General features: G+C 30.8%; 13 protein-coding genes, 1 long non-coding RNA gene and 1 other non-coding gene across 48 annotated transcripts; 8 read left to right on the forward strand and 7 right to left on the reverse strand.

Annotated features, from left to right (window-relative positions):
• The first annotated feature begins 5975 nt into the window (after window positions 1-5975).
• Window positions 5976-10210, forward strand: LOC127255111 (kinetochore protein SPC25 homolog). 7 transcript variants are annotated; one of them, XM_051280497.1, is made up of 11 exons: window positions 5976-6228; window positions 6347-6412; window positions 7427-7573; window positions 7908-8021; window positions 8111-8200; window positions 8275-8397; window positions 8546-8766; window positions 9056-9436; window positions 9505-9773; window positions 9852-9890; window positions 10020-10208. In XM_051280497.1, the coding sequence occupies exons 1-8, from the start codon at window positions 6060-6062 to the stop codon at window positions 9065-9067; spliced, it is 942 nt and encodes a 313-aa protein (XP_051136454.1). In that variant the 5' UTR covers window positions 5976-6059; the 3' UTR covers window positions 9068-9436; window positions 9505-9773; window positions 9852-9890; window positions 10020-10208. The 7 variants fall into 7 exon arrangements, with proteins under 7 accessions (XP_051136454.1, XP_051136450.1, XP_051136451.1 ...); XM_051280493.1 differs by having other exon boundaries at window positions 9852-10210; XM_051280494.1 differs by having other exon boundaries at window positions 9505-9715; window positions 9852-10210.
• Window positions 10211-11584: 1374 nt separating this feature from the next.
• LOC127255317 (FKBP12-interacting protein of 37 kDa) lies at window positions 11585-16992 on the forward strand. 4 transcript variants are annotated; one of them, XM_051280804.1, is made up of 15 exons: window positions 11585-11804; window positions 11951-12013; window positions 12088-12127; window positions 12230-12291; window positions 12920-12987; window positions 13324-13360; window positions 13486-13573; window positions 13686-13750; window positions 13838-13915; window positions 14795-14842; window positions 15218-15271; window positions 15491-15652; window positions 15836-15905; window positions 16450-16505; window positions 16590-16992. In XM_051280804.1, exons 2-15 carry the CDS (start codon window positions 11987-11989, stop codon window positions 16839-16841), a joined length of 1107 nt encoding a protein of 368 aa, XP_051136761.1. In that variant the 5' UTR covers window positions 11585-11804; window positions 11951-11986; the 3' UTR covers window positions 16842-16992. The 4 variants fall into 4 exon arrangements, with proteins under 4 accessions (XP_051136761.1, XP_051136763.1, XP_051136764.1 ...); XM_051280806.1 differs by having other exon boundaries at window positions 11585-11795; XM_051280807.1 differs by having other exon boundaries at window positions 11585-11792.
• Window positions 16993-18313: 1321 nt separating this feature from the next.
• On the reverse strand, window positions 18314-26657 carry LOC127255190 (pentatricopeptide repeat-containing protein At3g12770-like). Of its 19 annotated transcripts, XM_051280603.1 has the most exons (8): window positions 26530-26649; window positions 24448-24504; window positions 21201-23598; window positions 20811-20917; window positions 20536-20647; window positions 19911-20007; window positions 18670-18737; window positions 18314-18594 (listed from the first exon to the last, which is right to left on the reverse strand). In XM_051280603.1, the coding sequence occupies exon 3, from the start codon at window positions 23589-23591 to the stop codon at window positions 21246-21248; it is 2346 nt and encodes a 781-aa protein (XP_051136560.1). In that variant the 5' UTR covers window positions 23592-23598; window positions 24448-24504; window positions 26530-26649; the 3' UTR covers window positions 18314-18594; window positions 18670-18737; window positions 19911-20007; window positions 20536-20647; window positions 20811-20917; window positions 21201-21245. The 19 variants fall into 19 exon arrangements, with proteins under 19 accessions (XP_051136560.1, XP_051136561.1, XP_051136548.1 ...); XM_051280604.1 differs by lacking the exon at window positions 24448-24504 and having other exon boundaries at window positions 26530-26657; XM_051280591.1 differs by lacking the exons at window positions 24448-24504; window positions 26530-26649 and adding an exon at window positions 24232-24399 and having other exon boundaries at window positions 20536-20617.
• A 2714-nt stretch (window positions 26658-29371) lies between these two features.
• On the forward strand, window positions 29372-33512 carry LOC127255195 (uncharacterized). Of its 3 annotated transcripts, none has more exons than XM_051280611.1 (10): window positions 29372-29509; window positions 29696-29761; window positions 29865-29939; window positions 30070-30156; window positions 31162-31218; window positions 31919-32011; window positions 32408-32480; window positions 32883-32958; window positions 33045-33135; window positions 33219-33512. In XM_051280611.1, the coding sequence occupies exons 2-10, from the start codon at window positions 29711-29713 to the stop codon at window positions 33336-33338; spliced, it is 723 nt and encodes a 240-aa protein (XP_051136568.1). In that variant the 5' UTR covers window positions 29372-29509; window positions 29696-29710; the 3' UTR covers window positions 33339-33512. The 3 variants fall into 3 exon arrangements, with proteins under 3 accessions (XP_051136568.1, XP_051136569.1, XP_051136567.1); XM_051280612.1 differs by having other exon boundaries at window positions 29394-29514; XM_051280610.1 differs by having other exon boundaries at window positions 29404-29609.
• Window positions 33513-34114: 602 nt separating this feature from the next.
• TRNAG-GCC (transfer RNA glycine (anticodon GCC)) lies at window positions 34115-34185 on the forward strand. Its single transcript has one exon. It is a non-coding gene; the product is annotated as a tRNA-Gly (tRNA).
• A 1419-nt stretch (window positions 34186-35604) lies between these two features.
• On the reverse strand, window positions 35605-37190 carry LOC127255198 (uncharacterized). The gene is made up of 3 exons (XR_007839583.1): window positions 36683-37190; window positions 36493-36564; window positions 35605-35846 (listed from the first exon to the last, which is right to left on the reverse strand). It is a non-coding gene; the product is annotated as an uncharacterized LOC127255198 (long non-coding RNA).
• A 1755-nt stretch (window positions 37191-38945) lies between these two features.
• On the forward strand, window positions 38946-39539 carry LOC127255197 (oleosin H2-like). Its single transcript, XM_051280619.1, has one exon. It carries the CDS (start codon window positions 38996-38998, stop codon window positions 39443-39445), a length of 450 nt encoding a protein of 149 aa, XP_051136576.1. The 5' UTR covers window positions 38946-38995; the 3' UTR covers window positions 39446-39539.
• Window positions 39540-47454: 7915 nt separating this feature from the next.
• Window positions 47455-51287, reverse strand: LOC127255196 (rac-like GTP-binding protein ARAC1). Of its 4 annotated transcripts, XM_051280618.1 has the most exons (9): window positions 51138-51247; window positions 50989-51007; window positions 50691-50850; window positions 49502-49589; window positions 49292-49401; window positions 48871-48934; window positions 47940-48004; window positions 47640-47705; window positions 47455-47558 (listed from the first exon to the last, which is right to left on the reverse strand). In XM_051280618.1, the coding sequence occupies exons 3-9, from the start codon at window positions 50787-50789 to the stop codon at window positions 47457-47459; spliced, it is 594 nt and encodes a 197-aa protein (XP_051136575.1). In that variant the 5' UTR covers window positions 50790-50850; window positions 50989-51007; window positions 51138-51247; the 3' UTR covers window positions 47455-47456. The 4 variants fall into 4 exon arrangements, with proteins under 4 accessions (XP_051136575.1, XP_051136573.1, XP_051136570.1 ...); XM_051280616.1 differs by lacking the exon at window positions 50989-51007 and having other exon boundaries at window positions 51138-51287; XM_051280613.1 differs by having other exon boundaries at window positions 50691-51007; window positions 51138-51283.
• A 2356-nt stretch (window positions 51288-53643) lies between these two features.
• LOC127255146 (L10-interacting MYB domain-containing protein-like) lies at window positions 53644-56843 on the forward strand. The gene is made up of 4 exons (XM_051280539.1): window positions 53644-53769; window positions 54654-55016; window positions 55690-56242; window positions 56548-56843. Exons 1-3 carry the CDS (start codon window positions 53644-53646, stop codon window positions 56203-56205), a joined length of 1005 nt encoding a protein of 334 aa, XP_051136496.1. The 3' UTR covers window positions 56206-56242; window positions 56548-56843.
• A 575-nt stretch (window positions 56844-57418) lies between these two features.
• On the reverse strand, window positions 57419-61566 carry LOC127255192 (protein ALTERED PHOSPHATE STARVATION RESPONSE 1-like). 2 transcript variants are annotated; one of them, XM_051280607.1, is made up of 7 exons: window positions 61405-61522; window positions 61142-61243; window positions 60319-60916; window positions 59844-60058; window positions 59304-59527; window positions 57769-58559; window positions 57419-57643 (listed from the first exon to the last, which is right to left on the reverse strand). In XM_051280607.1, exons 3-6 carry the CDS (start codon window positions 60911-60913, stop codon window positions 57782-57784), a joined length of 1812 nt encoding a protein of 603 aa, XP_051136564.1. In that variant the 5' UTR covers window positions 60914-60916; window positions 61142-61243; window positions 61405-61522; the 3' UTR covers window positions 57419-57643; window positions 57769-57781. The 2 variants fall into 2 exon arrangements, with proteins under 2 accessions (XP_051136564.1, XP_051136563.1); XM_051280606.1 differs by lacking the exon at window positions 61142-61243 and having other exon boundaries at window positions 61405-61566.
• Window positions 61567-64287: 2721 nt separating this feature from the next.
• Window positions 64288-68093, forward strand: LOC127255194 (AP-1 complex subunit mu-2-like). The gene is made up of 12 exons (XM_051280609.1): window positions 64288-64412; window positions 64498-64678; window positions 65205-65351; window positions 65439-65501; window positions 65714-65890; window positions 65978-66081; window positions 66180-66287; window positions 66368-66464; window positions 66540-66637; window positions 67107-67248; window positions 67365-67487; window positions 67784-68093. The coding sequence occupies exons 2-12, from the start codon at window positions 64550-64552 to the stop codon at window positions 67880-67882; spliced, it is 1287 nt and encodes a 428-aa protein (XP_051136566.1). The 5' UTR covers window positions 64288-64412; window positions 64498-64549; the 3' UTR covers window positions 67883-68093.
• A 19-nt stretch (window positions 68094-68112) lies between these two features.
• On the reverse strand, window positions 68113-72757 carry LOC127255147 (tryptophan aminotransferase-related protein 2-like). Its single transcript, XM_051280540.1, has 5 exons — window positions 72687-72757; window positions 69623-69926; window positions 68790-69070; window positions 68416-68708; window positions 68113-68313 (listed from the first exon to the last, which is right to left on the reverse strand). Exons 1-5 carry the CDS (start codon window positions 72755-72757, stop codon window positions 68126-68128), a joined length of 1137 nt encoding a protein of 378 aa, XP_051136497.1. The 3' UTR covers window positions 68113-68125.
• Window positions 72758-80507: 7750 nt separating this feature from the next.
• Window positions 80508-82408, reverse strand: LOC127255193 (putative pentatricopeptide repeat-containing protein At1g64310). The gene has a single exon (XM_051280608.1). The coding sequence runs from the start codon at window positions 82392-82394 to the stop codon at window positions 80637-80639; it is 1758 nt and encodes a 585-aa protein (XP_051136565.1). The 5' UTR covers window positions 82395-82408; the 3' UTR covers window positions 80508-80636.
• A 606-nt stretch (window positions 82409-83014) lies between these two features.
• On the forward strand, window positions 83015-92881 carry LOC127255221 (protein VACUOLELESS1). Its single transcript, XM_051280667.1, has 15 exons — window positions 83015-83916; window positions 84650-84940; window positions 85086-85225; window positions 86081-86186; window positions 86279-86371; window positions 87241-87330; window positions 88202-88315; window positions 88476-88583; window positions 88668-88741; window positions 88837-88891; window positions 90407-90588; window positions 90982-91111; window positions 91279-91381; window positions 92151-92248; window positions 92340-92881. Exons 1-15 carry the CDS (start codon window positions 83143-83145, stop codon window positions 92502-92504), a joined length of 2523 nt encoding a protein of 840 aa, XP_051136624.1. The 5' UTR covers window positions 83015-83142; the 3' UTR covers window positions 92505-92881.
• Window positions 92882-96719: 3838 nt separating this feature from the next.
• On the reverse strand, window positions 96720-98990 carry LOC127255243 (dihydroneopterin aldolase 1-like). Its single transcript, XM_051280703.1, has 3 exons — window positions 98839-98990; window positions 97731-97914; window positions 96720-97060 (listed from the first exon to the last, which is right to left on the reverse strand). Exons 1-3 carry the CDS (start codon window positions 98954-98956, stop codon window positions 96952-96954), a joined length of 411 nt encoding a protein of 136 aa, XP_051136660.1. The 5' UTR covers window positions 98957-98990; the 3' UTR covers window positions 96720-96951.
• Window positions 98991-111856: the final 12866 nt, after the last annotated feature.

Raw genomic sequence — 111856 nt, forward strand, 5'->3', positions numbered from 1 at the left:
TCCCTTTGGCTTTTTTTTTTTTTTTTTTTTCCATTTTAACTTGTCCTAGTTTATTTGACATATTTTTTTATATTTAGTAAAATTTACTAATTCAAAATATATTTAACAATATAAAACATCATACATTATACAAAAATTCACTCAAAAACTTTTTATTTTTACTTTTTCATTTAATAAATAAATATTTTTTAATTTATATTTAAATTATATTTTTTTATAAGAATAGTTTATGTTAACTATAAATAAATATATATAATTTTATTTATCCATATTACATATATTTTTATTGAAATATGATGGTAATTTTTAAAATATTTAAATAAATATTTTAATTTTTTTTAATCATATCTATTAATTTTATTTTTAAAACTACCAATAATATTACTTATATAAAAAATAATAGAATAATTTTATGATTTACTATTATTAACTAATTAAATTGTACTACTTTCAATACAGTATAAAAAAAATCATTTATTTTTGGACATATATTAAAACGTAAAAAAATAATAATAAAAAAATACCCATATATATATATATGATGGATCAAAATCTTTTGTAACTATGATAGACTTTTAAATAAATAAATAAATAAATAGGTATGGATAATTATAACACAATCATTTGGTAAGTGTCACGTGGGAGGCTCGTGATTAGATTCCTAATAGACATCCTTGTAACATAATTTATGTCAATTTGCATGCCAAAAGTCACGAGCACATACCGCCATCACCATCTCCATGTGCACCACACCCTACTCACGTGACTCACTCCTATATATTTCCTTTTATTTTATTTTATTTTTTGGATTAATTATATAATAGCCCCGTGTGTTTTAGTAAAAATACACAAAATACTCTATATTTTATTTATTGCATGAAATTTTTGTTTTAATGTAAAGTTTGCATGAAACACTCTTTTGTCCAAAACTGATATTTGATTATAATAAAAGACCTAAATTACGCAAGTTTTATACAAATAAAAAATATAAAATACTTTAAATAATTTTTTTTGAATAAAAATAAATAAAGAAATAATTCATCAATCATTTATTTGTATAGTTTTCATAAAAATCATATAACAATTTGTTTTCAAAAACTATAAAATGAAAGATTAATTAATTATTTATTTTATTCAAAAAAAATTTTTAAAAAGTTTTATATTTTTTGTTTGTATTAAACTTGCGTAATTTAAATCTTTATTTGAAATCAAATATCAGTTTTGGACAATGAGGGTGTTTCGTGCAAATTTTATATTAATACAAAGGGTTTCACGCAATAAATAAAATATAGAGTGTTTTTATGCATTTTTACCAAAAACACAAGAGGTATCATATAATTTATCCTTATATTTTTGTATTTATTTATATCAAAATAATCAAAATAAATATGCACATAAAAATTAAATTTTATGATATCGATTCAAGAAACAAGCAATGATATCTCCAAGTAGAGATACGGTTTAAATTAATTGATTGGACTATATATTCATTCTCAAAAGTTTTTTTTTTTTTTTGGAAAAAAAAAAAGAAAAAACAAATGTATATATAATTAAGGGATAGTCTGGTGGTGTAAGGGTTGGACTTGTGACCGTGAGGTCATTAGTTTCAAACCCCCGGTTTGCTTAGTGTGACTTTCCCGTAAAATTTTAATTCAAATTCTTCTATTTTTTTATTTAATTAAAAAATTTGAGAATCTACGACCGCTATTTTCAAATATATTTTGAATAAATCTCCAGTTGAATTTAATAGCTTGGAAATAAATATTAAAAGAGTCGAATGAGATGATCGTTTAAAAAAATAAATTATTAATGTAGTGCCACAGTCAAAATTTTATTTTTAATTTTTTAATCAAACAATAAGATATATCATGTACAAACAAACATATTGAAGTGCTGTTTTTATAATATTAGAGAGTTCATTGGTGTTTTGCCAAATCACCTAAACTTGTGTGTGGTTTTTGGTAAATTGCATGACGATCGCATGTGTTTTTATTATAAATGTATAAAATATTTTAAGGAAAAAATTATTTTTGGTTCTAATATAATCAAAATTCATTAATTTTGGTCCCAATATAAAAATCTTATCAATTTTGATCATAATATAACCAAAACTCATATTTTTTGTCCCGATATAAATTTTTTTATCAATTTTAGTCACAATATAACCAAAACTCATCATTTTTTGTCATAATATAACCAAACTTTATTTTTTTGTCCCAATATAATCAAACCTTATCTTTTTTGATCCCAACCGTCAACAAACCTGCGGAAAATGCTGATGTGAAAAGAAATCAAACCTTATATTTATTTTTGAAGAAATTGCACAATCTTGCAGCATTTTCTGTAGGTTTGTTGACGGTGGGACAAAAAAAGATAAAGTTTGATTATATTATGATAAAAAATGATGACTTTTGGTTATACTATGACTAAAATTGTTATAAAAAATTTATATTGGGATAAAAAATGATGAGTTTTGGTTATATTGAGACAAAAAAAACGATGAGTTTTGATTACATTTGGACCAAAATTGATAAGATTTTTATATTTGACCAAAATTGATGAATTTTGGTTATATTAGGACAAAAATAATTTTTTCCCAATATTTTATATTTTATTTATTATATGAACTTTTTTGTGTTATATTACAATAAATATAGAATATTCTTTTATTCAAACGCTAATATTGCTCATATATATGTTTTTTATTATACAAGTATGATATAAATAAATTGGATAAAATATCTTAAATATTATTTTTTGAATAAAATAAATAATTAAAAATTAATGAACTCTTCATTTTTATTTGTTGTAGAATGAAGGCGAGTCGTCTAAATTTTTATAAATTGTAAAATAAATAGTTGATCTTTTTTTTTTTCTTTTTTTGTTAAAAAAATTATATTTAAAATATTTTATTTAATTTATTTGCATAACACTTAGATAATCCGGTTATTTACGAAAAACTCAACTATGGATGAAGAAAGTGTTTTGTGTTTATTTTAATAAATAAAAAATAAAATATTTTTTGCATTTGTGAAAAAAACATAAGTGGGTAACATGCAATAAATTTACCTATATTATTATATACTCTCTCCCTCCAATATAACATTGGCGTATTACCGTAGACACGGGAATTTAGATAAAGTATAATTAGTAAGTAATTAAGAAGTGTATTAGTAAAAATAATTATTATTTAGTAAAAATAATTATAGATTAAGATTAAGATAAGTAAATAATTTAATTAAAATTAAGAAATTTATAAAATTTAAAATTTAAAATGCGATTAAAGTGCATAATTATATTTCCAAAAATAGAAAGGACAAGTTATGTATGACAGACGAAAATAGAAAATAGGAACAAATTATGTGGACGGAGGGAGTAATTTTTTTTTATTTTTTATTTTTTATTTTTAACAAATTCATTCAATCAATTCTACTAAAAAAATATATTATTTTGTTGCTAATTGTGCATAACTTTGTAGCTTTTTATTGGTGTGTTATCTTTTTTCCTACTTTCAAGACTTATTTTGAAATTAAATATATTATTTAATAATCAATTATTGTCCCTTTTGCTTAATGGCCTAACTAAATGTTTTAGTTTGTGTTTTTCTTTTGGAGTGTTGTTCCATTCTTTCAACGTAAATATAAAGTAGATAAAATTGCTTAATAACTCATTTATGCTTTTTTTTTAAAAAAATAAATAAATAAATAAATAAATAAAATGTATTATTCACTTTAATAATTTAAAAATTGCACATTATTACTTTTTAAATTAAAAAAATTTATACAATATTTTTAAAATATAAAAAATAAAAATAAAAATTGAGCAGTCTTTAAACTATAAATATATATATATATATATAGTGCAAACTTTCTAGATCTCAACTAATTTGTAAATAATTATATCCTATAATATATATAATTTACTTTATCTTTTTCTCTCTTTTTTAAAACATATTTTAATTATTGTCTTTAGACACCAATTATTACATTCTTATTCGATATAATAATAATAATAATAATAATAATAATAATAATAATAATGGTAAACTGATTTTTAAGTCCATAACTGACCCTCTTATCATTTTAGTTCGGTAAGTGGAGTCTGTCGCAAACTAGTCACATAAGTGAAAAATTTTCGCTGTTTTAGTCCTCCGGCGCTGGAGATGCCCGCGTGACTCGCCGGATGTGACGTGTCCGCCAGGTGACACGTGGATTTTTTTTTTCTTCATTTTTTAAATTTTTTTTTAAAACTTATTTTAAATTTATTTTAAATTTTATTTGTATTTTTTATTTTTTTTATTTGGTCCAATTAAAAAAAATTAAAAAATAAATAAATAAATAAATTCACGTGTCCGTCAGGTGTCGCTGACCTGACGGACACGTCACCTCCGGCGAGCCACGCGGGCGTCTCCGGCGCCGGAGGACTAAAACAACAAAAAATTTTCACTTATGGGACTAGTTTGCGACAGGCTCCACTTACAGGACTAAAATGATAAAGAGGTCCAGTTACTAGACTAAAAAAACAGTTTACCCTAATAATAATAATAATAATACTCTTTTCATCCCATAACAAAGTATGCATTTTTCCATTTTAGTCTGTTTCATAACAATAACAAAATATCAATTTTATTTTTTAGTAACTGTACTATCTACCTAATATTACAAATATCTTTATATCACACATACTAATAAGGTTATTTTAGTCATTTCCACTTTATTCCTACTATATTCCAATATAATACTAATATTTTTAAAACTACGTCCAAAAAACAAATCAATATTTACTTATGGGACGAATGGAGTAATAGTAATGTGCAAAGTTGTGTGTGTATATATATACACAAGAATCGCAAGTATGTATATTCTATTCGTTCCACATACCATTTTCATATTTCTATTTTCATTTTCATCTGTTTCACTTATTTTATCGCTTGTACACTTTAATTTTATTTTAAATCTTTAATTTATAATTTTTTAAATTTTAATTGAACTAAATAGTTATTTTAATTGTAATATAAAATTATTTTTATTATATAATAATTATTTTATTAATATATTTTTAATTATTTATTAATTATACCTTTTATAATTTTACGTGTCTACGGTGAAAAAGACGATAAGGAGGGAGTATTCTTTTTCTAATAATTAGAATTACAAAAGAGTGATTATTAAGTTTCCGCATATTTAACGGTAATAGTTTTTTTTTTTTTAAACGGTAATAGTTTTTTTTTTTTTTTAAATAGATATATTAGAGGCTTCAATTGTAATAGTATGCTACAACTACATTTATTATAAAAATTATATAATATACATACAAAATAATAATTTACACAATACTCCCTCCATTTTAATACAATGGTTTTATTTACCATTTTTATCCGTTCCAAAATAATATTCTCATTTTTATAAATAATCATATCACCGTAAAATTATTTTGTATTATTATTATATAATTATCACTACTTTTTATACTAATATACTCGTGAGGGCAAAAAAATAATTTATCATTATTTTTTACCATTAAATCCTGTGTCCAACCCAATAAAATTATACCTTTTGGAACAAAAAGAGTATAATATAAGAGAATTTTAATTAATAAATAAAATATGAAATATTTTATAATAAAATGCACATGGATATAACGCAACTTACCCAATATAATATATATTCTATTTGTTTATTTAATAAATTTATATTTACCTGCTTAATATTAAAAATATCATTATATTTAAATTCTTTCCAATTCTTTTCTTTCCTTTCCGTCATTTTCTTTTCTCCTCTTTCTTCATTACAGTCACGGCCCGCCCGCAATAGCAGCCGCCGGCCGGTTCAAAGTAAAACTATAAATAACGGCAGAACCGCCGGTTCAAATAAACCGGCTGATCGCGGTTTGAGAAATTAACAAACCGCAATCGAACCGTCGGAACGACGGTTTCAGTTTGAATCTCGAACCGGATCGGCAAGTCTAGGCGGGCGGCAAAGCGATGTATCCTCTTTCCATTCCCACTGATTCCGTCTCCGGTCTCGCACACACTTGTGCAGCAGTGCTTTCTCGAAACAATGGAGGGCACAGTGGAGAGTTCTACGCTGACGCGGATTGCTCAAATGCGGTTAGCCTGCGAAAGTGAAATGCCAATTCAGAAGCACAGACTCGACACGTTGGATGATTCCTATAAAAATAATTTCGATTCCGCCAAATCGCAAATTCAGCGAACCGTTCTGCTTCAAGGCAATGACGATTTTTTAAATCAATTGTGCTTAATTTTTTGAAGTAGTGGTTTGAATTGGGAATTTAGGGTTGAATTTTTTAGGAATTTTTAAATTAGTTAATTTATATATGTTGGCAGGCAAACTTGAACAGGTTAAAGGCGAGTTGAAGGAAGCGGAGGATGCTCTGGTGAAGTCTCTTGCTGGTATTTTTCTCAGCTTTCGGTTCAATCAAATTTACCCTTTAGTGAAAATTATTTGAATTGTTATTATTAATTTTCAAAATTTTAATGTTTTGTGAAGTGAGGTTGAAATTGTATGTGTTCTTGTCAAGCTGTAGATTTTGTAAGAATTTTGTATGGCTGTCCCTTAGTATTGCAAATGAGCAATGGTGCAGGTAGCTCTCTGTGTTTCTCATATGGTTTGATTCAACAATTTAATCTGCATGATTTAGCTGTAAATAAGAATGTAAATTGTGTTATTTTACTGTTGGCCGCTAAAGTTTTGTTGGTTTGGCTGGTGATTCTCTCGAAAAAAAGTGTGTTTGTTTGAGAATTTAGATTTTGGCTTTATATTTTGAATTCAAATAGTTATTTGACGTGATGTCTTGACTAAAAATTAGTTTTTAGTATAATATAAAAAATAAAAATTGGATGTTTGATTTAATTTATTTAGAAAAAAAATAATTGAATAGTGATTTTAAAAAAAAACCAAACAAAAAGAGCACAAATGTTAATAAAAAATACTACTGTACACTTTTACATCTAGATGTACAACGGTGGGTTTTACTAGAGTCTAAACATGTAAAGAAGGCTTTTTTTGTTGGCCTTTTGTCCTAGTGCACAAGAACATGGAACAATATTCTTGTGAAATTCATAGGTTGGAAAATCGTAATGAGAAATAGGTATGAAAGAGAGAAACCGGAGTGGATATATTTAATTAAGCATTTACGGTGATGTAACATCAACTAGGTTGAGGTCCATGTAACACTAGAAGACATTCTTGAATTGGGAATTCCTAGAATAGGAATCATTTCTTGCAGTCTCAAACCTCTGGTTAAGCGACAAATTTTCTCTTTGCAAATGCTGTAGTAGTTATGTGTTCTTACTACTTACTACATAAATATAGATGTTAATCATTGGAAGTTATCATTTTCTGTTTTTAAATTTGTCTGAGAGTATGTAACTTTTTCTTTTTTCCCTTTCGCGTTGCATTTACAGTGAAGAATCGGAAAGAGGCAATGCAGATGGCACTAATGGAGTCTATATCTGCTACGAAAGCTGAAGTTGATAAACTGAAAAAGAATGTGCAGGACCAGAAGGAAAGGAAAGATGGATATGCTGCTATACTATCTCAACATTCTGAAGGTTAATGAGTATCCATAAATCTATCACGTGGCCTTTACTTGTAGAATTATGGAGTGGTTATCGAAAAAAGGAAAAGAAATGGCCTTGTAAACTGAAATGAACATAGAAATTCACATTGTGATGGAAACTCTTACGCCAATGATAAGATGTTCAAGGAACTAAATTATCTTTTTTGGATTCTGAATTATTTAGTCTTCTAAACATAGGAGGGATCGGGCTAGAGTGTTTTTGGGACATTAGTGTTTTCTTGCATATTCATTATGTGAAATTTAAATTCTTGACTGTGATATACACCAGATTTTAGTTGTTTCTTTGTTTTCTTTTATCGAAACAGCTTTGACAACTTCTGAGAAACAATGTAGTCAGAACAAGGAGCATCAAGAACAAGTCGAGGATGCTATTTCATGGTATAACAAGGTTCTTGGCTTCCGTGTTGAATCTGGTCATGGTGCGTAATTCTTTAGATGCCTACACTTTTTGGAATAAATCTGTTTTAGCCACGAGAGCATTTCTTACTTTCTCTCCACCCTGTTGTAGGTGTAAAATTCATATTCACTAACATTAATTGTGAGAAGCTGGACGAGGAGTACTCCTTTACCCTGCGCCATGAAAATGAGATATACACATGTAAGTATTACTTATTGTCGACTTTCCCTACACTCGACATAACTTATCATTTTCTCCTTTGGAATTCTCTTTAGTGATTAAATGCGATCCACATCTGAATGACACAAAGGAGCTGATTAAGGAGTTAAACAAAACCAATGGATTATTCAAATTTGTTAGAACTATGAGAGAGAAATTTCTTGAAGCTGCAGCACATGGTATGAACATCTTATCTTTAGCATTTATATTTGGTGAAATCTATAATAGATTTACTGTATTGCCTTGCGATTATGTAGAAGAATATTCTTGCTTGCTCTTTATTTTATCCGAGTTACGTTCATAACACTAGATGTCATTACTGTCCAGGCACTTCCCTACGCGAACTGTCTATCAACCAAGACTCTTCAACAATTTCCTCGTCTGGCCTGGTTGCTTCATACTCAACTGATCAGACATATGAATCTCCAATCGCAAACGAAGGGCTTCAAATTGGTAAGTCTGGCAGCAATATAAAGAAAGATAGGAAGGGAAACAAAATTCTCTTTTCCCGGTCTCCTTATTCTCTTCGGGAATCTGCACGTTCGAAGGTGAGTTAGCTAACATATGTCTATTCATCAAAATGGAATGGGAGATGTGTTGTCTCTTCATACGTTTAAATTTAACCAAACATCGCCAGACACAAAATCCGTACAATCCAATATACTCCGCTAGTTTCAATTTTACAGTGTTGCAAGTTCGAGTTTTTGGATTGTCCAACTTCTCTATATTCATGCTTCATTATGTTCCAACTTATTTCAAGAAATAGAATTATAATAAAATGGTAATTACAAGTGTGTTGTTATTTCTGTTTCTGAATGGATTCTCAAATCTTTGCAGGTCAAGAAATGATCCTAATCGTTGCCGTATATCAGATGTTTATTATAAGGATCGAGACAGTATGCTCTTCTACTTGCAATTGCTACCCTGACAATTGCAAAGAACGAGTTAGTGTGCCATATAGCCGAACTAGTATGAATTAACTTGCCTAGTCTAGTGTGCTACATAACCGATACAGATGATGTAGTATAAGTTTCTTGTACTATTGACGTAATTCGTAGGCTCTACTGATCAATGTTAATCAGATCGATTTTTTCTTAGTATGAACGGTATTTGTGTTTGGTTGAATATCTACAAATACCTTGTATAATGTTCACCAGGCACGTCCAGATCACATCCAGCAGAATGAAGAAAAAAGGTTCTGCAAATGGACATCTGCAGGTAAAATCGCTTTAAAAAGTTGTTGATTCCATCCACTCTAAGACTTGACTAAACTCTTAATTTTCCAGGATTTTTTCTCGGTTTGAACTTTGAGGATCGTCTGGTTATTCAGTGGTTTCACGTCAACTCATATGTCGAGCCAAAAGGACAGTGCAGGGAATTTGGTAAGTCCGGAAAAAGAAAAGGTCTCGGGACGCCATGAGAAAAGCTTCCATTGAACTATGCTTAGTAGACGAGCAATGAGATATTGAGATGGCTACAAACTGGTACCCTGGAAATGTATGAGTATGAACTGTTTTTGAGTAATATCGACGATTCTCCACTATTATAAATCTAGGTACATATAGGAAAAATGTACAGAAGTTTTCGAGGAGTTATTCTACATGCCGAGATAATTGCTCAAAGGCTTTTTCAGGTTACCGGACTTGCCTGTTCTCCTATGGATTGAGTTTTGGTTCGTACATCTCGAAAGATTATCTCTTCTCCTCTTGTTGATTTGACAGAGTTCTATATTTGGCGTAAGGTCAGATTTTCATTACTTTCCTGAAAGTTTTCAATCCTAACTTGTCTCAATGAATGACAGGTGTTCGAATTCATAACTTCACGGTTATTTTTGGAGTCTGTCGATTGAGTTTTAATTTGTTTATTGCGAAAGATTGTCTCCTCTCCTCTTGTTGGATTGATGAAGTTCAATATTTGGCGTAAAGTTGATTTTTCTTTACTTTCTTGAAACATTTGAATCCTAACTTGTCCTAATGATGATGAGTTCTTGAAAGGGCAGACGAGCCGGAGTTGAAAATAATTGGCTTTCTAATTCATAACTTCACAGTTATCTTTGGAATATGTTGATTGAATTTTGGTTCATTTATAGCGAAAGATTATCTCATTCATCACCTGTTGTTGGATTGATGAAGTTCAATATTTGGCGAAAGCTCGAATTTTCATTACATTATCAAAATATTTCAATTCTAGATTGTTCAAATGAACAATGGACGTACGAGAGTGCAGACGAGCCAGGGTTGAAAATAATAGTCGTTTATGAGTTTTAAATTCATAATCTCACGATAATTTGTAAAATAGGTCGATTGAGCTTTGGTATCTTGAAAGATTAACTTTTCTTTGTTTGTTAGGATTGATGAAGTACAATATTTGGCTTAAGGTAGATTTTTCATTCATTTCTCAGAAGATTCCAATTCTAGTTTGTATATGTCGAATAAATTTGAAGGTACGACTTCACGGACACATATTCAATCATTATAATACTACGTTATCCTTCACGGGATAAATTGTTGGTAATATGTAATAAATCTAAGGCTCTAAGTTTTCATTGTCTTATAGTACTGTTGCAAGGCATTTGTTCAAAAAATTATAGACATATAATGATATTTTTAATGTTAATGATGCAGGTAAACTAGGGAGTAATAGAAAAGTCCCAAAACTTCTAATATTGTATGTTTTTTGTAAAATTTTGGTATTGAATTTTTATTTTGCTTTAGAATAGTAAAATTTTGAATTAGAAATAATAATGTGATGTAATATAAATATATATTAGATGTGATATTTTAAATGTAAAAATAGATTCTGTTATAATATAATAAATAAAAAATAATTCTTTGATTTGATTTAATTTGATGCTTTTAGTTAGCGTGCCACTTTATTTTTATTTGTATACCGCACATAAAAAAATTCTCTATATATATCAAAATATAAAAAATAATTATTTTTTTGTATATTTAAAAAATACCTCAAATTATATCAGACTAAAAATATCAAACTAAAAATTTTAATATATAGTATATTGTATAAATTTTAGTATATCATAATGAATTATTTTTAACAACAATTCAATTCAAAAAATTTAATTTATTGTTTATTTTAAAATTTTTATAATTACAATTCACTTTTGTGTGTTAATTGCATTTAAATGATCAAAATCAATTTATTTATTATTATCTAATTGTATATTAATTGTACATTAATTTTCAATTGATAGAATAATTTTTTAAAAAATAATTTCAGTACATAAAGTATTTTGCATTAAAAAATTAAAATTAAAATTATTTTAAAATTTATCATGTTTTGTGGAACGAAAAAGTATTATTTTTAATTATTATAATATTATAAAATAAACATCTTTTACAATCCCTAACCCTCCTACTGCCGCCGCCCTCTCCTTCGCGGTGTCGTCTTTTTTCCCCTACAAACTCCCACCGCCGGAAAATCGTTCGGAAATAGCCTCCGCCCGGTGCATCAGGCCGTACGTTAGTCTCGCTTCGCGACCGTCGACAATCAACACTTCTCCTGCAACGTCGGTGAGGGGACGATTCCGCGCCACAAAGCCACTTCACACTTCACAGTGGTTTCTCTGGTTTTGATTTAAATAGAAATTTTGATTTACTCGACATTTTCTTAAATAATGATAACTTAATATAATCAATAAATAATAGTAAATATTAATAATGATTATAATCTGAGTGAATACGCTGGTGCTCAAATCAATCCGTCCGTTTCCAGTTAGGGTTTCAAATCGAACTTCAATTCAAAATCTCAATGGCTTCGCATGGAAACTTCGATGATGTAAGTTCTAACAATCTCTCTCATTCCTTCAATTCGTTTGTGTTTGCGGCACTTACCTGCTGAATAAATTGCAGGATGATGATTTCGGAGGTGATTTTTCCGCAAGACGTCCAGGTTTTTTGTTATTTTGGGGTTCAAATGAATTGTTTGAGTAAATTGATGGATACGTTACCAAATGTCTCACGATTCAGCTATGAATTCGTGTTTGTGTGTTAGGAAGTAAAAGAAGCTTTGCTGACCTCGACGATGATGAAGACGATATTTTTGGCTCGAAAAAGGTATTTTGGCCAGTATTCTCTTCTCTTCTAATCTTTGCTATCATAGCGCTTTGATCTGCATTAGTTATTTCTGTGTGTTTGGGGATTTTGAAGTTATGTTCTTATTTTAAGGCAATGGAAATTAAATCTGAAGGAAAGAGGTGGAATTGGATATCTCTATAACCACTGTTTGATCACGCAAATTATGAATTGCATTTTCCGATCAAAAAAAATTATGAGTTGCATTCATCAAAAAAAAAAAAACTTATGATACATTGGTAAAGGTTTGTGAATTTATAGCATGCATTGAATTCTTCGACTATCAAACTTCATGTTATGTAGCACTAAGCAAAATATGCATTGCTTTGTATATGTTATTTGTGTTTGTTTGGGGGTTTGAATTTTGAATAGTAAAATTTTTTGAATTGGAATAGTCGTTTGATATGATATAAATCGGTATTATGTGATGTTTTGAATCTATACGTTAATTTTTAGTATAATATATATAAAAAAAAATAGGTGTTTGAATTCATGCTTTTTAGAATGCCACATTGTTTCCAGTTATTGTTTGACCAATTAAGGAACAATAGTTGCAAGATTTTTCACTTGATCTTATTATTATTTTTTTTATTATTTTCCTCACTCTAAGGCCAGCTTGAAAGTAGAGGAGAGTGCACCTGGTACTACAACTGGAATGATTTTATCGCTTCGTGAGAGGTATTCTTCCTTTATTGATTGGGATGTTATTTTATGTGATAGACTAGTCAAAACGTGTGTTTGGTTGGGGGTTTGGATTTTGGGTTTGAGTTTTGAGTAGTAAAAAAAATTGAATTAGAATAGCCGTATGATGTGGTATAAATAGGTGTTATGTAATGTTTTGAAAATAAAATTGATTTTTATTGAAATAAAATAATAAAAAATAGATGTTTGATTCGATGTTTTTTGAGAAAATAAATTGGAGAATAGTAGAAATCTTTAAAAATTCTCCAACCAAACACAACATTAGATTTTACCTAGATAAGTGACATATTTCATCTGTCTGTTTTTCTCTAGCCTAAAGAACCGTGAAGCTGAACTCGCTAGATGTCAGGTATGTATGTGCCTTATGCTTTGCCTTTCCTTTTGTCATTATATTTCTACTGAGTACTGTCTATATCCTTGTTCCTAAAACCTGTAGATTATCATTATTATTATTTAAAATCTGTTTTATTTCAGAAAGCACTTGAAGATGCGAAATCTGAGATTCAAAATTGGCATTCATCTTTCCAGAATGAATCGTTCATTACACCCAGCGCAACTCCTGGTTTGGGATTCAAAATTGGCATTTTGTCTTTTGGCTTCCAGCTTATAGAAGCTTTTATGATAGTATGGGATATTTTTATTTATTTGTGGAAATCGACTTAATTTTCTGCCAGAACCAAAACTTGTTCTCAACTACCTTAATTCGCTGAGGTCCTCTGAGGAGGCCTTGAAAGAGCAAGTGAGTGTTGATTTTTTGTATGAGCATATGCAGGACTTCAGTGTTTGTTTGTTGATCTATAATTTAACGAAATATTCATTTTTTTAGCTTGAGAAAGCAAAGAAAAAAGAAGCTGCTTTTATTGTGACATTTGCGAAGCGGGAGCAGGAGATAGCTGAGTTAAAGGTGAGAAGTCATTATTCATGTTTGCATCGTTAAGTGTAGGAGGATATGCATGGATTCCTAGCAGCATTTCATTAATTTAGCTGAAATGCATGCTAATCTCCTGTTTTGTTATTTAAATATTCTGAAAATGTGCCTAACTGTGAGAAAGTTATTATTATGTTGGACATATGTTTTGTGCTTGCAATCCATCTAGTTTTGTGTTTGAGAATTCTTGGTACTAAAAGCATCAAGCAAAGCTACTGACATTAATATATATTTATAATAAAAGCAAGATTTGTGTGTGTACGGATGGATATGCCCCTTGATCCACTAACACATGATGCCATTTCTTTTTTCTTATGAACTGCCTTTTTTGGTCAATTGAAAAGTAATCTTAGATTAAAGGAGTGTTAAAATTCTCGTTGTGGGTTCCAGTCAAATCTTCCTTGTGCAGTTCAGCTTTTCTTGATTTTCATTTCTTTATTTGTTTGAAGAATTGATTAAAACCAGATTTCAGCTACCAAACATAGATATATGAGTTGAATAAAATGTTGTTAATGTCCTTGTCCTATATGTGTGATTAGTTATTGTATAAGAATTTCAACAACAAATAGCTTGTAAGGATAAAATCTGTTTATCTTTTGGACTTTGTGGCGAAGAGGACCTCACATTAGCTAAGGAACAATGCTGGCATTTGCTGATGGCTTGGCTTATAAAGTTAATCTTTTCCCATGTATTTCACTATGATTGTATAAAACCATAACTTTCCCAAGCACATGCTTTGAGTGGTTTCTTATGTATTTATGCTTAAGATAATGTTAAACATGGTTTTGATACCTAATGCGCATTTTTTTTCTTCCTAATTCATGTTCTGATTCATTTCTTTGAACACTTAACCAGTCTGCTGTCCGGGATTTGAGAGCTCAAATGAAACCACCATCATTGCAGGTATTATAGGGAAATAGATACACGTTACATCATTGCTTTCATGTTGTCTGATCTTCATCCTTAAAATAAAATCAATGGTTGTGCCATTACCAATCGCGGCCCCAGTGTTCCTTATGATTTAGATGCTAATAAATATTATCGGTTTGGCAAGCTGACTGTAAGTCATCGTGTAGCAACAACACGTGTGGTTATTCTTTTTCAATCATCGAAGAAACTGCATTCTGTTCAAGTTGTGAATGTCCAGAATAGACCTGGTCGAATGTTACTTGTATATTGTCTTTAGGAATGTGTATGTTAAATTACTTTTATCTTTTATAGATGGCAATCTGTTAATTCTTCATTTGTTAATAATAAAAGTTCTGATTAACATGATAGGCGAGGAGATTATTGCTAGATCCAGCTATTCACGAGGAGTTTGTGAGACTGAAGGTACTTAGATTCTTACTTGTATATTGTAATCATAGCCAAAAGCGATATTGTTTTTCACTAATGATAAGTTTTCATGCCCATACATATATTGTTGCACATATCATAGTGTATATATATAGATTTTGTACGTCATATTGTTTTCTTATTGGTTACAATTTATGTAAAAATTAAGAGTATTTTAAACTGATTGCACTCTGTAAAAAATGTCGTGTCCATCAGAATTTGGTGGAAGAGAAGGAGAACAAAGTCAAAGAGTTGCAGGATCATATATCCGCCGTTACTTTCACCACACAGAGTAAAATGGGGAAGCAGTTAATGGCAAAATGCCGGACACTTCAAGAAGAGAACGAAGAAATGGGCAACCAGGCCAAAGAAGGGAAGGTACTACTTTTTACCGTATGATATTTTCGTAGACTTAAATAAGTACATTATGCTAGGTGTTATCGACTTAATGTAGATAAATTAGTAAAAAGTGAATGGACCATATTGTCGATCAATGCTTTTGATCTTTGTGTTATTGGGTGAATTCGTTCTATTTACTTTATTTTCTTGATTTTCTTTTAGATCCACGAGCTATCAATGAAACTTGCGGTGCAAAGAACTCAAAATTACGAACTCAGAAGTCTATTTGAAGGTCAGATTCACCTCCATCTTTTGCTCGGCAGCAGTTTGATATTTACATTTTGTTCTGAGATACATTTTAATAGATATTTTGGTTAATATTATTTAAATTCGGTAGTTACTATTCGAAATTATTCTTTTTGCATCATATCTATAAGTAGATCCTAATTTAATTATTAATAAATAAACTTGGAAATTTGTGTTGAGATATACTCCCTCCGTCCCAAATCAATGGGACAATTTTGTAGTAGATTAAGAAATAATGTTATTTTATTAGTCGTGGAATTGTAAGTTATTTACATTTTTATCTTTTGACTTTATTTATAAAGTAATTGTACGTATAATGATATATTTTTTATTTAAGTAGAAATTAAAAATATTTTGGTATTAGTGTATGAATAATTTTTTAAAATAAGAAAGATATTTTGGTTAATGTTATTTAAATTTGGTAGCTATTATTTGAGTTTATTCGTTTTGTATAGATAGATTCCAATTTCATTATTAATAAACAACTTTTCGAAATTCTCTCGAAACGTAACATTTTGTATCGTCTGCAGAAGTATCCAAGCAAATGGTGAAATTGACCGGCGATGTCGACAGATCGAATGAATTGGTACTTAATACTTTTTCTTCTATCTTCGACTTTTTTCCCAACTCGATCTTAGACTTAGACGTGGCATTGGTAATATTGGTTTAGGTGGTTATCTTGCAAGAGAAATTAGAAGAAAAAGATTCGGAGATTCAAAGACTAAACGACGAACTACAGGAGAAGAGCAAGAGCGTCGTCGCCGTTGCAGAGGATGTGCAGATGCAAATAGAGGAGACGAATACGGAGATGTCGCCGACGCAAAATACTGAGACGCCGACGCAGATTCCGATTCCGATGCCGATACAGACAGTGCAGAATGAAGAAGAAGTTGGTGGTGTTAAAGAAGAAGAAACTTGTTAAGCGAACACAGGTACATTTCGTTTTTGTTTGTTGTAGTTTGTTTATGTTTTAGCAAATCCCTTTTTTTCAGATCATTGGATTTTTAATGGAACCAACTTTATTATTATTATTAGATCTGGCCATTAATGTTGATTACTTTACATTTCATGAATTTTGGGCCTCAGCAAACCAGAAAGTTAAGCTAAGCAGGGTTTTGGAATTTTGAAAACAGTGAAAATAAGAATATTTGATTTGATGTTTTTGTTTTATGTAAAAAGTAAGTGTATGTGTAATTGTATGTTTGTAATTTAAATAAAAGGAAAATAAATACTGAAATGAGACTAACGAAAATGGTAAAAAGAGTACTTTGAGGGGGAGTACGAGTCTCATTTATGTTTGCAATATTAATTATTTTATAGAAACATTAATTATTTTATAGAAACGTAGTACAAGTTAAGGGAAAAAAACAAAAATACTTTTAATAGTGTTTTATAATATTATTATAATGATATTTATGTTTGCAATCTTTAAGGTTATTCTCATTTTTTTACTAGTCCATTTGTAGGTTGTTGTTTACTTTTTGCACTTATAATGTGTAATATAGTGTAAGTGAAAAGGATATTTATTATATTAAGTAGGTAGTACAATTACAATAAGATGATTTAGATATTTTTTTTCTTAAATACAATAATTTTAAGAATTGAAATACTCAAAACCATCTAAAATTATAAATACACGAAAACTATTTTATAGTTAAAAACACGTGTGTGCTTGTATATATTTAAAAAAGACATTTTAGAAAATGTTTGATTAATGAAATATGTATAACATAGATGACGGTGACAAAGCTCTTATTGATTTGTCCACTTAAAAATGTGCTTGTTTTTATCCAAGTCTAATTCCTTAAATTTTTATTTGCTATTTTTATTTTTTCCTTTAATACACCATTATCACTAGTAAATTAACATATTTCATACACAATATCTTTTAATTCAAATTTTACATTATTAATTTTCTAAAAGTTATAATTTTACCTCGAGAATTAAAATATATATACATATAATTATTTTTCTTTATCTTCTATATCTAAAAGTTTCAAGCAATAAAACATATTTTAAGTAGAGAAGTAAAATACACTATATTAAAATATAGATAATACCTAAGGAGATATATATATATATATTCTATTTATAGTACATACATAAGTTTAATATACATATTTAAATAATAGGTTGTGTTTTTTTAAAAAAATTTACCACCGTTTTTATTATTATTTTTTTTTTCCTCCAAAAATATCAAATTAAATAATAATAATAATTATTATTATTTCAAATACTCAACTCCAGTTCAACATTTACTCAACTCCAGTTCAGCATTTACAAATGATACACCACAAGTTCTACTACAATGGTCTTAAAATATCAATTGGTCCAACCTAGCCTAGCCATTCAATGTGTGTTCGTTTGATTCATCAATTTTTTTCACCTCAAAAATATCAAATCAAATATCTATTTTTTATTTTTTTATATTATAGTATTAAAAATTAATTTTACTAATATCACGTCAACACCTATTTATATGAGGTCACACAACTATTACAATTCAAATTTTTTACTATTTAAATTCCAACTCAAAATCCAAAACTTCAAACAAACACACCCGAATCATTAGTTTCAACCGGTGTTGCCATGTCGGAATCAGCAGCATAAGTTGTTTGATTAGGATAGCCTGATAAGTACATGTCTATAAGAGTGTCTTCCAGCCTGCAGACGATCTGTGGCTTAGGCATGCAGACAGGATCAGCAATAAATCATGCATAATGATGGAATACAGTCGAGATTGAGCATACCATTCTGATGGTGGAGGAGGTGGATACTCTGTCTGATAAGTGATCACTGCCTTCAAATGCTGAGGAATCTGTCTAGACACATCCAGAATAGAAAGAATATCGTGATGAGGAACATTTCAGAGAAAAAAAGATGCAAACAATGAGTGGAAGACATTGCATCATTAGCTCAAAACACAAGAAATCATTTTAAGTAAATAGGCTAAATTGCACAAAACCTACATGTCAGTTTCATGAAATTGCGTCAAATCCCCTGTACTTTTAAAATTGCGTCAGACTCTTTCGTGGTTTCATAAACTCTGCGTCTAACCCCTCAACAGTCCTTATTTAAGGGTATTTGACCTAAATGCATCCAAATTGCGAATAAATTTTAGAATTTCAATTTCTAAATCCCTAAACATTAGAAATAAATTCATCCACAGTTTGGGCGCATTTAGGTCAATACCATTAAATAAGGACTGCCGAGGGATTAGACACAGAGTTTATGAAATTATGAGGGAGAATTTGATGCAATTTTTATGAAACGACACGTAAGTTTTGTGCAATTTAGCCTTTTAAATAATGAAACAGCAGCTTCCGAAAGACTGAAACATAGTACAGGAACGAGGACCAAGCAATCCAAGTTAATAGGGAGAATTATATATGAAAAAATATATATATAGAGAGAGATACATATAACTATATTAAACTTTTTAAGAGGATGTGGTCATTATAACATGGCGTCAAAGAACTAGGACCATGCTTGAATCCCTACCATCATCCCATTTATTTCTAGTGCTTCACGTACAAGGCTTTATTAAAAGAACTCTACGAACACATGAAGGAGCATGTAAATAAATGTAATATGATATCTATATATATAACATATCGACCTTTTACACTTGGGGGTATCAGAAAGTATCATTTTGAACATTCACAAACTGTAACTAGCAAGCTGGAAAATCAATGGCTTGACAGAGGGTGCCTAATCAAACCATTTCTTCTCTTGAAACAAAAATGAACACTCATTTATGGTTAAGAGTAAATTGCAATCAAGGTCAAGTATACTCCAATTAAAATCAGCACTGCAGCACAAAATAAGGGAAATATTGAAAAGATGAAGGGTGTATTTTGTTGGCATGCCCCCTTCCAAATAAGATAAATCCAACAACTATTTTTCATTTAAAAAAAAAAAAAAAAAAAAAAAAAATCTCCAGAACATCACAAAAACAAACAAACACACCCCAATAAATATATTAGTTCACCTAGTGATGGCACCTCAGAGACTTATTTTCCTTGCATTTGAGTCTTCAGTGTTTCTCCTTGACAATTAGCATCATTCATTTCAGTTTGATCCCAAGCCTGAAACAGATTAAACTTTAGGGTGTGTTTATTTGAGGGTTTGAATTTTGGGTTGGGATTTGAATAGTAAAAATTTTGAATTTGAATAGTTGTATGATGTGATATAAATAAGAATTGATGTGATGTTTTGAATGTAAAATTGATTTTTAGTATAATATAAAAAATAAAAAATAAATGTTTGATTTGATTTTTTTGGAGGAAAAATTTTGTGAAAATAGTAGAAATCCCACAAAATCCCTCAAACAAACACACCCTAAAAGGATTACACTTACCTCAAGGTCATGTTTAAAACATGAAGATTAACTAGTCATGTTTAGTAAATAATAAACTATGAATGGGTCATATCTTAGATAGAAATCTAGAGTATGTTTACTTGAGTTTAGTTCTTGTTTTGAATAGCGGTTTTTCCGTGATGTATTTTGAGAAGAAATTATGTATTTTTCTTTTATAAGAATCGTGTTGGTAGTATAATAAATAAATTGAAACAAAACATAAAGTAAATAGATCCCTAAAAACAACAATTAACACCTGATATCCTTTAAGCACAGTATATTCCCATCCTCAAATTTGTAATAAAGTCCATCCCTGCTGCTGTAATAGTAATACCAACCTGCTTGTGGATCATGGTAAAAATCCAGTACTGCACAACATTCAAAAAACTAAAGTTCATAGATTCTTAATCAATGCTACCATTGCTACCATTGTTTGGAAAAGACTTGTTGATAAACAATCAAACAATTCTGTAAATCATTGCAAAAATAAATCAAATTTGCAAAACTACAGAGGAGGAAAAGAAAATATACCTGGCATGGTAATAGAGTTGAGAAATCTCATCCCACTGGAAAGTACAACCATTATTTTCGTGTGGATCTTCGTTTTCCGCAATGATTGAGGTCCAGTTCCAATTCACCTAGCATAAGAAAAAACAAATAGGGGCTATAATGTTTTATTCAAAAGATAAAAGATTCAAAAATTAACATAAATATTCAATTAAAGACAAACACATTTTTATTGTAAATAGTAACATTGAAAATAACATTAAAAACATATAGTCTGTTTACTTCGGATTTTTATTACCTGTTCTTTTACCATTCAATCTCTCAATCCCCATAAAAAAATATTATATTTTTCATTTAAAACATCACATTCATCTATCGATTGTTACCCCTTTGGTATAAACCAATCTGGTATACCTCAAGTTGAGTTTGGGGGTCAATATTCGGCAATCTTCATGCATTTCAATTGACATCGACAAGACTATACCCTGTTGCCCTTCTAAGCCCCTTCTCCTTAGCAACAGCTCCAATTGAAGCCACTGCATCCCATCTACCACCTACAGCGTACATATTTGACACCGAACAGTACGCACTGGCACTCCCCGGCTCCACCTCCAACAGCCATTTCCCGACTCTTTCTCCCATCTCCGAGTCCCCATGGATCCTGCAGGCTGCAAGCAATGCTCCAAGGGTCGAACCATTGTTAGCCCGTCTTACAACGTCATATGCTTCCTCAAGATGCCCTGCTCGCCCCAACATATCCACCACGCATCCATAATGTTCGTCTGTAGGGATGATACCATACTCTTCCTTCATCGAGTTGAATATGTCCAATCCTTCTTGAACGTACCCGGCATGGCTGCAAGCCGAGAGCACTGACTTGAATGTAACTTCATCAGGGCGAAGATTCGTGCTTTTCATACGGGTGAACAACTCCATAGCCTCAATGTAGTTGCCTGTCATCCCACATGCAGCAATCATCGTGTTCCATGACGATAGTTGCCTTTCAACCATGCTCTTGAATAAATTCCTTGACATATCAATCTTCCCCCATTTACCATAGGCGGTGATCAATGAGTTTGTCAAAGCGACATCGGGCATATGTGTACGATATAAGCGTGCATGTACTTCCGTTAGGAATTTGAGGTGACTCGCCGCCTGAATTAGACAAGTGAAGGTGACACAATCCGGTCGTATACATGCCCTCTGCATTAACCAGAACAATGAAATGGCTTCGTCGCCATGGCCATGGCTCACATAGCTCTGTATAATCGATGTCCACGTCACCCTATCCTTGTTTCTTGTCGTGTCAAATACAACCCGAGCGGATAGTATCATGTTACATTTCGAGTACATGCTTATCAATTGATTCGCAATGTCCGTATTCGTCTCCATCCCTTGCCTGAACACACATCCATGAACGAATTTAGCCGTATCAATATCTTTCAACTCAGACAATGCGCAAAGCACGTTGATGATTGTGCTTGCGGTTACGTCGAGACCCCTAGCTACCATTGTGCGAAACATTTCCACCGTCTTGTTAAAAAATCCATTGTATAGATAACCGGCTAGCATTATGCTAAACAAAACACCATCTTTAACACATGTTTGGTTGAAGACATTCACTGCACCTGACAAGTGTCTGCACTTTCCATACATATCAATCAAAGTTGTTGTCCCAACAAGATCAAGATTCACCTCTTTCCGAAGTATAAAACCATGAATGGCTTTTCCCAAAAGCAAATGTCCCAAGTTGATTGCAATCACTAGCCCATTTGATAAAGAGATTAAGTCAATCTTATGATTCTCAATAGCCATTTGATTGAACGCAGTCAAAGCCTCAAATGGCCGTCCCAAATGAAGCATCCCAGAAATCAAAGCATTCCAACAAGCAATGATCTTCGTCTTCATCCTATCAAACACTATGCAACCACTGCGAGTATCGCCGAGCTTTAAGTATAGTTTCATTAAACTCATTTCAAAAATTTCATCTCTAAAACCAATGCATCTCCTAATAGCGTAACCATGAATTGATCTACCTTTGTCTAGAGCTCCCGACTGCAAAGCGCTTTGAAGTAAGCTCACCAACATCACCCGATTCGGTTTGAAAAGATGCCTTTGCATTTCAATGGCAAGTGTAAAAGCATTATTCGAGTACGGATTGCCTGAGCGAGCATATGCTGTAATTAGGGACGTATAAGCAACAACATCTTTGTCGGGCATTTCATCAAACACCTTGGATGCATCCAAAATACGATCAAACTTTGAGTAGAATCCAATCAACGAAGAACACACAAATTGATCGCAACTCACTCCAAATTTAAAACAATCTGATTGCAGATTAGTTCCAAACTCATAAATTCCCAATTCCATGCAACTTTTCAACCCATAGACAATTGATATATTACCAATCCTAATATTTCTCCGCCTCAAATTCAAATAAAGCCCTAGAACTTCATTGAAGTACCTTCCCTTGAAATAACCAACCATAGCTGAATTCCAAACGTAAATATCATCGCCATTGATGACTTTATCAAATACATGGCCGGTTTCAGTCAAAATAGCAAATCTTGCGAGAGAATGAATCAACTTTGAGCCTAGGTAACCATTATATTCAAGCCCTCGAGTAACCAAGCAAGCATGCAACTTTCTCAACGAATCGACATTCGTACAATTCTCTAGATGAGAAGCAAATTTTTCTAGGGAAAAATATGGTTCCCCACGTATAAGTTCTCCAGTGAAATTATAAAAATCTTTCTTTCTATGAACAAAGTTAGATTTTTTGAACGTCCTAAGAGTGAATGCCATTCTAATTCTGCAATGAATAGATAAAGCAATCAGCAAACAAAGGTTTTGAAGACTTTTATGTAAAGTAATAAATAATGAAGACTTCAATTAAAAATTAAATTCAAAGTTAATATCAATTATATTGAAGAAAACCTAATGGATCCTATAAAAACAGATTCACAAACAATGTTCCACATTTATTGTCAAAATAAACAAAAAAACAAGGCTTTTCTTCTATTTTACAAGGCAAGACTTATTAAAAATTGATTAATCAAATTGTCTCTAACATAGACAAATAAATAGCATAGACGTGATTGGTGATATAATTACTCCGTTCACCCGGTATTTTTAGATGAAATGATTTAAATATATTTATGTTGAATGTTTCACTTTTTGACTTTTTGTAACTGACTTTTTTACTTTTTATAGTAAGTATTTGAAATTTTTATTATTTTTGTATAAAATATTTTTTGTTTATTATTATTATTTTTGAGAATCACAGTTGAAAAATAATGTTGTAAGAATAGAGCGATGGCAATAGAAACAACAAATAGCAAGGATGAGTTTCTTTTCGGTTTTTATACAATTTTGCTATTTGTATAGAATATTTTTTCCCTCACAAAACATCACAGGAAACATTATTTCAATAAAAAATCCAAACCTCCAAACCCGATTCAAGCTGAAAAAGAAACACAACCCAAGATTTCCACACTTTGCTTCCCCTTTAGCCACCATCAAAATGAAATCACATCACTTTCAACATGCTAAAAATTGTTGTAATGATCCTAATGGCTGCAAATGCCTCCTCAAAACATTCCCAAAATTATTCTTCTTTAAGCAATAAGAGGTTAAAATGAAAGGGAACATCTCAACTTACAAGTTTGATGCATTTGCAGCTTGTATGAGATTACGCCAGCTAGCAAACTGTTTTCATCTAAAAAGCACAAATCAAAATAAAAGCACAAATCAAAATAAAATCACAAGAGGTGTTACCTAATTTTGGAGCAGATAAGTTAGGAAACTTGACAAAGATCAGACTTGGATAAAGCCATAACCAATCGACATGAATACTACACCTTTTTATTTTTACTATTATTATTTTAAAAATTTTCAGGTGGACCCAATGGGTCACTTTCCACTTCTTAGCCCTAGTCCCTGATTTTGATTTTGCTCCACAACTTTTCTTATTCAGCACCCCATTGGCTGGTGAGGAGACCGCAGAGCCAAACAGCCAACCCACAAGATTTTTATCAATATTAAAAAATATACTTCATTCGTCATCCAATTGTGTGTTCATTTGACCGGACACGAATTTTACAAAAATTGGATAATAATATAAACTTTTACTTTCTAGAGTTAAAAAAAAAAAAAAAAAAAAAAGTGGTATTTTTTACTAAAAAATGAAATAAGAATAAATTTAGATGACAACCACAAAAGGGAAGTGCAAATAAATTTAGATGACAACCACAAAAGGAAAGTGAAAATAAATTTATAAATTTCTAATGGTTGATTTCTACTATTTAATAAATTTTTCCGTAAAAAAAAATCAAATTAAACACTTTTTTTTTTATATAGTACTATATTAAAAATAAATTTTACATTAAAAACTCACATCATACAATTAATTAAATTTAATTTTTTTAACTATCTAAAACCAAAACTCAAAATCCAAGCATGCAATCAAACTTATCTTATTTTAGTTTTTTTAAATAACAGCATAATAAAGTTCAAAAAAATAAAACTTTCAAAATAACTAATGTACAATATAATCATCATTCATCACAACTTTTCAAAGTCTCCAACTCCAACATTTAAATGCCCAAACACAATATTTACAAAATCTCCCAACTGAAATGTTTAGATGCCATAAGGATTCTTTTTCTTGTTCAATCTGCAAATAATATGAAAACAAAAGCACCTCGTCGAGTCTTTTTTTTTTTATTTCAATTTCTTTATTATGTAATTCTCACCATTCCCTATAAAAATGCTTTACCACATCTAACCACTATTTAAACCAAAGACCAAAGCTAAAATACAAAACTATAAGATTAGAACTAGTCCAACAAGCACATAATTCAAAATTAGTGTTTTGAACTTACAAAAATAGCATAATCTTGCCAACTCACAGACTATCGAGGAAAGTTAAATCAAGTTTGAGTCAAGTGGCTCTAGAATTTCCAGTCTTATTGCCCGTTTGAATTGACTTAAAAATTATGCAGAAGTCAATTATTAAACTTTTTAAATTATTTTAAAATTTCATAAATTATAATTTTAAATTATCTATCCTAATTGAAATATATTTTTTATTTTAATTCATATATAAATTATATTTTTAATTTTAATTTAATTAAAAATGAAAATATAATTAATTTTAAATAAATTTTACTATACACATTATTTTCTAATTTTATAAATTATGTTTTAAAATATTAAATTATCAACTATATAATTATTGAGTAAAAGACAATATAAACATGAATAAATTTTTTTTCGGAAACAGAAACCAAAAGCCCATCCAAATAGGGCATTAGGTAAGTCCATCAATCAACCACATATAATACATAGTATGCTATTAAAATAGCATCCTACATTAGGTTTAACGAGTCGAATACTCAACAACTATAAAGGAAATAAATGAACAAACTGAAATAATTTGGAAATATTTCATTTCAAGGAAGAAAAATGAAACAGAGATTCCTAACCAAAAAAAAAAACAGGAAATAGAAAAGGAAAATCAGATAGACAGGGTAAAAATATCAAAGATGCAACAGTTGATTAACGCATTATTCTCAATGATCCATAGGAAATTCTACTGTTCCTCAAAAATCACACAAAAATAAAGATTAAAACAGTTAATTATACTAGCATCAAACAATTCAAACCCTAAATACCATGGCAGTCGGCATTGAAACTTTGATAACAGAATAATTCATAAAAATAGTGTAAGAATTGAACTTACGAAAATGAAGAAGGGATGACGACGCCGTCGACGATTGAGAGTTTAGTTTTATTAATGAAGGAAAAAGAAAGAAACGAAAGAATAAGCCGAGCAAGAAATTGGGAATGTGATTTGAAGTTAGGGCAAAAACTTTTATGATATTTGATATACCCGGGCATGTTCCAATCAAATAGTTTAAAAAAAGAAAAAAAGTCAATTTTAGTTTTAATATATGCAAAAATTTTATTAATTTTGATTTCAATATAAAAAATTTATTAATTTTATTTTTAATTTTAGATTAAAAATAATTTATAATGAAACCAAAATTGATAATTTTTTTATATTGAATTAAAATTGGTAAATTTTGATTATATTATAACCAAAATTAATTTTTTCTCTTTAAAAAATAATAGTGTTGAAGTGGAAGTATAAAAGATGTATTTAATTAAAGTTATTATTAAAATAAAGAAAATGATAAGTATTTTGAGTACGACGGACTAAAGTGATACATTAAAGGTGTGTTTGTCTGGGGAATTTTTCTCCAAATTTATTATTTATTAATTTTTTTTCAAAAAGATCAAATCGAATTTTTATTTTTTATTTTTTTTTATATTTTATTAAAAATTAAATTTACATTCAAAATATCGTATCAATCTCAATTCAAAATTTTTATTATTCAAATCTTAATTTCCAAACAAACACACCATAAATTGTGACGGAGAAGTACATGTCATTATTTACTCTCTCCGTCCCTTAACAATCACAATATATTACACGTCGTTATTTTTATATTACATCATACTTTACCGTCACAAGTTCTCTCCACACGTCATCAGGTTATCCTTGAACAATGAAACATTAATTTTCTTCATATACATTTTATTCCATTGTCATTTTCACATTAAATTTGTTTAATTAATAATACATAAACACATATAATAACATTATATAATAATATTATACCAAAATTTTAACCAATTAAAATAAATTAATATATTAATTGATAATATATTATAAAATTAAAATTACTAATATATAAAAATAATATTATACTATAATTATTATATATTATTAATAATATAATATTTTCATATATACTTATTTTATAAAAATATAATATTCTATATATATTTTTTATTTAATTATTTGAATATTTTTGTTTTATCTATAGATGTATTTTATATAAGTAAATACAAATTATACTTTAATTTTATAGTAGATGATCATCCTTTCAAAGTCAAATGAGATCGCATCAAACAATTTGAGTTTAACGAGAAAATTAAACAAAAATCAGAAGACGTAAACACAAATAACACTTGTTTGCTCCGTCGTTGCCGCCGTCGCTTCCGACCGAGCTCTTATTCTCGCACATAACAATTGCTTGTCCAATATCGCCTTCACCGTTCTCAACTAAGCTTCTGTTCTCGAACGCAAACTCTAACATAAACACAAATAACAATTGCTTTGTCCGTTGTTGTCACCGCCGCTCCCGACTGAGCTCCTATTCTTGTACGTAATAGTTGTTCGTCTGACGTCGCCTTCGCTACTATCAACTAAGCTCTTGTTCTCCAACGCATACATGAACTCTAATACAAACACAAACTCGAACAAAATTGCAAACATACCTTGAAGTCGGAGACCTTTTGATACATTTCAAGTTGAATGTACGCGGAACAATGAAGGTTAGGTTGAATGTACCCAGAGCAATGGAGGTTAGTAGACTAAGATGGTATTTGGGAAATAACTTTTAGTTGTTTGATCAGTTGAAAAGTTAATTTACGTGTTTGGTAAATTAATTTTTTTAGACTAAAAAACTAATTTTTGAAAAACTAATCTATCCAATATTTTAGAAGAGTTTTTTCACTTCAATTTGTTTTTTTTTATTTCATACATATAAATATATTTTTATTGTAGTATTTATTAATTATTTTAAATTTTTTAAAAAATTTAAAATAATTACTATTATTAATTATTACATATAAATTATTTTATCCGTAAAATATACAAATCTATTAAAATTAAATCTAATAGAAAAGATAAATACTATTAATTTATTTATATATATTTTTATTATATAAATTTACATTAAACAAAAGAATTCTTATTTTATAGTTTCTCCTCCCCACAAAAAATGCCTTACTGGGAGTGGACATGAGAATTAAAAAATAATAATATTTAATTGAAAATATGTATAAAGTAAAATATAAAAGACTAAAATACTTTTTTTTGAATGATTTTAAAAAGTAAATTAAAGTAATAATTATAGGTAGTTTGAAAAAGTAATAATAATTTCGTTATAAAATGGAGACACAATTACTAAATAAACAAGACAATTATTTTGAACAAACAAAAATGAAAATACAAAACAACTATATTGGGACGGAAGGGAGTATTTTACATAATTTTAATAAAAAATATTATTATTTTTTAATAAAAATATTTTTTTCAAATTAAAAAATAAAAATAAATATTTTATAATATTTTTATAATTTTTAATAATTAATAACAAAAATTTTCATAAATTTTAAATTAAAATAAATAAAATTAAATATATTAAAAAATAATATATCAACGGTAAGATAAAACAATTGTAAATGTATTAAAATAAAAATTATTTTGAATTAAAAAAAATATAAATTATTAAAAAATTATTTTATAAATTTATAAAATTTATATTAATTTATAAATAATCCAATTAAATATATAAATATTCGTTTAAATCAATATATAAAATCTAAAATATGTTATTGTCGTCTAAATGCATATAAATCCATTAGATTTTAAATCTAAATTCTGTTATTATCTAAACGCATATAAATCCATCAAATTTCTAAAATCTAAATCACATTCTTCCTAACTTTATTACATCTAAACAGTCCTTCTATAAAACATCCGCCGCCGCCCTTACCCCGCCCCCACCCTTGTCTCTCTATTTTGCCCCTCCTATTCTTTCTTCTTTTCTCCGGCTCCGCTCAATCTGTCGCTGCTGTTGCTGTCGCCGGTGAGGTTATTAATTTTTTTTTTTTTTTTTATCTCCTCTTTCTTCTTCTACCCTGCTGCTGCTACCGGTGATTAAGATTTTAGTTCCAGCTTAATCTGAGGTTTGGCTCTGGATTTTTTACTCCTTAATTTAAATGTCATTAATGGCGGTTCTTCGAGTTGTTCTTGACTTCTTCAATTTTGGCAGAGGAACGGTGGAAGAATGGAATCAAAACCCTCGATTTCCTCTTCAAGCTTTGTTGGTCAGGAAGTGGTACGAGTGCATTTGAATGCGTATACATACATGTATATACTCTGATGTGTAGATTTTAGGCGTATTACTGTTGAATTTTCAAACTTTTTATTTATTTATTTAGTATCCTGGAGATGTGGTGTTGGACCTCTCTAAAATGACTGACCAAACTATCAAGCTTGGGGGCGGTCTCCGTCAGGTTTTTATTCTTCGACTAATTTGCTTTGTTTCAGTCTATGGAGCAATTAGTTTATACAATTTTTTGTCTATGATTGATTGAATTAAATTTGCTACAGATTCTTAATGATGAGTTTTGTCCCTATTTTCAGGATGGTGATGCTATATCTGTAATGAAAGCTGGGACATTGAGGTATTCAAAGCCAAATAAGTACTGGGTAGAAAGTTCCCATAAACGGGTAAGTTTTGCTCAATGTAGAAGAAATTCCGATTTTATGTGGTGTTTTGGCTCACTTTGGATTAAGAGGTGTAGTTTTATTCAATCGGATTGTGAATAACGTCAATGGGTTGGGCTAAAACTGTAGTAAATTTGAACTTAGTATATTTTGATTATGATATGATGAATATTTAGGATAAAAACTATTTTTGATTCTTTGGTTTGTGAATTTCTTGTTTGAAGCCACTGATAAGCGGGTGAGTTTCGCTCAATCTAAAAGCAATTCCGATTTCGTGTGGAGTTTTGGCTCGCTTTGGATTAAGTGTCTTTACTAGTGTGATTGTTGGTGTAGCTTTTATACATAACTGTCGTAAATTTGAATTTAGTACATTTTGATTATGATGTGATGAATATTTAGGGCGTGTGTTTGAATGAAGTGGATATCATGATTTTTGATTCGTTGGTTTGTGAATTTCTTGTTTGAGGTTAGTGCTAGAAAGCTGAAAAAATGAAAGAACATGTCGAGCTATGTAACCATGCTAATTCCTAGAAGGCAGTTATAAACTGGTTGTTCATACTATTCTAATTACAGTTGGAAAGCAATTGCCCTTTTTCTGTTCCTAGCAAATTTGTTAAACACACAATTGCCGACAAAACCTGTGTATCAGCAATAAACACAAATCCGACATGGCTGTTAGTGTAAAACACCTTTATCCATCTCATAATTTTCTTACTAACCAGGAAGAGAAGCGATTACAATCTTTGTACTTTATAGGTTTCGGTGGCAGATTTTATTTACTTATTTAGTTTTTGAGCTCTCTATGGTACAGTGCTCTTGATATGTTACTTTCAAATAAAAGAAATACATGGTTTAACTATAACATTAAGTTTCTAGCTTTTGGGCATGTGATGCTTGCAAATGTTTTGCCTTCCATTTTGATTGTGTCCAATATTTTACCTTTGTGTATGTTAAGAGCTAACATGTTGTTTTTAAGCTTGTTTTTTTGTTTTGTTTTTGTGCTGGCAGTATGTACCAAGTGTTGGGGATAATGTACTCGGAATAGTCGCCGATACAAAAGCCGATGTAAGTACACATTTTCCAATTATGTCCTGTCAAGATGGCATTATCCTGTTTGTTTTGCCTTGTTTTGTATATATATGCATATATTTAATTTACTCTGGCTTGTGAACATTTGTAATTTGTAACACTACATAAGATATTTATGTAGTTTATGATCCTGAAATTGTCTTACCCCTAAGAACCTTGTTTGATAGGTTTATGAATTTCTGAAACTCTCAATTTTGAACGCTTATACCCATAAAATGTTTGGAGTGTCAGTGGAAATTGTTTGGAGTATGTGAAACAAAAAGACAATAATAATAAGGCTTAAATCGTTTGTGTGATTAACTTTTTGTTTAACCTCTGTGTTTATGCGTTACTAAGTAATCTTGAAGATAACGGTTTCCTTTGTTTCTGTAGTTTGTTTTCTATGTTAATCTTTTGAGTTATTATCAATATCAAGAATCTTGCTGTGTTTCCATCTTTTGCTTCACTCTGTTTGATTTATCAATCCTTTTACTAGTAATATATCAACTATCCATTTCACTGATCCATTTTTGAACTTTTTTTGTTCTTTATTTCTGATTATGTTCATCTTTTTGTGTAGTTTTATGTTTTTTATGAAAGGCATCTTAGTTTGTCTCATTTGTTTGTCGATTTTGTTGTTTCTGGGTGACAACTCATGTTTTTGTTAGCTATGAACGTTTGTGATATATATGAACAGAATTTTCTCGTGGATATAAAAGGCCCCACCTTGGCATTTCTCCCCGTCCTCGCTTTTGAAGGTGGAACCAGGAGAAATATTCCCAAATTTCAGGTGAAAATCTATATTCCCCGGTGTGCAAAGTGTGTGCCTACTTAACATTAACTTTGTAAGTCATGAAACAAGCTTATCTTAATAGTTATGCATGATAGAATGAATACCATTTTGTGTTTGCAAGAAAGAATTATAATAATCGCATGCTTATTTACATAAGATTATTTAATGGGAGCGGGATCTTTCATCCACCCCATTTTAATGGTAAATGGATTTATGTTTTTGGCTAAACAATATCTTGTGTTGATGTGTCGATGTCTTTTTTCTTGGTAAAATTGTTTTTGTTGTTGCAGCATGTTTGAAACATGTTGCTCTAATATTCCGTTCTTTTTTCTAAATCTATTTATTTAAGCTTCGTTTTACTTTCTTACATGTTGTAAATTGAATGTTCTTCAGATAGGAACTTTGTTGTATGTTCGGGTTGTGAAGGCAAACACCGGCATGAATCCCGAGCTGTCATGTATGGATGGTATGTCTATTTTCCTTCTTCAATGAGTATACGAAATCCCATGTTAAAAAAATGGTAAAATTGTCCATATTTTCCCTATAGTTTTGAAATTCAGCATAAATATTTGTACTTTAAAAATTATATGACGCCCTTATACTTTAAAAAATATTTCATAAAATCCTTTTTTATATTTTCTGTGTGATGAGATGATTTTTCATCTATATTTTCTGTATGGCGGGGATTTCATGCAATATTTTTTTAAAATATAAGGAAGCGCCATACAATTTTCAATGTATATGGGAGTTTTGAAACCACCGTGTAATTATAGGCAATTTTGCAAAAAAAAAAAAAAAAAAATCTAAATGCTTTTCGCATTATATTCCTTTTTCTTGATCTTCAATAAAATTGTGTTGTTGTGTATAGCGTCTGGGAAAGCAGCAGAGTACGGTCCTCTTAAAGATGGGTTCATGTTCGAATCATCAACCGGATTATCTCGATCGTAAGATACCTCATCCACCTATGAACATCATAACTACATCCACAAATGTCGAACACTTTTCTAAGCTTATTCTTTTCACTTTTCAGTTTGCTGAGCACTCCACCATGTACAGTTCTCGAGACTCTCGGGAAAAAACTTGCTTTCGAGATTGCTGTTGGTTTGAACGGTCGAATTTGGGTATGTTTCCGATTCCAGATTAGCAAAATGTATACCTCGTACAGGTTTTAGCATAAAATCTTGAGATCATTTGTTATTTTTAGGTGAATGCTGCTACCCCGTCCGTCACCGTTCTTGTTGCAAATACGATAAAGAGAACAGAATCGATGAGTCCCGGCCAGCAGAAAGTTCGGGTGGAAAGTCTGCTGCAGAAACTGCAATGAAGAATTGGTGAATGTATCGACAAATTGGTATTCGGTATCCATTTTTTGGTCACTATGAACATTGAGGATGATTTAGAGTAGTTCGGTTGTCTTTTAAATTTAAGTTGATATTTTAAGTTAACATTGATGAGAATCGTGTCAAAAAAACATTATATATAAAATATATTATTTTAAGTTGAGCATTTTATAAGTTTACTTTTGTTAAAAGTTCACTGTGTTTTTATTACTCCATTGGCTCCAAAATAATAATTTTATTTTGTTATTTTTGTGTGTCAAAATAATAGTTTTATTTTTTTTAATCAATTCTTCGTTTTTTTACAAAATTATCTTTCTATTTTACAATAATTATATAAAATATGAATATTTTAGTCTTTTAAAAATATTTTTACACCCAACCTAATAAAATATTCCCTCTGTCTAGGATGTGCTCGTTGCTTTTAACTATCTATTATAATTTAAATACTAAAATACTACTATTAAAATATTATTACATTATAATTAAAATACTATTATTTTTTAAATAATATATTTTATATGTGGACATAGAGAGTACTATTCGTTAATTATCTTGTTAATTTCAAATGTATTATTTTGAGAAATCACAATTTAAAAATAGTGTTAAAAAAATAAAGTGATATCTAATTAAAGTCAATAGTTTAATGTAAAACATGTTATTTATATTGTTTAAACGTTTTTTTATAACAAAAAGAAACTCAAGCTAAAAATATGAAATAACAATATTCTAAATATTTTATAAATTTTCAAATGTATAAGTAGCACCAGTGGTCTAGTGGTAGAATAGTACCCTGCCACGGTACAGACCCGGGTTCGATTCCCGGCTGGTGCATTTGGTTTTTTTTTTTTTTTTTTTTTTTGTTTTTTTTTTTTTTTTTACTTCAAATTATATCTAGTAATTTTATATAACTAATTCAAACGTGAATCTGAAAATATAAAAGTGATCTTTATTTTTTTGATTGTTTAATGGCTGGAAATGCACATGGGGTTAATGGTTTTATTTATTTCTTAACACATATTTTTTATTGTTAATTTTTTTTACCTATGTCAAATTATTAAAATGAGCATGATTTCATATGTAAAAATACATACAAATAAAATAAAATAAACACAATAGAGATGATAAAAAATAATTGAAAATATATATTTTACTGATCATAAAAAAACTAGATTTTAGAAACATCGATATTGTATTGTCATACCATATGTTTTTATCGTGTGTCGGTAAAAAAGTTATCATAATATTTTCACATTAATGGCTACTATTTATTATTAGTTTTATCAAACAACTAATATCATTTATAATATAAATAACAAATCTGATAAATAAAATATCACATAAGTAAGTCAACCTCTAAGGATCACATTTATCTTTTGTAAATATTCTTATATATATAATTTTATTTTTTTTTTATAAATGTTATTCTATCAATATTATAAGACACTAATTGAAGTATTTTTGTAATTTTTTTCTTAATTTGTATTATATTTTGATATAATAATTAATATTTAAAGATCAATACGCAAAAAGTAAACGAGACCGTTGGAGCTAAATGAAGTATGTAAATGCCATACATACATACACTTAGCCCTCATAGTTATTTTTTTTTTTATTATTATTATTTTTTATATATTTTTTTTTCTAATTATTATCTTCTTTTTCTCTATAAAATTACAAATATTACCTTAATTATATACTAAATATTCAATCTAACGGTTACAATAAAATCAATATTGTACTGACCGACTAAAATAGTTTCAACACCATAACCGCTGCCGATATATTGTCAATTCATATAATATATTTGTATTATATTAATATATACTCATACTGCGGAAGTCATATATTGCTCGCTTATATTTCATATCAGCACGAAGCCGATAATTTACAACCAAAATAAAAATATAAAATGGGAAAGATTTGAATTTGAGAGTTGCAAACGGAGAAAAATTTCATAGTTTTAACTTAAAATCATCCGTTATTAACTCAATTAGTAAATTGGCCTTATAAGTTAAAAAAATTCTAATATAAATACATAATACTCCCCTTAATTCTAATAATTCCAAATCAGAAGGATCATTTGATAATTTATAATAGATTAAAAAATAATTATACTCCCTCCATCCCAGTGGAATATTGCCATTTATTTTTGGCACGTTGTTTTTTTTGTATATTAGTATTATATTGGTGGATAGTACAAAACAATAAGAAATGACAAAAATACCCTTAAGTCATTGATAAAGTGTTAGAAAGTACACTAATATTAATTAATGCAAACAATAATTTAATTTTAAAATATACATTACTAAATACATAATTAATTCAAACAGACATAATTTTAAAATATATAGATGTTTAATACATGTTTAATACAAACATGCATAATGCACTTAAGTGCTGCAAATACACCATTTTTTTTCACAAACATGCACCTCTTGCTGGTCACGGACAGTGACACAACAACAATGACATCATCTCCCTGTATTTTTCACCTGAAAAAAAAAAAAACATGCAATTACTTTTGAGTTTTCCTCGTAACAAAAGTTTAATATCCCTCCAAATTACAATTTCATTTCCCTCTCTAACTACATCTATAAATATATCATTAAAAACAATGAATTTGAAGGTAGATATAAAACTCATTACCTCAAATGACGAGAACGAAGAATCTAACGATCGGGGAACTCAATGGGTAGAGCATTATATTTTTCCAGGACATCTTGTTTAAAATGTTGTCTTGTTCATGATCAATGGGTAATTTAGGGACATGAGACTTTCGCTCTCAGATTATAAAATCATCATCGAGTACACGGGACAACGTTAAAGCATTCTTTCAAAATATAGATCATTGAATGCTTGAACTTAATACATTGTTAAGAAATGTATTGAATCACATAAGGGACCATGCTCAAGTTGAACGAACGATGACTTTATATTAGGTATAAGTCTCCAAAAAATTCGTTTTTATGCAACAGTGAGACACCTACTGATTCGAGTCACCAATGGCTTAACAATTTCATCATTTCAGGATATTCACACCAAAAACCAACAATGATTTGCCATACAGATTTTGCACACACATAATCAAGGACAATCAATAAAGCCACGATTTTTCATAACAAGCATATCGATTTATACCTCAGTTGTAGAGATCAAACCACCCAACATCTAGGATAGTAAATCATTTACCAAAATGATTTTTAGTTTGGCCTACAAACAACAACAAACGAAGATTAGTAAGTTTATTAACAAAAATCAACAAGCTACGCTCAAAAGAAAGTTTTAGAGCAACATTTTTATAGTTTAAAAGAAAATAAAATCTACTAACCTCTTAAACGATACTCCAGTGACTCGACGGCGAGAGGGCAGAATTTACAAAGCATATCGACGACAACTTCACGGGTAGAAGAGCAATTCAATGGAGCCGCTTCGATCCTACCCTGGGTCAATGAAGAAGGTTTCCGAAACAGCGATCACTTGGCTTGAACAAGGGCCACGCTGGAATCAACCTCCGGCTCCGAATCATGGACGAATCAATGGAGCACCATGTGATTAGTGTTCGAAGTAGTAGATCCAGAGAAATCAGGGCAGAAAAGGCATCGACGACAACCGATTTGGATAAATCGTCAAAATCGCTAAACAACTCAAAAAACTCATCCACATATCATAAACGATTCCTCTCGAGGGGGGAACGGCCCTCTGTTGCTGCAAGGGAGTGTGGGGCGAACGACATCACCGGAGAAATGAGCCGGAAAAGAAGGGGCAACAACGACGGCGAAGAGGTGCGCGAGGGTTAGAAACCCTAATCGAAACGAAAAGTGAAGGTGGGGTGGATAGATATTAGATAGGTAGGTAGGTATTATATGAATGAGGTGGGTATTAAATGTGAATTAATTTTGTTATTTGTGTAAAAATGTGAAAGAGCATTTTTTAATAAAATGTAAATACGAGAGTATTTGTTATTTTAGGTATATGTAAAAGTTACTAAAATAGAAAATGACAACGTTGCAATGAGATGGATAAAAATTAGAAAGTAGCAACCTTGCTGCGGGACGGAGGGAGTATTTTATTAGTTAGTTGAAGTGTCTAAAATTTGATATTTTTGTTATTTGACTTTATATATAAAATAATTATATGTGTAGTCTTATATTTGTAATTTAATTCAAAATAAAGGATATTTTTATATTATTGTATGATTGGTTTTTCTAAAACAAAAAATAAATGTTTTAAAATGGAACAGACAAAAATAATAAAAAATAATTTAAATTAAAACGAAAAAGAGTAATTTGAATTAAAACGGATATAGAATAATTTTTTTTTTTTTTAATATGGGACACTTTCAACAATCAATTTTCATAAAAATATATTACAAATTCACAATATATATATTAATTTTAGGGTAAAATACATAGCATACACCTGTATTATAATTTATTTGCATAAAATACCCTATGCTATGTTTTTTTACATAATTTATATTTGTGTTATTGAAAACTCTGCAAAAAATCTCCATTCCATCTAACTTAACAGTGCGTGAGTTACACGCTTTTTTTAATGAGAGTGGTTGAATTTTCGGATAGAATTTGAAATAAAATGTCCTAAATACCCTTTTCTAAAGATGCCCCGCAATAACCCATATTATTATTAACTTTCTCTTTTAATATAACAAATATATTTAAATTAAATTCGAGTTATTATAAATAATACTTATGAAAATTTAATTGAAGTAATTGAAAAATTAATTAAAATAAATTTATAATATATATTAAAAATGTTGCATATTTGAAAGTATACAATTTTCAACTTATAAGACTAATAAAAATAATAATAGTAATCATATAAACTACTATGAATCACAATTTGAAATCAATTGTAAGAGGAAGTCTTCGGGAAATATATATCTTTTCTAATTTGTATTTTATTAAATGTAATATTAATAGTATATTTATTTAAGGGTAAAACGGTCTCAGTACAAATATATTTAATTTTAATTGTTAGAATGGGAGTAGGAGATGTTCGACGTTGATACTACTCTCTCCAATTTGGTAGTCGGATATGGAGACAACATTTATTCATATTTAATTTAAATAATAAAAATTTAAATTAAAAAAATTATTTCATTAAAATAAATAATTATTAATATATTCGTTCTGTATCTTAATAATCTATTCATTTTTTCTATTTTCATATGCCCTATAATAAAATATTTATTTTTTTTGTAATAACGTTACTATCTATATAACATTATAAATATTTTTTTAATTTATAATATATTATACAAATATTATTACATTTATATCATACAATATAATTTAATTTTTTTTACTTTTTATTTTTATTATATTTTAATATAATATTAATATTTTTAAAATTTTTTATAAAAAATAAATAGATAGATAAATATGAGACAAAAGAAATAATATTTAAATATAAAAATAAATATTTTATTTTAATAAATATTACTAATAAATTCATCGAAATCTACCGAATAAACACACGTATTTTGTCTATACATGCATGCTCAAGGCATCAAACACGTGTCTCAAAAGACTTCCACGTGTCACATTTTCCTTCTCTATAAGTTCAGTTCCGCCGCTCATAATTACATATTGCAGTATCTGTATCTTCTTCTCCGACCGCCATGGCCGCCGCCGAGCCACGCTACCAGCACCGCCCCTACAACTACAAGACAAGCCAGCCGTCGCCGTCCTCCACCTTCCAAATCCTCGCCGTCGTGACGCTCTTCCCCGTCGACGCCGTCCTCCTCTTTCTGGCCGGCCTGACCCTCGCCGGAACCCTAATCGGGCTGGCCCTGACCACCCCGCTCTTCATCGTGTTCAGCCCTATTCTGGTCCCCGCCGCCCTGGCCCTGGCGGCGGCGGTGGCCGGATTCCTGACGGCCGGCGCGTTCGGGCTGACGGCGCTGTCGTCGGTGACGTGGCTGATGAACTACTTGAGGGAGATGCGGCGAAGCTTGCCGGAGCAGCTGGAGCACGCCAGGTGGCGCGTGCATGACGCGGCGGGGCACGTGGGGCAGAAGGCGCGTGAGGTTGGACACAAAACGCAGGATGTTATTAGACCTTCAGCTTAGCTTAAGTTTAGCTTAAGCCGTATATTATCTGCTTTATGATGATTATTATTATTATTCTTATTATTTGGTCGGTATATTTATTTATTATTATTGACTCTGTTTCTTCTATATTTACTTGAAGTATGATAGTGTTCATTTTTAATTGAAAGAGAATATCAGGAGAGAAAAAAAAATGTAAATTAGAGATGATTGACATATTTTGGTTGAAAAACTATTTGAAATATATATGCGTGTAAGTAACCCTACCAATCTACAAAATCTACATACTGGCACCGGCCGGAAAACTGTTGACACGCCAACCCATATACCCGATCCGATAATACCAGGGTGAACCGACCCGACCCGACTGGATTGTCGATTCTTCAACCAACAAGGTCAACAATCATGGGATCCCATGAAGAATTTCGAACATTATCTTTAGCCTCCTCTCGCAAAAAAATAAGCACGGTCGGTCCAAAAGCCTGGCACGAAAAATTCGGGCTATGCCTGACCTGAAGGTCGACCCGTACTTAGCTCAGTCTAATTTTTAAAATTAATATTCAATTTTTGAGCTAAGACAAAATTATAATAAAAGTCTTACCATATTTGTTTGTGGGTTTAGTTTTCTAATTTTGTGACTAAAATATATTTTGTTATAAATTAATTTAAAACTAAAAAAAAAATTAACAAAATAATTTTAAATTTAAAAAAAACAACAAAATAATTTAAATTTTCTTTTAAAAAAATAAGTTAGCACCGCACGATTTTAAACTGGGCAGACCTTTTTAGGCCCAATTGCAATTTGGGCTGTTGGGCTGTACTACCCCACCCCAGCATGAGTAAAAAAGTCGGTCCTAACCGAATTATCACCCCTAATTATTAAGAACGATACATAAAATAATCTATATAGTCCACTGATTTTTAACATATACATGCAATACAGCTGCAGAAGATTCTATGTTGATCCGGCCGAATGTATCTCAACGGATCTTGTGTCACAAGATAATATATGTGAGTTGTAATATAATATATATTGTATTATAATAAATATGCTGAAATATATATAAATATACAGTGGTTCTCTATATCAAATCAATATTATACCAACTAGATCAGCCGTTGATCCATGCCTAGAGTTACTAAACAAATCGAACTGTTCGTGAATGCGGTTCAGTTCGATTAAAGCTCGCGAACGTTAACAAGCTGAACAACATAAATAGACTTGTTTGATTAACGAATGAATTCAAACATTGTTCGCAAATATTCGATAAAATAATATATTTATTATAAATATTATATACATATAATATTATAATTTATAAATAAATAAAATAATTTTAAAATTTCAAAAGTGAGATAAATAAGTTCGAACGAGTTTAATCGAACATAAACGAGCCAAACACAAACACAAATTCAAACAATAAGAATTCTTAACGAGCCGAGCTTGAACACTATGAATGAACTCAAAAGCTTAACAAACAAACACGAAACTTGTTTCATGAACGTTAATGAACAAATACTAACACTTAAAATTCGACTCGACTCGTTAATAGCTCTACCCATGCCCATGCAGTATAATACATGAGCTAACAATATATGACATAGTCTAAACTGCCAATCCCATATATATATATATATACATGAATGTATATGCAATAAATAAACATGTGAATGACATACTTGGGTAGCAATTCACATTGTGAACAAATAATATTCACAATCTATTTTTCAACAAAACAAAGTAAAATTCGAAAATATTATCGAACTAGAATGAAAAAATTATTTGTAGCACAAAGCAGTGAATGCATGAAAGTAAAAAGTGATCCCCAAAAGGAAATTTGCAATTAATTTTTCTTTTTTTTGAAGATTTTTTACCAGAAAGGACCTGAATTTTTAAATATTCCCTAAGGAAACGTTTTAAAACGTCACCTGGTCGGTTACAGGAACTGCCGTCAACCGCCCCCACATATTACTCTTACGCGTGTCTTAACCGTCTCGCCAACCGCTCCCGCTAGTTACAGAACCCAACTGGCTCGGCCGACCGCCTCTGAACACCTTATCTCTTCAAATGGGCGGCTGGCCCAACCGACCACTTAGCCCTCGAACTCCTACCCAAAATAACCCTTGGCTCCTTGGACGGACGGCAGGCCAACCGACTACCTCGAAAAACCCATAACCACCTGATGGGCCCAAAGATTGCCCACCTCTCATCTTATTTTGGGTCATTTACCTTAATAATAAATTTCATACTCAACAACTTGCCCTGCTGCCATCGAACTTTCAAACGTCACTTCTCAATCGCCGCGTGACAGGACGTTTAGAAGTCTGCAACCTATGTAACAGTGCTGGCCTGACTCTGTTCCCATCACATAAATACGGTTTTAAATACCCCATTTTGCAATCATGATTCCTTATCTCTTTTAAAAACCTGTCCATCAACTTTCCTCATTTCACGCACCCATTATCGTGAAATACTTTCCGAAAACCTCTCATCTTCCCTTTGACGGAACCGTCCCAGAAGTGTCTTTTGTTGCCACGAAGGTATTGACTCCTACCATCCGCCCATACTGTACGACTCCTGAAGACTCCAGTCGGATGAGGGAGGTGCTCGAAGCGGGAAACCCCTTCGCCGTCCATGACAGCATCAAAATTCATTTGACGGACCCTAAGGATCCCTATCGCACTTGGTACAACATGGTGTCTTTTTCCTGCCAACGCCAACAGATCGACCAGGCGATACTCCTTTCCACTTTTCCATTACACTTGCACGAGAAGGTGCTCCTAGGGATGGCAGCCTTCTGGCACCTAGAGATGGGTGTCTTTTTCCTGCCAACGGGCCCCATAGGCCCGACTCTCATGGATTATAGCCATGATCGTCCATCTTCCCATCGTGGGTGAGGACCCTGTGATGGGAGTCCTGGATGGGCAAGAGCCGGAGGCGGACCATTCGGGCTAGTCCTTAGCTGGGATAAAAGAATGGGGTTGGACCAAATTCGCAATCGACCAGCAAGGGGCAGCAGGGAACCCCGTGACCGACCGCGAACATGTCGCCTTCCTTCTCTTCTGGCTCTGTAGGTATGTCATAGTCTCTCCCTCCAAATGCGTTCTTCCTTCCCATCTTGACCTAGCTATTCATATAGCTTCAGGTCATTTCTTTTCGCTTGGCACCCTTTTCTTAGCCAATCTTTTTGAAGGTCTTTCTAGGGTTAGTACCTGTCTTGTAGATAGTGATAGTAAGAAATTAGATACCGCCGCGTCGGGCCTTTTTTGGTTCCTGGAACTTTGGTTCCGGCTTTATTTTCCTGATGCGTTCCAACTTGGCTACCCTCCTATTACCCCAATACCCGACAAATCTTTGGGATTAGCCCTTAACCGACTTTGCCTAGGCCACGGCAACCTCCAATCATCCGACCCCATCATAACCGCCATTCTGGCCGACGACCGCAGCAACTCCCGATTTTACGTATATAGGAAGTATGCTTGCTATGGTCTGATCTTTTTTAGCCTTTTCCTTCTTGTGTCTTCACCCATGGCCAAACCTGACCCTCTTCCTCATCCGACCTATTCTTTCCCCTGAGAAGTAAAAAATTTCATAAAAAAGGCCAAAAATCATTTTATAGTTTTAGTTATCAGCCTCAATTTTTGGCACGACAATTCGGCTGCCGCCAAGGCTTACCTGGTCCCATCGCCCGTCCTCACTTAATACCTCAGAGTCCGGACGGGCGGGTCATACCCGAATTTATTTCTTCTTACCTTTCCCAACTCACCACTTACATAACTTCCAATTCTTACATTCTCTTCCATTCTTCGCCCGAAACTGTTGAGACTTTCCGCGAATGGTGGTCGGTCACATGGGCCCTACTTGCCCCGGACAAAGATCGGTTGCTGGGTGTTCTCTTGCCCCAGCCTGCCTTAGTATTAGGGGCGGCCCGACCTATCAGTGCCTGAAGAAAGATAGCCGCCCCGGGTGCCGAGTCTAGCGCCCCAAAGAGGAAATGGGAAAGGTCGGTTGACGGCCTGAGCAAAGATGGCCTGAATATCCGCCGACATCGGAATGTCCGACAGAGGGGCTAGATCAAGATGTCCCTAAGAGAGAATTCAAGTGTTTAGGTTTCATAGAAAAATATGTTAAGGACTATTTATGGGATTCTTTTTTACTTACTTCCGGGCAGACCGTGGTTATGGAGGGCGCGAGGAACGTCGTCGGTTAGGGAGGACGGGCAGCTGGCACCGCAATGGCCGACTATTCGGCTGCTCCGAAAGGTCGCTGCGGTGCTGACCTGGGCCCCTAAAAGTTGAAGTATAAAGTGTTTAGTATTTGATGAAATTGATATTCAGTAATGAAATGGGAGTCTGAAGATTCTACTAGGTTGACAGAGGTCTCCGAATCGGAAGAAAAAATCTCTTCTATGTCTTGCGGGGGACCTCTTGGCAGGACGGCCACAGGTGGTTCTGCTACCCGTCCTATTACTTGTGCAATTAGGACGGCTGCCATCGGGACGGCCGCGCCCGGGGCGGCCGCAGCCGGTGCATCAGGTGCGACTTGGACGGCCGCAGCTGGGACGTTTCTAGCAGTTGGGCCGGCCGCACCCAAGACACTTCCAGCAACCGGAGCAGCCGCAATTGGGGCGGCTGTAATAGAAGCGTCCGTGATAGGGGCGGCTGCAGAAGGGGCGATTGGCTCTTCGTTAAGAAAGGAAGAGTCCGCAGCCTCAGCTGGCAGTCCGCCCATTTGTGAGGCAGTTGCCTCGCTATCAGACGAGACTACTGCTACCGCAGGTTCGGGTGGTGAAGGCGTATGCAATGAATATGTTAGATATTTATTCCAAATATGAAATTTGATATTGTGAAAATCGGGTGATTAGGAAAGTTAACGGATCTCTTGACGGTGCTGGCAAGGATTGCCTCCTGGTCGGAGCACCTTCCCGACCACTCATCGGCAAAGAGGGAAGGGATTGCCTCCTAGTCGGGTCCCCCTTCCGACTGATCATCGGCAGAGCAAGTAATGGTATATGCGTTCGGATGGGTAGAGCCTGCGATTGAATGACATAGGTCAGTACATGAATTGTTAAGATGTGAGGAAAGTAGTAACATGAGTCGGTTACTTGGGGCTGATCGGCTGGCAAGTTTGGCGGATCGGCCGGGGTTGGAGTTGGTTGGACGGTCGATGCTGCCAAAGTCGGGTCTGATAGTAAGAATAATATAAGTTAGAAAGTTAAGGAAATATCAGAATAATTTAAGACTTTTGAGCATACCTAGACGGGGCCGGGTCCACACTGGTATCCAAACTGACAAAAAGTCCTCGCCGGTTTGCTGGTCTGTTCCGGAGGTCGGGACTGTTTGGATTTGAGAAGTTTTTCTTTTCCTCTTTGGGGCGCTAGACCCGGCACCCGGGGTGGCTATTTTTCTTCGGGCATTGATAGGTCGGGCCGCCCCTAATACTAAGGCAGGCTGGGGCAGGAGAACACCCAGCAACAGATCTTTGTCCGGGGCAAGTAGGGCCCATGTGACCGACCACCATTCGCGGAAAGTCTCAACAGTTTCGGGCGAAGAATGGAAGGGAACGTAAGAATTGGAAGTTATGTAAGTGGTAAGTTGGGAAAGGTAAGAAGAAATCAATTTGGGTATGACCAGCTCGTCCTGACTCTGAGACCAGGTAAGCCTTGGCGGCAGCCGAATTGTCGTGCCAAAAATTGAGGCTGATAACTAAAACTATAAAATGATTTTTGGCCATTTTTATCAAATTTTTTACTAACAAATAAGGACCTGGGTTTAAGGGCAGAATCACATGGGAAAGAATAGGTCGGATGAGGAAGAGGGTCAGGTTTGGCCATGGGTGAAGACACAGGAAAAGGCCAAAAAAGATCAGACCATAGCAAGCATACTTCCTATATACGTAAAATCGGGAGTTGCTGCGGTCGTCGGCCAGAATGGCGGTTATGATGGGGTCGGATGATTGGAGGTTTCTGTGGCCTAGGCAAAGTCGGTTAAGGGCTACTCCCAAATATTTGTCGGGTGTTGGGGTAATAGGAGGGCGGCCAAGTTGGAACGCATCAGGAAAATAAAGCCAGAACCAAAGTTCCAAGAACCAAAAAGGGCCCGACGCGGCGGTATCTAATTTTTTACTATCACTATCTACAAGACGGGTACTAACCCTATAAAGACCTTAAAAAAGATTGGCTAAAAAAAGGGTGCCAAGCGAAAAGAAACGACCTGAAGCTATATGAATAGCTAAGTCAAGATGGGAAGGAAGAACACATTTGGAGCGAGAGACTATGACATACCTACAGAGTCAGAAGAGAACGAAGGCGACATGTTCGTGGTCGGTCACGGGGGTCCCTGCTGCCCCTTGCTGGTCGGTCGCGAATTTGGTCCAACGCCATTCTTTTATCCCAGCTAAGGACCAGCCCAAATGGTCCGCCTCCGGCTCTTGCCCATCCAAGACTCCCATCACAGGGTCCTCATCCACAATGGGAAAATGGGCGATCATGGCCACATCCATGAGAGTCGGGCCTATGGGGCCCGTTGGCAGGAAAAAGACACCCATCTCTGAGTGCCAGAAGGCCGCCATCGCCATGAGCACCTTCTCGTGCAAGTGGAATGGAAGAGTGAAAAGGAGTATCGCCTGGTCGATCTGTTGGCGTTTCCACTGCTCTTGGAAGTGTTCCGCCACCCTGGTGTACCAAGTGCTATAGGGATCATTGGGGTCCGTCAAATGAGTTTTGATGCTGTCATGGATTCTAATAGCGTTGTAGTTGGGATTCTTGACGGCGAGGGGGTTTCCCACTTCGAGCACCTCCCTCATCCAACTGGAGTTTTCGGGAGTCGTACAGTATGGGCAGATGGTGGGAGTCAGTACCTTCGTGGCAACAAAAGACACTTCTGGGACGGTTCCATCAAAGATGAGTGCAAGCACGTATTGATTCGGCATGGTATACGAGTTGCAGAGAGGAGGGGGAAACACCAGCGAAGAAGATGAGAGGTTTTTGGAAAGTATTTCGCGATCGTGAAATGAGAAAAGTTAATGGACAGGTTTTTAAAAGAGATAAAGAATCATAATTGCAAAATGGGGTATTTAAAACCCTATTGATGTGATGGGAGCAGAGTCAGGCCAACACTGTTACATAGGTTGTAGACTTCCAAACGTCCTGTCACGCGGCGATCGAGGAGTGACGTTTGAAAGTTCGATGGCGGCGGGGCAAGTTGTTGAGTATGAAATTTATAATTAGGGTAAATGGCCCAAAATAAGATGAGAGGTGGGCCCGTCTTTGGGCCCATCAGGTGGTTATGGGTTTCTCAAGGTAGTCGGTTGGCCTATCGTCCGTCCAAGGAGCCAATGGTTATTTTGGGCAGGAGAATCAAGGGCTAAGTGGTCGGTTGGGCCAACCGCCCATTTGAAGAGATAAGGTGTTCAGAGGCGATCGGCTGAACCAGTTAGGTTCTGTAACTAGCGGGAACGGTTGGGAAGACGATTAAGACACGTGTCAATGGAGGAGTAATATATGGGGACGGTTGACGACAGTTGCTGTAACCGACCAGACGATGTTTTAAAACGTTTCCTTAAGAAATACTTAAAAATTCAGGTCCTTTTTCGGAAAGAATCTTCAAAAAAAGCAAAATTAATTGTAAATTTCCTTTTGGGATCACCTTTTACTTTCATGCATTCCCTGCTTTGTGCTACAAATAAATTTTTCATTCAAGTTCGATAATATTTTCGAATTTTACTTTGTTTTATTAAAAAAATCAAACAACAAAAATGTGAAGAACAAACATGCATCATGCCAAAGAAGATGTTTTACCAAACCTTTAACATTAGCAAAAATCACAAGTCAAGTGCATGTCTAGTGTGAGTGAAAATGGGCAGTTTTTAAAGAGAGAGAGTGAGTGAGTGACTCAACAACATTCGAACATACATGACATGACATAAAGGATTTCATTCCTACTAAACACCACTTCCGGGTAAACGGGAAATGGAGAAAAGCAGTGTAGCGACCTGCGCTGTGAGGGCATATATATATATGTCGTGTGTGGATCATAATATAGAACACGATTTTTGGGGCTTCTTGTTCTTTTTCTTTTGCTTGGGTGGTTGGAGGACAACTTTAATGGCAGCGTCAAAAACTGCTTTGACATTCTGAGGTTGAATGAAGCATGCATCATATCATATCAAGAAAACTAAAACAATCGTGCTAGGAAAAGAAAAGTCGACACTAACCTCTTGTGATTTTGCACTGCATTCAATGTAATAAGAAGATCCTATCATCTTTTTCAGTTCCTCCCCCTGGGAGTCAACAACACAAAGGATACAAACAATATTAACAAACCCGAGAAAAAAAATAAAAAGTAGTAGTATCGAATTCCTAAACTGACTGAACATGGTAGTTCAGGACCAGCTTAATACTTTTTGGAACTTTGTTTTCAATTGATTGCTTCTGGGAATCAACTGAACACATGTACTAAATGTAAACATAAAAATACAGGAGAAAGAAATCAAGCAGTGGATCACACGTCGTACCTGTGCAGTAGTGATGGGAACGGCACCTGGATGATCTTCCAGGAACTGCTTGTCGTCTCGAAGATCTGCATCCATCAAGATGTGTAATCCCATTTTAACAGTTGCAAGAAGGAAAAAGACTATATAGCAAAGACATTAGTAACAATTAAGGTTTTGTGTCATCTTCTAATTGATTCAATGGTGGAACCTAAATAAGGGGGCTAGGTTTTAAAAAATTTATAATAATATAGTTTGTATATATACAAGACATATATCTATTTGTTTCTGGGCAATTATATTCTTCTGACTTGCTATAATTTAAAAACCAGGCTGGCTATGGCGTAGTAACATGTTGATTAGCCTCAGTTAGCGCATTATAATGATATACAAAAATCTATATATAGTTGAAACATTATTCATTACTGGCTCCCTATATAAACATTATACACCTTATGGTGTGTTTGTTTGGGAGGTTTTGATTTTAGTTCACTCTTTAAAAAAAAATAAATCAAATACTTATTTTTATTTATTATATTATACTAAAATTTAATATTATATTCAAACCATCATATCAAATATATTTTTATTTACTTATATTATATTACAATTTAATTTTACATTTAAAATATAGCATAAATACATATTTATTATCACATTAAACAACTATTTCAATTTTAAATTTTACTATTCAAAATCTAAATCTAAATCTAAAACCAAAACCCCACAAACAAAGTAACAAACACACATTTAATGTTTTTAAAATATGGAAACCTCAATTTAAAGAATGAGTAGCTACATTTTCTATGCATTTTCATAATATAATACAATGTAAGAAAATAGAGATACACAAATATCATAATATTTTTGTGTAACAGCCAAAAAAGGGACATAAAGACGATCTAGGCATAGACATAGATAGTTTAAGGCACTTAATGTTGATTGAATATCTTACCGAGCTTTGTACCAACAAGAACAATCGGGACACCAGGTGCATAATGCTTCAATTCAGGAATCCACTGAAAATAAATAAACGTCAAAAATAAATTCATGAATCATAAGTTTTTCAGAAATCTGTAAAAGAAGAGAGTCAGAAACACCTAGGGTGTGTTTGTTTGAGGATTCTTACCAAACTTTACTATTCATCAAATTTTTTCCCTCCTAAAACATTGAATCAAAAACCTATTTTGTATTTTTTTATATTAAATTAAAATTTCATTTTACATTCAAAATGAAATTTTATATTACATCATACAACTATTCTAATTCAAATTTTTTTACTATTAAAATCCAAACTCAAAATCCAAAACCCCAAAACAAACACACCCCTAAAAGGAATCGAAGAACAGCTTTTAAGAGTTAATCAAACTCCTCACCTTCTTCGAAACATTTTCATAGCTAGCCTTGCTAATGAGAGAAAATGCCAAGATAAAAACATCAGCTCCACGATAACTCAAAGGTCTTAGTCGGTTGTAGTCCTCCTGTCCTGTTTCACAAAAAGGGAGAAAGCGCACGCTCGGTAAAGGAATTTCAGAAGACAATAATCGAAAGTGCGTATATAAATGTATTTACAGTAAATTAATTACCAGCAGTGTCCCACAGGCCTAGGTTAACAGTGGCTCCATTAACAACCACATTTGCGCTGAAATTATCAAATACAGTAGGAACGTAATCCTGTTCCATTAAATTAGAAAGAATGTTAGACATAAACATCACGTCTCAAGGTTTATATAACGCCATATAATGATATTCAGAATAGGCCCCATAAAGAACATGTGAATGTTAGTAAATCTCATCGACCAGAACTAAGGGTGTCTTTCCTTAACAAACATTTTCCAAACTTTATTCTTTGGATTCAATGTTTTTGGAAAAAAAAATACACTTTTTTTCTCTCATAAAAAATTCCATCAAACATTATTTATATACAAAACTTAAACAAAATCTTCCCAAACTAAACCAAAAAAAAAAAAAAAAACAGACCCTAAGTGTTTTCTATTCCACTTTTTATATAGCGATTTATAGCCGGCTAATTTCCAAATTCTTATATGAAACAATCATGGCCGTCAAACAAACTGAGCTAATTTGGTATCATCACAAGTACAAAATGCAAATAAAACAAAAGTTTAAATTGCTAGATTAATATAATTCACAAAAATACATAAAATTTGTCTCATCAGTTGCAGAAAGATTCATCAAACCAATTGATCATCTGATCAGATGATCAATTGCTGTTAAGTTAGATCAGATGATCAAAATGCTTAAGTATAAACTACTTCTTCCCCGCCGCTGTCTACTGTAACAACAAAAAACTTAACAGCAATTGATCATCTGATCTAACTTAAAGTATCCTACAAATTCCCTATATGAAAATTCATTCGGTAATTATGAATCATGCTTTGGTATTCCAAATAAGCATTATACACAATCAACTGGTTTGCTTCTTCCTCACCACTGTAACAAAAAGAACAAATAAAAAAATAAAATTAACAACTACAAGTCAACCATGGACTTGGAGGTGAGCAGAAGTAGTTAATAATGTTCTTATTCCTTTCCAAGTAAGTTTTCCAAAGCTAGTAATCAAGCAATCATTCGACAAATCCAGGGTCCACAAGAAAGATAATTGCAACCACATCATCAAGAAAATTGAATTTAAAGAAAGAAGACTCAAAAGGTTTGAAAATGGCGACGGATCAGAAACTAACTCAAGGAGAAGAAATCAATCACTGAACAAATTCGAAAATGATGAAGAAATCAAAATCAATTAAAAATGTTGACCGTGGGGAAAGTATTGCTGGTGTAGGAAATCAAGAGACAGGTCTTGCCCACTGCACCATCGCCCACCGTCACGCACTTTATGAATCTCGAAGCACTCATTCTTCGCACTCAGAAACTTCCCCCTCCTCCGTCTCCGCCGCTCAGATCTTCAGCCGAAGACCTGATTCGCAATGCGCAACTATCAGCAACACAAATCAATCACGCGATACCTGCGCCTCTCCGCCACTTCTGACTATGGCAGACTACCGAGTCATCAAAATTCAAACCCTAATCGTAAAATTCAGGGGGAAAAGCATACGTAATGTACGAATTAATGCCTGTACGCCGAGGGACAGAGAAAACAGGGGATTGAGATCTGAATAGAGAGCAAAGAAAGAAAAGGAGAAGAAAGCGAATGGACTAATGGAAAGGGTGAAGAAGAAAGTTGAAATGAGTCGTCAATAGTACCTTTATTCAGCCGGGAATTGGGAAATGCTGCCGTTGTTGTACCGCTCTCTACTTCTCACGCTCTTCTCGCTCTTCCGCCATTAATGGCCGCCTCATAATTGTCCATACCATTTCGCCCTTCTTCTTTTTTTTTTTTTTTTTTTTTTTTTTCTTTTTGTTTTTAATGTCGTGGGTCCCGCAGGCGCTGCTGAAAATATGCAAGAGGTAAACCCCAGTAGACCATAATACCTAGATAAACTGCCGAGCCGACTGACGTAACGCCCTCCAAAGTAGGTCCGATTAGGTGAATTATGTGTGACGGGTAACTTGAGACTTCCGGTTTCAACTTAATATCGTAATGATTTATTATTTTTATTTAGCTTTTACGTGTTAACTTTTAATATTGATTTATATACTCCCTCTGTCCGTCATAATTTGTCTCTATTTTTTATTTTCGTCCGTTCTACTTTTTTTTCTATTTTTGAAAATATAATGATGTATTTAATGACATTTTAAATTTTATAATTTTTTTTAATTTTAATTAAATTATTTAATTATCTTAATTTTAATTTATAATTATTTTTACTAATATAATTTTTTAATTATTTACTAATATATTTTTTAATTATTTATTAATTATATTTTACCATATCTATATGGACGGAGAAAATAATAGTTAATATTTAAAGATAAGTATGATAAATGAAACTTTAAAGTCTGACAGAGATGTAACTTATTATATTTCTTTTAATATTTGAATATGCTTAATAGGCTGGCATTGTTTGTGTGAGCCTATACAGTATTGATGGGCCAATAGGTTGTATAGGCCCATTTAACATGAATCCTTCTTTTGAATTTTAAATTTTCAAAATTCAAAATTTGAAATAAAGATTTTTCCTTTCAATTTATTTGCCCTCTCTTATTTAATATAATGATTTATCATATAAAATGCTCCCATTTTATTGGACAATGTGTTTGAAATTAATACAGTAAGTTAATAATAATACTTCATTTTTCGTATTTTATTTTTTTATTTTATATTTTATTTTATCTCATAACAAAGTATTTTTTTTTTTTTTTAAGTAACTGTATTATCTCCTAACATTACAAATACCCTTAATATATTATACAAATGTCATTACCCTTTATATCACATGTACTAATAAGGTTATTTTAGTCATTTATATTTTATTCTTACTATATCTCAATATAATACTAATATTTTTAAAATTACATGAAAAAACAAATGAATACTTATTTCTGGGACGGACTCACTTGTCATGTCTACCTTTTCATTTCCGTCCGTCTCACTTATTTTGTCACTTTCCTTTTTTGAAAAATAATTATACACTTTAATCTTATTTTTAAAAATTTAATTTTTAATTTTTTTTATTTTAATTATACTAATCAATTATCTTTATCTTAATCTATAATTATTTTTATTATACAATAATTATTTTCACTAATATATTTTTAATTATTTACTAATTGTACCCTCTTAAATTCCCGTGTCTACCGTAACGTGGTCAAATTATTCAGATGGATGGAGTATAATATTATTTTATTATATGAATATTGTCAATATTTTAAAGTAAAAATTGATATGTATATAATTAAACTTTTTAGAAATATATATCTAAATATTTTAAATATTATATAAAATAATACAATATTAATATCAATTTATAGAAAATAAAATTTATTAATATAAATAAATAAAATATATATATTTATAATTAATATAAATTAATGTTAGAAAAAATATTAAATTTTAATTAAAATATTTATTTATTAAAAAATAAAAATAAAAAAGTGTCCTACAATATATTGTATTTAGTTAATGAATTTCTTTATTTTATTAAGTATATTTTAAAAATTGTAATTAATAAAATAAATAAAAACTGTGTATAAAATAAAAGTGACTAAAAAAATACCTCAATTAATTTGAAACAAAAAAGTTATTAACTAAGTATAAATATATATATATATTATATTATATTAAATAAACATTTATATATTATACGCTTGTTTATTATTTTTATCATAGTCTTATTTCTATAAATAACTATATCACTATAAAACTATCCTGCAAAAATGTCTTTTACCTATATTTTTTTTATCGTCAATATAATATCAATATTCTTTACATCTCATACCCAACAAAGTCTCTAATTCTGGGACGGAGAAAGTATTATATTAAATAAACATTTTATTTTAAATTTTTTCAAAATAATGAAATACAGTCGTATTATAAACACCCTATTTTTATTAATATTATTTTTATATTATATACATAATATTCTATATATCACGTAAAAACATATAAACTCAAACAATTTCACAAAATAAATACAGTCAAAATAGTAAATTTCTAAAAAGAAAATATTTCTAGCCATTTCTTACATTATTTAATTGTAAAAATAAAATAAAATAAAATAATAATAATAATAATAATAATAATAATAATAATAATAAAACCCTAAGCAGGATCAGACGAATTCGAATTCTAGAGTCATTTCGCGTTTTAATGAAATTTGCTCCTTCGCCGGACCCTAGCGGTAAGAAATTTATGAAATTTGCGACTTTAATTCCAGAAGACGCTAATTTCTGTAATTCTCAAGTTTATGATGATGGTTTCCGCAGCTGCATCTCTGTAAATTACATTACAGTTAGCCTAGTATTATTATTATTATTAATTTTGCTAATCATAATAGCGACTTCTCATTTTCCGATTGAATTGAATTGATTCAGCTCTTTTCGCTTTGATAGAGTTTGATCTTTGGTTTCAGAATCAAATTTTGGTTTGGATTTATCACTAGTTCAGATCGAATCATGTTTTGCTGTTGTTCTTCTGTGATGAAGCTTCATTTTCCGTATCTAGCAGTTAGATTATTTTGTAGCTAGGGATAGATTGTTTATGTATATCTAGTTATGCTTTGACTTTCTTCGATTATATATTTTCAGCAAAAGTTATTGGACAAATTTATGCAATTTTGCAGTGATTTGTTTGCCATTTGATTGCAAAATGGATTGGATTAGTTTCATGGCATAGGACTGAGTTTGACATCAGGATTCAAAACAAATTTGGAGTTAACTATACTAAGTAGGGGTGAAAGAGCAGTGATTTTGTATTGATATTGGAAGCCAAAAGTGACGAGGAACATTTTGGGTGTGCTTGGTTTTGATTTGAGTTTGAGATTTGATTTATACATATTTTGATGTGATGTTATGTTGATAAGAAATAATGTATTTTTATCGGGAACTATGCATTGGTTTCTATTTGAAACACAAACCAAACACACTTGTTTTGATTTGAGTTTGAGATTTCGATTTGAAATGTTTGTTTAATATATTATTTTGATGTGATGTTTTGTGAGAGAAAATAATGTATTTTTATAGTGTATTTTATTAAGAACCATGGTGAACTTAATCTTGTTGTTTTTCTGTGATGATATTTTGTAAGAAGCGTTTGGTTTGCTTATTATTGTTGGTTCATTCTTATATATTGATGGTTGATCATTTTGTTGAATTTCATAGATGGATAGTCGAACTACTCGTTCAAGAAAGGCTCATATGGCACAGCAGCAGGCGGAAAATCAATCGCGCGCCAAATGGACAGCGTCACTGACCAAAACTTTGGCTGACTTGATGGTAGAACAGATTCAGAAGGGCAATAAATCGAACAGGTCTTTTAGCAAGAAAGGCTGGAAACTCATTTGTGATAACTTCCGTAGTCAAACAGGTTATTGGTGGGATAACGACCAGCTGAAAAGCCGATATGTTGCCTTAAGGAAGCAGTACATAAATGTATCAACGCTGCTAAGTTATCCCGATTTTCAGTGGGACGAGGCTAACAGTGCAATAATTGCTACAGATGCGGCATGGGACAAATACATCAGGGTGGGTATATAGTTTTCGCTTCTTGGATTCATTCATTATCTCCTTTCCTAGGGATTGTGGCTATTTCGTTGATACTTCAATATTTATTTGAGTATTATCGACTAGGGTAAATTGTCTGCATACAATGGATATATATATGTGTGTGTTTTAACATAAATAGTTTGTAGAATTTATTGCACACTCACCCTTAAATTAGCCAAAATGATGTGTAGAAAATTCCTATAATTGTTTGTGTAGAAACTCCTCCTCATAAGCTATGTGTGTTTGTTTAGGGATTTGAGTTTTGAATAGTGAAAATTTAGAATTTGAATATTTGTACAACTTGATAGGTGTTTGATGTGATATTTTGAATGTAAAATTGATTTTTGGTATAATTTAAAGAAGGAAAAATAGACGTTTCATTTGGGGTGTGTTTGTTTGGGGTTTGGATTGAGTTGGGATTTGAATAGGAAAAATTTTGAATTGGAATAGTTGTAGGATTGTGTTGATGTGATTTTTTGAATGTAAAATTGATATTTAATATAATATAAAAATGAAAAATAAGTATTTAATTTGATTTTTTTTGGGAAATTTTTTTTGATGAATAGTAGAATATGGGTAAAAGCATAAAAGAACACACCCTTTTGTAGGTTTTACCAGATATTTTTACTATTCAGATTTATGTGGCACACAGGAACATCATGATGCGGAAAACTTGAGGATTGCAGGGTGTCCAATATACAATCAGCTGCGAACAATATTTGCAGAAACGGGAACAGGCAGCAAAAAGCAGAACGGATCATCGAGAGAGCCCGACAATATATCTTCACTGAATCTCTCTCCTATTCCTACAAGGCAGGCGGCTGCAGAAGTGGAAGAACAGTCGCCATCAGAATCGGAAAAATATGCAGATCAGTACAGTCGAAAGAGATGCAGGAGAGGAGGGATTGAAGATTCCCTAGCAAAAGGTATACTGAAGATGGCAGGTGCAACGAAGCTCCACACAGAGGCAATCAATAGCTTGAATAGCAAATTTCCGGTATCGGATTGTGTCAGGGCATTAGATGAACTACAAGGAATTGACGACCGGATCTATCTCGCTGCTTTAGATCTCTTCAACAGCCGTAATGCTAGGGAAACGTTCCTAACGCTTAGAGCTGAGAAACAACTAGGATGGTTAGAAAGGAAGTGTTCGACCTCTACTCAGTAGACTTAAAAGTATCTATTCGGATTAACCTCAGTTTAAGGTACGTACTATCATCTTTACGGTTACTTTGGAAATTGGATTTCGTATAGACAAAATTGTCCATATCTCTCGTGTGGTTTGTTTTTTAAAAATTTCATTGTGCCTCTTTGTATTTTCAAAAACTTTCCATGAAACCTTGTTTTACATTTTTAAAAACTTTTTGCATGGCGGGTTTCATGCAAATTTTAAAGCATAAGGAGAATTTACGCTGAATTTCAAAATCACAAGGGAGTTATGAACAATTTTGCCTTTTGTATATAATGGCAGTATGATATGACGACACCCCTTGGCGATAATTGGTTGCAGGGTGATTCTTGACTTATTTCGTTGTTTTTGGGAGAAGCTATGCTATGGAATAAAATGGTCTAGAAGGGAAGAAGTGTTTTGAAGGATTTGTTCTTGTACAGAATACAAGAAGGTATTTGAGATTGAGCTATATATATATATATAAGTCTGGGGTTTGTTTGTGTTGGCTATGTAACTCTTTTATTGTTCTTATTGCTATATGTAACTTGATAAATCTCTAGCTTGTCTTGTCTTGTCTTTGTCAAGGATATTATTGTAATATGGTACTATGTTTTATAACATGTTACTACTTTCTATGACTATCATAAAAGTGTATCATAGTTGTCAATCTTAAACTTCGTGCACACAGGGTCAACCTCTAAAATGCTATAGCTGGACAACAGGATGACCGGTATTTAAGAGTTTAAGAATATACATATAAAAATTACTGTCTCAGTTCCATATATGGTGAAATATTTGATTTGTGAAACAAAAATTTAAGTGGATAGTATAAAGTAAAATAAATTGAGATATAAGAAAAAGAGATGTGTATTTATTTATTTTTATCTGAGTATAGAGAAGATAATTATTTCATATTTGAAAATATTATAGATATGTGGACAGACTAAAATGAAAAATAATTAATTTTGTAATTATAAATCACATAAAATTGAAAAAATATAATCATAAATAGATAAATAAAAAATATTCAAATTCGAAATTTAATAAATAACTTTTTTTGTATGGCAGGTGAACCTGAAGGTGTCGGGATTTGAACCCATGACCTCAGATCACAAGTTCACCCCTATATCACCTAATCATCTTTTACGGACTATGTAAACTTTCGTTGTAGAAAAATTGTGCGCAAAATTAGCACACCACCGATAAGACATGCCATAAAAAACTTGATAGGATAAACTTTATAAAAAGGGCAATCCAAGATTCACACTACAACTAAATTAAACCATCAAAACTATAAAATCCAATCCAAAGCTCTACCAATTTAGTTCAAAGTTATTTAAACAACTGACCTTCATTCAATTGGCTTGCCCGAACAAAATGTGATCTGTGCAGTGCATTCCACAAACCACCAGCCAGCCGATGACTGCAGAGACAGCTGAAAAAAAAAACAACCAAAGGGAAGGAAGTGCAGACAATCATCTACATATATATATATATATATATATATATGAAGTTATAAACAAAACTGTGAGTGCCATCTCGCTGTCGATTTCGAATCACCTGAAAAATGATATTATGAATTGTGCAGATCCTCGGCGCTTTTCGCCTGGTTATGCACAGATTCGAACGCCTGCATGCTCGAGTTTGCAAAACCAGACATTGCCTGGATTACATGTAATAATCCCATGGGCAGGTTGCTCATTGTCGAGGCTCTTGTCTCGCTAATCAGCTTTTCGTACTTAGCCCTTTCTTCCTCTGCCTTTGCTCTTAAGGCGACCATCTTTGCTCCTTTAACCCGCGCTGGATCTTCGGTGTTGGTTGTTTCGTGGATGGTTTCTGGTATCGTTGTGATTAGGCCATGCTTGGTTTCCAAAGATCGAAGGTCGTCAGCCTTTTTATCGAGCTCCTTGAATGCTGATTCTGATTTCCTCTTTTGTTTTTGTTCGTCTGCTTGTCGGACTGCTATGTCGTGGATCACTAACAAGAAGGTTTTAATCCCATCTGATGCTGTCTTTTCAGGAGCATTGTTCATGGCGAGCTGCCACTCTTCGCAGAGGTCGTAAATGGCGTCGTCTAGCTTGGTTTTGGTGCTGTGTGGAGTAGTGCCTAACTGGAAGAGGCTTAGACGGAGCCAGCCGCTCAATGATTGAATGTAGTTGCGTTGAGACTTGATTAGGTTGCAGAAGGAGATTAACCACTGTTGTGCTTCGTGCTCGAGCTGAAGGGTCGATTGGCGATGAATTTCAGAAGTTGGTTCCGATGACGGAATGCAGTTGAGACACTTTAGCTGCTGGATTATGCTCATCTGAAACTGGTGGGCTTCGTGCATACTTTTCCACATGTTCATTAACCTGAAAAGCAAGAAAAATAAAAAGATGATCGTTTTAGGAGTTTGAATCATTTCTCAAAAAAAGGAAAAGTCGAAGAAATAGAAAGGATCAAATTTTCAGGGCAGAGGTTAAAATTCAGCATTAACACATTATATAACAACAGACAATACATTATTTATGTTAATATAATATAAATACAACAGTTATATTTTTTCACACAGTGCATACTATAATTGAATTCAGCATATAAAATATATCAATACATCCTAGCTTATAAATAGAATTGTCTGTCACATAATTTCAACTAACATATATTGTATTAGACAATTTCAGGCTACTGTATTGATTTCCATAAATAGGCAGACATTACACAATTTCAATTAATACAAATTATTGATCTCAAATTTCAGATGAAATTGCTTTGCTTGTCCAGCTTGTGCCAATACTAACTATAAATACTTAGCTGTATTAGCAAATTCCATTTTCAAATTTTCTACTTCACCATCGACATTTCACTAATTTCCGGAAATTGCAACACAAATTGCTCAAGTGAATAAAAACAACTATAATAAGAAAATTGACAAGAGCATCAACTATAATAATGATGATTTGATTTTGAAGGACTTATATAAGACTTGGACAGTAATCCTAACACATGTAAATGACCTTATCTTGTACACAACCTACATGCTTGATTTCAAAAGCCCAGAGAGTGTGAAGATCGTATGAAGTTAACCCGAAAAGTCTAAAGAGAAGAAAACTAACCCCGCCACAAGTTGAAGAAGTTGAGGGTAAAGCTCAGATTCCCGCAATTTGATAATTTCAGTAGAGATGGTCTCAATTGCCTGCAAAGAAACTATACTCTGTGATTCCAACTTTTCAGCTTCTTTTTTGACCTTGTCAGTTTTGAGGTAATCAGCACCCTTCATTTCTAGCTTCCTGAGACTTGCTATCTTCTTATCATGCTCGGATTTCAGAAACTCGGCATTCTGCAGCATCCACAGAGAAAGAAAACACATAAAATAGGTCATGACTAACTGCTCTCCAAGTGAATTCACATCCATAAAAGCATATAGTTCCTTAATTTGTAACAATAGTATTCTTTATCCATCCCAACAACATAAGCCCGGGTAACTATATTAAAAAACATTTAAGGGCATTTTGTTCAAGGAAGACATGATATAGTATTGACGATGGTACGCATAATTTGTTGCACTCCACAAAAATGAAGGACAAAGAAAGATCTGAATACAATGAAGGTGCAAGAAGCCTATGCAATTGGCATCACAAATGGGGTAACCTTACCTTAACCTCCTGGTAAAGTTTTTTCTCCCATGTATATAACCTCTCGACTGTCGAACTATGAGTAGCATCATTTCCATTAGTAGCCAGGCAATCCACTTTGTTTTCTGTTGCAGTATAATCTTCGCAAAACTTCCCAAAAGCATTCCATTTTACATTTCCTGAACCCCATGTCCACAGTAGCGGACCCAAACCCTTTGCATATACACTGTTCTTGCCTGCAAGCCATGCAAATTCATGACTAATCAGAATGAGACAATTTGATAACACAAGGCAGCCTAGTCCAGATCCTTTTCTGTATTTGAATTAAACACAATACTTGGAAAACTCATGCTTTAAAAGAACATCTAGAATGCATTCTGATCATAGTTTGATAACGGGAAATTCTAACTTGCATTGTGATAAACTTAATTCATTCTACAGTTTTTTCGATATTAAGAAAGTCTACCCGACTGTAAGATTGAGTGGCGATGGTTACCTGAGAGTGATTGGCAATTGCCAGAAATGGGGACATCCAAGAGCAGTGAGAGTGAAGTACCGGCATTGGCAGCCTTCAAAAAATAGTCGTCCACTTCCTTGATGATCTCTGCCAGATCTTTACTCTTGCTAGATATCACCACCGCCTTCTCGGTGGTGGTGTCCGCAGACGGTGATCCGGCAGGACTGGCGGTGACCACCAGCACCTCAGGATCACCAGCGCTCTCATTCCATACTCCCTCATCCATAGATCGTCCCGTAGTTAGCGTAAAAGGATCCCAAAAGTCCCAAGGCGATGCCACCGGCGGCGGCGGCGGAGGAGTTGTGGAGGTCTTCGTTGTGGAATTGGTGGCACAAGGAGCGGAGCTCAGTTCGGGAATTTGTGATGAAACCGGCGGCCGGAGGTGGTGGAGAGTTGTCTCGGCGGTGGCAAACCGGAGTAGGGCGGATCCGGTGGCCCTAAGCGACCTTAAATATAAGGAATGGGCGGCGGAGAAGGCTTGCCTCGCCTTAACAAACTGCTTCATGTATCTTTTTCTAGCCTTGCATCTCGAGATCATCTGTTCTCTGTGCAATTTTGAATACCAACACCCCATTTTCTGCCAATCACACGCAAAATTAATTCAAATCCACTCCTGCTTACTTACTCATGATCCGTGTTTATGTGCGTATCACATTCATCCAAATACATATAAATACATACATATATATAGAGAGCGAAGCGTAGACAATGATTTGATCGAATTAACAGATTAACAACACCTCAAATTCAGAAACCAATTGGATCAAATCAATCTGTGCTTTCAGAAACGAGTTAAAAATACCTCAAATTCGCGAATTCAGCAACCTAATCGACGATTTACACAGAATCTCAAACGGGAAGACGAAGCGAACCGAAGCTTAGACAATGATTGATCTCAAACAATCTGTGCTTTCAGAAACGAATAAACAATACCTCAAATTGTCGAATTAACCGAGGTAATCGTCTATTTACAGATTATCTCCAACGGGAAGCCGAAGCGAACCGAAGCTTAAACAATGATTTGATATCAAACTATCTGTGCTTTCAGAAACGAATAAACAATACCTCAAATTGTCGAATTAACCGAGCTAATCGACGATTTACTGAGAATCTCCAACGGAAAATCGGCGATGAGGAAGACGACGACGCTGCGCTTCGGAAAAGACTAACTGAGGAAGTAAACGTTGGGCAGTGAACCATTCCAATATTTGAAATTCCTTTATATACTCATAAATTTACTATTATGCTCCTTCACCCATTTTCGTCACCCCACCAACATTCCCTTTCTATTTATTATTCTTATTAATTTAAATATTCATTATAAAATAACAATTAATTATTATTATTATAATAATTGTCGCGAATCTGCCTGTACAACTTACACACCGAAATACATAAATAATTTCCTCACGTGTTGGGCTTATTCTTTTGCTGCTAGTATTTTTTATTTTCATATTTTTTTTATATAAAATAAAATTTTAGTACTTCTTCTATCTCCTAATAAAATACATTTTCATTAGTCACTTAACAAAATATATTTTTAATAAATTAATAGCAGTATATATTATAAATATTTTTAAAATTAATACATATTTACATCAAATAATAATAATAATAATAATAATAATAATAAAACTTTACACAAAAAATAACTACCAACTATTATTATTTATTTCTCTGTATAAATAAAAATCCATACATTGTAAATTGAAGAAATAAATATATTACCTGGTCTCACTCTAAGGTTTTATATACTTTTTGCTAGTTGATATTTGAATAATATTTTTAATATTAAGTATAATGACGCGAAAGATAAATGTGATCTTAAAAAACGGACGGAGAAATTAATATTTTATATAAATAAGTATTAAATATTAAAAAATAAATCATAAAAATTATTCATACTTTTTCAAACTATCCCTAATTATTACTCTAAATCAACTTTTTAAAATCCTTAAAAAAAATAAAGGCATTTTAGTCTTTCACATTCTACTTTATACCTACTTTTAATTAAATATTATTATTCGTTAATTGTGGTGCCAGCAATAAGATATTTCTTTTGGAGGAAGAAAATAGATATATGCATAACAAAGTAAAAAGTTATGAATATTTTTATATAAAAAAAAAAATTATACTATTATTTATCAATAATTTTAAAAAATACTATATTAAATATATTTTTTTTTTACAAAATATTATATCAAATATTTAACTTCTACTATTTTTAAAATTTTTTTGTAAATAATGCAGCCTTAGTATCATTTAATATGTCATAAAAATAATAACAGTAAACTTTTAAGTGATACAGTGGTCAATTTACGAAAATGTGGAGGGTAGTTTTGGAAGAGTGAAATTCCAACGGACCAGATTTTTTACATGGTAATTTAGTACATATGCTTATGCAGTCACTGATTTTCATGGCAAGTATATTCATATTATATTATGTTATTTAAAAATAAAATTTTTAGATACTAATGATAAATTTGTGTATTAATTGCTCACTTTCAACGGGCAAATGCTTTTTTTAAATTAAATTTTGTCACTATATATCTTTTCTAAGGGTAGATTTAATTCGCAATTATTCTCTTCGTCCCATTGAAATATTAGTATTATATTGGATTGTAATAAAAAAGATAAAAATATCCTTATATTGTAATATAAAAGTAATGATATTTGTGTAATATATTGTAAGTTAAAAGAATATTTATTATGTTAGGAATGTAATAAAATTACTAAATAAAAAATGATAACCTTATTTTGAAACGGACGAAAATAAAAAATAGTACCATTTAAATGGGACGGGAAAATTATTATTTTTATAGTAATTTTGTCAGATAATCAAATAAAGAAATAAAGGGTGGCTACAATTTTTTTTATTTTTATTTCACTGAATGTTTTGTTAATAATGTTAAAAAGTGTGTATTTATGGATTTGTTCACTAAGTGTTCAAACTAAAAAATAAAAAAAAAAATAGTAAAATAATTTTATATAGATATTATTAAAAAAAAAAATAGTGTACTCTATAATATATATACTTTATCACTAAAAAAAACTAATATTAATTCAATACTACCTCCGTCGGGCTCCAGGGTCTCATTTATTTTGTGTCTGTTGATATTTGAATATTAATTATTATATCAAAATTTAGTATAAATTATAAAAAAAAATTGCAAAAATACCTCCATTAATGTCTTATAATAGTAATAGAATGACATTTGTACAAAAAAAAAATATATACAAATATAAAGATATTTTTAATGTTTACGCAAAAAGTAAATGTAATCCGTAGAGAGGCGGACAGGGAATAGTATTTAATTATAGTTGATAGATAAAAATAGTGTAATGATATTTTTGTCTTACTTTTTGCTATAATAATGTGATATAAAATAAAAGTATTTTTTTTCTTTTAGAAAGAGATATTTAATGAAATGATTATTGTATTCTACCTCATATGAATGTATTTATCTGAATCAGATGCCACCTAAGTTTATGTTACATTCACTTGAACATATTTTGTTTGAATCTCAATGCGGGATAAAAATAAAAAATAAAAAAAAATAATAATAATAAGGGTGTTTTTTTTACCTGTACAATTTTTTTTTTTTATTTTTAATTTGATTTTACAATTTCAATTTTCTTTTTCACTTTAAAATTATTAAAATCAAATATCTATTTTTTATTTATTATATTAAACTAAAATTTAATTTTAAATCAAAATATCATATCAATACATATTTATATTAAATCAAACAACTGTTTCAATTTAAAATTTTACTATTCAAAACTAAAAATCAATTTTTTAATAATATAGTTTTGATTTATTTTTTCTAATAGACTTAAAAAAAAAAAAAAAAAAAAAAAAAAAAGGGGATTTGAATGAGAATATATTTTAGTTTTGCACCAATTATTTAATTTACACACCCAAACTCAGAGCCTGCACTGATCAATGGACGTATTACATGAAACACATAATATGGTTTGAAATTGAAATTACCACTACGAGAAAATTCATGGAGACAGACACGGATCCATCACTCTGCGCTGCTTGATCACGTGAATCCATTCTTGTTTCGGTAATGTAGTAGTAGTTTGCTGCACATATCTGTAATATATATGTAGATGATGATTGACCTGTATCTGCATGCTTATGCTATGCAGGCAGATCGTTGAATTGTTATTCACAGGGAAGGATTGATCGATCGATCGAGCAATGGCGGGCGCCGCATCAGGCCTGTTTATTCTGGACATAAAGGGACGCACCATAATCAGCCGTGATTATCGCGGCCTGGTCTCCCCCGCGCAGGCCGAGAAGTTCTTCTCCAAGCTCATTGAGAAGGAGGTACATATCTATCTATCTATTTATCCATCTTCTTCTGATTGGGGCTTCTATTTGCCTTTCTTTTTTCTTTTTTTCTATTATCGGCTGATTATTGGAAACTTGAAATGGAAAGATGCTGATTTCTCATTTTGGAATTTGTACACAAGCATGCCCAGATATTGTTCGGCGAAATGTCTCTTAGAACATTTGGATAGGGTTTTGAATTGGAAGGTGAATTCGAAGTACCTTCAGAGTACATCTTCATTTTACTGAATAAAAGCTTGAGAATACAAATATAAGTCTGTTAAGGATTTATGAATCGAATAGTTCGTTCTAAGTGATTATTCTTATAATGTTAAACATAGGTTTGTCTACTGAACATTGAATCGAAGATTGTTCAGAATGAACTAAAGAACCTTTTACAATTAAATGAAGATTACAAACATGAATGTTGTGTCCTGTTTCAAATCCTATGGAATAAACATATCTTGAATTCTCTTCGCGGCGAATTCTCCTTTGCCTTCCTTATATTTTCCAACTGTTGCAGGACGATATAGAATCTCATGGTCCCGTCTGCTTTGAAAATGGGGTGAGCTACATGTTCATCCAACACAAAAATGTGTACTTGATGACTGCGTCGAGGCAGAACTGCAATGCTGCAAGTAGTCTTTCCTTTTTGCATCGAATGGTAGATGTAAGTAGCAACCATGGTGATAATCTTTGCAGCTATCAATTGATTTCCTTTCCCTATATGGTTTTTATCCGCCAACGTTATTCTTAGGTTTTTAAGCATTACTTTGAAGAGCTGGAAGAGGAATCTTTAAGAGACAACTTTGTTGTTGTGGTGAGTGCCAAATTCCTTCTAAAATGATGTGTAACAATACAGTAATATCGCAACTTATGGGTTCCCTATGATGAGTTGTATTGTAGTTTTTTGAACCCTTAGATAGTTTGATGATCAAGGGTTCGATACATGTTAGTGTGTGCCTTGTGCCGTAATTTAAAAAGAACAAATGCTGTCACTTTATTAGATAATGGCTTGGAGCATATGTGCAGTATGAATTACTTGATGAAATTATGGACTTTGGCTATCCTCAATTCACGGAAGCTAAGATACTCAGTGAATTTATCAAGACGGACGCTTATAGATTAGAAGTTGCACAGAGGCCTCCAATGGCGGTAACAAATGCAGTTTCCTGGCGCAGTGAAGGCATATTTTACAAAACTAATGAGGTAAGACCATCAATTTTGCCTCATTAAATTTGCCCATTTTTTAGTTTCCTTCATTTTACAGCATCTCCTTTGTTATCTTTCCATCAGGTTTTTCTTGATGTGGTTGAAAGTGTTAATATTCTAGTCAACAGTAATGGACAAATAGTCCGTTCGGATGTCAATGGAGCACTAAAAATGCGCACTCGTTTAAGGTTCTTATTGGCTTGAAAATTTAGTACATTCATAGTTCATTGTGTGTATGTTTGGTGTCATTGATATCCAGATCGTCTCAGTTCTGGTTTCATTACAGTGGCATGCCGGAATGCAAGCTTGGTCTCAATGATAGAGTCTTATTGGAGGCGCAAGATCGAGCCACAAAGGGGAAAGCCATTGATTTGGAAGATGTCAAATTTCATCAGTAAGCATAAACAAGACATGATCGACATTCTCAAATCAAAATTAGAAAATATACCTAATGTCATTTGCTCCTGTTTTTAGATGTGTACGCCTAGCTCGGTTTGAGAATGACCGTACAATATCCTTCATACCCCCAGATGGAACATTTGATCTCATGACGTACAGGCTCAGTACACAGGTGTTCCATTTTTGTTCATTTTACTTAAATTTTTCCTCTCTCAATATCATGTAAGGTCTTGCTCTAAACTCATAGGTGAAACCTCTGATCTGGGTGGAAGCTCAAGTCGAGCGATATTCAAGAAGTCGAGTGGAGATGGTTGTAAAAGCTCGAAGCCAATTCAAGGAACGAAGGTAAGCCTCCCTCTACTCTTGGTAAGTCACTTTGTGAATTATCATATCATATCATATCATATCATATAGGTCACTTGGAGTACTTCGATACTTAAACTACAAATAGCACAATCATCGGCAGTCGTATTGATCCTCATGATACTATTTGTGGGACGATTGTGTGGTGTCTTTTAGTCTAGAAACCAAAGTGCCAGAGTGATTCTTATACAAGAAATCCAGAAGGCTCTAGAAATATTTTGAGTTTTGAAATTTTGTGGGAACAATACGAAATTATGTGATGTGATATTTTGTACGAGAAAATAGGTATTTGATGTGATATTTTTCGAAAAAGTTATTGTTTATGAACAGTTTCATAACTTAAAAAATATGTGTATTTACATGTCTACTATTCTTGCAATGTTCCTTTTTGCCTAGAAAGACAATAATATGGTATATGTAATCTGCTTCATATGTGAATGGATCTACACAGCACTGCGACGAATGTGATCATTGAGTTGCCTGTCCCAGCCGATGCCATGGATCCTCATACCCGAACAACGATGGGATCTGCTAAATATGCACCCGAAAACGATTCCCTCTTGTGGAAAATCAAGACCTTTCCAGGAAACAGAGTATGTTTATTAGACTATGGCAGCACTCTCATCCAAAAGTGCTGATTAATTTCTTCAATGATCAATTTCATCTTATATTATTCATACATATACATATATATATATATATATCACAGGAATACATGTTGAGGACAGAATATAAACTTCCTTCTATAGCATCCGAGGATGCAGCTCCCGACAAAAAAACTCCAATTAACGTCAAGTTTGAGATACCGTACTTCACAGTCTCCGGTATTCAGGTACGCACACTATTGTAAAATGACTGTTCAATAGTTTTTACAACATAGGATATTAGTTTGCAAGAACTTTTATATTCTAGCTCAAGTTTAAGATAAAATTTGAAGTAAAATGTATATAAAGGAAGTATTTCCATTCTACTTCCAGCTATTATGTTGAAAAGATCTTTTCTACATCGATGACGGGCATAAATGAACATATATATATGCTTAACTGAATATTAATTTGATTCGAAAGTTTAGGAATATAGCTCTTCATGTTTAGATATCGATGCCTTATTACAATATGCTGCATACAGGTTCGCTACCTTAAGATCATCGAGAAAAGCGGGTACCAAGCGCTGCCATGGGTGAGGTACATAACCATGGCTGGACACTACGAACTACGGCTTCTGTAAGCCCCGGAAACTGCTTTTGGCACCACAGGTTTGCAAAAATCCTTTTTCTCAATCCCATGTCTGAATTTTATTTTATTTTTTCGAATTTTTGATGATATAGATTCTTACATTCTTGTACTGATCTTTGCTAGTTTCCATCCAGCATATGTTTATATGTTTAACCCGAAAATGAGAACACCATTTTCAGTCTACCTAGTACTCTTGATCTTCTCCAAAATCTCTTCCTCGACATTTTTCATGATACTATGAAGATGTTATATTTGACAATCTCTCTGTTAACTTGTCGAACACTTTGTCCCGGGACACAACACTGATCCTAACATACTTCTCACTGTCACCAAAGTGCTTCCCGCCTCTGCCGATTATTTTGTGATTGCGTAGAAAGCCTTTGCAATCCTCGGCTTTGCTTTCACACTTTAGCCAAGCGAAAGCTGTTTATATTGCCGTAAAAAAAACTATAAGACTTCGTAGGTAAAATGTCGAGTATAAAAGCTTGATAGGGGTTTATACGATTGAACGATTTTGCTTATTACCTGGTTGTGTAGTGAAAGTTCGACCGCTGAAGCTGCACTTGCCCGAGGGAAGCTCCGGCAAACTAAAGAGATTACTTTTTTCGACGACTTCTCTAAGTTGGCACCATCTTCTCGCCATGAGCTCATAGCTGTGGTCGAAGAACGCTGAGCTGTCTCTATGCTCATGTGCGTCGACTACGACTCGAAAGATCTTCGCAGCGCGAAGCTGCGACTCTTTCGACACGCCGATGGTGCTGAGCATGATGAACTCGGTCATCTTCATCGCAATTTTTCGATCCTTGACAAGAGCCCATCTGCGATATGGGAAGTGATTTTTCGTTGAATGAGATCAAGAATGTTGAAAATGATTTTTCGATTAAGATGGTGTCGCTTACCCGAGTCGACTACCGGCATGGCCGATGCTTTTCGACACCGTAAAGAGCATGATGTCGTGATCAGCTCGATACGTGATCGGAGTGTACTGCGGCCAATAGTAGGCGAGATCATGGATTACTACTCCCCGTCGTCGGTTGACCACAGCGCTTCTCGACTGCCCGTCGGGGTTGTTCGGGGATGTCACCACTTCGACGTACGGCTTATCCTTGTCGAACTTGTAAGCATCCCCGCCCCATGTGTAGAGTCCCGACTTCAGAAACTCGACGATCGTCTGATACGGCTGCGTATATATAGAGCTGTTAAACGAATCGAGTAGCTCGCAACCCAAGCTCGACTCGGCTCATTTGTAGAGATAAACGAGCCGAGCTCGAAAATAATTTTTTTTTACAAAAGAACCGAGCTCGAGCTCGCGAGTAGCTCAATTGAGCTCATTAGTAATAATATATTTATATTTATATAATATATATAATTTTTTATATCAAAATTTATATTTATTATTAAAATTTAAATATTTTATTATAAAAAAATTATAAATAAAATTAAATATATTTAATTTATATATTAAAAATTCGAGCTTGAATTTGAACTTAACAAGCTGAGCTCGATGCACTATTTTGGCTCGAATTCTTAACGAGCCGAGCCGAGCCGAGTCTGTTCTGTTAACAAGTTTGAGTCGAGCTCGAACAACCAATACTGGAGCTCACTCGACTCGTTTAACAACTCTACGTATATGTATATATGTTATATATATATATATAACTCGAGAGATTAGTTCTTATTTAGGCAAGTCGATATCTTAAAGTATAAGTTTTCGTCGATTCGGGGGACTTACAGTGTAGAACGGTGCAGCTGAGACTACTTGTATCGGGTCTGTGGCATTCGGCAAAGAAACTGCGTACAGCGCCGCCTGTAGGAGCTGCGTCGAGCCTGTCCCGACGACAATGTTGCGATCTTCGGTGACGGCATTCCCGACCAAATTGTGTAGCCGGGTTACTGCATTTGCGAACTCCGGTTCTAAGAACCAACAGAGATTTTCGGCGCTGGAGAAATAGCTTGTGAATTTCCATCCCGGGATCACGACCATGGCCTTTTCGCCGTGTTGCTTCCAATAGCTCTCGTACATCGTTGGATCTCCGCTGTTACGTGTAATAAAACGTCGCAAAACGGTCAATAAGGGCGTAGGGACAACTTATTACAAAATTAGACCAAGCGGATGGCTTCGATCCGAGGTTTAACTTTGTTCGAGTTTAAACTAACTAGGCATTTCACCTTGTTGTGAAATTGTGACAAGCAAAATAAACAAACGTACACTAGAATACGATAATTTGGTAATCCAGTTGATCGAATCTTACGTTTGAGGACGGTCAAATTATGTATTTTTCACTAGTATTTCGGGGGCTAGAGTTTGATACTTCACAAAGCAACTATTTGAACATTTATTACATATACATTTCGATCAAACTCAACTCGATCATTCCCTTACCAAATTGTTCGAATCCTTATGGTTAGAACATCCGATGACCTTCAAACCATCATCTACCATATGTGCTAAACTTTGCCGGTAAATTTTGTCAGTAATTTTGATTACTTGTCTTAATCTCAATTGGGCATGAGAGGAAAAAACTATGTTTGGAGAGGAACATCGTATGTCATAGAAAAAAAAAAAAAAAAAAAAAAAAAAAAAAAAAAAGTGATCAAAGCCATGAATATTCATATTATTGAACTTAGGTACTGTCACACCTATTTGAAGGCTCTGTTTACATAGACAACTTTGAAATTTTTGACATTTTATTTACATTAATTTTTTCAAAATCATTGTAACCAATACTCCTTCGGTCCTAATATAAAGTATTATTTTTACTATTTTCTTTATCCAATTTTAAATATTTATTTTTTATTTTTAAAAAAATTAATCATACACTAATATCAAAATACTTTTAATTTTTACTTAAATTACAAATGTACAATTACTTTATATATAAAGTCAAAGAACAAAAATATCAAAAAATTTTACTCCAGTAATAAATAAAAATTTATATAATACAAATATTTTATAAAAAAAAAAATTATAAAGGTAAATAAAAATACTTGTTAATCGAAGAGAGATAGAAACAAAGTGGGCGTTAGTGTTAGATATTAGAAATTTAATTAAATTAATCTATATTTATTAAATGTGTTTAAAATTAATAAATAAAATAGAAATTGATCATCTTTTGTGAGACAAAGAAAAATAAAAATAGATAATTTGTTGCGGGAAAGAGAGTGTATCAAATATTTAATTTTATTCAACTTTCTACCATTTTCAAATGAATCAAAATACTCTCCAAATATATTTAAACATTTGTAGTTTTTATTTGTTTAATAAAATTTTATGTTATTGTCCCAAATTGGAATATTGTTGAGAATTTCCTATTACTTATAAGGGTGCGGATCCATGCTAATCTATGTTATTGTACTATCAAATCTTTTTGTGTTTATATATATATTTATGAAATTGTAAGTCTAAGATATCTTATTAATAAGATAGATCGAATTAATGTGCAGCCCTACTCCTAAACTCTATATGGGAGGAGATGCTGGTCCATTTAAAAAAACAAACAGTAAATAAATAATAAAAATAATTATAAATTAAAATTAAGATAAGTAAATAGTTTAATTAAAATTAAAAAAATTATAAAATTTAAAATTTAAAATTTAAAATGCGATTAAAGTGTATAATTATATTTCCAAAAATTAAAAAAAAGACAAAAAATAAAAAAGACAAATTATGTGAAACAAACAAAAATAAAAAATATGAACAAATTATGTGGGACGAATGGACTAATAATAAATAAATAAGTAAGAATAAAATAAAATCAAGCAACCACATACAACCAAGTTACAGTAAAGAGTCAGAAAAAACTTACAAGACAAATTGATTTCAGTACAAGGACAAATCAAACCCCACTTCAACACTCTTTCACCGTTTCTTACCCTTCTTTATTACTTCCTCCCTCCGACCGTATTTTGTCTCTATTTTTTATTTTTGTCCGTCTCACATAATTTGTCTATTCTTTTTTTAAAATATAATTATACACTTTAATTTTATTTTAAATTTTAAATTTTATAATTTTTTTAATCTTAATTAAACTATTTAGTTATTTTAATCTTAATCCACAATTATTTTTATTATACGATAATTATTTTTACTAATACACTTCTTAATTACTTACTAATTACACTTTACCTAAATTTCCTCAGTAATAGGCTCGTAATACATGGGATGGAGGAAGTATTATTATTATTTAATAAAAAAAAATTATAGAACAAAACAACAATAACAATATTAATAATAAAACTAAAATGTAAAATATATTTTTAAACTCAACCATGTTAAAATAATAATAAGAAGAAGAAGAAGAAATATATAGTGGGAGGTGCTCTATCTCCTAACAATTTTGTTTGGTTATAAATTTCCTTTTTCCACTATTAATCTTTTTAAAAATATATATATATATATATATAAGTAAATATTTATTTTTATTAATTTTAAAATTATATTTAAAACATAATATCAATATTTATTTATATAAGATTAAACGACTTATAATTTAAAATCTTAATAACCTGATATTAACTTTTAAACCAATAACCAAACAAACATATGATGTTTATCTGATGTTTAGATGGAATCATGAAGTTTAAATTTATTATTTAAATAATATTTAATTTGATATTTTATAAAAAAATATATATATATTTATGTGAATTAAAAAGAATCTTAAAAAGAAAAAAAACTCCCTACTCCGAAAATTAAACAAATAAATATCATAATAATAAACAGAAAAACGACTGAATATGTAAGAAGAAAAAAAAAAAAACAACATAAATAAAAATTTAAATAAATAAGAACTTACTGAAAAACATCAATAACTTCATCATCATCTTCGTCTTCCCTGTGAAGATCATCTGTTGTCTTCAACTTCATCGATATTCTTTCATCGTCTTCCTCTACCTTATTATTATTATTATTATTATTATTATTGATGTTTTTGTACAAAAAGGCCATGTTCAAGGCCAAAGAAATCACCAAAATATGCCCCAAAACCATTCTTTTCATCTCCATTGGAATTATAATTTAACAATATGAGTATCAAATCAAATTTATTTGGTATATACATATATAGAGAGAGAGGGGGAAAGATTCTCTCTCTATAATGCACTTACTTAATTTTTCAAAATTCCTAATTAATTAATATACATTGTACATTGAAGAACAACAAAAATAATAAAAAAAACAAAATCAACCCAATTAAGAAGGAATTAAAGGAAACAAACCCTAAATAATACTCTATAATGACTATTACTTCAAATCAATTTGAAGATAATTTAATAAACAATCTTGCACGACAATCAATAGAGTTTGAATTTAGTATTAAAATAATATTTGATAAAATATTTTGTGAAAAATAAATTTATGAGCTTAAATGAAAATGAATATGTTTGCTGGGTTTGGATTGTGAGTTGAGATTTGAATAACAAAATTTTTGAATTAGAATAGTTGTATAATGTGATATAAATAGGTGTTGATGTCATACTTTGAATATAAAATTAATTTTTAGTATAATATAAAAAATAAAAAAATAGATGTTTGATTTAATATTTTTGGAAAAAATTTTTTTGATAAATAATAAGTTTTGGAGAAAATCTCCCAAACAAACACACTAGTGCATAGAATAAAATTATATAAAAGTAATTACAGATAATAGGATTATATAAAAAAAAAACAATGAATTTAGTAGAAAATATGAATTGATTTTTCTATATCTTAAAATAAAAAAATTAAGTTGAAAAATATTTTTTAAAATATATTTGATTGAGAAATTATTAAATTCGAATTTACTATCTGAAAAGAATGAGTAAATTATATAACAACCCAATGTGTTCTAGTAAAAATTGTATAAATCACTATGTATTTTATTATTACGTAAAATCCCCCGTGTGTTAATATTAAGATTGCACAAAATACTTTTCTTGTACAAAATTGATGTTGGGACCGAAATTACAGAAGTTTTATACTAATAAAAATCGTAAAATATCTTAAATAATTTTTTTTGAATAAACTAAATATATAAATAATTGATTAATCCTTTATTTTATAATTTTTTTGAGACAGATTATTATTTGATTTTTGAATAAACTATAAAAATAAATGATTGATTAATTATTTATTTAAGATATTTTACGTTTTTTATTTGTATAAAACTTGCGTAATTTAGGTCTTTATTTAGATCCAAATATAGTTTTGGACAATGAGAGTATTTCATGCAAACTTTACATTAATACAAAGGGTTTCACGCAATAAATAAAATATATAGTATATTGTACATTTTTACTAAAATACAAGGGATGTTATATAATTTACTCGAAAATAAATAAATTAATTCGAATTTAATCACCGCAGATTTTTGCAGGAAGCAATTTATTTATTTATTTATATATTTGGGGATAAATATATTTTTAATCTTATATTCTACACTTATTATTATTAAATGGTGTGTTTTGTTTGGAGGTTTGGATTTTGAGTTGGGATTTGAATAGTAAAAATTTTGAATTTAAATAGTTGTATGATGTGATATAAATAGGTGTTGATGTGATCTTTTGAATGGAAAATTAATTTTTAGTATAATATAAAAAATAAAAAATATGTATTTAATTTGATTTGTTTGGGAGAAAAAAAAATTGAGATGAACAGTTGAAATTAAATCCAATCCCCCAAACAAACGCATATATCCAATGAGTAGTTGAAATTTTTTTCAAGAACATTGTTACATATCTTGAGTCTTAACATAACACAACTACAAAATCAGTAAATTCAAGCATCAAATTTTGATGTAAAATTAATTTATATATATATATATATTTGTATTTTTATTTAAAAATTAAATTAACATTAGAATTTAATGTTAGAATTATTTCTTTACTAGTTCATGTCAGGAGAGCTCCAACCTACCCTTAAATCCCCCCTAATTATGGAGTAACACTATACCTCTTTTTATAGTATTTTGTGGTGTTTGGTGTATTTTTGTTATTTTTTTGGATGTATTGTGTAATTTTTATTTTTTTAGAATAATAATATATAATTTTATATTTTAAAAAGTTATATGTAATTTTATTTTTTTTTGAAAAATAATACAGTATATAATTTTATTTTTTAAAAGTGATATAATTATATTTTTTTTAAAAAATAATACTCACTCCGTTCCGGAACTAAATATTCATTTGCTTTTTGCACGTAGTTTTAGAAATATTAGTATTATATTGGGATATAGTAGGAATAAAGTAGAAATAACTACAATAACATTAGTGTGATATAAAGGTAATGACATTTGTGTAATATATTATAAGTTGTAAGGGTATTTGTAATGTTAGGTAGATAGTACAGTTACTAAAAAATGAAATGGATACTTTGTTATGAGACGGACTAAAATGGAAAAATAGATACTTTGTTATGGGACTGAAGGAGTATATAATTTTATTTTTTTTAAAAGTGATGTATAATTTTATTTTTTTTAAATTATTTTATTTGTAATAGTTATTAATTATAAATTTTAATTTTCATAAATTTTAAAAAAATATAAATTATATAGGTATGGATTATAATATATAAAATAAATTAAAGTTGAGGTGTAATTTATAAATATAAAAAATATATATATAAAAAATATATAGAAAATATACTTTTTAGAGTGAAAATTGAAATTTATGATTGGAATAAAATAATATAGATTAACTGCATTTTTATTCTAACTACTGCAAAAATGAAGTCAAGGGTTGGAGGTGGCCTTAAAAAATCCGTATTAGCCAATATTTCATTATCAAATATTCTATGGGAGAGGATAAGACACTCTTATTTATAATAAAAAAATTAATAATCCTTTCGTCTCAGATATCATGTTTTTGCCGTTTCTGTTCGTCCCACATACCATGTTATTTTCTTTTTTGGAAAATGATTACACACTTTAATCTCATTTTAAATTTTTAAATTTTATTTTTTTAATTTTAATTAAACTAATTAGTTATCTTAATCTTAATTTATAATTATTTATATTATAGAATAATTATTTTCACTAATACATTCTTAATTATCTACTAATTACACCCCTCCTAAAATACCGTATCTACAGTGTAGCAGACACGGCATCTGGTACGGAGAAAGTAATATATAATTATATTAATTATTTTAATTAATTATATAAAATTAAACTAATTGAAATTTACGTTCTGAACCCTATCCCATCCGATACTCTATTCATATGCCAAAGAAAAATATATTTATTTTTTTTTCTCGGTAATAAGAAAAATAAATATATTTTATTTTTTAGAAAGAAAAAATCATACAACTTTTTATAATTTACAATTATTTTTTTCTATTTTTTTTTTATATATAAAAAACGAAAGAAAGTATATTTCACATTAAAATTCATGTTTAAACTAAATGAACTTATTTTTATATAACAAATAGAGTAATATTTTCAACTACTATGAATGAGATACATAACTATTTTATTTATTTTTTTAAAAAAAGAGAATATTAGATAAATAATTAAAATAATACTAATTGCCCCATTTATATATATATATATATATGTATCCTTTTTTTATAGTTTTATTTATTTATTGTGTTTTGGTAGGTTAGTGTTTAATGCAAATCTGTTGCCCCAAGACTTAAGACCTGCCTATATATATATATATAGAGAGAGAGAGAGAGGCTTTGTTTGGTTTACCTTTTAATTAAAATAGTAATTCTTCAGTTCATATTTTTTATTGTAAAATGATATTATCTCCGTCCGATTATAAGGTCTTATTTACTTTTTGCGTGTTGATATTTGAATATTAATTATTATATGAAAATATTGTTCAAATCAAAGAGAAATGATAAAAGTACTTCTATTAGTGTCTTATAATAATATTATAATGATATTTGTGCAAAAAATTATATAAATATAAAAATATTTTTAATGTTAAGTACAATGACGTAAAAGGTAAATAAGACTTTTAGAACCAAACGGAAGAAGTATATGCTTTTTTCTTTTTTTGTGCACACAATATCAAATTGAAATAATATTTAAATTAAAATATACATACTAAAAAATTCAAACTCAAACGAAACCGAACAAATCCATGATTTTTAAAATTTTAGAAAAATTTAAAAAGTTATACTTATAAAACTGAGTATTTAGGGCTTGTTTTTTTAGCTTAGTGTTTGCACAGTAAAAACGCGTAAACCTGAGCTGTTTGTGTTTTGGGAACAAAGTCTGAAAGGTTTTGTACCCCTTTTTTTTATAATAAAATAATAAATTCTTTTAAAATTATAATATAAAAATATTATAATAATTATAATTGAATAAAATATATAAAATATATATGTCAATAAATTTTTTTATAATATAAATAAATAAAAATTTATAAATATATATGTTTATATATTTTATACAAATTAATACACATCTATATTATTATAAGTCTGTTGTCTATGGTTTGACTGACTGTAGCAGATTTGACTTTATTTAGTTTTTTTTTTTTAAAAAAATTAAATATATGTGCTTCTTTTGGTTGAGTTTGAGAAATTTTAGTTTGGATTTGATATTTTTTTTCGGAAAACGCATAGTCCAAATAGTCAAATTTGGAAAAATTTGGGTAAAGAAACATATAATTATTATAATTATAAGGGAAAAAAATATATACAATATATATATCTTTGTAGATAATAAAATTTTCTATAATACAAATAAATAAAAAATTTTAAATATATATATGTTGAGAATAATATAAATTCATAATCAAATCATACAATATAAATTTTATCAATTAAATTTAATACACATTTATATTATTTTATTCATTATCCATCAAATCAATACACATCAAAACTCTCAAAACCCCCAACCAAACCCAAATACAAAAGAAACAACAAAATTCAAACTCATCCCAAAATTCAAATAAAAACCAAGCTCAAATCCAAATTTCCCCAAACCCCGCTAAAGAAACACTAATTTGATATTATGGAGAAATATTTAATATAATATTTTTTTTAAAAGAATTATATTTGGGCAAACAATGCTAAAAAAAATTAAATTTTAAGCATAGGTAGACTCAACAATATATGCGTGCACCTACTAGCCTTTTATTTTTGAGTAGATTAGCAGGTTTGGCATATTATTTAAGAAATAAAATAATATTTTCTGTATTTTCAATTTTTAACTATTTAATTTATTTTGTTTGAGAGATTTTATTTGATTTATACTATTTATCAAAAAAAAATTATTAACAATTATTAAATCATAATATTATACTAAAAATTATTTTTATATTTAAAATATATCATATTAATATCTATTTATATCATATCGAATAACTAGTCAAATTCAAAATATTACTATTCAAATTTAAATTCAAAATTGAACCCAAACACACATACATTTTTTTTAAAAAAAATAAATTAAATAATATCATAGTTAATAATTAATTTTATTTAAATAAATAAAATGAAAAAAAAAAGCTTGTAAAACATATCCTTTATTAGTAATCAATTTTTTTTTGACAAAATATATAAGATGGTTTGATACGGACGATCTGTTTCCTTTGTGTTTTTGGATGAATGCATTCTTTACGTTATTGCTAATGTAAAAAATACTCTCTCCCTTTCAAACAAGATGCAACATTTATTTTTAGCACGAGTTTTTAGGTGGATAGTATTAAGTAAGATAATTTAAAAATTAGGTGATGTGATGGAGAGAAAAATATATATTTTATTTTTTTATTTGAACGATGTGAGAGGATAAAATATGGGGTAAAGATTAAGTATAATTAATTATTTCCTATTTTGAAAATATTGCGGGGTGTTTGGGACATACCAAAAAAGAAATGTTGCAGGGTGTTTGAGACGGAGGGAGTAATATTTTATATAGTGAGTAGATAAATATATATTGTGTTAATGTGTTTATATATATATATTTTTAATAATATTTATGAAAAACTATTTCACCTAAAAATACTAGTGAACAAATTCGTTATATTTTTATTTTGCCTTTATTTTAACAAGCTTAAAAAATTTTACAAATGAAATAATTTACATATAAAAATAATTTCAATTATTTTAAAATAATAAAAACAAGTTTATAAATTATTAGAAAAAAATATATCAAAATAATTAATAAATATTGTAATAAAAATATATTAATATGTGTGAAATAAAATTTTAATTTTTAAGGACAAAAAATAAAAAATAAAAAAAAAAGTAAAAGAAAGCTAATTTATCAACCAAACTTAATGACCTGCAAATTAAGTAGCAAAATAAATTACACTAGACGAATTATTCGTAGCAAACAAGATACTTAGACAACTTCTTGTGATGGTGCACCAATTGATAGGGGTTGCTACCATCTTTCAAGTTTTTTATTTATTTTATTTTATTTTTTGATTTTTTGATTTAAAAAATTATAATTTAAAAGTCTCTTGCCTTATATTTATATACTAGTCTGTCAAAATTATCTTATTATTATTTTTACTATATGTTAAATTTATACATAATATATTTATAATAAATAAGTCTTTTCATTTATAATTTTTTAAATTATTTTAGCAAATAATAATTAATTTATCATTATTTTTACTTATTCTCAATTATTTATTTATTTTTTTATAATACTTCCGCTTTATCCTTTATATATTTATTTTAATATTAAATATTATAATTTTAATGTTGCCAACCAAACCTAACCTATATAATTTATTGGATGAAAAGATTATTGAGATATATATATATATTTAAAATAATTTATACAAATATGATTGCTATTATTAAATAATTACAAAAAACTATAAGGATAAATATAGTCAAATATTCTCCCACCGTCCTAACATTATAGTGTGAGGTATATTTGACACGAAATTTAATGTATATTGATATTATATTGGTAGTGGGTAAAAAATACGGATAAAATATTTTTTTGCTCTTGTGAGTGTATTAGTGTAAAAAATAGTGGCAATTGTGTAATAATAAAAAAAAAATAAGAGTAATTTGATAGTGATATAATTATTTATAGAAATTAGAGTGTTGTTTTAGGACGGACAAAAATATAAACAGAACTATTATATTGGAACAAGGGAATACTATTTTTTAAATTATCTCTTTGTTATTCATCTATAAAAAAATCAAATTAAATCAATCTCATCTTATGACCTAGCAGTGTAGGGGTATATTTATGATCATGAGGTCGTGAGTTCAAATTACTGAAACCTTCGGCTAATTTGTCACACATGGCCGGAATTTAGTGTACACTTTCAAGTAGCGGCTGCGAGTTTTCACGTAAATTTCAATAGTTACACTTTCAAACATTTTCACAACCAAATTATAAAATTTACTCCCTCCGTTCACATTGACGTTTCTATCCGTCCCAACTCTCATGTCATTTTTTTTTTAAAATGATTACACACCTTAATCTTATTTTAAAATTTTTATTTTATAATTTGTTTCTTTTTAATAGATTAATCTTAATATGAATTATTTCACTGATACATTCTTAATTATTTACTAATTAATATTTATCCTAAATTTTTGTGTCATACGACGTGCGACGGAAAGAATAATTATAAAATAAATTCCTGTGTCTACGTTCACCTGGACATACAATGTGAGACATAAAGAGTAATTATAAAGTATTTCAATATCGAAATAATTTAAATTCATTCATTTAAAATTCATCCTCAAATTCAAATTCATCGACACAAATGACCGTTAGGATGATACACATACATATATATATCGACGACGATGAGGCGATGCCGATCCGTAAATGATTATTCTACCCAGCGACAAAGCGATTACCCGTCGTCGCCGGAATCCAACTTATTCCGGGGACTTTCCCTTCGGCTCCGGCCCCCCTCAATGCCTTTGCCTCGTCCCACCTCCCTTCCCCGGCTAGTATATTAGACACCATCACACGGTATCTGCAATCAATTCTCATTCTCGACTGATTTCCCAATAAATGCTCGGCTATAACCTCCGCCATCGCATAATCCTTCCGAAACTCGCAGCACGACAAAAGCGTGCCCCAAACGCCCGAATCGACAGGTTCGGGAAACGATTTAATTAGCTCGAACGCCTCTTCTAGTTTCCCGAACATTCCGACGAGCTTCACCATGTAAACGTAATGCTCGGTTTTACCTTCAATGTTGTACTCGCTTCTCATCTTTCGGAAATACTCTCGACCCTCGTTCGCTAGCCCGGAATGACAACACGCGCACAACAATCCCACGAACGTTGACTCGTCCGGCTTTAGTCCCGCTTCTAGAACCTTCTCGAACATCCGGAAGGCCTCGGAAGCGCGCCCGTATAACCCGAGATTCATTATCGCCGTATTGTATGTCACGATGTTCCTCACTGTCGTCTCGTTAAATACTCTAATCCCCGCTTCGATGAACCCGCATTTCGAATACATGTCAACGAGCGACGACGAAACGGAAACCTCCGTGCTATATCCGCATCTTATAACGTAGCCGTGTATCTCGCTCCCGGGTCGTACGCTCGCCAAATGCCCGCACACCGCAAGAACGCTCGCAAGAAGAACACAATCCACACGCCCCCGATTCGCGACCAAATCCCGGAAAAAAACCAACGCGTCGACATGATCGCCCGTTCGACAAAATCCGGTAATTAGCGCCGACCATGTCACTAAATCGGGACGCACGATACTATCGAACACTCTAAACGCTGATTCCATGTTCTTCATTGTCGAATACATTTTAACGAGCGCGCTCCCGACATGATCGTTCGAAGCCAATCCGTGCTTTTCGCAAAGTCCGTGAATCATTTCTCCGAGCCACGCCGTCAAACTTGCATGAGCTAATCCCGAGATCAAACCGACCGCCGTATAACCGTCCGGCTCGATTCCCACCCGTCGCATGGAGTTAAACAATTCCATCGCCTTTCCCGACTCTCCAACGCTTCCATGTCCGGAAATCATGGCGTTCGACAACGCCAAATCGGGGGAATTGATCCGATCAAAAATGCGCCTCGCCTCGTCGACACGGCCGACCTTCGAGTACGAGGTGACGAGAGCACTTCCGCATACGAAATCCGATTCTAATCCAAATGCGGTCACTTCTCCATGAACAATTTGCAGACTTTCGACGTCGAGCCTCTCGCCGCAAGCTCGAGCGACGCAGGCGAAGGTGCGACTGTCGGGCTGCGATTCGGAGGTCAGGAGAGCGTTGAACATGAGGAATGCGTGGTGGAAGTTTCGGGCCCTTGCGTAAGCCCGGATGAGAGCGTTCCAGAGATAGATGGTTCGGTGGGGACTTTCGTCGAACAGGTTGCGTGCGGAGACGAGGTCGCCATTGATGGCGTAGAAGCGGAGGATTTTGGTGGGGTAGAAAGGGTCGATGAAGAGGCCGTGATTGAGTACGAGAGCGTGGAGGATTCGGGTTGCGGCGAGGGTTTGGTTGGGCTTTGTGAGGTGTGTGAGAAGCTGCTTTTTCATGAGGTCGACTCCATGGATACGTGGATGGTGCCCTTGTGAGAAAAACTCGATACAGTTCTTCACTTTTGTAACACCAACCATAATTTATGGACCGTATTAGGCATTTATGGATGATAATAGATTCGGGTAGATTGATAGATCTATTTATTTAGGATCATATTTAATTATTCGAATATCGGATCCATGTAATTTGTCTATAGGTAACATTGAGAATTCACCGCTGCTACATTGTTAATACATTGCAAATTGAATTACATAAGATAAGTCACACTAGACGAACTATGCGCAGCAAGTGAACTGAACATAAAGATATGGGTTCCCACAATTGCAAGTTCACCGTGCTATCCATATATAATTTATTTGTCGGACTTAATTTGCAGAATATTAAATTTATCTATTGACGTAAATTCGAATAGCTACTGCGAATTCTAATGTCATAAAAAAAATATATAATAAAAATTAAAATTTAAAATTAATTTTTCCATTCTAAAACTATCACCAAGCCATATTAGGTTAATCATTCTAAGCAAGTCACGTGTGATATACAAAACACAAATATGTCAAAAACAAATACGAAGGGATGAATTTGAAATCATGATATTACACCGACCATTCACCGAAGCACGTATGTCAAAGAGCAGTGTTAAGGGCAAAAGTGACATTTTACATTTAACTTTCATCTATCTCCCCTTTTCGTCTCTCTGAACGATCAGATCAATTCAATTCCATTCCATTGCTGCAATGGTATGAAGATAGATCCAAACAAAATGACTCCAACTTGAATCGAATCACAATTCTTGATTTCCGATTCCCAAATTCCTTCAAATCAATGGCCGGAGTGTCGGTGGCCGCCGAGTGGCAGCTGCTCTACAACCGCTACTACCGGAAGCCGGAGCTCTACCAGTTGCAGTGGAAGAACGTTGACCTCTCCCGCAACAAAGTTGCCTGTGCTCCCTTCGGGGGTCCAATCGCCGTTATTCGTGATGACGCCAAGATCGTCCAGCTCTTCGCCGAGTCTGCTCTTCGCAAGCTGCAGATCTTCACCTCCTCCGGCCGTTTGATTTCCGAGACCGTATGGAAGAATCCCGGCGGCCGCCTAATAGGCATGTCCTGGACCGATGATCTAACCCTAGTCTGCATCACTCAGGACGGCACTGTCTATCGTTACGATATCCACGCGGAATTGGTCGGTACCTTCTCTTTAGGCAAAGAGTGCTTCGACAACAGCGTCGTCGAGTGTGTGTTTTGGGGGAACGGAGTCGTTTGTATCAACGAGGCTCTCGAGGTTTTCTCCGTACCGGATTTTAAGTCCCCGAAGACGGTTAAATTGGCGGATTGTAATTTGGAGGAGCTGCCCCTCTGTCTGGCGGTGATCGAGCCTCAGTATACGAAATCAGGAGATGTGGAGGTGCTGCTAGGGGTTGGAGATCATGTGCTGTTGGTGGAAGAGGATGGAGTGCAAACCCTAGCTCAAGGGATGGGACCATTTCAGAAGATGGTTGTGTCAAGGAAAGGGGAGTTTGTTGCTTCCTTCACTCATGATGGAAGGCTTCTGGTCTTGTCTACTGATTTTGCTGATGTTATCATCGAATACGAATGTGAGGTATAATAGCGTATAGTGTTCTTTCTCTTTAACATATTAGTTTGAATGTAGATTACATGAATTCTGTTCATTTTGTTGTTTGATGAGCAGCCTACAGTATGTCATTGTATTAGTAATTATGCTAAATCCGGTATCATCTCGTGCCGTCAACGTATTTTCAACTGTGCACTATTGTTCTTAAACTCCATCTGTGAAGGAAGGTTTGATCAGGCATTGTGGTGTATCTAATTTTTTTTTTTTTGATAATTATGTATACAATCAGCTCTTCCTAGTGAGTGTAGATTGTGTGAGTTATGTCCATTTTGTTTGTTGATGAAGGAAAATTGATAGTACTTGTTAAAGAGGAACAGTGTATTACCAATTATGCTAAGCTGGGTCATCTCTGTGCCATCATATAATTGCAAGTTTGCACTATTGTTCTTCAACTCTATCTGCCTGCAAAGGTTTGATCAGGCATTGTGGTGTATCTAATTTTTTTGTCGATAATTATGTATGCAATGAGGTCTTCCTAGTGAGCGTAGATTGTGTGAGTTATGTTCACTTTGTTTGTTGATGAAGGAAACTTGATACTTGTTAAAGAGGAACATTGCATTACCAATTATGCTAAGCTGATATCATCTCTGTGCCATCGTATAATTGCAACTTCACTGTGGTGATCTTAATCTATATCTGGGATGACAGCTTGATCCAGAATTGTGGTGTATCTAATTGTTTCTGTTAATTATGTGTACAGTCAGCTCTTCCTCCTGATCAACTGGCTTGGTGTGGACTGGACAGTGTGTTACTCTATTGGGATGACATGCTACTGATGGTTGGCCCTTATGGGGACCCGGTTCGATACATATATGATGAGCCTATTATTCTTATCCCAGAGTGCGATGGGGTGAGGATACTTTCTAATACAAGCATGGAGTTTCTACATCGAGTTCCAGACTCTACCGAGTCAATCTTTAAGATTGGAAGTACCTTGCCTGCTTCATTATTGTACGATGCCCTAGAGCATTTTGACAGGAAAAGTGCTAAGGTAGTCTGCTTCCATCTAAGTAAACTGAAATTTACTTATCCATCCTATCATTTTATTCGCATGGTGATGTTGTTCAAGCATAATGAAATTCTGCTCTTCTTACTTTTTCGAATTGTTCTCTTGTTGAACTTGTATTTTCTTTCAGGCTGATGAGAATTTGAGATTGATCCGATCTTCACTTCCCGAAGCTGTTGAGGCTTGTGTTGATGCTGCTGGTTATGAATTTGATATTTCGCTGCAACGGACATTACTGAGATCTGCAAGCTATGGACAAACCTTTGCTAGGTTGGTTGGTGTTAAATTCATTATGGCCATCTACAAGTTCTTCATATTAATAGTATATTCCATTTCAATTCACTGAGTAATGGTCCTAAATTGATGTTATTAATATGTCTAAATTGGCGTTCTTTTAGTAGAACATCCCTTTGAATTGTTATTTCGATGTGTGCGTTCACTTTTCACTGAAATTTTGGGAGAATGAATCAGTTGAGAGAAAAGAAAAAACAGAAAGAAAATAATTGGTCGGTTCATATGTGCAGGTGTCATTCTTTTGTGCATGTCTCATTTATTTGGCTCTTATCTTTGATGCATTAAATAATAATTATCCTAATATAATATATGATTACCTCTTGGCTCTAATGCAGAACATATTTATTTTTTCTGTATTGAATACGAATTGACAACACAAGAGTTATGACTTTTGTTACCATAGCTGGATTCCCTTCTCAGGTTTCCGAGATCATTTCTTCTTCATCATATAAAAGTAACAGGATAGTTCTGTTACTTATTGTCTGACATTTGTTTTACACTTTCAGATCTGAATTAAAAGGTGTGATCTACTATCTAAGAGAGCAATAATTATTAAATGCGTAATACATTCTAAATTTTGAAGTAGTAATAATTTGTAGACAATGAGTTGAGAATAAGAAAGATGGAAACATATGTGAGGTTAATGTTTTGGCACTTGGAACCTGGTTTGATGTGAGATTTCTTGCTAGCATGTATTAACTGAATTCTTAAATAAAATATTTGCTGGTGCATACTTGCTCTCATTATGAATTGTAGCTGCTCTTCATGCTCCTAAAAGAACATTTGTTCTGATTATTTTTCTTGGTAATGATATCCAGTTCGCTTTGGCAGTCATTTTAATCGTGACCGTATAAAAGAGATGTGTCAAACCCTTCGTGTCTTAAATTCTGTACGTGATGCGGAAATTGGTATTCCTCTAAGCATCCAGCAGTACAAGGTGTTTATTCTCAATGCTTTATGCTAGGCAGTTCGAGTACTACATTATTTATCCTTGGATTATTTTACCATATTCCTTCCATTTTTATGCAGCTACTTACTCCTCCTGTTCTGATTAACCGTTTGATTAATGCTCATAAACATCTTCTAGCTTTGCGGATATCTGAATACCTTTCTATGAATCAAGTAAGTGGATTTTGGTTATTATTTACCTTTTTGCTCTACTATTTGGTCTATCTATTCTCCTTTCTTAATGGGCAATTCTATCTTAATCTACTACAATATAAAGCAATCTTTTTCAGTTTTATAGTTCACAATTGATATACTAATACTTTTGGTTCAGAGAAATTGCAAACTTTCAATATAAAATGAAAATAAGAACCTGATTCCACATAAAGAGGATATTAAGTCTGTGGCCTTTAATGTATCCAATATGGCACAATATTAAGAAGATTGCAATATCAATTATTGGTGGGAATATGATACATGATAAATGGAGCCCTATTGGAAAATCACTATTGCGAGCCCAAGGGGCCCTTATATTGCATGTGGTACAACTATGTAGTAATGGTGAACTTATCTAAGTAAATCCAGTTAACATTTTAGGACATATTCTTTCTTACAGAAAAAAACAACACACACATTTTAGGACATAAAATTATGGAAGATAATTGGGTTGCTCTCTGTAACCTGTATTCGTGAGCCCTGTAGAAGCCTAACTTTGGATTTTTGAATTGAATTAAGGAATTAATATATTTCATATATTGCACTATTTAGTCCATTGATGGGTTGTAAATGCCTGCAGCTCCTAGATGATAATCTGATCTTTGAATGTCATACTTTTGTTGTTTGATATATATATATATATATAGAGAGAGAGAGAGAGAGAGAGAGAAAGAGAGAGAGAGAACAGGATATATAATTATATTGTGTACTAAATCAAGTTAGCTTACGTGTTTGGGAACTTTTTGTTAGAGATGTGATAATTATTTGCTTTGAAAATGTGAAGAACACTTCATTGTGTTAAACCAATTTTGTTCTGGTGCTTCAAGTAGGAGATTGTGATAATGCACTGGGCGTGTACAAAGATATCAACATCTGCAGCAACTTCAGATACTAGTCTTCTTGAAATCTTACTTGACAAGGTTAGTGTTTTATCAACTGTCTTGTATATATACTTGATCTTGCCTGCATGCACATAAACCAACTCAAAGCTTCCAACTATTAGAAATCATGTGTCTCACTGGAGGCCTTTGGCAAATACATATATCCTAGGTCACTACAGTAAAGATGTGACTGATTTTATTGTTGCCTGGGTGTTTTCTTCATTACATTTTTCCTTTATACATGCATTTTTACTTGGAATTTCCACCCCTTATCCCAGGTTGAATTACAGTTCTCACTTCTCAATATTTATTATATTTCATATTGAAAATTTGCTTTTGTTTAATGACAGCAATAGAAACCTGTCATTCCTTTTTTCTTTTTCTCTTTTTGAGCTGATTGTTATAGATTATGATTTATGAGGGATCCACGGACAGAATGAATTAATTGCACGCTGAAAACAATTCTTGTTTTCTTAAAAATATTATCATTAGTGTCATAGATCTTTTCCATGAAATAGAATTGGAGTGGCCGTTTTCACTTAGTAAGTACTTTCAATTGATGGTGCTTTAGTTGTTCACCAATGAATTTCAAGACAATGTCATGTTGGGATGTACACTCAAATTTGTTCAATCACCCATCACTAAAATTGACATAACTGAATAGGATCAGGGTCAACTAGAATTTTTTAGCTTAACGATATACATAAGCCAGGTGCAGTTTAATAATAGCCTTGTTTTTTTTTTTTCATAAGAAACAAAGAATAATGTTTTACTATCATTCAAACTTGTGATTTTGTTAAGTTACTGCCATTATAATGATCGAAGTTTTCTGCTTGCGTCCCTGGTTATTTGATCTGCTCTGATTTATTCACAAACATATTTATGAGTATCACTAACTATGGAACCCCAGCTCAAGATTTGCAAAGGACTATCGTATGCTGGTGTAGCTGCTCATGCTGATAAGAGTGGCCGTAGAAAGTTGGCTGCTATGCTGGTTGAACATGAGCCTCATTCTGCCAAACAGGTAAAAATTGGTATTTCCATGACTAAATGCACCCACCTCTTTTTGGATTACAGAACTGATCATGTGAGCTGCATTTATGAAGTCATTTGTTTTCTGTCACATTAAGTTTTAGAAGTAACCCAAGTGGATTTCAACAACTAAATATATTGTTATTCATCAGATACCTCTTTTGCTAAGCATTGGAGAAGAAGATACTGCACTTGTGAAGGCTACGGAAAGTGGTGATACTGATCTTGTGTATCTTGTCCTGTTTCACATATGGCATAAGGTATGTGAGCTATGATGCAATTGACTTATAATAATCATAGCTCTGGTTCTTGATTTTAGCTCATTAAGTAAATTCTTGTTGCAGAGAGCACCATTGGAGTTTTTTGGAACTATACAAGCCAGACCCCTGGCCCGTGATCTTTTCATCACCTATGCACAGTACAGACACAACCTATCCTCACAAAATACCATATAGATAGGGGATCCCTTCCTTTCACGACATATAATTTTCTAAAATTTGAATATTTTTGCAGGTGTTATAAACATGAATTCTTGAAGGACTTCTACCTATCCACCGGGCAACTACAGGTTAAATCATGTTCACCTTTTATTTGTTTGTAGGGACCTTCTCCTGCTTTTATATATCATCAGTTCTATTTCCAATAAAAAAGGGATGGGCCTTTTTCTTTTCAACAGTATTCTTTTTCATTTTTTCAATCATTACTATGAAATGAGGTAAATATATTTATACTACATTTAATTCTTTCTATTTTATATTAAGCATAGGAACTTATAAACATCTTGTTCCTTTGTCACCTGTTTTACATTTTAAATTGATTCAATTCAAATATTCCATTCTTGCAGACAGATCATGTAATGAGGGAGGAATATTTGCTTGAGTTATAATATACTTCTGATAAACTTAATGTGATCTTCTGCTAATTTACTTTCTGCCCTAGTCAGCAAGCTTTCTGATTCTGATTCTTTTCACCACTTCCGTGTGTGTGTGTTTGTGTTTGCAGATACTTTTTGATAAAAAGCATTGGAAATCAGAACTTGGAAACCATATTCATTATATATTATAATAAAGATATGAGGTGCATTTGGATGTGTTTTGGGGGTGTTTGGGATGTTTTGGATTTGATCTTTGAGGGAAAAATATGTTTTGGATGTGATGTTTTCTTTGGAATTTAGGTTTTGAAAATGATGTTTTTGGCCAGGAATAAAATTTCTTCATGGTAGATTGGCATGGTGTAAAAAAAATGGAGATGAAAATACACACCCCCATGAGTTCTGATGTAGTTTTCTACTTGTTTAGTAGGATGGTAATCCTAATTATTTATTACACTTTATGATTTTTCTTATCTGATCATGCACTCATCAATACATAATAGTAGTGTATTGTTTAATTCAATAGAAAATTACATTAAAATTTTCAATATGATACCAGAACTTATGTTGTCCTAGTTTTTCCTCATGATCAGGGGAGGCGTGGACTTTACTGATCTCATTGAACAATTTCTGAAAAACAGTGCTGATGTTATTTCTTATTGCTCATAGAGAATATCAGCAGTTTTAATAGCTGTCTGATGCCTCAAAGTCATCAGTTGTATTCTTCAAATTAAACATTTCTTTCAAGCAGTAGAAGTGTTATTCCTTTTAGTTAGAGTTTTCGAGGATATTTTTAGGCAGCAATCATGAAGTTTGCCTTTTGCTGTGATTTTGTGGGTTATTCTGTTCAATTTAGACAAGGTTTCCAGGAGTTGTACTGTTGTTCCTCGTACTTTTGAGCCTTTGAGAATATAGTTCGTAGTCATGATGTTATGTTGTGTTGGTCAGTTCAATATGTTTGTATAGGTCCCCATGTTTGACTTCAGAACTATTTAGAGAAGATTGTACTTTCCATATGGAAGTATGACATTTTCTTGTTTCTAGCTGTATAATGTTTATACTAATTTGTTAAGTTCTATGAAATTATGTAAGGATTATGATGTTTCTGTCTATGTTTGTCATTCTATTTTGGCTATAGATATAGCACTCCTTGATTCAATTCAATGGAAAAATACATTTTAGTTTCCAACAGAAACTTTTTATGATTTGCAGGATGTGGCCTTTCTATTGTGGAAGGAGTCGTGGGAATTGGCAAAAAATCCAATGGCTAGCAGAGGATCCCCTCTTCACGGTCCACGTATTAAACTAATTGAAAAGGCTCATAATCTTTTCATGGAAACAAAAGAACATGTCTTTGAGTCCAAGGCTGCTGAGGAACATGCAAAATTGTTGAGGTGATAATTGTTTATGGCACTTACTGGCATGTGAAAAATTCCAGTTGTTATTGAGATATAGCTTTGAAACTAATTAATATTAAGTGTTTCCACTTTCCACCATATAATAGTCTTATTTCTTAACTTTGGGCATCCAATTTCTAACCTTTTATAGTTTGATCTTGCACTGGAGCTGTCTAAACTGCGAGAATATTATCACAGGAAATTTTTTAATTCTGATTGAATATGGATTCGTTTGTGCTGTTGATAGCTTAGGACATGTCATTCTAGACTACATGAGTCCCTTCACACTTCATTGTGGGCCTTCGTCTATAGCAGCATTATTTTTTATTCTATATGATGTGCAAATGTTGGCATTAGCTGCTCACAGAAGATTCTTTGAAATCAATGCAGAATTCAACATGAACTGGAGGTTTCTACAAAGCAGGCCATTTTTGTTGATTCAAGTATCAGTGACACAATTCGCACGTGTATTGTCCTGGGAAATCATAGAGCTGCCAACAAGGTTAAAACTGAATTTAAGGTAAGTTGGTTCTGAAATTTCCTCAACTAAAAAAGGCAGGCAATCTCTTAGAAGAAGACAAAATCAAGCAATAGCTTAATTTTTTTCATGCATGGATGTATGATGGATCTATCTACCTTCAAATTTAAGCAAACTTAACTTTCTAACATAGTTTTGACATGATGTAGGTCTCAGAGAAGAGGTGGTATTGGCTCAAAGTATTTGCTCTGGCAACAATTCGAGATTGGGATGCACTGGAAAAGTTTTCAAAAGAAAAGAGGCCTCCAATTGGTCAGTAGTCTTTATTATTCCCATGAAGTGAATTAATGTCCGATAATCTTCTTGTTTTATCTGGCATTCACTTTTTTCTTATATATCTTCTGCATTGAGCTTGTTTTGGTATTCTTTTCCATGTAAGATTAATTTACTCAATTTCCAGTTACTTTGCATTTGGATAAAGTATCTGTGACTATATAAAAGTTCTATCAAGTAAAGTTTGTTTTTTCCATCTAAAGTGGAAATCTCTGCTACGAGAGTGTGAGCAAATTTAAAAGGGAAGTGCAAATTGTATTTATGTTGAGAATGTCGAATTATTGTTTCAGGGCTGATTAGTCTGAATAGCTGTTTCTTTGTATTCATTTGTGAGGTCTCTTTCCCAAAACCTACAAGATATTCCACCCACTGAATTGGTTGTGTACTTTTGCAGCTTATGCAGCGGTTTCATTTAGGACTTCCGTTTAAAGCGCTCTTTTTGGTTAAATCATTTAAGGGCTGAATTTGATAAAATCAAATTAGTGTCAACTGAAATCGATCTATTAGTTTACATTATGCATTGGGTATCCTAATGAAACTTATTGGCACATGCCGGGTTCTTTTAAAAGCATTGGGTGTGTTCGGATTGTGTTTGTGTTCTATATTTAAATAGTGATATGATGTCTTGTTTTGTGAAAAAAAATAGTATATTTTTATAAAAAATCTAGGGATTGTATTGTAAATAAACTCTGAAAAAAAATAAAATAAAATTGACAGCTGTTATTTTTAACCTGTTACTCGAGTGTAGGTTACCGTCCATTTGTGGAGGCTTGTGTTGATGCGGGCGAGAAAGAGCAAGCGCTGAAGTATATTCCCAAGCTCGCCGACCCCAGAGAAAGAGCTGAGGTAATAGAAGCTATATGATTCAATTGCATTCGGTTTTTGTGTCAATATCCCTCAATAGTAGCACCATGAGTTCTCTTTAATTCATCGACAGTCCTATGCTAAAATTGGAATGGCGAAGGAAGCTGCAGACGCTGCATCTCAAGCTAAGGACGGGGAACTGCTTGGGCGATTGAAACTTACTTTTGCACAAAATGCTGCAGCTGCATCTATTTTCGATACTCTGAGGGACCGGCTGTCCTTCCAAGGTGTTTCTTAGTCCTTCTTTGCTCTGACCTCTGTGATGATTCTACACGGGGATTGGTTTTGGTCTTTTGGCGTCGCCGTGCAGACACAGAGGTAACCCGAAAACCTTACCTTGAGTCTTTGTGTAATTTTTTTTTTTGTTTGTTTTTGTTTTTTTTTCTATGTGGTTGCATCTCTACATGCATTAATTTCTCTGAATTTGATTACTTCTTGTGTATTGTATTATTCACGTTTGTTTCTTTATTTGGGTTTGTCGTGTTGAAATAGTTTTCTTTGTTGATATGTATGGTGGGTTGCAAAAGAATACTTTGATGTTAAAGTTGCGTTTGTAAAGATTGAATTTTTAACCCCTTCTAATGTAGAGATCTATATTTAATGTTTTCTTATCAATCTGGATCACAATTTTGAAATTACATCATTTAATCATCATCGTCATTATTGTTGCTATTATTATACCCATGTTGACGGCGGTTATCATGCCGACGGGGTCGAAAGAATACTTTGATGTTAAGTTCCATTTTAACAAGTCTTTATTAAAAACAACACGTGAACATGTGTTGTTTGTTTATAATTGCAATGTGTGCCGTATAAATATTTGCCGTGCGTTGAAATGAACTATTGTATATGCTGTTTGAGACTATATCATGTTAGTTCATGAGCTGTGTTTGTATTATATTAATATAAATGATATGTTGTCACTAATATTATCCAGATTAATTGTTAATTTTTAATTGGTTAAATTAAGTTTGAGTTTATTGGAATTTTGCTTTTTCTAATAACTTGTATTTTTGTTAGGAGATTTATTCGATAAAGTCCACTTATTCTAGACAAATTAAATTAAGGCTAAAACATTATTTTTGGAATGATAAGTATTAGCTAATACCAGTGTAATACACGGGTTGAGTCTAATTTTTATTTATTTAACTAGACTGATGGGTAGTGTTACAATGGTCGATTTCTATATATATATATATATATATATATTTTCTGTTTAAAAATAAAAATCATATCAAACATTTATTTTACCTAAAAAGTCTATTATTGAAATGAACTAAAATACAGCAATCACATACCAAGGTTTGTTTATATGTATATATATTACTATTTATTTACATTATTCAATCTACAATTAAAAAATTACATTTTATATCAAATTTTATTATATTATATATAATATCATTTTTTCTTTTTAAATTCGAAACATTTATATATCTACTGTCAATATGAACAGATACTACATAAGTTTAATTTACTGATTTAACAAATTATCAACATGTCAAATTAACATCTATAATGGCTAACTTCAATATAACAAATGTATATATAAATAAACTTCTCTAAAAAAAGATGCCTACCAAAGTCTTTAAGTCTTGTTTCTCAAGTGAACAATTTTAGAATAGTGAATGGAGTGAATATTTTCGACTTCATTTCAGGCTTTAGGCGAACCTCTTCGATAAGCACAACACTCGGAGGTAATCCACTCTGCAATTGAATAATATAATTACATCATCAATCAAATATACTCTCAAATTATATCAACTTTTTTAGTAATGAAATCATTCATTCAAAATTAAAGCTGGTAGTTCGTGAACCCGGCTCGGTTAAAGCTCGTTCGCAAACGTTAACGAGCCGAACCGAACAACATAAACAGACTCGTTTGGTTAACGAACGAGCCCGAGTTTTGTAATATATTTATTGTAAATATTATATATAAATAAAATAATTTTAAATTTTCTTTATAATTTATATATAAATTTTAAAAAACAAGACAAACGAGCTCGAACGAGCTTAATCGAGCCTAAACGAGCCAAACACGAACACGAGCTCAAAAAACAAAAATTCTTAACGAGCCGAGCTCGAACACTACGAACAAGCTCGAAAGCTTAACGAACGAACACGAACCTTGTTCGCGAACGTTAACGAACACTTAAAATTTGACTCGACTCGGCTCGGTTCGAATCGTTAACAGCTTTACTCAAAATCTACCGAGTGAGATTTAGTCGCTTAACTTTGTGTTGTTCACGATAAACAACACAAAAATATGTCTTTCTTAAGATTATATACAAAGTACATATAAGATTCTCTTTATACGAATGAGATTTAGTCGCTTAACTTTGTGTCGAATGTTCACTTATGATTTTGATTTCAATCATTAGATACACATAAATCATTCTTTTAAGTAGATTTCACCAAATTTATCTGTAATCTACCTATCGATCATTCAAGCAACATTGATCAAAATTTTTTATGCCAACAATATTTAAGGACTATTAAGCATTAAAATAAATAAATAATAATAATAAAACCCAACAAGAAAAGCTTGTTATTTTAGAATTGTTTATATATATATATATATATATATAAACTTATTGAATTATGATATAGATCTATAATGGAGTTCATTTGTATTGAACTATATACAATCCAACCTTACAAGAAATGTATTAAAGTATATTGTTTATGGGCTTGGATTTTAAATTTAAATTTTGAATAAAAAAATTTTAAATCAAAACAATTGTTTGATTTATATAAATAGATATTTGAATATAAAAGTAATTTTTACAAAATTACCATCACAAACATATCAAGTTAACATCTATAATGGCTAACTCCAAAACAACAAATGTATATGCAAATTCATATAAATGCATTTTTCTTAGGGTGTGTTTGTTTGAGGGTTAGGATTTTGAGTTGGGATTTGAATAGTAAAAATTTTGATGTGATATTTTGAATGTAAAATTGATTTTTAGTATAATATAAAAAATAAAAAATAAGTGTTTGATTTGATGTTTTTGGAGAGAAAAAAATGGGATGAATAGTATATTTAAAATCCAATCCCCGAACAAACACTCCCTCAGGTCATCCACTCTGCAATTGGATGATGTAATTAGATCCGTCATTCTGGCATACTTTCCAATTAGATAAATTTTCGCGATGATGAAATCATTCACTCAAAATCTACCGAGTGAGATTTAGTCATTCAACTCTATATGGTTCACGATACACATTCCAAAAATCTATCTGTCTTAAGATTACATACAAAGTACGTATAAAATTCTCTTTATATGTGAGTTCAATCTATTTCCCCTAAGTGTTAATCTGTCATAGAATTTGTTGAGGGATGAGAACCATCAATAGTAAATAATTTTATATATTATAATTTCGGTCTTCATTTTAACTTTGAATTTGAATATGCTGTGTAAGTGTTTACTTGCATGTCGATTTTGATTTCAATAATTAGATACACCTAAATTATTCTTTTAAATAGATTTTCTTAAATCTATTTTTTCACCAACAATATCTAAGGACTATTAAATATTAAAATAAATAATATATAATATATAATAATAATAAATCTCATATATTATAATTTTGGTCTCCACTACAAAATTTTAATTTTGTCATTTAGCCTTGAATTTGAATTTGTTGCTTGTATGAAGTTCAATAATTAGATACATCTAAATTATTATTATTTTTTTTTAAAAAAAAAAGAGATTTCCCTAAGCCTATTTGTAATCTTTCGGTCGGTCATTCATGCAACATTGATCAAATTTTTTCATGCCAACAATACTTAAAGGACTATTAAACATTAAAATAAATAAATAAATAAATAAATAATAATAAATAATTTCATATGTTATAATTTTGGTCCTTGCTATAAAATTTTAATTTTGTCCTTTAACCTAAATTTGAATATACTATGACAAGTGTTCACTTGCATGACATTTTAATTTCAATAATTAGATACACCTAAACCATTCTTTTAAATAGATTTCCTAAGTCTATTTATAATATTTCTATCGGTCATTCGAGAAACATAAATCATTTTTTTTTTATGCTAACAATATCAAAGGACTATTAACATTAAAATAAATTATTAATAATAATAATAATAACCCAACAAGAAAAGCTTGTTTATTTTCTAATTGTATATATATATATATCTAAAAAAAGTTGAATTATGTAGAATATATTAAAATTAAAATTATTAAACAAAACTGATATAAATTATTGGATTCTGATAGAGATCTATAATCCATGTATTGAACTATATAAAATTGAACCTTAAAAGAATGTATTGAAATATACTGTTTGTGGACTTAGATGTTAAATTTATGTTTTGAATAGAAAATTCTGAATTGAAAAAATCATTTGATTAATATAAATAGGTCTTTTGAATATAAAAGTAAATTTTTAGTATAATAATAAAAAAAAAAAAAACCAAAAACACACTAATAATTTTTTAAAAGAGAACAATATTCAGCATTTCCCATAAAAGTCCATTATTTTAGCATAAACTATTACATCAAAATACAATTTAAAATCGAAAGGAAACAAACCAGAAGAGTCGACAATAGCTAACTTCACTTCTGCTCGCTAATCGGACGATGTCGAATAATCTCGACGCCCAAGTAGTCGATCTGACCGATCACAGCCACTTGTGGCTTTCCTACCTGTACTCAAACAGCCGACAGTTGAGAAAACTTGCTCAATACTGATGTTGCAATAAGTTCAGCCACAGATTCCACAAGGTTGTGAGGAGCTCCTTCGACAATACCCTTAATGATACTGCATTTTCCATGAAAGTTGTATCAAAATCGACAAGCCAAGTAAATAGGGCAAAGGATAGGGAAAGTTAAAGAAACTTGCGATGATTAGATAGGAAATAGACGTATTGAAGAAGAACATTTGAGGAATTTCACATCGACAAGGATTCAAAAGCTGGATAGATTTTAACCGATAATGTAAACTAACATTGCACTCTAAATGAGATTATTATTGGAAAAGCATAAACAAAATGATTAGTGAAAAAAAAAAAATAAAGGTGTATTTACTCGAATCTTCAATCCCCATTTTGACACGATGTACTATGTAATCTACGATGAGTTCATTCTTACCATGCCAATGCAATATGTCGCAATCTTTATAATTTTTTATAAAAATAAACTATTTCCTCTCATAAAAATCCCGTGCAATATTTTGCTTATCGAAATAAGGCTAGATCAACAAACATCAGCACAATATTTTGCCTACCAACTAATGAGCACTTCCATAATTCACTAACAAATAACAATCAACAAAGATATATCATTAAGAACCCTAAAGGAAATTAGTCGACCCTCCAAAGCCATATTCCATTGCAAGCAACTGTCCAGTTCTATCATCTTCGCTAATGAACTTATATAACCTACTAATCTGAAGAAGCACCTAATATGCAGATAATGAATTTACTACTCACTCGTATATGTCAGTATAGCTAACGCTATCTGATAGGCTGTCAGAATTTCCGGCAGCTCGAAGATCCATCCAAGCATCCATATCAACCAAAAATTTTTGGCCCAGTGTTCTCTCTTCTGGCTTCACCCCATGGTACCCATGAAACATCAACCCCCTTAACACAAGCTTGTCTCCCTGAAACATTTCTGCATAATTTTCAATACATTAGATAGAAAATCAAATGTACAAAGGCACGCCGTTAAAAACTATTATTTCGTACTTATGCTCATTTGATCATTGAATAGGAAAAATTGCTTATAATTCATTTGTGGTTTGAAAAATCTTGCATCATATTCTCTTATAATTTAGAAACGGTACAGGATCCCCTAAAATTATGTGAGAATGGTTTCTCAGTCATAGAGAGAATTGTGCGGACTTTCCAAATCACAAATAAGTTCTAAACAATTTTTTCCTTATACATAATTAGGAACAATTATTTTGCCATATTTTCTACGGCCGTATTTTGGTCTTGAAAGGTATTTAGATTATTTTATTTTTCCGTACATCATGAACTCTAAACCTCAGCCGAGGTAGCGTGATCTATGAATTTTATACTAACAAAGAAGTAAAATGTAGATTAGAACACTTATTTATTTACTTTGATATTCTTTTCTCAACTCTCTTACTTTTAAATCCTCACAATTCCATTTAAAATAAACTATTTCTTCTAACCGATAAGCGCACATCCAACTCAATATTTAGAAGAAAAACCAAAACCCAAAAAATTACTAAGTGAACATACCCTAAAGGTCGTATTTTTTAACCTTTATGCTACCAAATTTTGATTTTTCCGTCTTGAATTCTAAACCTCAACATACTATCTCCGAATTTTGGATTAAGTGAAAGTGAAATGTAGCTTTAGAACACTAAAATATATCCAACATAGCCACGCAAAATTAACAAACCATAACATGAAAATAATAATCAGACATTGCACCTATAACTGCATTATTCCCTACGGCAGATATCACAAAGCCCCCTCAATTTCTGAAAAGCATAAAAAAAACAATGACTATAAAGCATCTGAAGATATTAACAACAAAAGATAAATTGTTCTGCAAAACTCCTGCCTTTCTGTTGTGGTTGAGAAGTGGCGCAAACACTCGACATGCACAGGAGATTGAAGGAGAAACAGAGCGCTATCAGATTTGCAAAACTATACAGAGACATGCGAGCCCTAGCTGACATTTTGAAAACTTACAATTGGGAAACAAACGTTTTATAATACCGTTCATGGCGAGGAACATCGATCGGAGCAGCAGAATTGAATTCGAGAGCAGAGTAGGGTAGTAGTTGCAGCAACCAGAAATTGAATTCGAGATCAGTGTAGGGTAGTAGATGGAGCAACCACAAATTGAATCCGTCAGAGAGTTGCGTACATCTGGAGGACCGTTTTCTCTAGTCGGAGGGTATTTTTTTTTTTTGGATGACTTCGAAAATATTGCGTTGCGCGGTCTCATTTTAATTATTATATTAAATAAAAAATTATAAAAATATTTTCATACTAATAAAATGATATTTTAAAAAAAAATATTATTATATAAAAATATTTTTAATGTTAAATACGATGAGTACATAGGAGTATTGATTTGAATTTGAATTAAATTTAAATTTTATTAAAGTAAATGTATTGAATTAATAACGATGTAATTTGAGTATTAATTTATATTGATTATAAGGATAATTTTTTTTAGTGTCGTAACTGGATTCCTTATTATTTTACTCCAGTAAATGAATTAGTCCTCTGCGTCGGAGACGTCCGCGTGGCTCGTCGGAAGCCACGTGTCCGCCAGGTTAGTGACACCTGACAAACCCGTGGATTTTATTATTATTATTTTTTTTAATTTTTTTGAATTTTTTTAATTGGATCAAATAAAATAATTAAAAAAAACAAATAAAATCAAAATAAAATTTAAAAAAATTTAAAAAAAATAAAAATAAAAAATAAAATCCACGTGTCCGTCACCTGGCAAACACGTGGTCTCCGACGATCCACGCGAGCGTCTCTGGCGCCGGAGGATTAAAACAGCGAAATTTTTTCACTTATGAAACTAGTTAGTTTGCGACATGCTCTACTTACGAGACTAAAATGACAAGGGGTCTAGTTACGGAACTAAAAAAATAGTTCACCCTAATTATAAATAAATACTTATATTTTTTATTTATTCGTAGAATATAAAATTTTATTTTTATTATTGTATATATTTTATCAAATTAATTTGTTACAATTTAGCAAGGACGTGCAGATTTTTCAGTAAATGAATCTGAACACGACTTAAATTTAGACAAACACATCCAAGTTATTTTTCAATATGGATGTTGTAGATGATGCACTCTATTTGCCTTGTTCTCACACACACACATATATATATATATGTATATATATATATTCATAAAAGTACTGATGCAATTTCAAAAATAAATCACATATTGGATTATTTTTCCTCAACAACCTAAGAATTTTAATGAAATAAAATGTTGTTTGTCTAATTCTTTAGTATCATTTTATAATAAGTTGGTTCTACTTATAAGTATTAAAAAGAATATTTTAGATCGTTAAGGGCGTTTTAGTCGATAGCTGTTAGCCGATTCAATTAGTTGATTTGACTAGTTAATTCGATTAGCTGTTTGTATTAAAATGTTTGGTAAAATAACTGTTTGATATTAATTGTTTATACGTAAAATGACAATTGATGATATTTCTATTTTATTTTTTTTCTAATATATTCAATTGTGTTCTTTTGAGTTTAGAATGTTTGAAATTTTTTGTTATTAGTTATTGAAAATTGTAAAAGTATTATAAAAAAATATTTATTTTTATTATAATTGATTTAAAAAATAATATATTTTTATTGAAAAATATAAATAGTTTTTTCTATTGAAAATAATGTAAAATATAAAATAATAAATTTTTTGTGTATATATTTATTATGTTAATTATCGATTAGTCCATTATATTTATAATTTTTAATTAATTTAATTTATTTTTAGTATAAAATTTATATAATATAATTTTAATATAAAAATAAATTATTAATATTTATATTTTCTATTTTGTGTTGATTTTAATAAATTTATATATTTTACAATTAAAATAATTTATATATAAAAATTAATTATTTTAAATTTATAAAAGTAAAACTATAATATGATAAAATATTCTAATATAATTAATAAATAATCAAAATATATTTATTTGTGTAAAATGCATAAAAAAATTTTTAAGGACAAATAAAGAATAAAACAAATTAAACTGAAAAAGCTATTTTAAAACGTTGAGTATGTTAATTTTTCAGAAATTAGCTTTTTGGTCGAGAAAGTTATTCCAAAAAATTAATTTACCAAACACTTAAATTATTGTTTGACTGGTCAAACAGCTAAAAGCTGTTCAAGCTAAAAACTCTTTGCCAAACATCCTCTTAATATTTTTCATCTCCCCAGAGACATCATTTTGTTTTGCACCTTTCATTTTTTTTTCTATTATGTTTTAATTTTTTTTCTATTTCTTTGCACCTTCTTGTATTTTTTACTTTTTTGTACATCTTTTAATTTCTTCTAGATTTTTCACTAATCTTCTACTAATTCAAGTTTAATTTTCAATATTCTCCCTCACATTGGAATTAGTCACTCCAATGGTATATCTAATGTGAGCGAAGCCTTCATACTTTAGTGATTTGGTAAAAATATATGCCACTTAATTCTTCGTATATATGTGTTTGATATTGACTTCTTTATAGGTAATTTTTTTTCAAATTGATGCGATCGCATGTTGCAATATGCTTGCTTCAATTGTAAAAAAATTGGATTCTTTGACAAGGTGATTGTTGATTTGTCGATGAAAATTACTTTAGCATCCGTTCCTTGTGGGGAGTGGATTTCTTTGAAGAGATTCAACAACCATATTTCATGGCAAACACATTCAGTCACTTCAACAAACTCCGCCTCACAAGTGGACAAAATCACAATCAGTTGCCTTTCGGAACTTCAAGGGAATTGTATTGCCATAGAAGAAAATAAGTGAGTACTTGAGGGAGTCCATACTGAAGAATGCCTTTGATGCATCGAAGAATTCCTTTTATTAACGTCAAATGTATAAAGGTAGGGTTTTCCATTTAAGAGCTCAATACTCCCAATTCATAGAAAATGTTAGGTTTTGTGCAAGTTAAATATCGAAAACTAACAACAAGACTTTTGAAGTAAGTTGGATCAACTTGCTCATCACTATCAAATCTTATTGTTTTCTCATTAATGTCATTAAGGGTATCGATTGCTTTACAACTTGACATTCTAAATTTGGTGAGAATTTTTTTATCATACCTTCTTGAGTGATGAATATGCCACCATCTCGTTGTATTACATCAATGCCAAGATAATGATTATTGAGTCAAGATCGGTCATCTCAAACTTGTGTCATCATATACCTAAATTCTTCTAAGATGTTAATGTCATTCCCTACAAATATGAAATCATCAACGTATATGCAAACAAGTAAAATATCGTTACTTTTTTTTTTCCCTAAAATATAGGACATGCCCATGTTCGCATCTTTCGAATCTCTTGGTTTGAAAGTAACATATAAAGTGTTATTTTTAGTCGCAAACCTCATCTTCTTGCTCGTTAACCTCATATACCCTTGAGGTTTTTTTACACATACTTCTTCTTAGAGATATTTATGTTTGGGCTTATTTTTTAACAAAAATAATTTTGAACTTTAATTCATGTTAGGGTTCATTTGTTGAGGTAAATGGGGTTTGATGTATTTGTGAATCAAAGTTTTTTTCAATTAGGTAAATTTCAATTTAGCCTAATTGACCCAAATTGCAATCAATTCATTATTAATTAGTATTATATACTTTAAAGAGATAGGAGAAGATCCTTAGATATTAAATCATACAAAAGCAAGCATGAATAATGGAAATTTGAGGATAAGATCATGGCCTTCAAGACTCAATCTTAACAAGAATTTCTAAATTTGGCGGAGGAGATTTTTCTTAAATTTAAGGATTCTAATTGAAAAAGATCCAAAAGAAGAATAAAAGAACTCTCTTGAACGTTGTAGGTTTTTATACATTAATTTCTTTTGTAAATATTGAAATAGTGTAGAATTTTGTAGAAATATAAAGTATTCTAGAGCATCGATCTCAACCATGTATTGGACCAATTCAGATCGGATATTAAAATATCAGTTTAGCTAAACTTGACCGAAGAAAAAAAAATGGAAAGAAGTTGGGGAGATGAAGAAGATGGAGAAGACACCTGTAAACTTTTGTAAAACAATTATGTACTAATATACTTTTACAATTTATAAAGAAGAATAATAATACAACCCTTATAGAGAAAAAGAAGACAGCCCATGAGAAGAGAAAAAGAAGACAGCTCATGAGACCGATCATGAAATAGATCAATCAAACGATTTATCGAAAAATATAATAAAAATAAAATTGAAAAATAAAGAAAATTATTATACAACAAACTTATAAAATAAAAGACGAATTATAATATATATATTAATTAATTTTATATTTATGTAAAATAGTCTACGGTCATTTTATATAAAATTTGTTATTATATTTAAAATGTTTTAATAGGTTTTTCTATTTTAAAAAAGAAAAAATAACCAAGAAAATATTCATACACAAAAGATAATATCTAAAAATATTATAATAAATAATAAAAGTGTTAATTAATTTATTAAATAAATATTAAATAAATTTTATCATTTACGAAATTGGTAAAAAGAAACATAAGAAAAAAAAAATACAATTAAAAAAAAAAAGCCAAATCGAAATAAATGTCTTTCCACACAATATATATAAAATGTGAAAATTAAACATAGCGCCTAGATGACTTGTTGAGTTCCATTCTCATTTTTGCCAAATAAATTAATTAGTTGATTAAGCAGATTTATTCTATATTTGTTTAATTAAATACGTTTTAAAAAAATTATATTTAAAATTATAAAAAATAATATATTAAAACTATATTTGATATAAATATTATCTTTATACATTGTTTTATTTTTATTTCTCATTATTCAAATTTAATTTTGAAAATATATATAATCTTTAATAATTAAATATTTATTAATCATTTAATCTTATAAATTTTTTCAAAATCAGAATAAGACAATCAAATGTCATGAAATGAAAATAAAGAAGTCAATGAAAACAAGAAACGAACAAAGAAGATTGGACCAAGAAGTCGATAAAAACAACTATGTTTATTTGTAAGATTTTAACCATTATTTTACTATTCTAATTTTCTTTTTCCTCCAAAAATATCAAATCAAACACTTATTTTTTATTTATTTTATTACACTAAAATATAATTTTAGATACAAAACATCATATCAATACATATTTATTTTACATCAAATAAATATTTCAATTCAAGATTTTACTATTTAAAATCAAAACTCAAAATCAAAACCTCACAAGTAAACACACTACATATATATTTTTTTTAAAAAAAAAAAAAAACAAAGATAAAAAATAAGGATTAATTTGATTCAAAATTTAATAACTTTCTAAATATTAGTATATATATATATATATTTATAACGCGAGAATTCAGATATATACATACAATTTTATTTTATTTTTGCAACACGGATCAACATATATTTATTTTATTTAAATTTATTGAATTTTTTTTTATGCAATATGCTTCCAAAAATATCACAATCAATTATATTATATACAAAATATCACTTTCATTTACTATTTTAATATTAAAATAAAATAAAATAAATAAATAAATAAAGCAAACATAAACACACATACAAAAATAAAAATAAATAAACATACCCATATATTTTAAATCTGAATTAAAATGGGCTTCATTCAGACAGGCCTAGATTGGCTCATGAACTTGTTTCTGAATAAGCCTACTTTAAATATCTAACCACTATTTGTACCAAAAAAACAAAAAAATTGCATTATATATATATATATATATGACGTGGGAATCTGCGGTCGTTATCCGAAAGTGCAAAGAGTAAATCCCCGAAATAGTTGGGGTTCAAATTTTTTTGACAGCCGAAAGTTTATTGAGAGTGTACTTAAATAGTATAGTAGCGACTATGAGTCCTTACAGCATTAAAAAAGAAAAAAAAAAAAAAATTATATTTTATATTATTGACTTAATTTGTAATCTATTGAGTTTAGTTGAAATTTTATGTAATGCGCGCTAAAAAAATAACAGCCACATATTCATGGATAATAATAACAATAATAATATATAGTGTTTGGTGTACCAAAAATTATACTCTCTCTCCAACTAAAAAGTATAAATATTTTTATTTTTGGAACGTTCAATTACAAAGTAAATATTTTATTAAATACCTTATCTTTTTTATAAATACTCTTACTTTACATCACATCATTATTTCTATACGAAAAATCGAGGGCAAAAATATTATTATACTACTTTTAACTATTCATTATAATTAAAATACTATTATTTCTTAAACATCGCGCCAAAAGTAAATGTATATTTTGTATGTGGACGGAGGGAGTACCACATACCGTATATTGTATTGAAATCATCAGCGAAAATTCAGTATAATAGACATGCATATCATACTGTACTGATAATTTGATATACCGAAATTTTCGATATATATATATCGATATATCGAATGCTAGAATATCAAAATGATATGTGGATATCGAATTTTTTTTGATATTTTGGTATATATATTGAAAATTTTAATTTGTATATCGTTAGTGTACAAAAAAAAATTCGATACGATATACTCCCTCCGTTCAGCTAGAAAGTATACATATTTCTATTTTGGGACGTCCAATTATAAAATAATCATTTCATTAAATACCCTATTTTTTCCACAAATATCCCTACTTTACATCAAATCATTACTTTTATACAAAAAAAAAAGTAAAGATAAAAATGTCATTTTACTACTTTTACCTACATACTATAATTAAAATACTATTATTCCTTAATTTCCGCGCCAAAAGTAAATGTATACTTTTAGCTTGGACGGAGGGAGTATATCGTATCAAAAATTTGGTATACCAAAAATTTCGATATTTTTTCGATACGGTATATACGATATTTTGATATTTTTTTGGTCCCTAAATCTACCAAAAAAAATATATATATATATATACACATTATTAAGAATAATCTAATATTTTTAAAAGTTAACCTTAAGTCATTCCCTTAAGTTGACCATTCTATTAATTAAAAACAATAAGAAATGAAAAATAAAATAAAACATGGACTCAAAATTCTTTGAAGACAAATAAATTAACAACAACAATATACATCCTCCGTGGTTCAAATTTATGTTCACTTTTGTTTTTGGGTTGTTATTGAAAAATATTCTCATTTCATTTTTAAGTAAAAAATTATTATATTTTTATATTTTTTTTTACTATAAAAGGAAAAAGTAACCATTATTACTCACTATTATTAAAATTCGTGTTCGGTCAAATGAGCACACATTTGCATGACGAATGGAGTAATAAAGTTTTATATAATTAAATTGAAAACATCAATAATGTACCTTCTCCTTTGTAGCTATATATATATATATATATTTAGCATTGTTTGATTTGATTTGATTAATTTAATTAATTTGGAGCAGATAAGTCAATCACAATAATTATGCTCTTCATTGCAATTTTAATTAATTAATTATTTCAAGAGTTGGTATATACATTCTTGTGTTTGAATGTAAAGACAGGATTAGGTATGGAAAAGAATTGATGAATATAATTAATTATTCACTGTTTGATTACGATTTTAAAATTAAAATTTATATTATTGAATATGTATAATTTTCAATAAAATATATTATTGCAAAAAAAAAAAAAAAAACATAGCGTAAAGGTTGTGTTTTTTTTTTTAAAAATTTTACCACAGTTTTTTACTATGCATATTTATTTTTTTCTTAAAAATATCAAATTAAACTATTATTTTTTTTATGTTATACTATAAATTTATTTTATATTCAGCACATCTCGTGAACCTCTATTTATATTACATCAAATAACTATTCAAATTCAACTTTTTACTATTAAAAAATTCAAACCCAAAAACTAAAACCCACAAACAAACACGCCCGGAAATACTCTTTTTTTTAAAAAAAAAAAAAAAAAACTCTCAAATCAACTTATAATTTTAAATCAATTTCAAATTATAATAATAATATTATATTTTTTTTATATATTACTAACACAATTTCTCACACCTAAAATAAAAATCACATTTATTCAAAAATACAAAATAAAAAAATATGTCTCAGTTTTCTTGAATTCTTCTTAATTTACCCTCTATAATTATTTTCTTGATGAATACTTATATATCATAATATTTTGCAATATTATTATTTTTATTTTGAAAATAAGATTTAAATTTAATATTTTTAAAAAAAAAAAAAAACAAGTGGGTTTATTTGTAGGGATATATACTAATCCAAATTCTGTTATTCATACTTCCTATTTTCTTAAAAACATGAAAATCCATAGTTTATTTTTTATTTTACATTGAAAACATCGTAATAATAATAATTTTTATATAACATTAAAAAAACCATTTAATAGGATATATATATATATATGCATGCATGAGAACAAAATCTGCAGCATGATCTGTTTTATTGAATTATAGTAAATAGGGTATGTTTGGATGTAAGTTCTATTACAAGTTGACAATATACTCTCAATTATATCTCTAATATTTTTTGTTGTGGTTGAAATTGATTTAAAATGAAATAATGATTTGATTTTTTTTAAAATAATAATATTTTGATATAATATTTTATTAAATATATATATTTTTTTTATTGAAGACTATAATGTAAATTTATGTTTGAAATCCTAAACAAACAAACCCTAAGATGTGATTCAGTTATAATCTTCTATAGCATAAATTCAACTTACAACAAAACAATATTTTATTACTCAATGATAAAAAATAAAAAAAAATAAAAAAATAAAAAAAAAGATGAAGAAGAAAGAAAGAAGAAAAAGGATTGATTTCTTTATAAGATTATGTTTTTTTAGCGAAAAAAATTCTATTGATATAACATAAATATATATATTCATAAACCACAAAGCAAATGGATAATACAAGAAAATATCACTTTTGTAATGAGATTTTTTTGGTCCTAAATCCATATTTTCTGTTACTAATAACATTAGAGACAGAATTAAGGATGAAATTACGTTAGCTACGTGAACTTTAGGGACGGAATTTCGTTATAAATATACTCCCTCCGTCCCAAAACTATAGTCTGGGTTGTGTTTGGCACGAGATTTAAGGAACATTGATATTATATTGACAGTGGATAAAAAGTACATATAAAAGACTTTTTTGCGTGAGTATATTAGTCTTAAAAAGTAATGACAATTGTGTAATTATAATGAAAAAGTAAATGTAGTTTTATAGTGATATGATTATTTATGAAAATAAGACTATTGTTTTGGGACGAACAAAAATAGTAAACAAGACTATTGTATTGGGACGGATGGAGTATTATTTTTTTGTTGCGGCAAAATATACAAACACAAGCCAAGCAAAAACAAACCAAACACACTCTAATTAAAGTATTATTCCTTCATTTGCTATAAACCATAAACCATTTGGTAATTGACAGATAATCCTTTCTTTCCCAACTAATTAATTAATTAATTAATTAATTAAATAATCTCACCTAACCTAATTAATATTATTACAAACTCAAGAAACTCCCAAAACCCTAATGGACAAAAACCCTAAACCAACCCCATGTGGACTAATCTCTTCTTCCATTTTTTTTTTTTTTAAAAAAATCATCAATCAAAGGGAAGTAAATCAAAAGGTTGTATTATTATAGATTGTGTTTGCTTGGAGATTATTGGAGGATTTATACTATTTTATAATTTTTTAAAAAAAAAAATTGAAAAAAAAATCTCAAGAAATTAAATCAAATATTTATTTATTTTTATTTGCTTATCTATTAAGAATCAATTTTATATTCAACATATCTTATAAATACTTATTTATATCATATCATACAATTATTTAAATTAAAAACTTTTACTCCTTCCGTCCACAAACTAACGTTCTATTTTTCTATTTGGAATGTCCAATAATTATTGTCCTTTTTCTATTTTTATACACAAAATTTACTCTTTTACTCTTGCCTTATTTACTCTTTTATTTTCTATACACAAGATTAAGGGCAAATTTGTCATTTTATAATAAAAACCCTAATTACCTAAAAATATATATAAATATCAAATAGAACATTAGAAAATGGACGGAAGAGTGCTGTTTAAAACTTAAATTGGAAACTCAAACCCTAAACTGACACATCCTTAAGCATTTTAAGATTAATGATATTTTTATTGAAGAATGCAATAGTGTTTTGGTAAAGTAATTTTGTATTATTTTTAAAATATTTTATCAAAAAAATAATAACTTTTTTTTTTTAAATATACATATTTTTTAATAAAAAAATTAAGTAGTGTATTATATATACAAATAAACAAATCGAAACCCTTTTGTCAAATGAGTTATATTACCCATGCACCTCCAAAAGGAATTATTATATTCCCTTCGTCCCATAACAAAGTATCCATTTTTTCATTTTAGTTCATCTCATAATAAAGTATTTATTTTTTTAGTAATTGTACTATCTACCTAACATTACAAATATCTTTACAATTTACAATATATTACACAAATATCATTACCTTTATATCACACATACTACTGAGGTTATTTTAGTCATTTCTACTTTATTTACACTATGTCCCAATATAATACTAATATTTTTAAAACTACGTGTAAAAAGTAAATGAATATTTAGCTGTGAGACGGAGGGAATAGTTTATTATATAATCTACATCTCAATTTTTAATTGCAAATTTCCTTTATTAATTAGACACAAATTTTACCCTTTTACTTTACTAGGTATTCCCTTCATCATAAATCTATGCTCACTTTTCTTTTTGGATTGTAATCGAAAAATATTCTTATTTCTTTTTTAAGTAAAAAATTATTTTACTTTTGTACCCTTTTTTACTATAAAAAGAAAAAATAACAATTATTACTTACTTTTATTAAAATCTGTATCCGGTCAAATGAACACATATTTGTATGACGGAAGGAGTATAATTTTTATTAATTTATAAAAGATTTCAATTGAAAATATATGATTACGCACAAAATAATCCCCCCAAAAAGAAACAATCTAAAGTACACTACTTCTATTTCAATGCCCTGTTTACTTATAGGTCGTTTTCAGTTTTTATTAGTACATAACTTCGTATGTTTTTTAAAAAAATTATGTGTTCTTTTGTGATTTTTTTGACAAAATTTTCAATGTTTATTTTATTTTATTTTTTAAAAATATCAGATCTAATAATTATTTTTTTTTATATTATACTAAAAATTAATTTTACGTACATTCAAAATATCATATAAATACTATTTATATTATATCGAACAATTATTTAAATTCAAAATTTTATTATTTAAAAATTCAAATTCAAAATTCAAATCTAAAAACAAACACATACACAGGTGCCTCAAAATTTACGTAATCATTTCCATTCTATGATTTTGAATATAGTTTATATAAAAATACATAAAAAAAAATTGTCAAAAAATATTAAAGTTATACTATTGTCCGGTTCTAAGGGTCTTATTTAATTTTTGCGTATTGATATTTGAATATTAATTATTACTCCTTCAAATTTTTATCTATCTATCCGTTTGCTTTTTGCACAGAGTTTTATGAATATTAGTATTATATTATGGTGTTGTATTAATATAGTAGAAAAGTCTAAAATAATATTATTAGTATTGTGTGATATAAAGACAATGACATTTGTGTAATGTATTAAAAGTTGTAAGGGTATTTCTAATATTAGTATAAAGTACAAGTACTAAAAAAGAAAATGAATACTTTGTTATGAGACGGAACATAATAGAAAAATTGATAGATTAGGATTGATGGAGTATATGAAAACATAGTACAAATTAAGAAAAAATGACAAAAATATTCTATTAGTGTCTTGTAATACTATTATAATGATATTTATGCAAGAAAATTATACAAATATAATAATATTTTTAATATTAAATATAACGACACAAAGAGCAAATGAGACGTTTAAAGTCGTATTATAACAAAAACTAGCAAGCAATTTGAGATGGAAAAAGTATTACTCATAAGTCATAAGCAACATGTAGTGACAGAGCGCATGTAATATTTAGGCACGGTGGGTCAATTGATCCATCTAAAAAAATTAAAAGTAATATTAATTATCACTAAATTACAAATGTATCTCTAAGTATTAGTTCTATTTTTATTTAATGAATCAGCGACGGTTTATGTATTCAACAAGACCCACCAAAAGAATTATTGATGATTTATTTTTTTTCCCTCCAATCGTCTTTCCTCTTTTTATTAAAAGATATTGCAACTGCTTGCATAATTATATTCTACAGAATTTTCAGAAACAAAATTGATGATTTTCGAATTATTATTAGGTAATTTCATTACCGATGTTCAATGTGATGAAATATCTTGGGATTTGAAGAATTTAAATGAACTTTCAATTAAACTTGTTGAGACAAAGAAAAATAGCAACTACAAACGTGGAAAGATCATTTTCAATTATAACTATCATCAAGAAAAAATGACGGAATAACATGGAAGAGTAATTATTAAAAGATTGTTTCGTTACTTTCCTAGAAAGAGATGTGTTTACGAAAGTTAATATAGATGCTATTGTCAGCCGTTACCAAAATATAATATCTCGTCGTGAACACTTGTAACTATTTTGATGTATAAATGATTGTTAATTTGAAGTTTCGTATTTTTCTAATGTAAATGTTTGTTTATTTATTTATTTATTTTAATTTTAATTTAATTATATTAATTTATCAATCCCAAATTCAAAATCCTAGATCCGCCGCTGTGTAGTGCATAATCCTTTTTAAAAGGTTTTATGTATATATATATATATATATATTTTTTTTTTTTTTAGAATACAAGACGATCTTATACCGCCTTTAAATCAAGGGGGAAAAATGTGTATATTTTTCGAACCATAAATGAGTTATAAA

Source organism: Andrographis paniculata, unplaced genomic scaffold, assembly GCF_009805555.1.
Source record: "Andrographis paniculata isolate CXL003 unplaced genomic scaffold, ASM980555v1 Contig53END, whole genome shotgun sequence".
Classification (NCBI taxonomy): Eukaryota; Viridiplantae; Streptophyta; class Magnoliopsida; order Lamiales; family Acanthaceae; genus Andrographis; species Andrographis paniculata.

Bases quoted from the DNA above. Each gene is read 5' to 3' on its own strand.
- LOC127255111 (XM_051280490.1), top strand. From the start codon at position 6,060: ATGGAGGGCACAGTGGAGAGTTCTACGCTGACGCGGATTGCTCAAATG. The intron at 6,229-6,346 runs GCAATGACGATT...ATATGTTGGCAG, and splicing joins GCGAACCGTTCTGCTTCAAG to GCAAACTTGAACAGGTTAAA. The intron at 6,413-7,426 runs GTATTTTTCTCA...TTGCATTTACAG, and splicing joins TCTGGTGAAGTCTCTTGCTG to TGAAGAATCGGAAAGAGGCA.
- LOC127255317 (XM_051280804.1), top strand. From the start codon at position 11,987: ATGGCTTCGCATGGAAACTTCGATGAT. The intron at 12,014-12,087 runs GTAAGTTCTAAC...AATAAATTGCAG, and splicing joins CGCATGGAAACTTCGATGAT to GATGATGATTTCGGAGGTGA. The intron at 15,906-16,449 runs GTCAGATTCACC...TATCGTCTGCAG, and splicing joins ACTCAGAAGTCTATTTGAAG to AAGTATCCAAGCAAATGGTG.
- LOC127255190 (XM_051280599.1), bottom strand. From the start codon at position 24,305: ATGGTGGCTAAAGGGGAAGCAAAGTGTGGAAATCTTGGGTTGTGTTTC. The intron at 23,599-24,231 runs GTTTGGATTTTT...TATTCATTGCAG, and splicing joins AGCTTGAATCGGGTTTGGAG to AATTAGAATGGCATTCACTC.
- LOC127255195 (XM_051280611.1), top strand. From the start codon at position 29,711: ATGGAATCAAAACCCTCGATTTCCTCTTCAAGCTTTGTTGGTCAGGAA. The intron at 30,157-31,161 runs GTAAGTTTTGCT...TTGTGCTGGCAG, and splicing joins TAGAAAGTTCCCATAAACGG to TATGTACCAAGTGTTGGGGA. The intron at 32,481-32,882 runs GTATGTCTATTT...TGTTGTGTATAG, and splicing joins CGAGCTGTCATGTATGGATG to CGTCTGGGAAAGCAGCAGAG.
- LOC127255197 (XM_051280619.1), top strand. From the start codon at position 38,996: ATGGCCGCCGCCGAGCCACGCTACCAGCACCGCCCCTACAACTACAAG.
- LOC127255196 (XM_051280616.1), bottom strand. From the start codon at position 50,789: ATGAGTGCTTCGAGATTCATAAAGTGCGTGACGGTGGGCGATGGTGCA. The intron at 49,590-50,690 runs GTCAACATTTTT...TTAATGGAACAG, and splicing joins CCAGCAATACTTTCCCCACG to GATTACGTTCCTACTGTATT. The intron at 49,402-49,501 runs GTAATTAATTTA...TTTGTGAAACAG, and splicing joins AGGCCTGTGGGACACTGCTG to GACAGGAGGACTACAACCGA.
- LOC127255146 (XM_051280539.1), top strand. From the start codon at position 53,644: ATGAAATTTGCTCCTTCGCCGGACCCTAGCGGTAAGAAATTTATGAAA. The intron at 53,770-54,653 runs GTAAATTACATT...TGAATTTCATAG, and splicing joins GTTTCCGCAGCTGCATCTCT to ATGGATAGTCGAACTACTCG. The intron at 55,017-55,689 runs GTGGGTATATAG...TGTGGCACACAG, and splicing joins CATGGGACAAATACATCAGG to GAACATCATGATGCGGAAAA.
- LOC127255192 (XM_051280606.1), bottom strand. From the start codon at position 61,539: ATGGTTCACTGCCCAACGTTTACTTCCTCAGTTAGTCTTTTCCGAAGC. The intron at 60,917-61,404 runs GTATTGTTTATT...TGTGATTGGCAG, and splicing joins GGTTAATTCGACAATTTGAG to AAAATGGGGTGTTGGTATTC. The intron at 58,560-59,303 runs GTTAGTTTTCTT...CTTGCTTTTCAG, and splicing joins CTTCTTCAACTTGTGGCGGG to GTTAATGAACATGTGGAAAA.
- LOC127255194 (XM_051280609.1), top strand. From the start codon at position 64,550: ATGGCGGGCGCCGCATCAGGCCTGTTTATTCTGGACATAAAGGGACGC. The intron at 65,891-65,977 runs GTAAGACCATCA...TCTTTCCATCAG, and splicing joins TATTTTACAAAACTAATGAG to GTTTTTCTTGATGTGGTTGA. The intron at 66,288-66,367 runs GTAAGCATAAAC...TCCTGTTTTTAG, and splicing joins GAAGATGTCAAATTTCATCA to ATGTGTACGCCTAGCTCGGT.
- LOC127255147 (XM_051280540.1), bottom strand. From the start codon at position 72,757: ATGAAGTTGAAGACAACAGATGATCTTCACAGGGAAGACGAAGATGAT. The intron at 69,927-72,686 runs GTAAGTTCTTAT...TACACGTAACAG, and splicing joins GAAGTTATTGATGTTTTTCA to CGGAGATCCAACGATGTACG. The intron at 68,314-68,415 runs GTAATAAGCAAA...CAATATAAACAG, and splicing joins AACTTTCACTACACAACCAG to CTTTCGCTTGGCTAAAGTGT.
- LOC127255193 (XM_051280608.1), bottom strand. From the start codon at position 82,394: ATGGTTGGTGTTACAAAAGTGAAGAACTGTATCGAGTTTTTCTCACAA.
- LOC127255221 (XM_051280667.1), top strand. From the start codon at position 83,143: ATGGCCGGAGTGTCGGTGGCCGCCGAGTGGCAGCTGCTCTACAACCGC. The intron at 88,742-88,836 runs GTACAGACACAA...ATATTTTTGCAG, and splicing joins CTTTTCATCACCTATGCACA to GTGTTATAAACATGAATTCT. The intron at 88,892-90,406 runs GTTAAATCATGT...TATGATTTGCAG, and splicing joins TATCCACCGGGCAACTACAG to GATGTGGCCTTTCTATTGTG.
- LOC127255243 (XM_051280703.1), bottom strand. From the start codon at position 98,956: ATGTCAGCTAGGGCTCGCATGTCTCTGTATAGTTTTGCAAATCTGATA. The intron at 97,915-98,838 runs GCAGGAGTTTTG...AAAATTATGCAG, and splicing joins TTCTCAACCACAACAGAAAG to AAATGTTTCAGGGAGACAAG. The intron at 97,061-97,730 runs GTGAGTAGTAAA...TGGAAAATGCAG, and splicing joins AGCTATACTGACATATACGA to TATCATTAAGGGTATTGTCG.